Source organism: Citrus sinensis, chromosome 2 (genome assembly GCF_022201045.2).
Source record: "Citrus sinensis cultivar Valencia sweet orange chromosome 2, DVS_A1.0, whole genome shotgun sequence".
Lineage (NCBI taxonomy): Eukaryota > Viridiplantae > Streptophyta > Magnoliopsida > Sapindales > Rutaceae > Citrus > Citrus sinensis.
In genome coordinates this window covers 17,598,197-17,742,375 of record NC_068557.1, presented here as the reverse complement: position 1 = coordinate 17,742,375, position 144,179 = coordinate 17,598,197, and the positions used below count along the sequence as shown (strand labels likewise).

General features: G+C 32.4%; 6 protein-coding genes and 1 long non-coding RNA gene across 31 annotated transcripts; 3 read left to right on the top strand and 4 right to left on the bottom strand.

Moving 5' to 3' along the window:
• Positions 1-20,826: 20,826 nt before the first annotated feature.
• Positions 20,827-21,371, bottom strand: LOC102628490 (calcium-binding protein KRP1). Its single transcript, XM_006469683.4, has one exon. It carries the CDS (start codon positions 21,331-21,333, stop codon positions 20,983-20,985), a length of 351 nt encoding a protein of 116 aa, XP_006469746.1. The 5' UTR covers positions 21,334-21,371; the 3' UTR covers positions 20,827-20,982.
• A 42,978-nt stretch (positions 21,372-64,349) lies between these two features.
• On the top strand, positions 64,350-65,210 carry LOC107175811 (uncharacterized). The gene is made up of 2 exons (XM_052434934.1): positions 64,350-64,731; positions 64,795-65,210. Exons 1-2 carry the CDS (start codon positions 64,350-64,352, stop codon positions 65,208-65,210), a joined length of 798 nt encoding a protein of 265 aa, XP_052290894.1.
• A 7,218-nt stretch (positions 65,211-72,428) lies between these two features.
• On the top strand, positions 72,429-75,473 carry LOC102622919 (pectinesterase/pectinesterase inhibitor PPE8B-like). 18 transcript variants are annotated; one of them, XM_025095232.2, is made up of 5 exons: positions 72,429-72,671; positions 73,734-74,082; positions 74,671-74,791; positions 74,859-74,930; positions 75,080-75,473. In XM_025095232.2, the coding sequence occupies exons 2-5, from the start codon at positions 74,045-74,047 to the stop codon at positions 75,380-75,382; spliced, it is 534 nt and encodes a 177-aa protein (XP_024951000.1). In that variant the 5' UTR covers positions 72,429-72,671; positions 73,734-74,044; the 3' UTR covers positions 75,383-75,473. The 18 variants fall into 18 exon arrangements, 12 of the variants coding, with proteins under 12 accessions (XP_024951000.1, XP_024950999.1, XP_024950995.1 ...); XM_025095231.2 differs by having other exon boundaries at positions 73,734-74,275; XM_025095227.2 differs by having other exon boundaries at positions 73,734-74,275; positions 74,557-74,791.
• Positions 75,474-89,631: 14,158 nt separating this feature from the next.
• LOC102625412 (uncharacterized) lies at positions 89,632-93,832 on the top strand. Its single transcript, XR_008052623.1, has 9 exons — positions 89,632-90,101; positions 90,600-90,690; positions 90,964-91,058; positions 91,191-91,248; positions 92,121-92,178; positions 92,611-92,649; positions 92,790-92,864; positions 92,978-93,034; positions 93,513-93,832. It is a non-coding gene; the product is annotated as an uncharacterized LOC102625412 (long non-coding RNA).
• Positions 93,833-101,921: 8,089 nt separating this feature from the next.
• LOC127900385 (uncharacterized) lies at positions 101,922-104,914 on the bottom strand. 3 transcript variants are annotated; one of them, XR_008052458.1, is made up of 3 exons: positions 103,420-104,913; positions 102,631-102,720; positions 101,922-102,544 (listed from the first exon to the last, which is right to left on the bottom strand). XR_008052458.1 is itself a non-coding variant. In XM_052435292.1 (3 exons), the coding sequence occupies exons 1-3, from the start codon at positions 103,343-103,345 to the stop codon at positions 102,140-102,142; spliced, it is 1,035 nt and encodes a 344-aa protein (XP_052291252.1). In that variant the 5' UTR covers positions 103,346-104,914; the 3' UTR covers positions 101,922-102,139. The 3 variants fall into 3 exon arrangements, 2 of the variants coding, with proteins under 2 accessions (XP_052291252.1, XP_052291251.1); XM_052435292.1 differs by having other exon boundaries at positions 101,922-102,223; positions 102,309-102,544; positions 102,631-104,914; XM_052435291.1 differs by having other exon boundaries at positions 102,631-104,914.
• Positions 104,915-105,735: 821 nt separating this feature from the next.
• On the bottom strand, positions 105,736-106,635 carry LOC127900306 (L10-interacting MYB domain-containing protein-like). The gene has a single exon (XM_052434933.1). The coding sequence runs from the start codon at positions 106,633-106,635 to the stop codon at positions 105,736-105,738; it is 900 nt and encodes a 299-aa protein (XP_052290893.1).
• Positions 106,636-123,854: 17,219 nt separating this feature from the next.
• LOC127899756 (chaperonin CPN60-2, mitochondrial-like) lies at positions 123,855-128,272 on the bottom strand. Of its 6 annotated transcripts, none has more exons than XM_052433759.1 (16): positions 128,134-128,271; positions 128,009-128,033; positions 127,811-127,871; positions 127,511-127,689; positions 127,319-127,414; positions 127,068-127,175; positions 126,710-126,895; positions 126,489-126,569; positions 126,351-126,401; positions 126,044-126,106; positions 125,761-125,850; positions 125,006-125,096; positions 124,810-124,913; positions 124,456-124,543; positions 124,261-124,339; positions 123,855-124,183 (listed from the first exon to the last, which is right to left on the bottom strand). In XM_052433759.1, the coding sequence occupies exons 1-16, from the start codon at positions 128,169-128,171 to the stop codon at positions 124,162-124,164; spliced, it is 1,362 nt and encodes a 453-aa protein (XP_052289719.1). In that variant the 5' UTR covers positions 128,172-128,271; the 3' UTR covers positions 123,855-124,161. The 6 variants fall into 6 exon arrangements, 4 of the variants coding, with proteins under 4 accessions (XP_052289719.1, XP_052289716.1, XP_052289723.1 ...); XM_052433756.1 differs by having other exon boundaries at positions 124,450-124,543; positions 128,134-128,270; XM_052433763.1 differs by lacking the exon at positions 128,009-128,033 and having other exon boundaries at positions 124,450-124,543; positions 127,511-127,871; positions 128,134-128,210.
• Positions 128,273-144,179: the final 15,907 nt, after the last annotated feature.

Genomic DNA, 144,179 nt, shown 5'->3' with positions numbered 1-144,179 from the left:
TAACTGTTACGCTCCATGAAGAATGGGCAAAAATGGTTACTCTCCAAGAAAAATGACAGGCTCAAAAACTCACTTGAAATCTATTATGACATGTGCATTCCTTCAAGCAACTCATATTTATCTCCGACATCAACATGTAAAGTTAACAAACATGGCGTAACATCACTTAAGACCAAAGATAATACAAATACTAAAATTTGAAAGTCATCATGTCATCAAATATTAAAATAAATCACATATTTTTTTTTTAAACGACAATCTACCCCCCAACCTATTCTAAATATGAAAAGAAAATATGCATGCAGAAAGGTGAAAATGATGCAGAAAAACTAATTAGAAAAGTTATACTTAAAATGATAGAAAAAAAAAATGGTTTTTTTTTTAACTAAGAAGATGCGTTTCTAGAGGCACTACACTCCATATTCAGCCATCTTCGACTAAAAAATTTGAAAGTGTATATTTATAAAGGAGAAATTAAAAAGAAGAAGAAAAATGATTGTCAAAACTTAATAAAGAAAAAAAATGTCTGAAATTTTTTTTGGTTTATTTTTTTTATTTTTTTTCAAACAAAGAAGATGCGTTTCTAGAGTAACTACACTCCATATTCGACCATCTTCAACATAAAAAGTTAGCCACGATTAGTCTCTACAACAAAAAAATTAGTAAAAACTTAACCAAGATTCCACAATTGTCGACTATTCCCTCTCCCCAACCAGAACGAAACATTGTCCTCAATGTTTTAAAGGAAATAAGTAGAGTTTAGAAGACATTACCTGGGTGGTGCAACACAGAAGAAAATATTTACAAGCGGAGAGTTAAATCTAATTTGTACTTCTTACTGCGGCTACTGTTATCATCATTATTTGGACACTCCAACACCAAGGTCCTGGGATCTGGCTCTAATCGATAAGCTTGTAACAGATCAAGTAGCTCATTAGCAGTATGAGCACAAATAAAAAGCTTTTTCGCTGTAGAAGAAATGAAATAGTTTTTTATTGCATGGTTAAGAAATGCGATAAAGCCATCATAAAAATTATTGACATTTAACAAACCGATGAGTTTCTAGTAAATGTGCAGATGGGCCCAAGATACTAATGTGATAAGTGCCTCTAGGGTTGCAAGATCTCCTAGTAAGAAAATAAAAGCATCAGCATGATTAAGCATTTAAGTTATTCTTTCTTGCATACCTGAGACAACTAACTCTTCTCCAGTCGGTGAGTCAGACAAACTGCCCCAAGGTTTTAGGGCTCTTGGGATGATGCCTAACACTTGACTTCTTCTGACAAAAGCAGCTTCTGAGACCAATTTTGATAATCCTCGGTTACCTCCTCCATACACAAAGTGTAATTTTCTCTCTGCTATGTTTTGACCAAGATCTATGGCTGCCTCAACGAACTCTTTATGTTTGCCATAGTAAAATACAGAAAGCACACAAATGTTCTTGAATTGTTTCTTTGGAGTAGCTGCCATTGGGATACTTCTAAAAAATAATTTGTGAGTGCTTGCCAAAAAATCATATTTAAGAATCTTGGTGACAGTGAGTCACAGCTGTGTATGAGGTAGCATGTCAGTGTCAATTAATGCGTAAAGCACATGGCTCGATAGTTAAAAACCGAACAATAAAAAGGAAAAAAATGATAAAATAAAATTATTAAAGACAATAATGCAAATGATAAAACAACAGTGAAATAAAACAACAGTAAAGTAAAAGGATATTTACAGGTAGTTGCGACTGTGGCTTATATCTTCCTATGATTTTACGTCCAGAAACGGCTTGAACGCCCTCTATGGGTTGAGGATAGGTTTCCCATCCAGTTTTCTTATGAACTGGCAAACATGGTCGTTTATAGTTAGATTCTCGAGACTATATCGTGCATGCTCTTTCTGGAATAATGGCCATAACTGGAGAATCGCTCCTTGTACATATCCACTGGGATGCGTTTCAAGAGACAAAAGGATATCATCTAATGACTCCTTATTCAAGCCATCCTTAATGAATTGAATCTTATTTTCCCTGTTATCAGACACCATTCGTAAAGAATATGATTTTTTATCGCAACTCATTCTGGCACACTTATGACAAGCAACAGAAATTCTTCGAGCTCTTCGTTTTCTTGCATAATTTCCTTTACCACAACCAGGCATGTATGCAATAAATTTTGGAGGTAAGTCATCTGCCAATTGTACTTTAGTCTCGATTAACTAACGGATGTCAGCATATATGTTATTCCTCATGAGCAATCGCATGCGTTCGGACCGATCTTTATAGATTGTAAGGAGGGCATTCTGAGGAAGTGAAGGGAATCGATTGTGAAGTTTCGCTAGAATCTCATTTATGTCTATACCTTCGCCTCAGAATATCAGTTATTCTAGAAAACTGAAGTAACCAACTTGATTGTCACGGAGTACCGTTATCCGCCACTTCACTAGGGTAACAAACTAAAGCACACAAATAGAAAAACAAACTAAAACACACAAAGAAAATTAAAATCGTCCTCTTGTTGAATTTACCTCAAGCTCCAACTGGATGTTGTAGACACCTCTCTCAATGTCTCTGAGTTGGCTTTCTAAATCATCAACATGGGATACTAACTCTGGTGGTTGCAGAGCTCAAATACGATGTATTTTACAAAATTGAATCTACCTTTTGAGATGAGATTTTACATGTTGAAGTGGTCTAAGAATGTCCAGGAGGAACTGTTTAGCTATGACACTCATGATTAATAATGATAAGAGAAAACTTAATGGTTAAAAAAACACACTTATACAAAAATAATTTCAATTAGCAAAAGAATAATAAAAGGAAAGAAAGAAAAAAATCAAATCACCGAAAAGAAAGAAAAAACTCAATTCAAATCTGGTGGTTCACTCAAATTTATTTCGGTGTCCTCTCCATGTGGTTGGTACTCTAGATATGGCTTTAATCTTTGACCATTAACTTTAAACGTGACACCGTTCTTTGGGTCCTTAATTTCAATTGCCCTATGTGGAAAAATAGTATGAACAATAAAAGGGCCAGACCATCGAGAGCGTAACTTACCTAGGAATAGGTGCAAGCGAGAATTGAATAAAAGTACTTTCTGACCTGGAGTGAAAGATTTTCTCATAATTTGCTTGTCATGAAAAACTTTCATTCGCTGCTTGTAAATTTTGACATTTTCGTATGCATCATTTCGAATTTCTTCAAGTTCTGCCAGTTGTAATCTTCTTTCTGAGCTAGCTTGCTGCATGTCAAAGTTGAATTTCTTGATGGCCCAATATGCACGATGCTCGAGTTCCACAGGTAGGTGGCAAACGTTTCCATAAATTAGCATGTAGGGTGACATCCCAATCGGGATCTTGAAAACTGTTCTATATGCCCATAATGCATCATTAAGTCTTAATGACCAATCTTTTCTGTCCGGCCTCACCGTCTTTTCTAATATGTGCTTTATTTCTCGATTGGAGATCTCAACTTGGCCATTGGTTTGCAGATGATATGGGGTCGCCACTTTATGAGTGATGGAATACTTTGTCAAAAGAGCTTTGAATGCTTTGTTACAAAAGTGGGCACCACCATCACTGATTATTGCTCGAGAGAATCCAAAACGTGAAATAATGTTGCTTTTCAAAAATCCTATCACCACCTTGTGATCATTGGTTCTATATGGAATTGCTTCTACCCATTTCGATACGTAGTCAAAAGCAACCAATATGTATTGATGGCCAAAAGAAGAGAGAAAAGGTCTCATGAAGTCGATACCCCATACATAAAAAATCTCAACCATTAAAATTGGATTTAGTGGCATCATATTCCTTCGTGTAATGCTCCCCATTCGTTGACACCTATTACATGAAGAACAGAAAGTGTAAGCATCTCGAAATATAGTTGGCTAATAGAAACCACATTGTAAAACTTTAGTAGCTGTTTTCTTAGTACTGAAATGCCCTCCACAAGCTTGTTCATCTTAAAATGAAATGATATTTTCTGAATTTCACTTTCTGGGACACATCGTCTAATAATTTGATCTACACAATACTTGAAAAGATAAGGGTCATCCTAAAAGAAATTCTTTATTTCTGTAAAAAAAATTGGCTTTGTCTTGCTTGGTCCAATACTCTGGAAGTTGACATGTGACAAGATAATTAACGATATCAGCATACCATGGTAATACTTCCACACTCATCAATTATTCATCTAGAAATGACTCATTCAATGTTAATGGCTCTGTAATTGTGTCAAAATGGAGAAGAAAGAGATGGTTAGCCACAACATTTTCTATGCCTTTCTTATCTTTAAATTCCAAATCAAATTCCTACAAAAGTAACACCCAACGAATTAGTCTAGCTTTTGCATCTTTCTTTGTGAGAAGATATTTAAGAGCAGCATGCTCGGTGAACACAATTATTTTACAACCAATGAGATAAGATCGAAATTTTTCTAATGCAAACACTACTGCTAGCATTTCTTTTTCAGTAGTTGAATAATTCAACTGTGCATCATTCAATGTCATACTAGCATAGTAAATAACATGAGGAATTCGATCAATTTTTTATCCTAATACTGCTCATACTGCATAATCAGATGCATCACACATGAGCTCAAATTGTAAGCTCCAGTTTGGGGGCTGAATGATGGGTGATGATGTCTACAACTGCTTTAATTTTTCAAATGCCATAAGACATGAATTATTAAAGATAAAAGGTACATCCTTAGCAAGTAGATTACAAAAGGGTCTAGAAATTTTGCTAAAATCTTTAATGAAACGTCTATAAAAACCAGCATGCCCAAGGAAAGATCTTACTTCTCTGACTGTTTTAGGTGGAGGACTAATGTTAGATGATGTAAACATTGATCCACCTTTGCTTTGTCAACCTCAATACCTTTGCTCGAAATGATGTGACTGAGAATAATACCTTGTTTTACCATCAAATGAAACTTCTCCCAATTTAAGACTAAGTTCTTCTCGATACATCTCTACAGAACTAGTGTTAGATGATGTAAATATTGATCAAACGAGTCACTAAAAATAGAAAAGTCATCCATAAAGACTTCAAGGAATCGTTCAACCATATTAGAAAAAATGCTTAACATGCATCGTTGAAATGTAGCAGGTGCATTATATAATCCAAATGGCATCCTTCCATATGCAAAAGTGCCAAAAGGGCAAGTGAAAATGGTATTCTCTTGATCTTTTGGTGCTATGAGAATCTGATTATATCCTGAGTAGCCATCTAGAAAGCAATAAAATTCATGGCCTTTTAATCTATCAAGCATTTGATCGATAAATGGTAAAGGAAAATGGTCTTTACGTGTGACAGAATTTAACTTTCTATAATCAATGCATACACGCCATCCTGTAGTCACTCTAATGGGTATCAATTCATTATCGGCATTCGTAATTACTGTGACTCTTGACTTTTTGGGGACAACTTGTACAAGACTGACCCATGCACTATCAGAAATTGAGTAAATGATAACTGCATCTAATAGCTTAAGGACTTCAGTTCTAACAACTTCTTTTATGTTAGGATTTAACCGACGTTACATTTCCTTAGTAGGTTTAACATTTTCATCATGGTGAATGTAATGCATGCAGTCTACTGGCTTATACTTTTTATGTCTGCTATGGTACATCCTAATGCTCCTTTGTACTCTTTTAAAACATCCAACAACTTACCTTTTTGCTCGTCATTGAGGGATGATGAGATGATTACCGGCAGAGTACTTTCTTCTCCTAAAAATGCATATTCCAAAGTGTTAGGTAATGATTTGAGCTCTAGTTTCGGTGGTGATTCTGATGATGGATGAGTTTCTTCTCTGATGCTGTTAGTTGTTCAACTATTGACTTCTATTTATTAGTGTCCATGGATGGTGCTGAATCAAATAGGGCATTGACCTCATCCATTGACCTGTCAATATCAAAATCCAAACCAAAGTGAGTTAAACATGTTTGTAAAGGGTCATCACTAAGGTTTGAAAGAAAAGTATTATCAACTAATGTTTCTATTAAATCCACATCAACAATTTCATTATCTGCATTGTGAGGTTGTTTGGAAATGTTGAAAATATTTAGCTCCATAGTCATGTTGCTAAAGGACAACTGCATATTTCCAGTTCTGCATTGAATGTGAGTATCGGCGGTTGCCAAGAAAGGTCGGCCTAGGATAATAGGGATGTGCTTATTTGAATCCTGGATTAGTTAAGTGTCAATTACAATGAAATCAACGGGAAAATAAAACTTGTCTACCTGAATAAGTACGTCCTTCACAATACCACGAGGTATTTTCGTGAACCGATCTGCAAGCTGTAACACTACTGGAGTTGGGTGTAATTCGCCCAGTCCAAGTTTCACAAACATTGAATAAGGTAATGAATTTACACTAGCTCCTAAGTCCAACAAAACATTCTTAATTGTGTGGTTCCCTATGCTACATGAGATAATGGGGGAGCCTGAGTCTTTGCATTTTAGAGGAATTTTGTGTTGGAGTATAGAACTAACGTTTTCTGTTAAAAAAACTTCTTTTGAACGTGAATATTTCTCTTTTTAGTATAAAGGTCTTTAAGAAACTTGACATAAGATAGAACTTATTTTATAGCATCAAGCAAAGAGATGTTAACACTTACCTGTTTGAAGATTTGAAGAATCTCACCTGTGGATTTTCTCTTTTTTCCTTTAGCTAACCTATGAGGAAATGGAGCTTTGGGAACATATTCTTGTGGGTTGGTTTCTTCTTTCTCCTCTGGTGATGAGTCCTCAGCATTTACAGGTACAATTTGATTTGCTTTTGTCACCGGCATCTCCACTTTGTTGTCGACTTCTTTCCCTTTTCGCAAGGTCATGACATCTTTGAGCTCTCCATGCTGCTGTGGTGAACTAATACTTACTACATGTACTCCTTTAGGATTATGAACTAGTTGACTTGGAAACTTGCCTTTCTCAACAGTCATTGCTAAGGTTTGAACTGAAGAAGTAAGATGTCCCACCATTTGCTCGAGGCTTGAAACTGATTGGGCTTGTGAGTTGAAGCCTGCTCTCATCTCATTTCATAGTTCATCAATGGTGCGGTTTTGTTGCTTAATCATGGAGTGAGTAACATTCCTGAAATTCTGGAATGCATCCTCCCATGGTCTGGGTTGAGAGTAGTTTTAGTTCTAATTGTGTGGTCTAAATGGTGGCTGAGAGGTTTGAGGAACTTGAGGAATTGGTTGCATTGGTAGAGCTGGAGCTGCTGGTCCATTTTGTTGGAATCCTTGAGACCACGAAAAATTGGGGTGGTATCTCCATCCAGGGTTATATGTGTTGGAGTATGGGTTGTAATTTGATGGTTTTCTCATTACACCTATGGCATTGGCTTGATCATGGTCATGTGGTTCTGCTGATTTAGTCATTAACGATGCTATTTGTCGGGAAAGACCTTCAACCATCTCTTTGACTTCTTTAATTCCCGAACTTGACTCGCCAATGTGAACCTCATTTACTCCCTTAATTGTTTTAGTATTCCTGAGTGATCGACTTCGTTGTTGGGAATTATCTGCTTGTCGCTGGAAGAATTCCCAAATTTCTGATGCACTTTTTGACATTAGCTCTCCTCCACTTGTTGCTATTAGCCATTCTTGAACATGTGGCAATAATCCCTCCAAAAAGTATTGGCATTGGTGCCATTTCTCGTACCCATGATGTGGGCACTTCAAGAGTAGCCCATTGAATCGCTCCCATTTTTCGAAAAACTGCTCGTCCTCTCTATGGGTAAACTTTGAGATTTCCTTACGAATAGCATTGGTTTTATGCACTGGGAAATATTTATTCAAAAATTTCGTTACAATTTATTCCCAATGCTATTAGCAGGCAATGTATTGAGCCATGAACGAGCTATATCCTTTAAAGAAAATGAGAATAATATGAGTTTAACATCATCATTTGAAAAATTCTCATATTTAAAAGTTTGACAAACAGCATGAAAATCATTCAAATGATTATATGGGTCCTCATTTTCTAGGCCATAGAATGTTGGGAGATAATTTAGCACACTAGGTTTTAACTCAAAACTCCTAGCAGCTACATTTGGGTATCTTATGCATGATGTGCTCAAATTAGCTAAGGGACTGAAATAATCCTTAAATGGCCTCTCTGGTGGTGTTTGTTGTTGTTGCAAATCCATTTCACTTTTATCTTTAATTACAACGTGTTTGTGTGTGCGAAGTGTTTTTTCAAGTTTAAGGTCTATAGGCTCAAGATTAGGTAATAATGTCCTTCGACTATGTATGCAATGAATACAAAAAAATGGGAACGAAACAAATAAAAATAAACAAGAATGAGAAATTACGGTACTAACCTTATCACACCGTTACAACCTTTCTATAAAATCACACTAAAAAAATACGTGAAATAAATTAGCTAAAAATAAATTAATAAGATAAACAAAAAATTACAAAGAAGAAAAAAAATAACTTGAAAATTAAATTACATAATTTTTAAGAAGAAAAAGAAAAGAAATTCTTACCTCAAAATGTAGATTCATTTTTTTTTTATAAAAAATTTACAAGAAAACAATTAAAAGAAATTATTCACAAAACTTAATTCTAAGAATTAAAATAACTTACCTCCCCGGCAACGGCGCCAAAAATTTGTTGTGTAAATTTTATTGAACTCGCAAGTGCACGAATCTATTGTAGTATATTTCAGTGGTGACGAGTGTCGATCCCACGAGGAGGTGGATTTTAATTGTGTGTAGAATTAATTTTCTAAATGGATGGTTGGATTTGTGGTGAAAATGATTTGGATTATCCTAAAATTCAAATTAAAATGGCAAGAATAAATTGAAGTGAAAATCTATTAAAATGACGTACTTGGGTATCTGGATCTGCATCAACATGCATCTTGGGCTAAATATTCCTTATTAATGTCAATTAAATCATGAGGGGGGAATCCACACCTTATGAACCACACTCTAATCAATATGGTGCTAAGGGCTTATCGTGCCAAATAATAATAACCTTGTACTAGGGAGCCGGTGAAACCAGGGAGGTATCTAGACAAGATTATTATTATTTGTCAACGAGAAGTCAAAACATCCATAAAAACTAGAGGGGAAGAGAAAATAAATTTACCAAATAAAGCCCATGACACATGTTGAGACTTCACCTTCAACCCAAGCTTGAAAAGAAATTAGCTACTCATAATTGAACTAGGGGCAAAATGAAAATTTATTAAAATACGTAGAAAATACAAGATGGAGAAGGAATTACAGAAAATAGAGCCCAAAAATAGATTCAGAGATGCCAAATTAGGGGGGAGAGCCCCCTTTTTATAGATACATTGAGTAAATCATGACCATCGGATTAAAAACAGTTTGAACACTCAGGATTGCGCCAGTCAACAGTATGCCGTTTGACCACGCAGTTTGAACAATGACACGGTTTGACCACACGGTTTGAACAGTCAACCAGCTTGAACAGTGACGCGGTTTGGTTGAAAATAATCTTGTGTATATGCATGTACCGTACGCGCAATTTTTGGTCCACTAACATGCTGCCACGTCACCGATCAACAGTGCATAAGAATTTTCTCCAATGGAATCGTGCCACATCATCAGTCAATGCCACATCATCGGTCAATGCCACATCATCGGTCAATGCCACGTCATCGATCCGTCTATGTAAACAGTGTCGTGAACAGTAACGTAGACAATACTGTACATGTGAATAGTACCGTACATGGGAATAATGACATTTTTCCTTTTATGCTCCTCCGAAGGTTTTCGACTGTCCTAAGTTCAAAAGTAATGTCCGTTTTACCGTCTGATTTCTCATTCATTGTGAAATGACCATGATGCCCTTAAAATACATAAAATACTTAATTAAAATAAAACACATATAATTAAATCACAAGAAGCTAAAATACATAAAAGTAAGGGTAAGACTTGAAATGTAAAATAACGATTTTCTCCTTTATAAATATACATTTTCTAACACTCAACAATTGTCACTATAAGGTTTACTTTATTTCATTGATGAACGATATTAAACATTTTTTACACTAAAACCCTAAAATTTTCTAATTTGGGAATTCTTAAGACTAGCGTGATCATGCTGAAATTGATGATTTATATTGGTTCATAGCGGTTCTATGTTGAAATAACTAATTGCTTATTAACCATTTGTTCGTGTGTTATTAGTTTTTTTTTTCTCAAAAGCAATCATTTCGTTTTTTTTCTGCTATTATTTTTGGGTTTTGTTCATATCGAATAGATTTCAATTTTTATTCACTGTAAATAGTTTCATTAGATGATTACTTATTACCAATTATCAAATAGATGCTTTCATAAAGGAAAAGTTTGAAGTATGTGGCTTAGGTTGAGAAATGAGGTAAATGAGGTGTCGTTATCATTTCTTTAATGGATTTGTTTATAGGGCATAACATAAATTTGTTTCTTCACTTCATTACTAAGGCAATATTAGATGTGTTTTATTTATATTTATATTTATATTCATAATAAGGCAATATGTACTTCAGTTTTTTAATTTTTCTTATTTATATTTATATGATTTATGACTAAAATCATAAGACTTGTTTATAGGACAAATGGGAAATTTTTTTATTTTTGGTTGAAAATTTTCCAAGAAATTTGGTGTAGAGATAACCATGAATTTATACCAAATTAATGTTTAATGAATTATAGTATCCGATAGAATTATCCTAGTTAAGACTTTGAAGGTTTTCAAGAAATTATTTTGGATAATAAGCATATGAGTAATAGCTTGAAAATTAATTTATTGCATTTGTATGGTGCATTAATTTTAAGAACTATGGATTATTTAATGAATGTTCTAGAAAAAAAATTATGTTATATGTGCATGTCTTAACATATAAGATTATATTTTAAATTTTGTTATCTTTTTTTTTTCCCTTTTCTAGGTTTAGGAAGAGTGTTGAAAGTGAAATTAGACTACTTTTGGGTGATGATGTCAATCAAGTTTAAGAAACGTTACTTGTGAGTGGAAATATATAATGATTATATTATAATTCTATTTTTAATTTATTTTATCTTTTTAAAGATTTATATAAAGGGAAAACTAATAATGCTTAACTACAGTAGAGGGTGATATTCTTTGAATGGTTCGTGAAATCATATTTAAGTAGTATAATAAATCCATATTTACTTTACAAAGGCTTAGCTAAGTTTGCAAATATTTTTTTTTTAAGAAGTAATGATTTGGAATGAACTCTCAAATTATTGAAATATTTTGTCCAAACTTTACCATATATTTGAAATAATTAAAGTTAAATGTGTATGTTTCAGTTCTAGAAATTTTGGAATGAATTGGGTTAGTAATTGATTTTTAATCAATTTTTCAAAATGGTTGGTTACTGTCTAATTTTTCATAAATTACTCATGTATCATGTTTGTTGGTGCAAAACAGTAGTCTAAAAGTGTCTGAATGAGCTGAAATTCGGAGAAACTAAAGTTCTATATGCATACTTCAAATATAAAAAATTTCATGTTGATTGAAATTGCAAGTTATTTTTATGATTGATAGAACTACTTATTAACTTTTGATCTTACCGAACACCAGCATAATAATATCAGAAAAACCTCAAATTTTAATATGTTGTTCATTCATATGTGTAGTTAAAAATTGGATAGTATCATTCCAATGTATTAAGTATCTTAAATTTTATAAATATGTATTTAAGTAGCAATTGCTAATGTAGTCTTTCATATACAATTTTGACTTATACACAAATTTTAGATACATGACGCTCCCCTGGTTAAATAAATAAGTAGGCAGAAAGGTTATTGGATTTCTTTAAGGGAATGAATGAAGTCAGTCCCTACACTAACTACTTGGATGATGCCTTAGCAATTAATTGCTCAACATTATGATGCAGTTATTGCGAGTCCAATGATTAATTTTCAACAAGCAATTGTACTTTCACCTAGTTGTCATTCTTACTCTATGTAGAGTCATTAATTTATTATGAATAACCTTTACCAAAAGAGAATAGTCATTAACGCATTTTTTTCTTATTTATATCTATAGTTGAATAAATTGTATATCTTTGGTATTTTTAAGGAAATAAACTACAACTTTCTTGTTCACTAATTTTCTTTTGAAATAACTGCGTTTACTTATAAATAGCGTATGAATATTTTTTCTTTAGAACAAAATAGATTTATTTCTATTAACCATTGTTTCTCTAATGGTTAGGAATTGACAGCCAATTTTGTCCCCATTTTCCATGTATTCATATGTAGATCTGATCAATGTGTTTGAACTGTTTCTTCCTCAACTTCACTTGTATCCTAACCCAGTTAGTCTATTGAATGGAGAAGCTCCCGGTGTGATACCGCAGTTGCACTACCTATGTTTAAAGAGTGAAAGGCAATCATCCTTCTGAACTTAGCTTCTAGATTTGTTAAATTCACTCACAATTTGTAGGCATTTGATTGGATTGTATAAATTTTTATGTACTTAATTTTGATTATTCAGTAATGAGAGTAGGATATCTCATATCTTGTTTATTGAAGTATTTGGTATTTGTAATATATACTAATAATATTTAAATATGAAATGAAAGATTTTGTAATATAAATTGATTTTTTTTGTTATTTTGTGGTGCCTTTTAATTTTGCCAATAAATCAATACGCAATGATCCAATTCAATTTTTTATTTTTTTGGATAAATTAAATAGTGATACCATGGTAACAGTAATCATTAACACTAACAAAATATCAGCAACTAGTAACACAACGATGTCATAATATTAGTGATACTGTAGTGATAATAATTATTGACACCGTATTCGTGACACCACAAACAAGTGTCACTAATTTTCTGACTGCCAGATTACTAGATTACTGACACAATTAACAAGTGTCACTAAAAGTAATTACTGACATTATTCTAATATCAATAAAGAACATTTTTCTAGTAGTGAGAGAGAAAAGATGGAAAAAATGAAAGAAAGTAGAAGAAGAGAGAAAAAAGAGAAAAGAAAAAAGAAGAAAAAAAAAAGAAACAACTCTCTTCCTAGGTTTGACCATGAGCAAAAATGAAAGGGAGATTTGTAAGATTAAATTTGTGTCAAATGAAACAGGCATATGCATGTGTAAAGGTTCATAGGCATAAGTATGAATATCCATTATGTTTTCTTTAAATTGAAAAAGTGGATTTTTTGCAAATCGAGATTGAAGAAAGTAAGTTTTATGTTTTCTTTAAATACTTAAATTCGTTACTTGCTTAGTAGGCACTCTGTATGTTATATGTTATGAGATAAGTGGGTGAAGGAGGCTTGCATGAAGCTCAAAATAAGTATTATATGAAAGTATAAATGTGAATCTAAAGGTCCTACTAAACGGTAATTGAATGAAGATAGTTCAAGTAAGTGATTTGAAAGGAAATTTGAAGTTTGAAAGTGACAAATGAGGTTTTGATGAATTTGTTTTGTAATGTTCTCAAAAAACCATTGCATGTCATGCAATTGCATTACATATAGTATGTATGTATTTGATATATTAAAAACTAATCTGATTACTAAACTTTATACTCATTATAGTTTATTATGATTTGCAGAGATCAAGATTAATTCATGATGAGTGAGGAGAAGGACTTGAATAGAGGATGTTAGATGGCCAATAAATTTTTAAGTCTTCTACTGTTAAAAGATTGGATTTCTGTATATTGTATAGAGATTTTAAGTTTATTTGTAAGCTGTATCTAAGGACCACCGTCAAATTACCTTCGAAGTATAGAGCAGGTTATTACAATGACTGCATGCATGGTAAGCTCTTATTTGGGGAACTATATTGTGGTCCCACAACCTCGAAATAGGAGCTTGGCACATGCACAATTAAGCTCTGATACGCAATTGCCCGCACTAGCCTAGCACTCCATTTAAAATCTAATATAGTTTTAAAAATTTAAACAATAATATATAACATTATAACCGTAATATTCATTGATAATAAATTTATTTTTGACAATTGTCTTTATCAAAGACAACTCAATAGGATTTCATGTATAAAAAACAATTTTACAATATAAGAAGCCTTTTAGTACTTTGTTTTTTGTTACATATATAAACAGCTACTATATTCAAAGGAAAATGAGTAAATAAACCCTATTTTCTTTTTCGTGTGATCCTGGCCAATATGGTATCAGAGCCGTAAAAAAAAAAAAGGAACAGCTGCCATCATTCAAAGAATTCCTAGAATTTCTACCATCACCCAAATCAACATACTGAATAATAGATATTGTTATCGTCATGGCTGCCCCATCTACGGCTCCTCCTGGTATTGGAGTTTCCATTACTGCAGTCAAATTGAATAATGAAAATTTTGTATTGTGGTCAAGAAGAGTAGTGAAGTATTTGACTACTCAGGGTAAAGAGAATTACTTGACTGATGAGCCTCTAGCAAGTGAGTCTAAAGATTATCGTAAATGGTTACAGGAAGATACTATGGTGACAACTTGGTTATGGAATAGTATGGACCCTTTAGTTGCCGCTAAAATGCAAGTTATGTAACTTAAAAGGGGGGGTGAATTGAGATTTTAAATTTTATGCTAAATAATTTGCGCAACAATTCAATCTAATGCCTTAATGGAATTGAAAATAATAAATTCAATATAGCACAATAATAAAACAATAAAGGAAGAGAAAACAAACACAAGAATTTTTACATGGTTCGGAAATCCCTGCCTACGTCCAAGCCAACCAAGCTCGAGGATTTCACTATCCAAGCCTCCCAAGGCTTCAAATTCTTACAATTAACTTCCAAGGTGTCAATGAATCTTTACAATAAAGAGATTATCTCTTTAATCTCTTTACCCCAAGTGTTTCTCATACTTGTACACTCACAATTTGGTAAGAAATGAAAATTACAACAAAAACTCTCTTTAAGAGTGGATATGCAAATAATAGCACAATAATGATTCAATAAATGATGATTTTCGAAATGAAAGCTCAATATGTGTTATATGATATTCTTTCATTAATCTTTAAAAATAAAGTTGGAGTTGAGTTTTTATAGGTAAAACCTGAAAACTAGCCGTTATATACAAATTTCAGCGCTCAAGCGGTTAGCCGCTTAATTTATCCGGCTAGCCGCTCTAGAACAGTGATATTACTGTTAAATTTGAATTTTACTACAGAACCACTGTTCACGAAATTACATTTGTACCCATAATGTTTTATAATTATATTATGACCCAAAACGTCATAAAACTTTACAAATAGGTCCAATTTCAGCATTTCCAAATAATGCTTGTTATTCCCAACACTTTTTGAAATTATGATATGACCTAACATATAATAATATTTTTCAAAAATGTTCTTTTCAAAATTTAATATAATACCCATAAATTTCAAAGTTCTCAGATCTTTTCAATTTAGTCCAAAATTTGAAAATATGAGATTTGTTTCAAGTGGCCAGCTGCTAGCCCTCAGGCGGTTAGCCACTCACTCTCTGTCCAATTTTGGATTTCAAATGTTTGGATTACATTCGAGTCCTCAATCTTTCATAAATTATAGTATGACCCAAATGTTTCAAATATTTGCAAATAGGTCCAACTCCAGAATTTAAAATAATACTTATTAAATTCAAGGATTGTAAAACTTTTCATTTTTGTCCAAATTACTCAAATCCACAAAATACTTTATCTTATAAATATAAAATCTTTTAGTTCATGAAACATAATTATTTAAATAAACTTTTGAGCTTCTCAAATGTTAAATCATGCATCAATTAAATCATACCGGCTTTACAAGAATTTATCGCAATAATTTATCCGTTGAGGTCGAAACTTTATTCTTAATTTCACCATTGTCCGTTACGTGTCTTGAACTTGATTTCACTTGATTCACTTGCATAAATATTATCCTTAAAAAACTAGTGAAAATGTGAAATACAATATTTATTAAATCACTTAAGACACATGTTTATTATCATCAAAATTATATTATGTGTAGCCCTTTAGGCTAACAGCCGCAACCACTATGTGGGTTCAAACGACAAAAGAGTTATAAGATTCTCTTAAGGAAAGGTTTGGTCAATCGAAGAATAGTTCCAGAATTTATGAGCTGTATGAAGCTTTTTTCTCATGTCAACAAGGAGATAAGTCGCTAAGCAAACATTATGGCATTCTAGAAGGTTTATGGGGAGAGCTTACTTTTTATCATCCTCTCACTACAGATATTGCAATTCTTGAAAGACAACACAAAAAACTATTGGTTGTTCGTTTTTTATCTAGTCTGAACCCAGTATATGAGAGTTTGAAAAATGGTATTTTGACTGAGAAAGAGTTACCCAACATAAAGGAAGCATATGCATGCCTTAAACAACTGCCCTCTACTTATGGTAATCAAGACACATATGCTCTTGCATCTTTGGAGGACGTGGGCAAGGGCAAACTACCGATGTGGTCGAGGTCGTGGTAGAGGTAGAAGAGTAGGACTTTTTTACTGTACTCATTGTGGACGGACCAATCATCCCCCAGAAAAATGTTGAGATAAGTTTCGTAAGCTAAAGTGGGCAAATAGAAGCCAACATAATCAGGGGGAGAATTCTTCTGCACCTACATCTTCTCCTAGTAGTATGCAAAACACCCAAGTGCCATCATCTTCAGAGACTAATTCTTCTACTTCAGGTAACAAGTCGGAAATAGCCACCTTAGCACAATCAGGTACCACAAATGTTTTCTTATCTATCTCTAATTCTACTCCTTGGATAATTGATTCTGGAGCATCATCTCATATGATTAGTAATCGTTCCATTTATAGTTCATATTCTCCATCTTGTCACTCATCGTTTGTTGTCCTTGCTGATGATTCTCGAACCAATGTTTTAGGTGAATGGGCTATTTATGCCAATCCCAATTTACGTTTTTCCTCTGTTCTCTATGTTCCAAAGTTTCCAGTACACCTTTTATCTATTAGCCAATTAACAAAGAGTCTTAATTGTTCCGTGACATTTTTTCTTTCCTATTGTGTTTTTCAAGATCTTGGTACGAAGAAGACGATTGGTGGCGGACATGAGATGAATGGAGTTTATCACCTTTCTACTTCATTACCTTCATCCAATACTGCTTTTTCTTCCGCTGTTTCTTCAGAACAATGGCATTATCAATTGGGACATCCTCCTCTTCGATTACTTTATCATTTAGGTTTACCATTTGATGTCAATTCTAGGTTAGACTGTGAGTCATGTCAGTTAGGCAAACATCATTGTGTTTCCTATCCATCTCAATTTAATAAAGTGAGTCCGTGTTTGTTTCAGTTAGTTCATTCAGATTTATGGGGTTCGTGTAGAGTTCCAAACTGTTAAGGTTTTAAATATTTTGTTACTTTTGTTGATGATTATTCTCGTGCTACATGACTATATTTGTTAAAAGAGCATTCTGAAGTACTTTATGTATTTGAATCTTTTTTTACTGAAATAAAAACTCAATTTAATTTTGTTATTGCAATTCTTCGTTCTGACAATGCCTTGGAATACAACCATTCTACACTTTTTGAGTTTTGAAGGAAACAAGGGATTATACATCAAACTTCTTGCTCCTATAGTCCTCAGTAAATTGGGTGGCAGAACGTAAAAATAGGCATTTATTAGAAATTGCCAGAACTCTTCTTTTTCATATGAACGTTCCATCAAAATTTTGGGCAGATGCTATTCTAACTGCATGCTTTTTCATAAATAGACTCCCTTCCTCAGTTATTAATTACACAACACCTTACACTAATTTATTTCCTAGTCAACCTTTATTTTCTTCTCCAACACGTGTGTTTGGTTGTGTTTTTTTTGTGCATGTCTATCATATGCCTGATAAATTATCTCCTAGGTTTGTCAGGTGTATTGTCCTTGGTTACTTCAGAACACAAAAGGGGTACAAATGTTTTGAACCTATTTCTGGAAAATCTTATGTTAGTGCTGATGTTACCTTCTTTGAGTCTACCCCATACTTTTTTAGAAAAAGGATCATCCTTGGACCCTAACCTACTTTCTACATCTCCACCTATTCCATCTCCGGTGATCCCGGTAATCCAACTAGATAAGCCCCTCCAGTTCTATGTTCGTAAGAAATCTCAACCACAATTAAGCCAAGAAGGTGATACAACTCCTTCCAATCCTTCTACCATTCAAGAATCTTTCTCAGACCAAGATCCTCTTCCAGTCCCTGAGGTGTCTGATCTTGATCTTCCAATTGCTCTTCGTAAAGGTACAAGAAACTCTACTAGGTACCCTCTTACTCATTTTATTTCGTTTCATGCTTTATCATCTTCTTTTCGTGCTTTTGCTTTATCTTTGTCAGTCATATCATTGTCGAAACATTATCAAAAAGCTCTTACTCATCCTGGTTGGCAGTCAGCTATGGAAAAAGAAATAAAGGCTCTGAGTGATTGTGATACTTGGGATCTGCAGATTCTTCCAAAAGATAAGGAGGTTGTTGGATGTCGATGGGTATTTGTTATAAAATACCATCCTTATGGTACCATAGAGCGGTTGAAAGCTCGTTTGGTGGTGAAAGGGTTTACTCAGACTTATGAGGTTGATTATTTAGAGACATTTTCTCCAGTTGCTCGCCTTAATTCTGTTAGAGTTGTTATCTCTTTAGTTGTTTTCCATGATTGGCCTCTCTGCCAACTTGATGTTAAAAATGCTTTTTTGTATGGAGATTTAAAGGAAGAAGTGTATATGGAGCAACCTTCTGGGTTTGTTGCTCGGGGGAGTCTGGCTTGGTGTGTAAACTGAAAAATTAACATCTTAGATTTTGGTATCTATTTGTTTTATTTAATTCATGAGTATTATGTAATTAAAATATTTTTATTTTTCAAAATTTTGTAGAATAAGATGATCTTTTAATTCATCTTAGGGTAAATGGTCATTTATTAGTGTCAAAGTGGTTAATTGATACAAGTTTAAAAATAAAAGATGGTGCAAAGAACATGTCAAATTTTTTTGGCGGTTAGGCATACATATGACAAAATAGAGGAAGCGCAGAGATAATTTCCCTATATAATATTCATTTTACATTAAGACCATGTTTAGGAGTAGGAAATGTAGGATTAGACTAATTTTTTGGATAAAATATTTATCCATATATGGCGAGTTCATTTGGATTAGATTAAGTAGACTAAGTCATTATGGGATTAATTATCCTAATTTTCACATAGGTTTAAGGAGGATTAGACTAAGCGATTTTTATCCCTTTATGACTTCTTATTTATTTATGTATTGTTATTAATTAATTAATTATTTTTATATTTTTATTCCTGATTTCATAAAAGTTAAGTAATTTATTTTTTATTTTATCTACAACCTCTTCTTTCATTTATTTATTTGTATTAATATTTAATGTTAAAATAATTAATTAAAATTATATTATTTGTATTAACAAAATTATTATAAAATAATCTAGTATCATTAGATTATTATGTAAAATATATTGTTTAATAATATTTTATTTAATAGGCAGTAATATACATCATATATAAAAAAATGTAATTTAAATAAATTTAATTGTCCTCGTCAAATATTATTTAATTTCGCTTATATTTAATTTAATATAGTCTACTAAGTATAGAACAATACTATATATAATCCATTAATCTAATCCAACCTAATCCAATTCAATTCTAGTAGCCAATCCAATCCAGTCTTGCTTGTTAAATGTAGCCTAAGATACATGAACCGTATCCCCATAAAGTTAATTTGTGATAGATTTGTTGATTGTAAATTATCATTAGATGAGTAATGTTAATGTTAATATTAATATAACAAGCCATCATCAACCCGTTAGACTAGATTAAGCATGGTAGCAATGTTGCATTCTTACAAAATAGTTTCATTTTTTTGTGTGAAATGATCTAATATGTTCTCAAAATTATGTTCTATGTTTGAAACCCTACATTACTACTTTATCTAAATCAGTATGGGTCTCATCGGATTCACACTAGATTCTCAACTCATCAGTAAAATAGTAATACTTAATGTATAAAAATGTAATAACGAACAATAAGGAGTCCCATAATTTGATTAAAACAAGTTTAAATATTCCACTTCGAAATTTGAAGTGAATTCTCATTAAAAAAAAGAAACAAATCTGAGCGTTGTTGGATCTATTTTTTTTTTAACATTGGGTTCATTGGATTTCCCCACTGTCCAAATCCTTTTGCCTCTTCGGATTGTTCACATTTTCCTTAAAAATAAAATACTAATGCCGAAAGAATCTTGTCACAAGAAGATGACCAAGAATCTTATGCTTCAAAAAGAAAAGTTACGATCAAGGTGCGTGCGTGTCCAATTCTTATTAAAAATGATTTGGCCACCGACATACCAAGAAAAAAATATTACGATAATTTTCTTATATATATAATCTGATGAGAGTTTGTATTTTATTAATGTACGAAAACTTTATTATACCATATAAAGTGCGGAAACTTTCATTATAAAATGCTATAATTCAGTTTTTTGATTTTTTTTTTAAAGTGCTCTTAACAAAGAGTTAAGACGAAACTAAATGGGGATAAGCTATCCTATACATATCATGAAAAAACAGGGGCTTAACACATTCGGGAGGAATTATAAACATGTGGAGACCCAACAGAAAAGAGATAGCAAGATTAGCCATGCGATCTGCAATATAGTTGGCCACACGGTAAATATGATTAATGCGAACAAAATTCTGAAGTATAAAATCCTGAAGTAAGTTAGAATCCCATTTTTCAAACTTTAATAAAATCTTAGTATTCCGAATCGGTACTCATATAATTCAGCATTAACAATTGATGATAATAAGAGAGGAAGAATATTGTGCTAAAGAAAAGACTAATGGAAATTAATGGACTGAAGCAAATAAATGTAGATTGATTGACTTTTTCTTTACAAATTCGAAACGGTTTTTTCCTTTCATATGTTTTTGCAGAGGCATTGCCTTGTAATCTTGTTTGTTACAACCAGAAACAGAAATAAATAGGTTAATAATAATAATAGAAAGCTAATTAATAGATGCCAGAGCCAGCGTTGTTGAGCTCCTCGTTCAAAGCTTCTCGAAGCCAGAGCTGAGATTCTTCCATCAACTGAGGACTCAATCTGAACATCAAAACGCAAAACTCCATTTGATTCAAGGCGCCATCACCGTCAAGATCCCCTTCTTTAACCATGCTGGCAAGCTTATCGTCTGTCAAATCCTGTAACCCTAAAACAGCAGCGTTTAGCTTCAAGCTCTCAGTTGTGATGACCCCTTTGACCTTGTCCATCAGCAGCTGAAACCCATTACACAGCTCGTTTATGAGCCCCTCGCCACCCAACTTATCTGCCATTACAGGCAGCAGATCCTCGAAATCAACCATCCTGTTTGTTAAGGAATAACAGAATGCATGCCAGCTGTCATTTTATGATTGGTCAATGTGTTTGAAGACTGTTATTTTGCATTTCAGTTTGTTATAGCAGTTTTGGTGTAGTCTCTCGTGTATATAAAGAGCTGCATCAACTTGTTTCATTCAGTTAATAAATAATAACAAATTGTGTGTTTCTTTTCATTTTTCTTGCTTATTTTCTCACGATCCAAACATCATATCATTCTAATATGGTATCAGAGCAAACAAACATGATTAATTCAAATCAAGCTTCTGCGTCTGTCACTTTCAACTTCATTCAGCCAGTTAAGCTCGATAGATCAAACTATCTAGTATGGAAAGCTCAAGTGCGTGCGTCAATAATTGCTAATGTGGACTTGAAGGCTTTGTTACTGGTGATAGTGTTTGTCCAGATCGATATCTCAACTTAACAGAGGGAGAATCAAGCAGCTCAGCAGTGCTAATCTCACAGAGGCAAGAAAATCTAGAATATATTGTCTGGATGAAAACTGACAAGCTTCTTCAAAGCTGGATGCTCTCGTCAATGGTAGACAATGTACTTATCATGGTGATTAATTGTGAATCTTCACTAGAGCTGTGGGAGAGGCTTGGTCAGATCTTCATGTCTCAGTCGAAGGCCAGATTTCTGCCACTGAAGTTGCATATCCAATCAACTAAGAAAGGATCACTCTCTGTAAGTGACTATTTCAATAAAATGAAGAAGATAACTGACAGTCTAGCTATTGGAGGTAATGCACTTTCATCAAATGAGTTGATTATGCACTTACTCACTGGACTAGATGATAGTTATGAATCTCTTGTAACTAATATTCTCACTAGACTTGAGAAAGAAGAACTTACTGTTGAAGAAGTATATTCAATGTTGCTTAGCCATGAAACTAGGTTGGAGATGAGTAAAGGAAAACTACAGAATGAATTAATGCATGATATGACTGCTAATTTTGCTCAGAAAGGTCAGAATCATAACAAGAATAATTTTGGAACTCAGAAAAACAACAATTCTGGTGGAAATTTTGGAGGTTTTACTGGAGGCTATGGTGATAATAGAAATGCAAATGCTGGTTTTAGTCTTGGTAGAGATATAGTTTGTCAGATATGCTTTATCCCTGGACACTCTGCATATAAGTGCAAAAATAGGTTTAATCAGGGGTTTGTTCCAAGGAACAAAGTATTTGGAGGTTTTAGGCCCAGAGGAGGTCAAAGCTACCAAAATTTTAGGACCTTTGCTGGAAATGGCCAGAACAACTATCAGAGTTTTGGCAGGGGTTTTGGATCTGGTTATCCGAGACAAACAGCACCATTTCAAGGCTATCTGGCCTATCAAGCCCCAAGCTTCATCTATCCTCAGCAAATGCCAGAGTTTCAAGCAAACAATGGCAATTATCATCATGGTGTGTTTCCTGGATCAGCAGCAAATCCAATGTTTGCAGGACAAGCTACTTCCTCTGCACCAGTGGCTACTTATGGTACAGTTGCAGATTCAGCCTGGTATCTTGACTCTGGAGCTACTAATCATGTAACTCAGGATCCAGGTATTTTTGTTCACTGCTCAGCTTACTTTGGAAATGATAAATTACATGTTGGTAATGGTATGGGATTAGCCATTGAAAGCATTGGTTCTGCTGTTATTCAAACACTTTCCACATCATATCTTTACCTGAATAATATCCTACTTGTTCCAGCCATAACCAAAAATCTACTTAGCATTTCTAAACTATTAGCTGATAACAATGCCTTTATTGAATTCTTTGATTGTGCCTGTTTTGTCAAGGCCAAGAATACAGGGATCATATTGCTCAAGGGGATTGCTAGAGCAGGACTTTATCAAGTTGAAAATCTTTCTGCAGTCTGTGATAGTTCAAAGTTTCCAGTTCCTGTGTCCAGTTTGTCTAAGTCTGTCTCAGTTTTAAAAATAAATGCAGTGTCAATGTTTGCTCAGTTTGATTCTTCAAACACTTTGTCTCAACTTCAAGTACCTGTAAATGACTTTCAATTCAATAAAACTGCATTTATGACTTCTGCTGTTTCTAACTCAAAGAGTGTTGATTGCAATATTCTGCACAAAAGAATGGGACATCCTACTGTCCATGCTTTGCATCAAATTATGAAAAGACTGAATTCAAACTTTCCAATTGATAAAACAATCAAACCTCAATTCTGTGATGCATGTCAGTTCGGGAAATGTCATATGCAACATTTTCCTTCCATAGAAACTTCAACAACACAACCACTAGAACTTCTTCATGCTGATCTCTGGGGACCAGCCCCTATTTCATCTTCTCAAGGCTACCATTACTACCTATCAATCATAGATGACTACACTAGGTTTACATGGATATTTCCTCTCACAGCCAAATCAAACACCTTATCAGTATTCACAAACTTCAAAAATATGATTGAAAACAGTCTTGAGAAGAAAATTAAGTGCCTTCAAACAGATTGGGGGGGTGAGTTCAGATCCTTTGTTCCCTATCTTGCTTCTCAGGGTATTCAATTTCGCCATCCTTGTCCATATATCCATCATCAAAATGGCAAGGTGGAAAGAAAACATAGGCATATTGTAGAAACTGGATTAACCCTTTTAGCTCAAGCTCACCTTCCTTTGAAATTTTGGTGGAATGCTTTCCATACTGCTGTTTATCTCATTAATAGACTTCCCACACCTGTTTTAAATAACAAATCTCCTTTTGAAATGCTCTTTCACAAAATACCAGATTATACAGTCATGAAGGTCTTTGGATGTTCTTGCTATCCGTATCTAAGACCTTATAATCATCACAAATTTGCTTTTAGAAGTCAGAGATGCATATTCCTTGGTTATAGCTCCCATCATAAAGGGTATGTTTGTCTTCATTCCTCAGGAAGAATTTACATAAGTAATCATGTTGTTTTTTATGAAACAACTTTTCCTTTTGAGTCTGGTGTTGATTTTTCTTCCGCTGATCATTCCAGCTCATCATTGTCTTCACATTCTGTAAAACCACAAGTTACTTTCACACTATCACAGTCTACATTTCAACTTGATGGTTCTGCTTTACAATCTTCTCCAGCAGCTGATCTACTCTCACCTTCATCTTCTTTATCCTCACCTGAACTAAACACTCAATCTCAGATAACTCCCTCAACTCCAAATCATCATTTATCTCCACCTTCTCAACTTATTCAAGGACATCCAATGGTCACCAGATCCAAAGCAGGCATTTTTAAACCTAAAACAACATTTCTTACAACATCCTCATCATCACCACATGAACCATATTCAATATCAGAAGCATTGGCTGATTCCAAATGGCTTCAAGCCATGAAATTGGAATATCAAGCACTGATGGATAACAAAACCTGGACATTGGTTCAACCTTCATTTCCAGTCAAGGTCATTGGCAGTAAGTGGGTTTATAGGATCAAATACAACCCTGATGGCAGCATTTCCAGATACAAAGCTCGTCTGGTTGCTAAGGGTTTTCATCAAACTCAAGGCATTGATTTCAATGAAACCTTTAGTCCTGTAGTCAAAGCTTCAATTGTTAAAGTCATCTTGAGTTTGGCAGTTTTGAATCACTGGACTTTAAGACAGGTTGACATCAACAATGCCTTTCTTAATGGTCATCTTACTGAAGAGGTTTACATGGAACAGCCTGCTGGTTTTGTTGATCAGTCCAGACCCCATCACATTTGCAAGTTACAGAAGGCTCTTTATGGTCTTAAGCAGGCTCCAAGAGCCTGGTTTGACAAGCTGAAGCAGGTGTTAACAGCTCAGTGGGGTTTTCGAAACTCTAAATCTGATACTTCTTTATTCTTCAAAAGGGTTCAGGGTCATCTTCTACTTGTCCTAGTATATGTGGATGATATAATTGTAACAGGGTCTAGCACCTGTTTGATTCAGCAGGTCATCTCTAATCTTCAATCAACTTTTGCCCTTAAGGATCTTGGGGAGTTGAATTATTTTCTGGGTATACAAGTTGTCAAAAACAGCTCAGGTCTGCATCTCTCTCAATCCAAATATATAGTTGATCTTCTTCATAAAGTCAACTTGCAGGATTGTACCCCCTGCTCTACTCCTATGGCTGCTGGTACATCTCTTACTAAATCTGATAGTGAGTTGTTTGCTAATGCTACTCTGTATCGAAGCACTATTGGTGCATTGCAATCTGCCACATTAACCAGACCTGAAATAGCTTTCTCTGTTAATAAGTTGAGTCAGTTCCTAGCTGCTCCAACAGTGAATCATTGGCAAGCTTGTAAACGAATTCTCAGGTATCTTAAAGGTACTTTACATCTTGGTTTACAGTTCTATAGTCATGGAGTTCAAAGTCTTGATTGCTTCAGTGATGCTGACTGGGCAAGTGACAAGGATGATAGGAGGTCAATTGCTGGCTACTGTGTTTTCTTAGGTTCAAACCTGGTTTCCTGGTGTTCCAAGAAACAAGCTGTGGTATCCAGGTCAAGTACAGAGTCTGAATATAGAGCTCTAGCTCTAGCAGCCTCTGAGGTTTTGTGGATGAAATCTCTGTTAACTGAGCTTGGTGTTTCACTCATCTCAACTCCAGTAATCTGGTGTGATAATCAGAGTGCAGCTGCATTAACTAGCAATCCTAAGTTTCATGCGCGAACTAAACACATTGAGCTGGATGTTCATTTTTTGAGAGAAAAAGTTGCAAATCAGAGTCTTCAAGTCAGCTACATTCCCAGTTCAGATAATACAGCAGACATTCTTACTAAAGCCTTGGCTCATAAACCTTTTCATTACTTATGTTCCAAGCTCAATCTTAGTTCCCCAAGTTGAGCTTGTGGAGGGATGTTAAGGAATAACAGAATGCATGCCAGCTGTCATTTTATGATTGGTCAATGTGTTTGAAGACTGTTATTTTGCATTTCAGTTTTTTATAGCAGTTTTGGTGTAGTCTCTCGTGTATATAAAGAGCTGCATCAACTTGTTTCATTCAGTTAATAAATAATAACAAATTGTGTGTTTCTTTTCATTTTTCTTGCTTATTTTCTCACGATCCAAACATCATATCATTCTAATACTGTTGATCCCCCCTGGAGCCATTAATTATATTGTTGATGAATATTTATGATCGATCAAATACTAGGTACAAGTCCTTATTAAATTAAGCTTTTAGAAATTGTGTGATTGATCAAGGATATGGGCTGGGTGACATATATATATATATATAAGAGAAGAGTGCGAGTGGAATCCAGCAACTTGCGGGTGTGTTTATTTCTAGGAAAGAGGAGGAGCCGTGGCTACGGGCTACCTTGTGGTTGTGGAGGACAGGAAAGGAACAGATACTTTTCTGGTGGTCTGCTTCTGCATATGGAAGCCTGCTATGTTGTGCTTGACTGTTTCGTAGAAGTTTGTCAGGGGTGTTTTGGTCAATTTACTTGGCTTATATATTCTTATACTGTCCTTTGAGGCTTTGACTTCATCCTAACTGGCAGGAGGATTTAAAATTATGCGGTGCAATTTCGTATATTTTTGACTTCTTCTAGTTGGGCAGAAGGTCGGTTACTTATAAGTTTTTAAATTTTTTTTCCCACCTAATCGGAAAAATCTTAGGTGCTCGAAGAATATTGTTCTTATTTATTTATTAATACGTGAATGTTTCAGTTAATTGTGATAATATTTATATATGCAGTGAATAGATAAAGAACAATGCTGTAAAAATAACAAATCAAATAAGTAAATATTTGACAAGAAATAAATAAATAAAATAGTCCAACGAAGAAATGTTACCATTATCTCAATGATTTTCTTTTTTCTAATGGTAGACAATTAAACTGATAAAAATCAAAAGTAATTAATGGTTACTATAATTTATTCAAATTAGAATTTTATCTAATGTTTACTCTTAAATTTTTTAGGAAATTGGAAATATTTTATGAGAATTTATTAAATTTATGAAGATCATGTGACTCGGAACAAGATAGGGAAAACTTTGCTATATACGTTGCACACAAGAGGATGTTTCGTGAAAGCTTCGAGGTTATAATTAATACCTCTTTCACATTTGTAATTGAAACTCTTAACATCACGGACGCGTTTTGCAAATATATAAATAGAACCATCAATAATTAAGGTGTCAATATATATACATACATATATATATATATATATATATTATGATGCTTAAGATACATGCCGTATTACGAAAAAGGTTCTATTCATACTATCTTATTGGTAGTCACGTGGTAGGAGCGTCCTAACTTTAATGCAGTCTTAAATTTTGATATATTCTTCTAATTAATCAAGTCCATACGATTATATCCGATTTATTTATTTGTTTACCTTATAATTTAGATGTGAATGAGATATTGGTGCAACTTTCTCTTCCTCCGGCAAGAAATGACCCTTCTTCCCATACCAATCCCACGTTTTCTTATAGTCCCATGGAATTCAATACGAACAAATAAAGTGCTACAACCTTTGTGCAGTTGGACGTGGCTCTTGCATGTAATTCTAGTGGATTTGATGGCTATTTACTAACGGCCATAATTGCAGTTGGTTGTACTATAAAAATAATCAATTGTAAAAAGAATCAGTTTAACTAGTAAAATTTATTTTTCAAAATATTATGAGTTTTAAAAACAGTCGTATGTGTTTGGTAAATCTTACTGTTAAATTACTATAAGAATGTACATGATTGAATTGGATATAATGTTGAATAAATTTATATACACATTTACAAACATCTATATAAAATATTTTTTTATTGTGTATATATATAATAACTGTTAACTAGAATAAATATTTTATATATGAAATGGTATTAAGTATAAAATTGATTTTCAAAATCAGATTTTGAAAAATTATTACTTCCATGCTTTTCAAAATATAGTGCAGGATGAGATGGTTTTGCCAAAAGTGATTTTTGTAAAAATTGACCAAACACTTAAACTACCTTTTAATTTTTTAAAATCACTTTTGAATCTCTTAAAAACAATCTGAAACAGGTCTTGAATCAATAAGGACTCATTGAAGGTCCACGTATTTAGTGGAGTAATGATTTTGTAGTTCCTGAATTTATGCATTTCTTTTGATTTTCTAGATTAGATAATGGCCCTTATTTTACCAATGAAGAATTATTTTGAACAAACCAGTGTTCGTATAGAGGAACTACCTTGAAGTGCCAGCAATATTCCCTTACTTTGCTTCAATTCGCTATTTTCATTTAATCCCCTTTAGAGCGCTGACAACTTTGGTATCAGAAATGTCCATGGAAGAAGTTCAGCATAGGGTTGAAAACTTAGAAAAGGAGTTAGTATTCCGGTTCACGAAAATGTTAGATCGATTGAGTGTACAGGAAGAGCGAGGCAAAGGCCCATAGACAGAAGAAATGAGTGAACAATCTTCTTCTTTTCGGAATGGTAAGCGGCATGGCAACCACAATCAGTTTTTGCCCAAAACAATAAAGCTTGATTTTCCCAAGTACGACGGCAAAGAGGACCTTATGAGTTGGGTATGTCGAGCGGAACAATACTTTAAAATAAATGGAATTCCAACATTGGATTGTGTTTCACTAGCTTTATTCCATTTAGAAAGGGATGCTTAGGTGTGGTATTAGTTAATTAAGCAAGAGCTTTAATATATGTCGTAGGATGACCTTAAGGATGGCTTGTATGTCAGATATGGGTTAAATTAATTTATTGATTATTTTGGGAGCTAACTAAATTGAGGCAAATAAGTACAGTAAATGAGTATCAAGCACAATCTGAAAGCTTACTATCCAGGGTAGGGTCACTTTTGCGGACTATACAGTAAGTTGTTTTATTAGCAGACTTCAGGATCCCAATCATACTGATGTTCAAGCCACTGAACCGACAACCTTCATTAATGCAATAAGGCTAGCTTAAGGCTAGCTTGCCTGTATGAAGCCAAAGAGACGCTACACGACTCAAAAGTGTTATTACTTACAAGTATAAAAATGTCTAGTTATAATATAATCCGGTGAGTCTGGGATTGAACCATAGGAAATTTAAAATTTAGTAGTCAATTTATTAAACAAAGAAAATTAAATGCGGGAAAAAATAATAAGAATCAATCTAAAAATATGCTAAGATTAGAAGATCTACTCGGATTTCAAATTATGATTATAACACTCTCTTATATTTGTATTTTGCATTTATTCTGCCAATTAATTATTATGCCATTTAATTCTTAATTAACCATTAGTGTGATAAGTATGGATCAAGTACCTAATGTGCCACTATTAGATTGAAGTGCCGACATTATGTCAAAATACCATATAAATCTGAAGAGATCTAAATTTATAAATTAACATGACATAAAAAAACTGGTAAGGAAGAAAAATACAACAAATAAAATGAACTTCAAGACTCACTTGAGATAGTAATTAATTCAATAATTTGAATCATTGAGCTTCACCTTTCACCCCAGCTTAAAAAATTTAGCCACTTGTATTGAAAAACAAAACACTCATTTTATTTAACAAATTTCTAAAACATATTACAAAAAAATTGATTACACAAGAAAACAAGAAAATAGAAGAAAGAAAGAAAGAAAGAAAGAACTCCTTAGCTTTCCGCCCGTTCTCTTCCGCTTTCCCCACTGCTTGCAATCCCTTACCTTTTATAGGTGAGGAATAAGTCATCTTCTTTTATTTATTTTTATTTTTTTTATAAATATATACATAGAGAAGTGGCAAAATGGCCACCTGACCATCACGAGCATGTGTGCTCATTTTTTCTCTTTTTTACTTTCTATTTTTTTATTTATTACATCTCCTCAATAATGCATTACAAATGGCTCCAACAATTCTTCTTTGTTTCCTTCTTCCAGTTCCAACTCCTCTTTATTCTTGAAATATATCTACAATATAAAATTAAAATAAAATTAACATGTTACAATTTAATTTAACATAAAAATATATTTGGGAGTGTTAAGATAATTTAGGAATAATGAGCGTAGTAATCGACACTGTAAGTGAAAAACTGATAATTTTATCCTTATTAAATGTACACTTTTTAGTGTCAATCAAATGCCACGTAAAAGGATAGTGCCAACCTTTTTAAGATCAATTGTTCCACTTAAAGAAACAATCGATGGATCTGAAACGACAACTATTAAGAAGATGACTCTAGAAGAGTTGGCAAAAAGAAGAAAGAAAGGCCTTTGTTTTTGTTGCAAAGAAAAATACAGCCTAGGCATTTGTGTAAAAGAGTATTCATGATTCAAGCTATCTATGAACAGAATGATGTGGATGTGGAAATAGAGACAGAAGAATCAAATGGTAGATATTCCATACTTAGCTAATGCTGCAGCAAATGTTTAGTTGCAAAAATGTGTTCCTTCATCACTAATAATGGCTATCGGAGTACCAAATCTAGAAAAAAATGTTTTTTTGAAGGATTTAATTTATGATTTGCGATAGAAAAATAAATAAAAGAGTTTCAACCATCCAATACATCCCCATAAATAAATAGAAAATAAGAAAAGAATCAGAAGAACTGAATTCTAATTGATCTCTACGATTTCTCTTATGTCAGCCCTTAATCTCTCTCTTGATTGCTATTTTTCTTTTGTTTCTTTGCGGTTTTTCAGCGTGTACTCCTTTTATAGCTTAGAATTAGGGCAATCAGAAGTCTAGGGTGCGCATCTTCTATTTTTGAAAACTCTAGATCGCAATCTTTAAGTTATCTCGCGCGAAATCTTCTCTGTCAATGCTCTAGGATTACTACAACAATGGTGCTACAGCAACGACTATTGCCTCTTACTTGTTTCAATTCTTCTGTAGACAAATTCTTTCATTGTCTCTGTAAGTTGTTGCGGTAACATTCCTTCCTTGAAATTTGAGCTTCCGGTTACCTACAATTATGCATATAATTTAAGTACACAAATTATTCTAAAACAAACTAAATTTATTAGAATTTAACTAAAATGGATATTCATGCAAAATATAATTAAAATGCAATAAAAACATGTCACTTACTCTCTAAGTATTACTGATTCAAGTCTAAAAATACCATGATAACTCTCATAGAGTTATCAACAGTTGTTAAGGAGTAAACTCTTTGAGAGTATATATGGCTGAAATAGGTAAGGCGAATATAGATACATATGGACCATGTACTACTGGAGGCAGATCCAGATGTCTACCCTAAGCTTGTACTGGTAAAGAAAAATCAGGCAACTAATCGAAAGGCAAGACATTGTTGAGTGTACGCTCGTTGTCAGGAGCAATCAAAGTATACTTATTCTTATACATCTTCACCCATTGCTTATTCCTCTAATCAAATACCAAACTAAATATGTCCTCCTCCCCAAAGGTTTAGTGGGCTTAAAAGTAGGTTCATTGATGGGCACCTAAAATGCTTAAGTATATTAGTTATAAGTTACCATTTGGAAAGGAGTGGTTAGTAACCACATAAATACTAAGCAAGTGACGAATGATAGTGTACCCAAGATTAACCGAACGATCTCAAAGCAAACAATCTATTACATATCCTTTCCCAGGAGTCACGAGATTTTAAGCATAGACATTGGGCACGGAGATGGATGTTACAAACATTGCCAGTCAAAGGAACATGCTTACAAATGTTCTTAACAACATCAACATGTGTATAATTAGAAAACGCTAGAGCTTTCTTGGAAGTATATAGTTCAAGACTATCACGTGGAGTCCCTAGGACAGATTTCAAATCATTTACATCAAATTCTATGGGAGCACCACCAACATTAGTGATTACTTAATTCTGATGTTCAGTAGAATATCTATATTCTAGTAAAACACTTTAACTAAGTTTGGGCTACACATTTTCCTCAATAATTAAAGCATTAGCCCAATCCAACTCTTTCCTACAATTTCTTCAAATTTCCATCACAAATTCTAAAAGAAGTCATGAAAACCATTTCTACATAATAAGAAGGAACTATCGTATACGACATAAACATGAGGAAGAAATGGCTAGCGATTGGTGAAATATAAGTTATCCAACCTAAGAGGGGGGTGAATTGGGATTTTAAAACTTAAGCTTAGCAAACCACACAACAATTAAATCTCATGTCTTAATGGAATCGAAAACAATAAATTCAATAATATCACAATAATAAAAGAGTAAGGGAAGAGAAAACAAACACAATGATTTTTATGTGGTTCAGCAATCCCTACCTACGTCCACGCCTCCAAGCACACCGGACTTGAGGATTTCACTATCCAAGCCTCCCAAAGCTTCAAATGCTTACAATTGAATTCGAAGGTGTTAATGAACCTTTATTACAAGAGATTATCTCTAATCTCTTAACCCAAGTGTATCCCAACACTTATAACCTCTCAATTTAATTTTACAAAAAGGATTACAAAAATTTCTCTCATACAATGCATTTGAATACAAATGAAAGCCCAATATGTGTGATTAAATGAAATGAATAAACAAAGTTTATGCTCTTAGATTTGCAGAGAAATGCTCAAAATATCAATTGTTGCATCATCTTAAATGAATTGGATTTGAGTCATTTTATAGTTGAAGAAGAAAACTAGCCGTTATTAACTTTTTGGTGATAACTGGCTTGCCACTTTTGTGAATCCGGTTAGCCGCTTCATGTTACCGTTATGTTCAAAAATTTGAATTTTTGCACATCCGATATGCCGTTTTTGTGAATCCAGTTAGCAGCTTTTAATCTAGAGAGCTTCTGCCCATAACTAGTTTGCCACTTTCTACAATCCGGTTAGCCGCTTTGCTACAGTGACTATGTTTCCAAAATTACAATTTTGACCCAAAACTACAATTTTGACCCGAAACTTTATAAAATTATAATATGACCTAAAAAGTCGTAAAACTTTGCAATAAGGTCCATTTTTAGAATTTCTAAATAATGTTTGTTATTCACAAAACTTTCTAAAATTATGATATGACCCACAATGCTATGAAACTTTTCAAATAAGTCATTCTCCAGAATTCCAAGCAATACTTATTGATTTTAAAGTTTTCAAAATTCTTTCAATTAGAACATAAACTTGAAAAACAACCAATTTTATAAAATCATTTTTCCATTAAATATAAAGCCTTTATAATGTGAAAATAATGATTTATTTAAAATGTATAAAAAATAATTTGAGCTGTTAAAAACCTAATAATTCTTAATTTTGTTTGTTATCATCAAAATCAACATTATGGATACATAAATGTTAACAATTGGTGTGGTTGGAAAGTATGTTGACTCAAAGTCGGGGTTTTCGACATCATCATCATCATATTGTCATGCCCATTTTGATTTGGCTGTCAGTTGTTTGCTTTTCCCCTTTCACTTCTTTGCACTTGAACCAGCCATAGGTGCTCTAATTGAATGATTGAGAAAATTTAAGAAATAACTCTTAAAATAAACTGATTAAATTAAGGAAGATGATGTTTGGAAGTTGTGAAAAGGTTCAATTTCATCAAAAATTGATGAAAAAGGATCAATTTTGAAGAACAAGGTTCGACTAAAACCTAGGTTAGGATCTAGGATTTTTTAACTAAGATGCTAAAATCGTTTTTAAGTGATGAAAAATGAATGTTAAAGCGAAATAGAAAGAATTGCTAGGCTTAATCTAACATGAAAAGTGAAGAAAATTATCAACAATCACAAATGCATAATATTTACTATTTAAACTCGCATACTTAGATGGCCCAAAGAAATCCATGTGAATAAGTTAAAGAGCTTTTGAAGTAGAGATATGATTTTTGTCTTTAAAAGATGTTTTGACTTGCTTCCCAAATTGATAAGGGTTGGTAATTTTCTAACTCAATTGTTATTGATGTCAATGTGCAAGTGTACACAACAAGTAATAAAGTGATGAATATTCTAGATCGTCTCCACAGGGACTGATGTTACTAGAAATGCTATAGCAATCACAATAGTGCAATCTACCTTTATTTCAAGATGAACCTAGTTAAAGTTGATTACTACCGAAATTAATAATTGTAAGAAAATAATGTTAGCCTAAAGGGCTACACATAATATAATTTTGATGATAACAAACATATGTATTAAGTGATTTAATAGATATTGTGTTTCACATTTTCACTAGTTTTTGAAGGGTAATATTTGTGCAAGTGAAATCAAGTTCAAGACACTCAACGGACAACGGTGAAATCAAGAACAAAGTTTAGAGCTCAACGGAAAAATTAGTGCGATAAATTCTTGTAAAGCCGGTATGATTTAATTGATGCATGATTTAGCATTTGAGAAGCTCAAGAGATTAATTTAATTAATTACTTTTTATAAACTAAAAGGTTTTATTTTTATAACATGAAGTACCTTGTGGTTTTGAGTAATTTGAACTTAAATGCTAAGTTTTGAAATCTTTGATTTTAATAAGTATTATTATTAAATTTCGGAGTTGGACATTTTTACAAACATTTAAAATATTTTGGGCCATACTATAATTTATGAATATTTTGGACTAAAGTGAAAGGTTTTGAGAACTTTGAAAAATATGGGTATTATGTTGAAAAAGACCTTTTTGCGAAATAATAATATCTTTGGGGCCATATCATAATTTCAGAAAGTTTTGGAAAGACAACTATTCTTAAAATTGGACCTATTTGAAAAGTTTTAAAACATTTTGGGTCGTACTATAATTATAGAAAGTTTTAGGCTAAAAGTGTAATTTTAGTGAACAATATTACTGTAGCAAATTTTAAGTGGCAAATTTTATGCATTTGTAATTGTAGATGATTATTTTAGATACACATGGGTATTATTCTTAGCTAATAAGGATGATGTCGTTGATGCATTTAGAATTTTTTATAAAAAGGTTCAAAATGAAAAGGGTTATTCTATTACTTGTATTAGAAGTGATCATGGTGGAGAGTTTGAAAATCATGCATTTGAAAATTTTTGTAATGATTTTCGCATTGAGCATCAATTTTCATCACCTAGGACTCCACAACAAAATAGAGTTGTTGAGAGAAAGAATAAGTCTATTCAAGAAATGGCTAGGACCATGTTAAATGAAAATGCATTACCAAAATATTTTTGGGCCGAGGCCGTCAACACCGCTTGTTATGTTTTAAATCGTGTGTTGATTAGACCTAATCTTAATAAAACTCCATATGAGCATTGGAAAGATAGAAAACCCAATATTGGTTATTTCAAAGTCTTCGGATGCAAATGTTTTATTTTGAACACAAAAGATAATCTTGGCAAATTTGATCCAAAATCCGATGTTGGTATTTTTCTTAGATATTCAAACTCAAGCAAAGCTTATAGAGTTTATAACAAAAGAACTCTAGTTGTAGAAGAATCTATGCATGTTACATTTGACGAGTCTAACCCCTCCTCCGCAGAGAAATGAATTATTTATGATGATGCAGATGGAGAGTTACAAGAAGAATCATCAAAGGATAAACAAGAAAATACACCACAAAGAAATCAAGAGGATGGACAAGAAGAGCAAACAAATATGGAGCAACATGAAGATACTTCTCAAGCACTCCACAAGGAGTGGAGGTATGTTTCTTCTCATCCTAAGGATGTAATTTTAGGAGATCCCTCACGAGGTGTTACAACTAGATCATCACTTAGGAATACTTGTGAGCATAATGCATTTATTTCTCAAATTGAACCAAAACCTTTTGCGGATGCAGAAAATGATGAGTCTTGGATTATGACAATGCAAGATGAGTTAAATCAATTTGAGAGAAATAAAGTGTGGGAATTGGTTCCGAAATCGGAAAATCAATCCATTATAGGCACTAAATGGGTATTTAGAAATAAAATGGATGAATCCGCTGTGGTTGTGAGAAATAAAGCTAGATTAGTGGCTCAATGATACAACCAAGAAGAAGGAATCGATTTTGATGAAACCTTTGCACCTGTAGCTAGATTGGAATCCATTAGGATGTTGTTAGCATTTGCATGTCATAAAGATTTTATTTTATTTCAAATGGATGTGAAGAGTGCTTTCCTAAATGGTTATATTATGGAGGAAATTTATGTGAAACAACCCCCTGGTTTTGAAAATAAAAAATTTCCAAATCATGTTTATAAGTTATCAAAAGTATTGTATGGATTAAAACAAGCACCTAGAGCATGGTAGGCTTAAAAATTTCTTGTTAGATAACGGTTTTTTTTATGGGAAAAGCGGATATTACCCTTTTTATTAAGAATAAAAATCAAGATATACTTGTTGTTCAAATTTATGTTGATGATATTATTTTTGGTTCTACTAATGAATCTTTGTGCAAAGAGTTTTCTTCTTGTATGAGTAAGGAATTTGAGATGAGCATGATGGGAGAATTGAAGTATTTCCTTAGACTTCAAATCAAACAAAACAATGAGGGGATCTTCATCAACCAAGCCAAGTATGTCAAAGCCTTGCTCAAGAGATTTGTCATTGATGAATCAAATACTAAGAGTACTCCAATAAGCACAACAATCAAGCTTGATAAAGATAAAAAAGGTAAAGAGGTTGATATTAAAAAGTATCGAGGTATGATCGGCTCTTTACTTTACTTAACTGCAAGTAGACCCGATATCATGTTTAGTGTATGTTTGTGTGCAAGATTTCAATCATGACCCAAAGAATCTCATTTGCTTGCTGTTAAAAGAATTTTTCGTTATTTGAGTGGAACCACAGATATTGGCCTTTGGTATCCTAGAGGAGCTTATATAGATTTAACTTGTTATTTGGATGTCGATTTTGCCGGTTACAAGGTCGATAGGAAAAGTACTAGTGGAACTTGCCATTTTCTTGGTCATTCACTTGTTTCATGGTTTAGTAAAAAATAAAATTTGGTGGCACTTTCAACTACTGAGGCGGAATATATTGCCGCAGGTAGTTGTTATGCACAAGCACTTTGGATGAAACAAACACTTAGGGACTATGGTATTAATCTTGAACAAATTCCTATCAAGTGTGATAATACTCGTCATAAATCTTTCAAAGAATCCCATTCAGCACTCTAGAACCAAGCATATAGAGATCAGACATCATTTCTTGAGAGATCATGTACAAAAGGGTGATATTGCATTAGAATTTATCTCTACGGAAAAACAACTTGCTGATATTTTTACAAAACCCCTTTGCGAAGAATAATTTTAAAAAATTCGGCATGAACTTGGGATGATAAAATTTTCGCATTAACATCTCTATTTATGTTATTGAATCTATTAAAATTGTTTGCTTGATGATTGTTAATGTTTATGAAGTGTTTGAGCATGTTAGATATATAAGGTGTTTGATTTATTAATTTTTGAATGCTTATGTGCTTCGTGAATATATGTTTGTTGGATGGATTATTAGTTTGAATTAATCATCTTTTGGATGTTTAAAATCATGAATCATGCATTAAATTGGCTCTTGAGATGTTTCGGGATCACAAAATGATCACGGAATTGATCGAAACTAGCCGGAAAGCAACTATTGTGCAGATGGACAGCCACCAGGCGGCTAGCCGCCTAGCCGCTTAGAGACTGTCCCAAATCCGAGAGCAAACGGCTAGCCGCTTGGTCACGGGTTGGGTGTATTTTTTTTTGCTTCTTCTTCTTCACTTGTTATTTTTCTGCACTTGTTCTCTCTTTCATCCAAAACCGTAAACAACCCATCCATTTTCACTTCCAATTTCTTCCTTTTTCATCCATTTTTATGCCCAAATCAATCATTCAAACTAAAACCCATGCATCTCATCTTCATTAATCACTTCTCCATCATCTTTTCTTCACTTGTTCTTCACTCATTTCTTTTTCCCTCTCACGCGTGAATAGTGCCCTCCATTTTCTTTCTCAAATCTCTTCATCTTTCACCCATTTTCTTATTAAAATCAACCACTCAAATCATTATTCATCCATTACTCCTTCAATCTTCACTCTCAAAACAACATTTCATCAACTCTCCACCTAAAACCCAAAATAAAAAATCTCACTCTACCCGTTTCTCTCTCTTCATTTTCAAGCTTCCTTTAGCTCATTTTTAATTCAATCTATATCATAAATTAGCTTCATTCATCTCTAGGATTGATTTTCTTGCCTCAAACAAATCCATTTCACTCAATTTTTTTTAAACCTGAAATTGCATTTTTAAGTTTTTTTTTCTTCCAATAATGGCGGGTGGTGATAAGTCCAAGGGTAAAAATGTGGCCAAGAAGCGTAAGGATAGTCATGGCGACAATTCGGAGTTTATTTTGACTCATTTTCCACGACCGCTGCTTCGGAAACGTTTTCTCGACAATTTCAAGCCAATGTCGGTCATTACTCCTTATTTTGTCAATCTCCATAATATGGAGAATTTAGAAATTTGTGATAAATCTCTTAAAGATTTCCTTATTGCTATGGGATGGAAGAATGTGTTGGTTGTTAATGAACATTATTATGAAAATTTAGTCAAGGTTTTTTATTCGAATATGGATACGGAAGTTTCGAATAGAATTGTTACTAATGTTGGGGGAATTAATATTGAATTTGATGTTGCTTTGTTAAATTCTATTCTTGGAACTCCAAATGAGGGATTGGAACTATATAGTGCTAGAGCCAAAATAAAAGATCCTTGGTTTTCACTTGAGAATGCTGTTCGAAAAATTTGTCGACGGCGTGATTTGTCCTCTGTGTTTTGTCAATCACCTTTGAAATCTCAAGCCTTACCTCTTCAAACTAGAATTCTTCATTATGTTCTTCATCATGTTATTACTCCTAGGTCTGGTCATGCGGATGAAGTGAGCCATTTAGATGTAGCCATATTGGACTGTATTCTAGAGGAGAGGATGCTAAATATTGGTTATATTATCCTTCATCATATGCTTAGCACTCCCTGTTTAGCCAAAAAATCCATTCCTTATGCTAGTATTATTACCTGAATTCTAGAGTTTTTCCGAGTTCCTATCACCGAGCAATTCTCCTTGAATTCGAGGGAATTAGGCAATGAAGCAATTGCTAATTTGGGTTTTTATTGGAGGAACGATAGATGGTATAAAGATCAAATAAACAAAAAGGTTACAAAACTTGCTCCTACAGATCATCGTTTCTTTAACGATGTTCGTCTCCCACACTTGCTTCCTGATCTTAGTGCTCCACATCACTCATATCCTCCACCTTCCAAGGGCCCTTCCCAATCTACTTCAGTGGACTCTGAGGATCCGTTGCAGCAGCTATTAACTAAAGTGGATTCACTTTTTGAGCGGCAAGACAAACTTCAATCCCAGCTTGAAGCTTTTCACCTTCAGTCTATTTCCGAGCAAGAGCGTCTCTTTGCTCAACAGCAGCAGCTTCTTGATGGCCAGCAGCAACTTTTTGCCGCTCTTGGATTTCCACCACCATCCTCTTCATCGCATCCACCATATCTTTAGCACTCTATTTTTATTGTTTTTCATTTGTCACTCTGCACTACATCTTTACATGCATTATTATTTTTAATTTGCAGATGATATCTTGTTGTTTGATATTTGGATATGTTGTTTTTAATATGTGGATTGAGGATGCTTGTTATTTGATCTTCGGATATGTTATATTTGGATGATGTTTTCGGATTCTTGGAATATTATAACTCTTTGGTTAATTATATGCTTCATTCTTATATGTTGCTTGATGAATTGATAGAATGTTGGTTCATGATCTTTTTACAGTTAATTGGCTGTTTGGTTATATGTTTCTTGATTAACCTTTGACATATTATCGATCTTAGCATGAATTTCTAGTAATTTTGATGATGAAGGGGGAGAAGCCATGTATTTTGAATATGAAGACATATAATATGTATTTTGATCTTAAAGTATTTGTGCATATTTTTGAAATATTCAGGGGGAGTTTTTGTTTTGAATTTGATTTATATGTTTAATTATATATGTCATGTATTAAGGGGGAGTATAAATGTCAAAATACATGAGATGTTTGTCATTATAAAAAATGGAGAGATTGTTAGCTTAATGGGCTACACATAATGTAATTTTGATGATAACAAACATATGTAATAAGTGATTTAATAGATATTGTATTTCACATCACTAGTTTTTGAAGGGTAATATTTATGCAAGTGAATCAAGTGAAATCAAGCTCAAGACACTCAACGGACAACGACGAAATCAAGAATAAAGTTTAGAGCTCAACGGACAAATTAGTGCAATAAATTCTTGTAAAGCCGGTATGATTTAATTGATGCATGATTTAGCATTTGAGAGGCTCAAGAGATTAATTAATTAATTACTTTTTACAAACTAAAAGGTTTTATTTTTATAAGATAAAGTACCTTGTGGTTTTAAGTAATTTGAACTTAAATGCTAAGTTTTGAAATCTTTGATTTTAATAAGTATTATTATTAAATTTCGGAGTTGGACATTTTTACAAACATTTGAAATGTTTTGGGCCATACTATAATTTATGAATATTTTGGACTAAAGTCAAAGGTTTTGAGAACTTTGAAAAATATGGGTATTATGTTGAAAAGGACCTTTTTGTGAAATAATAATATATTTGGGGCCATATCATAATTTTAAAAAGTTTTAGAAAGACAACTATTCTTAGGAAATTCTGAAATTGGACCTATTTGTAAAGTTTTATAATATTTTGGGCCATAGTATAATTATAGAAAGTTTTGGGCTAAAAGTATAATTTTAGTGAACAGTATTACTGTATCAAATTCAAAAATAACGGTAATTATGAGCGGCTAGCTGGATAAATCAAGCTGCTGACTGCTTGGACGCAGGAATTTACCTATAACGGGTAGTTTTCAGGCTTAAACTATAAAAACTCAACTCCAACTTCATTTTAAGAACTAATGCAATCAAATATAAGATCATACAACATATATTGAGCTTCCAAAACGCAAATCATCATAGATTGAATCATTGTTGAGCTATTATTTGCATATCCACTCTTAAAGAGAGTTTTTGTTGTAATTTTCATTTCTTATCAAATTGTGAGTGTGTAAGTGTGAAAAACACTTGGGGTGAAGAGATTGGGGAGATAATCTTTTGATTGTAAAGGTTCATTGACACCTTGGAAGTCAATTGTAAGAACTTGAAGCCTTGGGATTACATGTGTTTTATTTTAATTAAATATTTTATGTATTTTAGGGGCATTATAGTCATTTCACAATAAAAGAGAGATCAGACGGCAAAACGGACATCACTTTTGAACTCAGGACGGTCGAAAACCTTAGGAGGAGCATAAAAGGAAAAATGGCACTATTCATATGTACGGTACTATTCACGTGTACGGTACTAACTACGTTACTGTTCACAACACTGTTCACATAGACGGATCGATGATGTGGCATTGACCGATGATGTGGCATTGACTGATGAGGTGTCACGATCCTGTTGGGCTAAAATTCTTATGTACTGTTGATGGTGACGTGGCAGCATATCAGTGGATGAAAAATCTCGCGTACGGTACATGCATTACACAGGATTATTTTCAACCAAACCGCGTTACTGTTCATCCGAGTCAAACCGTGTTACTGTTCATCCGAGTCAAACCGTGTTACTGTTCATCCGCGTGGTCAAACCGTGGACTGTTGACTGATGACGTGGCGCAATCCTGAGCGTCCAAATTGTTTTTAATCCGATGGCCATGATTTACTCCATGTATCTATAAAAAATGGGCCTCCCCCCCCTGATTTGATATCTCTGAATCCATTTTTGGGATCCATTTTATGTAATTCCTTCTCCATCTTGTATTTTCTTTGTATTTTAATAAATTCCCATTTTGCCCCTAGTTCAATTATGAGTGGCTAATTTTCTTTCAAGCTTGGGTTGAAGGTGAAGTCTCAACATGTGTCATGGGCTTTATTTGGTAAATTTATTTTCTCTTCCCCTCTAGTTTTTGTGGATGTTTTGACTTCTCGTTGACAAATAATACTAATCTTGTCTAGTACCTCCTTGGTTTCACCGGCCCTCTAGTATAAGATTATTATTATTTAACACGATAAGCCCTTAGCACCATATTGATTAGAGCGTGGTTCATGAGGTGTGGATTCCCCCCTCATGATTTAATTGGTATTAATAAGGAATATTTAGCCCATGATGCATGTTGATACGGATCCAGATACCCAAGTACGTCATTTCAATAGAATTCTCTTCAATTTCTTCTCGCCATTTCAATACCAATTTTAGAATTTATTCTCGCCATTTTAATTTAAGTTGTAGCATATTCCAAATCATTTCCACCACAAATCCAATCAACTATTCACAAAATTAATTCTACACAATTAAAATCCACCTCCTCGTGGGATCGACACTCGTCACCATTGATCTATACTATAATAGATTCGTGCGCTTGCGAGTACATTAAAATTTGCACAACAAGTTTTTGGCGCCGTTGCCGGGGAGGTAAGTAATTTTAATTCATAGAATTAATTTTTTTTGAATAATTTCTTTTATTTGTTTTCTTGTATTTTTTTAATTAAAAAAAAAAGAAAAAAAAAGTGAATCTAAAATTAAAGGTTAGTATTTCTTTTCTTTTTCTTTTCTTTAAAATTTTGTAATTTTCAATTTATTTATTTTTCTTTCTTTATAATTTTTTGTTTATTTTATTAATTTAATTTTTAGTTAATTTATTTCACGTATTTTTTTTTTGTGTATTTTTATAGAAAGGTTGTAACAGTGTAATAAGGTTAGTATTGTAATTTCTCCCTCTTCTTTATTTTTATTTGTTTTGTTCTCATCTTAATTTTTTATTTGTTTTGTTCCCATCTTTATTTTTTGTTTTGTTTGCATCTTTATTTTTATTTTATTTATTTTGCATGCATGGTCGTAGGTCATTATTACCTAATCTTGAACCTATAGACCTTGAATTAGAAAAAACACTTCGCACACACAAACACGTTAAAAATAAAATGGATTTACAAGCACCACAGGAGAGGCCATTTAAGGACTATTTTAGTCCCTTAGCTAATTTGAGCACATCATGCATAAGATACCCAAATGTAGCTGCTAGGAGTTTTGAATTAAAACCCAGTGTGCTAAATTGTCTCCCAACATTTTATGGCCTAGAAAATGAGGACCCATATAATCATCTGAATGATTTTCATGCAATTTGTCAAACTTTTAAATATGAAAATTTTTCAGACGATGATGTTAAACTCATATTATTCCCATTTTCTTTAAAGGATAGAGCTCGTTCATGGCTTAATACATTGCCTGCCAATAGCATTTCATCATGGGAACAAATGGTAACGAAATTTTTGAATAAATATTTCCCAGTGCCTAAAACCAATGCTATTCGCAGGGAAATCTCAGAGTTTACTCAGAGAGAGGACGAGCAGTTTTTCGAGACATGGGAGCGATTCAATGGGCTACTCTTGAAGTGTCCACATCATGGGTACGAGAAATGGCATCAATGCCAATACTTTTTGGAGGGATTATTACCGAATGTGCAAGAATGGCTAATGGCAACAAGTGGAGGAGAGCTAATGTCAAAAAGTGCATCAGAAATTTGGGAATTCTTAGAGCGACAAGCAGATAATTCCCAACAACGGAGTCGATCACTCAGGACTACTAGAAGAATTAAAAGAGTGAATGAGGTTCAAATTGGCGAATCAACTTCAGGAATCAAATACGTCAAGGAGATGGTTGAATGTCTTGCTCGACAAATAGCATCATTATCGACTGCTAAATCAACAGAGTCACATGACCATGACTCATACTCAGATCAAGCCAATGCCATAGGTGTAATGAGAAAACCATCGAATTACAACCCATACTCCAACACATATAACCCTGGATGGAGAGACCACCCCAATTTTTCATGGTCTCAAGGATTCCAACAGAACGGACCAGCAGCTCCAGCTCCACCAATTCCACAAAATCCTCAAGCCTCTCAGCCACCATTTAGACCATACAATCAGAACCAGAACCACTCTCAACCTAGACCATGGGAGGATGCATTCCAGAATTTCAGGAATGTTACTCACTCCACGATTGAGCAACAGAACCGCACCATTGATGGACTACGAAATGAGTTGAGAGCAGGCTTCAACTCACAAGCTCAATCAGTTTCAAGCCTCGAGAAGATGGTGGGACAACTTGCTTCTTCAGTTCAGACCTTGGCAATGACCGTTGAGAAAGGTAAGTTTCCAAGTCAACCAGTGCCTAACCCTAAAGGAGTGCATGAAGCAAGTACCAGTTCACCACAGCAGCATGGAGAAGTCAAAGCAGTAATGACCTTGCGAAAAGGAAAGGAAGTCGACAACAAAGTGGAGATGCCGGTGACAAAAGAAAATCAAATTGTACCTGTGAATGTTGATGACTCATCACCGGAGGAGAAAGAAGAAACCAACCCACGAGAATACGTTCCGAAAGCTCCATTTCCTCAGAGGTTAGCGAAAGGCAAGAAGGGAAAATCCACAGGTGAGATTCTTGAAATCTTCAAACAGGTAAGTGTTAACATCCCTTTGCTTGATGCTATTAAACAAGTTCCATCTTATGCCAAGTTTCTTAAAGACCTTTGTACTAAAAAGAGAAACATGCATGTTCAAAAGAAGGCATTTTTAACAGAAAACGTTAGTTCTATCCTCCAATATAAAATTCCTCTAAAATGCAAAGACCCAGGCTCCCCCACTATCTCATGTAGCATAGGGAACCACACAATTGAGAATGCTTTGTTGGATTTAGGAGCTAGTGTAAATCTGTTACCTTATTCAGTGTTTGTGAAACTTGGACTTGGAGAATTACACCCAACTCCAGTGGTGTTACAGCTTGCAGATCGGTCCACGAAAATACCTCGTGGTATTGTGGAGGATGTGCTTATCTAGGTAGACAAGTTTTATTTTCCTGTTGATTTCATTGTAATTGACACTCAACCAATACAGGATTCAAGGAAGCACATCCCCATTATTCTAGGCCGACCTTTCTTGGCAACTGCGGATGCTCACATTCAATGTAGGACTGGAAATATGCAGTTGTCCTTCGGCAACATGACTATGGAGCTAAACATTTTCAACATTGCCAAACAACCTCACAGTGCAGATGATGGAATTGTTAATGTGGATTTAATTGAAGCATTAGTTGATGATACTTTTGTTTCAAACCTTAGTGATCATTTACAAACATGTTTAACTCACTTTGGTTTGGATTTTGATATTGACAGATCGGTCGATGAGGTCAATGCCCTGCTTGACTCAGCACCATCTATGGACACTAATAAATGGAAGTCAAGAGTTGAACAACTAGCACCATCAGAGAAGAAACTCATCCCATCATCAGAATCACCACCGAAACTCGAGCTCAAACCATTACCCAACACTTTAGAATATGCATTTTTGGGGGAAGAAAGTACTCTGCCGGTAATCATCTCATCATCCCTCAATGACGAACAAAAAGGTAAGTTGTTAGATGTTTTAAAAGAGCATAAAGGGGCATTAGGATGGACCATAACAGACATCAAAGGTATAAACCCAGTAGACTGCATGCATTACATTCACCTTGATGAAAATGCTAAATCTACTAGGGAAATGCAACGTCGGTTAAATCCTAATATGAAAGAAGTTGTTAGAACAGAAGTCCTTAAGCTATTAGATGCTGGTATCATTTACCCCATTTCTGATAGTTCATGGGTTAGTCCTGTACAAGTTGTCCCCAAAAAATCAGGAGTCACTGTAGTTACCAATGCCGATAATGAATTGATACCCACTAGAGTGACTACAGGATGGCGTGTATGCATTGATTATAGGAAGTTGAATTCTGTCACACGTAAAGACCATTTTCCTTTACCATTTATTGATCAAATGCTTGATAGATTAGTAGGTCATGAATTTTATTGCTTTTTAGATGGCTACTCAGGATACAATCAGATCCCCATAGCACCAAAAGATCAGGAGAAAACTACTTTCACTTGCCCTTTTGGCACATTTGCATATAGGAGAATGCCATTTGGATTATGCAATGCACCTGCTACATTTTAACGATGCATGTTGAGCATTTTTTCTGATATGGTTGAACGATTCCTTGAAGTCTTTATGGATGATTTTTCTGTCTTTGGTGACTCATTTGATCAATGTTTACATCATCTAACACTAGTTCTGCAGAGATGTGTCAAGAAGAACTTGGTCTTAAATTGGGAGAAATGTCATTTTATGGTAAAACAAGGTATTGTTCTCGGTCACAGCATTTCAAGCAAAGGTATTGAGGTTGACAAAGCCAAGGTGGATCTCATTTCTAATCTTCCTCCACCCAAAACAGTCAGAGAAGTAAGATCTTTCCTTGGGCATGCTGGTTTCTATAGACGTTTCATTAAAGATTTTAGCAAAGTTTCTAGACCCTTATGTAATTTACTTGCTAAGGATGTACCTTTTATCTTTAATGATTCATGTCTTATGGCTTTTGAAAAATTAAAGCAGTTGTTGACATCATCACCCATCATTCAGGCCCCGAACTGGAGCTTACCATTTGAACTCATGTGTGATTCATCTGATTATGCAGTAGGAGCAGTATTAGGACAAAGAGTTGATCGAATTCCCCATGTTATTTATTATGCTAGTATGACATTGAATGATGCACAGTTGAACTATTCAACTACTGAAAAAGAAATGCTAGCAGTAGTGTTTGCATTGGAGAAATTTCGATCTTATCTCATTGGTTGTAAAATAATCGTGTTCACAGATCATGCTGCTCTTAAATATCTTCTCACAAAGAAAGATGCAAAAGCTAGACTAATTCGTTGGGTGTTACTTTTGCAGGAATTTGACTTGGAGTTCAAAGATAAGAAAGGAACAGAAAATGTTGTGGCAGACCACCTCTCTCGACTCCATTTTGACACAATTACAGAATCATTACCATTGAATGAGTCATTTCCAGATGAATAATTAATGAATGTGGAAGTATTACCTTGGTACGCTGATATAGTTAATTATCTTGTTACAGGTAAACTTCCAGAGCATTGGACCAAGCAAGACAAGGCTAAATTCTTTGCAGAAATAAAGAATTTCTTTTGGGATGACCCGTATTTGTTCAAGTATTGTGCAGACCAAATTGTTAGACAATGTGTCCCAGAAAGTGAAATTTCGAATATCCTTTCATTCTGCCATGAACAAGCTTGTGGAGGCCATTTCAGTGCTAAGAAAACAGTGACTAAAGTTTTACAATGTGGTTTCTATTGGCCAACTATATTTCGAGATGCTTACACTTTCTGTTCTTCATGTGATAGGTGTCAACGAATGGGGAGCATTACACGAAGGAACATGATGCCACTAAATCCAATTTTAGTGGTTGAGATTTTTGACGTATGGGGTATCGACTTCATGGGACCCTTTCCCCCTTCTTTTGGCCATCAATACATATTGGTTGGTGTTGACTACGTATCGAAATGGGTAGAAGCAATTCCATGTAGGACCAATGATCACAAGGTGGTGATAGCATTTTTGAAAAGCAACATTGTTTCACGCTTTGGATTCCCTCGAGCAATAATCAGTGATGGTGGTGCCCACTTTTGTAACAAAGCATTCAAAGCTCTTTTGACAAAGTATTCAATCACACACAAAGCGGCGACTCCGTATCATCTGCAAACCAGTGGCCAAGTTGAGATATCCAATCGAGAAATAAAGCACATATTAGAAAAAACGGTGAGGCCGGACAGAAAAGATTGGTCATTAAGACTTGATGATGCCTTATGGGCATATAGAACGGCTTTCAAGACCCCGATTGGGATGTCACCCTACAGACTAGTGTATGGAAAAGCTTGCCACCTACCTGTGGAACTCGAGCATCGTGCATATTGGGCCATCAAGAAATTCAATTTTGACATGCAGCAAGCCAGCTCAGAAAGAAGATTACAGCTGGCAGAACTTGAAGAAATTCGCAATGATGCATACGAAAATGCCAAGATTTACAAGCAACGAATGAAAGTCTTCTATGATAAGCAGATTATGAGAAAATCGTTCACTCCAGGTCAGAAAGTGCTTTTATTCAATTCTTGCTTGCACCTATTCCCAGGTAAGTTACGCTCTCGTTGGTCTGGTCCCTTTATTGTTCATACTGTTTTTCCACATGGGGCAATTGAAATTAAGGACCCAAAGAACGGTGTCACGTTTAAAGTTAATGGTCAAAGATTAAAGCTATATCTAGAGTACCAACCACATGACGAAGACACCGAAATAAATTTGAGTGACCCACCATATTTGAATTGATTTTTTTTTCTTTTCGTTGATTTGATTTTTTTTTCTTTCTTTATATTATTCTTCTGCTAATTGAAATTATTTTTGCATAAGTGTGTTTGTTTAACTATTAAGTTTTCTTTTATCGTTTTTAATCATGAGTACCTTACTTAGACCGTTCCTCCTGAACATTCTTAAACCACTTCAACGTGTCAAAACTCATCTCAAAAGGCAGATTCAATTTTGTAAAACACATCGCATTTGGGCTCTACAACCACCAGAGTTAGTAGCCTATGTTGAGGGTTTAGAAAGCCAACTCAGAGACATTGAGAGAAGTGTTTACGAAATCCAGTTGGAGCTTGAGGTAAATTCAATAAGAGGACGATTTTAATTTTCTTTGTCTATTTTAATTTGTTTTTCTGTTTGTGTGCTTTAGTTTGTTACCCCGGTGAAGTGGCGGATAACGGTACTCCGTGACAATCAAGTCGGTTACTTCAGTTTCCCATAATAACTGATATTCTGAGGCGAAAGTATGGACAGAAATGAGATTCTAGCGAAGCTTCACAAGCGATTCCCTTCACTTCCTCAGAATGCCCTCCTTACGATCTATAAAGCTCGGTCCGAACGCATGCGATTACTCATGAGGAATAACATACCTGCTGACATCCGTTGGTTAATCGAGGCTAAAGTACGATCGGCAAGTGAGTTACCTCCAAAATTTATTGCATACATGCCTGGTTGTGGTAAAGGAAATTATGCAAGAAAACGACGAGCTCGAAGAATTTCTGTTGCTTGTCATAAGTGTGCCAGAATAAGTTGCAATAAAAACCCATGTTCTTTAGGAATGATGTCTGATAACAGGGAAGATAAGATTCAATTCATTAGGGATGGCTTGAATAAGGAGTCATTGGATGATATCCTTTTGTCTCTTGAAACGCATCCCAGTGGATATGTGCAAGGAGCGATTCTCCAGTTATGGTCATTATTCCAGAAAGAGCATGCGCGATATAGTCTCGGGAATCTGACTATAAACGACCCTGTTTTCCAGTTTATAAGAAAACTGGATAGGAAGCCTATCCTCGACCCATAGAGGGCGTTCAAGCAGTTTCTGGACGTAAAACCAGAGGAAGATGTGAGCCACAGTCGCAACTACCTGTAAATATCCTTTTACTTTATTGTTATTTTATTTCACTATTGTCTTATTGTTTGCATTATTGTCTTTAATAATTTTATTACTGTTTGCTTTTTCCTTATTACTGTTTGCTTTTCCCTTTTTCCTGTTTTCTTTTTGACTCGCGAGCCACGTGCTTTACGCGTTATTTGACATGGACATGTGACCTCATACACAACTATGACCCACTATCACCAAGACTCTTAAATGTGATTTCTTTTTTGTCAAGCACTCACAAATTGTTTTTGAGAGGTATCACAATGTCAGCTACTCCCAATAGACAATTCAAGAACATTTGTGTGCTTTTTGGATTTACATATGGCAAACATAAAGAGTTCGTTGAGGCAGCTATAGATCTTGGTCGAAGCATAGCAGCGAGAAAATTACACTTGGTGTATGGAGGAGGTAATCGAGGGTTATCAAAAATGGTCTCAGAAGCAGCTTTTATCAGAGGAAGTCAAGTGTTAGGCATCATCCCAAGAGTCTTAAAACCATTGGGCAGTTCGTCTGACTCATCAACTGGAAAAGAGTTAGTCGTCTCAGGTATGCAAGAAAGAATAACCGAAATGCTTAATCATGCTGATGCTTTTATTTTCCTTCCAAGAGATCTTGCAACACTAGAGGCACTTATCACGCTAGCATCTTGGGCCCATCTGCACATCCACCAAAAACTCATCGGTTTGTTAAATGTCAATAACTTTTATGATGGCTTTATCGCATTTCTTAACCATGCAATAAAAAACTATTTCATTCCTTCTAATGTGAAAAAACTTTTTATTTGTGCTCACACTGCTAATGAGCTACTTGATATGTTACAAGCTTATAAACCGGAGCCAGACCCCTGGACCTTTGTGTTGGAGCGCCCAAATAATGATGGTAACAGTAGCCGCAGTAAGAAGTACAAATTAGATTTAACTCTCCGCCTGTAAATATTTTCTTCTGTGTTGCACCACCCAGGTGATGTCTTCTAAACTCTACTTCTTTCATTTCAAACATTGAGGACAATATTTCGTTTTGGTTGGGGGGAGGGAATAGTCGACAATTGTGGAATTTTGGTTAAGTTTTTACTAATTTTTGTTGTAGAAACTAACTGTTGCTAACTTTTTGTGTCGAAGATGGCTGAATATAGAGTGTAGTGACTCTAGAAACGCATCTTCATCGTTTTAAAAAAAATTAAAAAAAAAACTTAAAAAAAAATTCAGACATTTTCTTTTTCTTTATTATGTGTTTATGTTTATTTTTCTTCTTTTTAATTTCTCCTCTATAAATATACATTTTCCAACTTGTGAGTCGAAGATGGCTGAATATGGAGTGTAGTTCCTCTAGAAACGCATCTTCTTTAAAAAAAAATAAAAAATCATTTTCGTTTTCTATCATTTTACGTATAACTTTTCTAATTAAGTTTTTATGTATCATTTTCACATTTCTGCATGCATATTTTCCTTTCATGTTTAGAATAGGTTGGGGGGTAGAATGTTGTTTAAAAAAAAAAATTGTGTGATTTGTTTTAACATTGGGTGACATGATTAATTTTAAATTTTAGTATTTGTATTATCTTTGGTCTTAAGTGATGTTACATTATGTTTGCTACTCTACATGTTGATGTCGGAGACATATATGAGTTGTTTGAAGGAATGAACATGTCATAATAAGTACCAAGTGAGTTTTTGAGCCTATCATTTTTCTTAGAGAGTAACAATTTTGCCCATTCTTTATACAGCTTAACAGTTTATTATTGTATACACGATCTCTAGATTTCTTTTGAGTTAACCCTTAATAAAAATAAAAAAAAAAGAAAAAAAAAGGTGTGTTGCTACATTTGGAGGCCCATCTAACTAGTAGATATGGAAGGTTATTTAGAGCCCTAAAAGACGATGGAAATGCCATCTTTGATCCGTTTGAGCCTTTCTAGCCATCCCTTTTATTAAATATCCATAGTTAACCCTTTTGAGCCTTTAAAAAAAAAAAAAAAAAACCTTTTCTTTGTCAACTTATCATCTTGACCCACTCCGATTTGGAGTATTACCCGATATCTTATAAGTTCCATCACCTATTTATGTTTGAGAAAAATGTAAATAATTATTTTGTTCAGTGAAGTTATGCCAAAAAAAAAAAAACAAAACAAAACAAAAGTTGTTGTTTCAAAAGAATAAAAATAGAAATAATAGGTGAAATCCACCTTGCAACTTTCAAAAAAAAAAATTTCTCTGCATTTTTCTCAAACATACACTTTGTTTTCTTTCTTTTCCTTCTTTCCCTTCTTTGTTAGCCATGTCCCTAGCCTACGTTACGTCCTAATAAAAGTCCTTCTTGATTTTAGGGAACTATAGTTTGAAATAGAAGCTAGTTATATGGGCTAAAAAGATGTAGTGATGCATAATTAAAAAAAAAAGATAAATAAAGTGGGTTGACTTACATTTTATTTGACTTGAGATCGTATTATTTCTAAGCTGAGGGCATATTTATTTCATCTTGGTGAGAGCATGTGATATCACTTCTTTATTATTTTCTCTCTCAATTACCATTCATTGGAGTGACTATTTTTATTGGTTTTAATTTCTTTGTGAGAGTGTCACTACTTCCAGTGAGATTTTGGGGTTTGACATGTCATTCTTGAAAGTAGCTATGACAAAGTCTACTGGGCTGATTCATGTGGATGGTTGATGTGGGTGTGATGTTGCTTTAGACTGGAGACAATGCTTATACTTTTATTTGATTGCTATCATTAATCTGATTGAATAAACACGAGTGTTTCTAAATTTAAAAAAAAAATCATTTTGAATTTGAATTTTATTTTCGCTTCATTTGCTAGGGACTAGCAATAAGCTGGTTGGGGGGTGTGTTGAGTGTTAGAAAATGCATATTTATAAAGGAGAAAACCGTCATTTTACATTTCAAGTCTTACTAACAACCCTTACTTTTATGTATTTAACCTTCTTGTGATTTAATTACATGTGTTTTATTTTAATTAAATATTTTATGTATTTTAGGGGCATTATAGTCATTTCACAATAAAGGAGAGATCAGACGGCAAAACGGACATCACTTTTGAACTCAGGACGGTCGAAAACCTTAGGAGGAGCATAAAAGGAAAAATGGCACTATTCATATGTACGGTACTATTCACGTGTACGGTACTAACTACGTTACTGTTCACAACACTGTTCACATAGACGGATCGATGATGTGGCATTGACTGATGAGGTGTCACGATCCTGTTGGGCTAAAATTCTTATGTACTGTTGATGGTGACGTGGCAGCATATCAGTGGATGAAAAATCTCGCGTACGGTACATGCATCACACAGGATTATTTTCAACCAAACCGCGTTACTGTTCATCCGAGTCAAACCGTGTTACTGTTCATCCGAGTCAAACCGTGTTACTGTTCATCCGCGTGGTCAAACCGTGGACTGTTGACTGATGACGTGGCGCAATCCTGAGCGTCCAAACTGTTTTTAATCCGATGGCCATGATTTACTCCATGTATCTATAAAAAGGGGGCCTCCCCCCCTAATTTGATATCTCTGAATCCATTTTTGGGATCCATTTTATGTAATTCCTTCTCCATCTTTTATTTTCTTTGTATTTTAATAAATTCCCATTTTACCCCTAGTTCAATTATGAGTGGCTAATTTTCTTTCAAGCTTGGGTTGAAGGTGAAGTCTCAACATGTGTCATGGGCTTTATTTGGTAAATTTATTTTCTCTTCCCCTCTAGTTTTTGTGGATGTTTTGACTTCTCGTCGACAAATAATACTAATCTTGTTTAGTACCGCCTTGGTTTCACCGGCCCTCTAGTATAAGATTATTATTATTTGGCACGATAAGCCCTTAGCACCATATTGATTAGAGCGTGGTTCATGAGGTGTGGATTCCCCCCTCATGATTTAATTGGTATTAATAAGGAATATTTAGCCCATGATGCATGTTGATACGGATCCAGATACCCAAGTACGTCATTTCAATAGAATTCTCTTCAATTTCTTCTCGCCATTTCAATACCAATTTTAGAATTTATTCTCGCCATTTTAATTTAAGTTGTAGCATATTCCAAATCATTTCCACCACAAATCCAATCAACCATTCACAAAATTAATTCTACACAATTAAAATTCACCTCCTCGTGGGATCGACACTCGTCACCATTGATCTATACTATAATAGATTCGTGCGCTTGCGAGTACATTAAAATTTGCACAACAGCTTGGATAGTGAAATCCTCGAACTTGGTTAGCTTGGAGGCGTGGACGTAGGCGGGGATTGCCGAACCACGTAAAAATCCGTGTGTTTGTTTTTCTCTTCCCTTACTCTTTTATTTTTATGCTTGTTTGAATTTATTGTTTTCTATTCCATTAAGGCGTTAGATTAATTTGTTGTGCGAATTGTATTGCATAATTTTTAAAAAACTCAATTCACCCGCCCTCTTGGGTTGCGTAACTTGCATTTCAAATAAAACAAATAATTGCAATAATGAAATAGATTATATAAGTTGCGTAAAAGAATCAAATGAGAATAAAGTAGTTAAATGATCAAACTCTCTTCATGGGTTGACTGCTTTTCATCAAATTAACACCAGTTGCTACAACAATTCCTATAGCACTGGGCAGAAGTATGTTGCATCCTTAGTTGTCGCATGTTGGACTTCTCATACCCTTAAGTATCCTAACAATGACTAGTTGCTAGTCTGCCTAAGGTATGGCAGTATGAACATCTACTCTTTCTACCCTACATGGTGAATTCTTATGTCTAGTTCTTCACAAATCTTAACTTCAAGTATAGCCCTTTTGGGACTTAAGAAAACTTAATCCAGTAAACTTAAATTAAAATCAAGTATTATTTTAATAATATCTACTAAGACCGACCCTTTTGCGGCTCTATCTTAACTTGAACCATTAAATGGGTGGTCAACCGAAATAACGATTATAATAATAACTACTAGAGTAAAATGCTACAACAAGCATATAGCAACTCATAAGAACAGTAAAAAACATCCATTTAGATTATTTGTCACTCAACTACAATTAAATTTAGTTCATACTTTGAAAAAGAAAAACAAATAACAAAATATTGGTCATGAAATACATCGGTTCAATCAAAGAGTAAAGAAAAGAACAAGTAAAGAACGATGAAGATTGAATCCAAATAACTCTGCTGGATTCTTCACTGATGCAAACTTGGTTCCCTTGAATTCTGATTGTTTTCTTCTTTTCCTCTCAATATTCTCCAATTTTAATTCCTTTCCGCGGTTTTATGTGATGCACGTCCCTTTTTATAACTGAAAACTAGAGTAAAAAGAAGCCTAGGGCGTGCATGAGTCAGATTAGGAAACTACAGATCGCAATTCTGCAGATATCCCGCGCTAAGTTTTCTCTATAGTTGTTCCAGGATTGCTACAGCAATGGTTGCTCCAGCAACAACTATAACACTGTACTGCTCCAGATTTTGTTTCACTTCTTTTGTGGCCATATTCTTCCTCCTTTTTGCCAACCTACTGCATCAGCATCACTTCCATGAATTATAAGCTTCTGAAAACCTACAATTATGCACATGATTTGAGCACGAATTACTTTAAATCGAGCAAAACTTATTAAGACTAAACTGAAATGAATGTTTATGCAAAAACATAACAAAAATGCAATAAAAACACATCATTTACTCTCTAAGTGTTCTTGATTCAAGTCTAGAATTGTCATAATAACTCTTATTTCATAGAGTTATCAATAAGCATCATATATTTATCTTTTTGAAAACTAATTTTAGGAAGACTTTTACCTAAATCATTTTTAGAAATCTTTGAAATCAAATCCATGCTTGTAATTATCATCAGGTAATGTAGAAAAATATTTATCATGAGAGAATGCACAATCTATAGTAATGGTATGCACATTTATGCATCTTTTTCCAATAAAGAGAAATTTACCATCACATGCATCCTCAATAACCTATTTTGATTTATCAAAGATAATTATATAGCTTGTATCACACAATTGACTAATACTAAGTAAATTATGTTTTACATTTTCAACCAAGCATATACTTTCAATAATGGTAGAAGAATTTATACAGACATTTTCTATTATAAGAATTTCTTCTTTTGAGTTGTCTCCAAATGACACATTTCCACTATTTTTAATTTTGGTGAAACTTGAGAGTCAAGAATATTCACCAGCCATGTGTCTTGAGCATCCGCTATCTAATACCATTTATTCAATTTTCTTGTTGTCTTTAATTTGTGTAGAAAAGATCTCATATTGAGTTTTTAGTTACCCAAAACATTTTAGGTCCTTGAATGTTACCGATAGTTCTTTTTAGAACCTAAACCTTCCTAATGCCAAGGTAAATATTTTTCCTAATTGGACATGCATAACTCATGTGTCCATTCCATTACAATAATTGCAAATGATTTGATGTTCACTAGTTAATGCAGCCTAACAAAATAAGTTTTATAATATTTTTATTTTAAGTTAGGCTTATAACCAAGGTCTTATTTTTCGAAAACACATTTTTTAGAGCTAAACAATTTTTATAGATTCTTCTAACCATTTGTAAACTTTGACAGAATATCATTAAGCTTGTTTCTATTCTTCTGAAGAGCTTAATTCTCCTGGATCAAATCATTAACATGTGAATTTTCATGCTTAAATGAAGTGCTTTGTTTTCTTTAAATGAAATGGTTTTATCATGCAACATCTTATTCTCAATTTCAAGACATTTGATCTTTTCATTTAAAGAGTTCTTTTGTTTTTCCAAATTATCATTTTCATTTCAGAATTCCAACCTTTTCTTTTTAACAGAAGCATTTTTCAAACCAATTTTTCTTCAAATCATTATGTAATTTTTTTTAAAATACTTTAAACAATTCATCATAAGAGGGGAGATCATTTACCTCATTAAATTTATCAAATGATTCATGTCCAATTGGTTAATTGCCAAATTTGACATTTCATGTGGTTGCTCTTTATCGATAGATTGCTCGTCATTGTCATCCCATGTAGCCACCATAATTTGTTGAGAAGAGGACACTCTAATTTTATATGCCTTGGCTTCTTGCATCCGAAGCAAATAATTGCCTCCTCTTTCTCCTTTTGATTTTTAAAGTTTCAGAACTTTTTTCTCTCACTTGTTTCTTGAAGAATCTTCTGAATTTTTTGTCAATCATTGCAATATCTTCATCTTTAAATTTGCTTTCTTCAACACTCTTTTTCTTTTTGTCTTCATCTACTCTTTCAATGGCTAAATCTTCTTTATAAGAAATAAGTGAGCTAATTAAATCATGAATAAACAAGGTATTTAAATCCTTAGTTTCCTTTATGGCTATCTTTTTAGGCCTCCATATAAGGACCTAATGATTTTGTTCACCTTTTTGCTATTCAAGAAGGTTTTTCCTAAGCCTTCTAAAGTGTTTACAATGTTCGTAAATAAAGTATACATGGAATAGACACTCTCATTTGTTTTATTTAGAACAACTTATATTACCTAGTGTATTTACTGATTTTAAACTCCTTCACTTGATTTGTTCTCTTATAAACAACTTCAAGTTTCTTCCAGATTTCATATGCATTTGAACAACCTGAAACTCTATAAAATTGTTTCTTCTCTGAAGCACAAAATAGAGCATTCATGATTTTAGAGTTTAAAGAAATTTTTCTCTTTTTCGACTCACTCCACTCACTTGAAGGTTTTGGAATTTCTTCTCATTCTTCATTTTGTTAACATTTAGATGTTCATTATATTGTTTTTTATGATAACAAACTTTTGAATGTTTTTTATTAAAATGTTGGAGTTTTCATTAATATACAATTTCTCAAAAGCTGTATAATCTTTCTAAATGTGTTCATGAAATATGGATAATTGTTAACTTTAATCGGAAAATCATTCCCTGTGAAATTTGGTTAAAACTGTGATTCTGGAAGTAAACAGTGAACCGTTAACTTAAAACAGCTAACCGATAATTTCCAGAATGTCATTCCATGCTAACATGTAACCGTTTAGCAAGAATGAATAGCAGAAATTTGTTTTGCAGGTCTCTAGAAATTAACGGCAAACCGATAGTGGCAAACGGTCAACTATTTGTTTGAAATTCAGCTCAACGGTCACTTGGACCAGTCAAAATGGTTAACCGATAACTGTTAACGGCGATCTGATTTTGGACAGAAAGTCAACAACGACTATTTTTCAGCTCTAACTATAAATAAGCTCAATTAAATTCAAAAAGCTGTTGATCACAAAGTCATCATTGAGCTTATAATCGAGAATACAACATCCATTGAGCTTAAAATCCATTCTTGTTTATTTATTTACACATTAAGCATTGATTTGTAATCTTATATATTGTGTGAGAGAAAAAAAAAACTTGTAACCTTTGTTTTAAGTGATTGTAAGTGTTGGGATACACTTGGGTTAAGAGATTGGGGATAATCTTTGGATGTAAAGGTTGATTGACGCCTAAGAAGTCAATTGTAAGTGTTCTTGAAGCCTTGAAGGCTTGACTAGTGGAATCCTCAAGCTTGGTGTGCTTGGAGGCGTGGACGTAAGCAAGGTTGGACGAATCACGTAAAACATCTCTGTGTTTGAATCTCTCTTCCCTTATCTTTTTTATATTTTGATTTATTTATTTATTATTGCTTTAAATTCGTTTAAGATTTGCATTAAAGTTTTGTTTAAGAATTGCATAATTTTTAGAATTAAGGAATGCTGATGCTTCAGTAAATGGAGCTCTGTTATCCAAATCTTACACTGAAGCCTATGAAATTTTGGAGAGAATTGCCAACAATAATTATCAGTGGTCATCAACTAGACAAACGGCTGCAAGAGGTGCAGCGGGGGTACATAATATAGATGCAATTACAGCATTATCAGCACAAGTAACTTCATTGACTAATATGGTAAAAGCCATGACTTCTGCTCCTGCAACAGTAAAACAAATTGCTGAACTATCTTGCGTGTATTGTGGTGAGGAACATGTATTTGACAACTGTCCAGAAAATCCAGCATCAGTAAACTATGTGGGCAATTTTAATCGATAGCCTCAAAACAACCCATACTCAAATACTTACAACCCTGAATGAAAGCAATACCCAAATTTCTCATGGAGCAATCAAAATCAAAATGCTCCAGCACTAAGTGGACAGAACAGAAATACTCAACCACATGGTTTTCATCAGCAGAATCAAAGGAAAAAATACACCAGCCATGATCCACTTACTTTATTAGAAACACTGATTAAGGAATACATTGCGAAGAATGAAGCAATTGTGCAAAGTCAAGCTGTATATCTAAGAAACCTGGAAAACCAAATTGGACAGCTTGCTACAGCAATGAGTAGTAGATCTCAGGGAAGTTTACCCAACAATAGAGAAGATCCAAGAAGAGAGGGTAAAGAACATTATAAGGTAATTAACCTGATATCTGGAAAGAATGTTGATATCCCTATTGATGTGACTAAAAAAAAGTTGGAACTTAACTCCTCACAAGAACCACCTCAAGATGAGAGCATGTTACAGTAACCCAGCCATCAAGATATTGGTGCTAATGGTCAAACTACAACAACTTTGGAAGGGAATCAACCAATAAATACTGAAGAAGAAGTTGCAACACCAGTGGTGACAACTTGCAATAAATCAAATGAGCAGAGATTGGTACCTCCTGAAGCTACCCAGCAATTTAGGCGTCCACCCCCTTTTTGACAGAGATTTCAAAAACAAAATCAAGACAAACAATTTAGTAAATTGTTGGAAGTGCTGAAGCAGTTACACATCAACATACCTTTCGTGGAAGCATTGGAGCAAATGCCTAATTATGTGAAATTTCTAAAAGATATCTTGGCAAGAAAAATAAGGTTGGGAGAATTTGAAACTGTTGCTTTAACACAGGAATGCAGTCACATGCTTCAAAGTAAGATTCCTAATAATTTGAAGGATCCGGGAAGCTTCACAATACCATGTTTCATTGGAACTATGTACAATGGCAGAGCACTCTGCGACTTAGGAGCCATCATTAATTTGATGCCATTATCTGTATTTAAGTAATTGGGAGTAGGAGAGTGCAGGCCAACAACAGTCACTTTGCAATTAGCTGACAGATCTCATGCATACCCTGAAGGAAATATTAATGATGTATTGGTGATGGTTGACAAATTCATTTTTCCAGTGGATTTCATTGTACTGGACTTTGAGGTTGATAAAGAGGTACCAATTATACTTAGAAGACATTTCCTAGCAACCGGGAAGACTCTAATAGATGTACAGAAAGGAGGGCTCACAATGACTGTAAATGACCAACAAGTCACCTTCAATAAATTAGAAGCCATGAAGAACCCTAATGAGGCAGAAGATTACAATTTCCTGAGTGTTTTGGATCTTGCTGTAGCAGACATAATAAATAAATATTGCAGTAATGTGGTTAACGAAGCTGCCACTTTTGAAAGCTTTGAAGAAGAAGATGTTGCAGCCAATTAGATATATGGGATGAGAGAAAGGCAATCTAACAGACATAGCAGATTCATTGAACCTTTAAATCTTTTAGACAAGGAAGTAAATGCAACTTTACCATCTATTGAATCACCTCCTACTTTTGAATTAAAATTGTTACTTTTATATTTGAAATATGCTTATCTTGGTCAGAACAATACACTTCATGTAATCATTTCATCTACTTTGGATGCAGATCAAGAAAGAAGCCTGGTAGATGTGCTTGGGAGATACATAAAAGCAATTGGATGGACTATGGCATACATTAAAGATATCAGCTCATCCATATGCATGCATAAAATTCTGTTAGAGGACTGCTGCAGCAATTCAGTAGAGCAATAAAGAAGGTTAAATCCCATTATGAAGGAAGTTGTGAAAAAAAAAATCATCAAATGACTGGATGCTGGGATCATATACCCGATATCAGACAGTTCATGGGTAAGCCCAGTTCAATGTGTTCCAAAGAAGAGAGGAATAACAGTGATAGCAAATGAAAAGAATAAACTTATTCCTACAAGAACATTGACTAGATGAAGGGTTTGTATGGATTACAAGAAGCTCAACAAAGTCACACAGAAAGATCACTTCCCACTTCCATTTATAGATCAAATGTTGGACAGACTTACTGGAAAACAATACTATTATTTCCTATATGGGTATTCAAGCTACAACCAAATTGTTATAGCCCTAAAGGATCAGGAAAAGACTACATTTACTTGTCCTTATGGAACTTTTGCCTTCAGAAGAATGCCCTTTGGTTTGTGCAATGCTCCAGCAACTTTCCAATGATGTATGATGTCTATTTTTTCGGATATGGTGGAGCAAATATTGGAAGTCTTCATGAATGATTTTTCAGTCTTTGGAGAGACATATACAGATTGTTTACACAACTTGGAAGAAGTTCTTAAAAGATGTGAGATGACTAACTTAGTACTCAATTGAGAAAAATGCCACTTCATGGTGCAAGAAGGGATAATGTTGGGTCATAAAGTTTCCAAGAATGGCATAGAGGTAGATAAAGCAAAGATAGAAGTGATAGATAAATTGCCACATCCCACTTTAGTCAAGGGGATTAGAAGTTTTTTGGGTCAGGCTGGATTTTACAGAAGATTCATAAAAGACTTTTCCAAAGTAGCTAAACCATTATGCTTATTGCTAGAACATGACAAGCCTTTTCATTTTGATAAAGATTGTCTTCAAGCCTTTAGAGAATTGAAGAAAGCTTTGATCACTGCACCAGTGGTTATAGCACCAGATTTGACTCTACTATTTGAGCTGATGTGTGATGCCAGTGACCATTCTGTTGGGGCAGTGTTAGGGCAGAGGAAGAATAAAGTTTTCCACTCTATATACTATGCCAGCAAAACTCTTACTCAAGCTCAGATTAATTACACCACTACAGAGAAAGAGTTGCTAGCAGTTGTATTTGCTTTCAATAAGTTTAGAGCTTACTTTGTGGGTACTAAAGTGACCGTTTACACAGATCATGCAGCCATCAAGCACCTCATATCTAAGAAGGATGCTAAACCGAGATTAATAAGATGGATCTTATTGCTTCAGGAGTTTGATTTGGAAATTAAAGATAAAAAGGGAACTGAGAATCAAGTAACAGACCATCTGTCTAGGCTAGAAGCAGACGCAAGCACATTGACAAAAAAAAACATCACTGAAACTTTTCCTGATGAACAACTGTTAGTAATACAACATGGACAAATGCTGCAGCAATCAAGATCTCCATGGTATGCAGATTTTGCTAACTACTCAGTAAGTGGATTGCTATCACCTGAGTTGAAGTTTCAACAAAAAAAAATTATTCATGATGTTAGAAGCTACCAATGGGATGACCCATATTTGTATAAGTTATGCTCAGATCAAGTAATACGAAGATGTGCTTCAGAGGAAGAAATTCCTTATATATTGGAATCTTGCCATGCTACAACATATGAAGGACATTTTGGTGGTCACGGAATAACTGCCAAGGTTCTACAATCAGGTTATTACTGGCCTTCTATTTTTAAAGATGCTTATGAGTTTGCTAAATGTTGTGACATGAGTCAAAGGACAGGAAACATAACCCAAAGACATGAAATGTCATTGACGAACATTTTGGAAGTGGAGATTTTCGATTTATGGGTAATAGACTTCATGGGTCCTTTTCCACCATCCTTTGGGAACTTATATATCCTGGTTACTGTGGATTATGTTTCTAAATGGGTAGAAGCTACAACATTACCTATCAATTATGCTAGAACAGTAGTGAACTTCCTTCAGAAAAGCATATTTTCTAGGTTTGGCACTCCACAAGCAATTATTAGTGATGAGGGTACTCATTTCTGCAACAAAGTATTTGCTGCAGCTATAGTGAAATATGGAGTCAAACATAAAATAGTAACAGCATATCACCCATAATCCAATGGCCAGGCAGAAGTGTCTAATAGGGAGATTAAGAAGATCCTTGAAAAAGTGGTGAACCCATCAAGAAAGGATTGGTCTTTGCCCTTACATGACTCCCTATGGGCATATAGAACAATATACAAGACACTACTAGGCATGTCTCCCTACCGAATTGTGTATGGGAAAGCTTGCCACTTGCCACTCGAGCTAGAGCCCAAATCATACTGGCCACTAAAACAATTAAATTGGGATATACATGCTGCAGCAGAGCAAAGGAAACTTCAACTATGTGAGCTTGATGAATTACGGCTATTCTCGTATGAAAATGTAAGAATCTATAAAGAGAGAACAAAACACTGGCATGACAAGCACATTCAACACAAAAAATTAATCCATGGTCAACTAGTTCTGCTCCATAATACGAGGTTAAGACTATTTCTAGGAAAGTTGAAATCTCGATGGTCTGGACCTTTCAAGCTGCTCAGAATTTATCCTCATGGGGCTGTTGATCTTTTAGATGAAAAGACAGGCCAGGAATTCAAAGTTAATGGGCACAGAGTTAAGCATTACATACATTTAGCTACAGACTGTTCGAATGATGTCTTACTCCTGAGAGAATTGGCATTATGAGCACTCAAGTAAGGTCAGGCTGAAGGACCTTAAACTAAGCGCTTGATGGGAGGCAACCCATTGCTGAGGCAGTCATTTCGAATGAGATGGATCATCCATGGTTTTGTCAAAGAATTTTCTTTTACTTTTCTTTTATTTTCCTTACTCAGGCTTGTTTAACTTTCATCTTTTTGTGTTTTGCTCTTATGAAAAAAAAAATGCTAAGTCACACACTTATTGAAGTTAGATTCAATACTAACAATTGGGGCTGTAATGTTAACAGAGTACAGAGGCAGCCGCATGTCAGCAGCTATTTGAGAAGAGTGTGTAACCGTTGCTAGAGCACACAATTGGGTGCTGCAGCAACCAACATTACCGTTACAGTAACTTAATCACGGAGCCTCTCACTTTACCGTTGGAGATAATATGTGACAGATGGTTGGGTGGATTTGGATAGAAATTGCGGAAGAATATCTCTTAAATTACTGCATTAATTTCTTTTGCCTATTTTTATGGGATATGCTTAATAAATTTAAAAAATTCTTCCCTAATTTATCTCTTTTATCGGATTTATTTTCATTTAATTCCACCTATATAAGGGCGTCACTGTGCATATTGACCTCTAACACTATTTTCTTTCCCCTTCACAATTACGACTCTAGTACTTCATAACCTTTTCTTCTCGTTTCACTTTTGGGCATATTACCATCGAAACTTACTGCTATAGTAATGCCAAGGTACAAAAGGACAGCCAGCCGACTAAAAGATCCCTCACGATTCCAAAGTTACCATGCGGAAGAAAAGTATGAAGAATTTATTGAACCGCACAAGATTTTGGAAGAAAAAGAGTTTCAGTTCCCACCTCAACCCTCAGGAATTATGCAATCATTATGTAATACTGCAGTAAAGCGCGGGTGGCTGGAGTTTTGTAACCACCCTCGAGACCCTGTGTTGCCAGTAGTGAAAGAATTTTACCCCAATTTGGTAAGCCCTGGTCAGCACAATATTTAGGTAAGAAACTCGCTTGTTCCTTTAGATTCTCGAATTATAAATGCTTTCTACAATTTACCTTCTGAAGTTAATTGCGAGTATGCGAAATTGCTTGACAAATTAACCCCATAAAGATGGAACAAAATTTTCACAACACTTACCGTAAAGGGCGCGTCTTGGGCTAATGAAGAAGGGTGTATGATTAATATGATAGATTTGACACCCATTGCTAAGGTGTGGGTGAAATTTCTAAAATCCAGACTTATGCCAACCACCCACACCACTACTATTTCATAAGAAAGGTTAGTACTGTTGTTAGAGGGTTACCCATAGATATGGAAAGCATTATCGAAAAAGAAATTCAGGATTGTGCCATGAAAAACCACAAAGCAACTGCCTTGCTATTTCCTTCACTCATCACCAGCATCTGTGTGGTATCGGGAGTTCGCCTTGATGCAAAAGATGAGCATGTCAAAAATAATGATGCCCTCACTGCACGCACCATCGAAAGAATTGCTGGTGAAGTTGCCGGAGCCCCATCTGAACCAGCTGCTGTAACAGGGGCAAAAAGAGTTATTAGGTTAGAACAGAGAATTCAAGCACTGAGCACCAGCATCACTCAATGTGCTGAAGCTCAGCAAAGGGAAAACAATCGGTTTTGGAGCTATTTACAACACTTGGAAAACCACCTACACCAATTTGCTGTATATTTGAAAAGTATCTACCGAAATTTCCCTAATTGATTACTCCAGCAATATAATTTTGATACTGCCATTACAGAGGCTCCAGCAGAAGTCAGTGAAGAAACTACTAACGAAGATGAACCAGAGAAAGAAGCTGCAGCAGAACCGCAAGCAGAGGCCGAAACATATGCTGATGATCAATCTGACCAACCCGAAGAAGAGAGTGTCAAATCTGCAGCTGGCAGTTCCCCGACAAAGGAAGAGGAAGAGGAAGAGCTTGAGAAAGAACTCGAGGAACCCCCAGCCAAGACCTCCTCTAAATCCAGAAAAAAGTATATCATACAAGAAGAGGACGATGAACCAGCAGAGGAGCCTCATATTTCAGTCCTTTCTAGAAAGGGGCAAGAGAAAGTAATCACCCCTCCTGGCTCTGATGATAAAGTTGAGCAAATTGATGCAGAGCTAGAAGCTGCAGCAGCCAAAGTCACTCATACACCCACAGAGACAAAGTAGATTTTTGATATCATTGTCGCAATCACAGCTGAGGGATATGCAGCCGAAGCCCTAGCTTCAGCTCCTTTACAGCAAACTCCCAACAAACCTATTCGTGCTAGTCCTAAAGGACCCAGCAAAAGAAAAATGGGGCACTTCTGAAGGCGTTGCTGCAGCAGACACACCAGAACCAAAAAGGACCAGATCTATTTCGTCTAGGCAAGCTGCACCAACTACAACTCCTCCCACTAGCCCGTTGCAGAAAAAGAAAAAGACGTTGTCAGCTGCCTCATCACAAGAATCCCTTAAGGATCGGCTACGGAGCGCATCCAAAAAGCACTGAACTCACTGCACCATGTTGCAGCAAAGCCCCAGCAACAGGGGAGTATCCCCCACCTGCTAGTTTATTTTACTTCTTTCTGAGAAAAAAAAAATGGTGATGAAGGAATGAAAAATAAAGAGGTCTGCTGCCTAGGATACTGAGTAACCTGATCTGTTCATGAGCCCCATGTTCAGTCTTGAGTCAAAGGCGTCCAAATGTAAGACCTAGATATAACATCTTGGATGTGTTACTGCAACAACTCTGACATGTACTTTGAATGAGTAATTAGGTGCCGTCATTACAAGTGATAGGCATTCACATGAAAGCTTAATGTTGCATTAAAGGGTTTAAATGAAAAAAAATATAATAAAATAATTATGTATGTTGTAGCACAGTTGAGTTCATTTGTGATTTCTGCTCCCCCATATGTGAATATATTTGTGTTCTCCCTCTGAAGTATATGCAATGTTTGTGTAATGTTGTAGCACATGTTGTAGCACTTCTGGAATTTGATCAAAGTGGCACAGACACACTTTGGGCAGTATGTTGTAGCACAGTTGAGTTCATTTGTGATTTCTGCTCCCCTATATGTGAATATATTTGTGTTCTCCCTCTGAAGTATATGCAATGTTTGTGTAATGTTGTAGCACATGTTGTAGCACCTCTGGAATTTGATCAAAGTGGCACAGACACACTTTGGGCAGAATAAGGCTTAAGTCTAGAACTAAACTACTAAGTCTATTTTGCGTGATTAAGAGTATGATATGAGAGTGGAAGAATTCTTGCAAATTTGATGACAGAGCTAAGTTAATTGTTGCATGATTGTGCGCTTGAAGTGTAGTGTGTTGTCATTACTTGAGGACAAGTAACGATTTAAGTTTAGGGGTGTGATAACTCCATGAAATAAGAGTTATTATGGCAATTCTAAACTTAAATCAAGATCACTTAGAGAGTAAATGATGTGCTTCTATTGCATTTTTGTTACATTTTTCATAAACATTCATTTTAGTTTAGCCTTAATAAATTTTGCTTGATTTACAGTAATTCATGCTCAAATTGTGTGCCTAATTGTAGGTTTCCAGAAGCTTATAATTCATGGAAGGAATGTTGATGCTGTAGGCTTGCAAAAAAAAAAAAAAAATTGAGGAAGAATATGGCTACAAAAGAATTGAAACAAAATCTAGAGCAATGTAGTGTTGTAGTCATTGCTGAAGCAACCATTACTGTAACAATTCTGGAACAACGACAAAGAGAACTTAGCACGGGATATCTACAGAATTGTGATCTGCAGTTTCCTAATCTGACTTGTGTGCGCCCTAGGCTTTTATTTACCCTAGTTTTCAATTATAAAAAGAGACGCATCACATGAAAAAAAGGGTGGCGAGTTAACATTGGAGAAATCAAAGGGAAAGGAGAACAAAATCAGAATTCACGGGAAAGCAAGTCTGCACCAGTGAAGATAAACCAGCAGAACTATTGTGGATTCAATTTTCATCGTTCTTTACTTGTTTCTTTACTTACTATTTGATTGAAACGATATATTTCATGGATGATATTTTGTTGTTTATTTGTCTAGTTCAAAGTATGAACTAAATTTGATTGTAGTTGAGTGAAAAATAATCTAAATGGGTTTTAGACTGTTCTTATGAGTTGTTATACAATTGCTGTAGCATTTTACTCTAATAACTATTTTCATAATCATTATTTCGGTTGACCACTCATTTAATGGTTCAAGTTAAGATAGAGCCGCAAAAGGGTCTTTTTTAGTGGAAATTATTAGAGTAATATCTGATCTTAATTTAAGTTTCCTGGACTGAGATTACTTGAGTCCCATAAGGGCTATATTTTAGTTAAGATTTGTGAAAAACTATACATAGGAATTCACCTTGTAGTGTAGAGAGAGTGTATGCTCCTAATCACTTGCTATGAATGCAAAAAGCCTGGACACATACGGTCTAAAAAAGAAAGCAATAGTCGCCACTTAGGATGATAGCGATGAGAAAACGAGTGATAATGAAGAGCTTCAAGAAATGATAAATCTAGCTCTCATGGCGATCGAGGAAGAATCATTTGATGAACTTGATGAGGTAAGTGATCTTTCAATATATGATGAGTTATATAATGCTTTTAAAGAATTGCATGATGAGTAGATAAAAAAATGGTAAGAAGAATGCATGCCTTAAAAAGAAAATGCTAGAACTTACAAATAAAAAGGATGTCCTGAAAAAATGAAATATTTCATTGAATGAGAAGATAAAATAATTAGAATTAGACAATAAAATGTTGCATGATAGGATTGTATCTCTTAAAGGTAAACAAAGTGTTTCATACGAGCATGAAAAATTACTTGTTGATGAATTGATAAAAGAGAATGAAGTGCTTAAGAAGAGGAATAATGAGTTAAATTAAATTGTGCTAAAATTCACAAATTTGTTGTTAATGAACGCATGAACACTAGTTTTCCATTGTGAATAATATATCTTCCTATCATTTATTGCTTTCACCATCTTTTTTTTTTCTGATGTACTCCACTAAAGTGATTATGAGTGCTTTCTTTATTACACTAATCCATGCATTCCAACTCTCAATCATATTATTTGTAGTATGATCACATTTGATAGACTTATCAAATGCATGGACTGACCAGTACTTGGGGTTTAATTTTCTCAACCATTCAAATGCATCAATATCAATATCTTGTATATCTTTCATTGCTACAGTGAATGTATCCCCATCTGAAGCTCTAACAGCCCTCTAATATTGATTTCTCAACTCAACTTTAGGGAACCTTGCTTTTAGATTTGTAAAGACATGCCTTGTGCAGAATCTATTTTGTGATCCATTAAATTCTAAGTTCAATGCTGCAAGAACACATTTCTGTCTATCAGTCATGAAGGTAATTGTCTTGTGTCAGCCAAATACTCTTGCAAATGCCCTAAAATCCAGGTCTAACTCTGGACATTTTCTGACTCGCAAACACATATTGCAATTGGAAAAATACCTTGATTCGCATCAACTGCCAAAACTGACAGTAAAATACCTTCAAAGGGCCCCTTTAAATGACAACCATCCAGCCCAATAAATGGTCTACACTCCTCCTTGAAGCTCTAAGTGTTCGAAAGCTCACCATGAATCTTTCGAATATGCACTTATTTACAAGTGTGTTTTCTCTTGTTACTTTAAGCAATGCCAAAACCCCTGGCATCTGCTGTTTGATCATATGAGCATAATTCCAAAGTTGTCTGAAGCTTTCAACGTGATCTCCACCAGCAGCTGACTCCAATCTTTCTCTTTGCTCTGTAAACTTTCTGGGGATCTACTTTTACTTCATGCAATGTCCTAAGATCATCAATAAGATTGCCTACAACAATCTTTAGGTCACTTGTCATTTTATTCTTATACTTCCTTGCAATCCAACCAACAATCACCTCTAGATTTTTTACAAGACCTTCACATATGTGTATGTTGTGTAAGGTCTTGATCTGAAAACATGTTCCAAACCTTTGAAGTGCTGCATATACTTTAAAGGGGCACTTATCAACAGAACATTTGCAAAGAACTCTTCTTCTCTCAAAGTTAATTCTTCTACCTTTGAAACCTTGTTGTATACAATAATCCTTCAGAGCCTATGCAAAAGATTGAAAATTTTTTAACACTTGTCCAAATCTAAATTCAACAGGTTTTGCTCAATTTACAAACATTTCACCACCCAACGCATGAGACATTCTGCTAAAAAGATGCTCAGTTTCAGAATCTGACATTTCCCCATAATCTCCATTGTCACTTTTATATCCATCCAATAAGTCATCATGTCCATCATAGTCATCCCCATTATATTGAGTTTCTTGTTTTGTACAAGTACCACCATGAATGTCATCTTTTGTTTCAGAAAAAACATAACAATCATCTTCTGCTTCTGACAACTCATTATCATGACAAACAAGTCGTAATGAATGACCACTATCACCATCCATATTCATGCTCGATTTTCTCTTCTTGGTTGTCTTGGGCCTACTCATCATATGTTATGAATCAACAACATTCAACTTCCTTGTTTTCTTTGCTTCCTTGTTATAAAGCACCCTTAGATTACTTGTAGGTTATTTTTTACTCACTAGCCTCTAAGAACCCCTTACTTTGACAGATGCAGACTTCCTTTTGTTAACTTCTTTTTGTGAAGCTTTCACTGTATTTTTTGGAGCTGATGGCTACTTTGCTTTTCTTTTAAAAGACTGTACTTGGTCAACCTGTGTTGTCAAGTCTTATGTGTTCAATGTCACTATTTTTTACTGAGGTTCTGTAGGGATAGAATTCTCTAAAAGTGGTTGTGAATGATAGTCATTGACAAATTGAGATAATGGTGGGTCAGCTGCCTCCTTATCAAGATGAATGTCATCATCATCATTCACCGTAGGAATCTCAGACAAATCATTAACATCCTCAATCTCAAAGTCACATAAATGGTCACTACATTGTGAGAGATGGAAGGAGTCAGTTTGTCCACCATGAGCTTTGTCTGGAGTCTCATGTTCAAAAGGTGTAGTAGCTTCATTATATGGTGTAGCTTCCTGCAACGGAGGGTTAACTGTAGGCATTGGGTATAGGGTACTGTTAAAATGTGGTTCAGTTGTTGGTGTTTAAGCAACAGGTTCTTTTGTATGAATAGTGAATTGCATAGCTGGATTCTTGAAGGTAGTGCCTGCGGGCCTGAGCTTTTGTAGTATATCTCGGGTGCTTTGTGGTTCTGGAGTATATGCATTGTCAAATACAGGTGTGTTTTGGTGCTCAGCATGAGGTTCAAGTTCAGGTTGAGGTTCAGGCTGGGATTGAAGCTAAAGTTTAGCACTGGAGGTTGAGGCTGAAGTTCAAGTTCATGCTCGTCAGCAGGTTGAGGAATGGAGGGCTTCATGTCAGTCGAATGATGCACCCCTGCTACTGGTTTTCTTCCCACAGATTTCTTTCTACGACCTTTTTACTTCTTTATGTTATTCTAGTGCAGCTGTCTCATTGGTTGTCGTTGCTTCTTTTGTTATCTCTCAGGCTGTTTTTGAAACACACTTAAAATATTTGGTTCCTCAGCATTAGGTCCAGCAGCAACATCTTTAATGTCATCCTTAAACAATTTTCTTCTAATGACATTATGCACATTCAATGGTATTATTTCCATGTCAAACACAATCTCAATATACTTCTTCTTATTATGCAAATACCAGACTTGATAAAGTTCATGATCATTATCAATTGTCCCTTTCAATCCATTCCAAAGCAATGTTACTTCAATTATAAACCTCTCAGCTCTGTAATTATTTCTACCAAACACCATTTTCATGGCAGCATTAATGAGGACCACTCTACTTAGAGTGTCTAGATCAATCAAGCCAACCTCAAGTGTTTCACAAACAAAATTAACAATGCCATTCACCCTCAAGTTTGGCTACAAATAAAAATCATACATACAATTAATAACATCACTAAAAGAAATCATACTATCATAAATAAATAACAGCATAAAAAAGGCATTATAAAACACCAAAACCTTTGTTAACAAAATCTAAACATGATATATATATATATATATATATTACAAAACCAAAATAAGTAATGTGAAGTTCGCAATACACTCAATGAATTTCCAACGACTGTTTCTGGCAAATACAGTCGCTTGTTGAAAACAAATTTCAGTTTCAAATACAAATTCAAAAAATTTGTCATCTTTAGCCTAAAACAAAATACTTTGAAAAAAAATAAAAATAATCATACTAACTACAAACCAAATGCCCCACAAACACCAACACCATTAAGAGTAACAACACCAGTATGATTATCCTCTCTTTATTAACAAATCTTCACAGATAAAAATATTAATTTTAACAAAATAATTGATCAAAGCAAAAAACCCAAATTTTATTAACCTAGGGTTTGTTCATCAATATTTTCTATAACTGTCAATTCAACAATAATAGATTCTATTAACACATTGATTATTGGTCTTCAACATTTCATCTATCTCTTGAATATTTATTACACCCTTCAACTAGAAAAAAATGGAGATTAATAGAAATTTATAACCTCAGCCATCGTAAGGTGTTCTGTCTTTGTATCAGCCTTTAATGTTTAGTCTTAACACAATTTTTAGCGGCAAAATCTCATTTTTTTTGTCGTTCTTATCATGCTCTGTTTCTAAGCTTCTCTGTTAGCCGTGTGAAGCAGACACAGTAACGCGCGAAATACAAAGGGAGTCTATATAGTTCAAACTAATTAAAATATTTTTCGTAATAAATATTCATTCATTTATTTGTTAAAATAAATATTCATTTATTTGTTAAAATAAATATTCATTTATTTGTTAAAATAAATAAATACATTGTCTTAAGGGCCTACATACCATATGTATGATTTTGCTGTCATCGATTTGACATGCACAAGGCTCTATATCTAATGCCTGTTATGATATGTATACAAATACAATTTTGCCCTTTTGGATGTTAAAACTAACAAAGAGTTAACGATTTTTGGGGGGTAGATTAAGGTTTTCACACTTTTAGGGAGTGAATTGAACTATGTCAATTTAATAAGGGGGTAGGGTGAAATTTACCAATTAAATCACTACAAGAAAACTGTCAATAGATAGACGGACAACTTGTAACAAAAATGACTTATATCATAAATGTATGACAGACTCGTGATAGAATTTTGGTCTATCATAAATTAATGATGGTTTTATATTGTATATCAAGAATTAATGATAGAGTTGTGATGTAAATTTACTCTATCACAAAATCACAATAGAATTATTTGATTTTGACCATTTTTTACTAACTTTTAATATATTATTTCATTTAAAAATTTAACAAATATAAAAAAATAAAACAAAAACGATGGCGTTTAAGTGTGCGTTTACATAAAACACAAAATTTTTGCCCAAGTGTTAAGACATTTGCTCACTCACTATCCATTTTTCCTCACTCTCTCATAATAGAAACCCTAGAAAAAAAATCGATCAGAAAAGCCACCATTCTGCCATTCAAAACTCCACCATTTTGCCACCGTCCAAACCATCATTCTCAATTGGGCACCCATTTCGCATTGTTTTTCAGTCTCTTTGTCCTTTTGCCACAAGTTGTTCAGCGAACCCTCACCTTCGGTTCGATTCTTGCAAGGTAAATGCTTAGTGTCTTTTTCTTTTCAATTTGTCCTTTGAATTGGGTCCAGAAATCATGGGGTTTGTATTTAGAATGAGTTTTTTTTTTTTTGTAAAAACTTATTGATTCTGATTTACATGAAATGGTGACAAATTTTTGTTTGTAAATCTGTCATGAGGATGATAAAATCGATCAAAATTTGCTGAATGAAAGTGGGTTTGAATTTTGTTTTTTCCAGATTTTGACTCACAACTAAATTTGAGATTTTTTCTTCATCTAGGTTAATTAGATCTCGTGCTTAAATTAATGGGTTCGTGTTAATTTCGATTTTATTGGCTTTCTCAATTGAAGTTCTGTAATAGATCTTGTTTTGCGAAATTCTAATTGATTTATATAATTAACTATAATTTGATAGATATTGTGATAGCCCTTGATAGGATATTAAGAAATTGAATTTGATGATATTAATTTGGTGGTTGAAAAAATATGAAAACTTTAATCATGATTCAAGTAATTGATTTTGGTGCACTAAGCTGCAGAAACAATAACATAAATCTGGTTGCTGTTTTTGATGTTATAAACTACAGAAAAAGTTAATTCCTTTTGCCAAAAACTGTAAAAACAGCAAGCAAATTTGTGTTGTTTTTCTGCTGTTCAAAAGTGCATAAACAGCTGTTGTTTCTGCTATCCAAAAATACAGAAATGACTGCTATTTTTGCTATTTAAATGTGCAAAGACAACTGTTGTTTTTACTGTGGAAATGTGCAAAGACAACTGCTATTTTTAATGTGGAAATGTGCAAAGACAGCTGCTGTTTTTGTTGTCGAAATGTGTAAAGACAGCTGTTGTTTTGCTGTTGAAATGTCCAAAGATAGCTGCTATTGTTCCTATTCAAAAGTGTTGAAACAACAGCTGTTTCTACTTATTGTGTCTACTTATTGATCCAAACTGATGAATAGAAGTGGGTTTGAATTATTTTTTTTCCATATTTTGACTCAGATTTAATCAAAGCGAAATTAGGTGCTATTATTTTCAATTTTTGCCCTTGTAATTTGGAATCATTTCAAACTGTTTCTTTAGTAGCGAAGAAGTGATGGCTTCGACTGCATGTAGAAATGGTATTGTACGGGAGGGAAATTCGAAATCATCATCTTTCAAATCTAGGCCTCATCCCTCTCCCTCATTGGGATCGGCTGTTTGCCGCAGCATTTCCGCATCTTCTGTCGGAAATGACGGAGGCCAGTTTCATTTGTTCTTTTTTTCTGTTTGATTTTTGTCTCAATAGTAACTTTTAATGTCCCAAGCTGTTGATTTTTTTGTGCTTGTAGTGCCTGGAAGAGTTAGAGTGGCAGTGAGATTGCGACCATGAAATGAAGAAGAGACCGTAGCAGATGTCGATTTTTCTGATTGTGTCGCGCTGCAGACAGAGGTGGTCTCATTCTCATTTTAATTGTTGAGTTTGTATGTGATTGTTAAAATTTCACTTTGCTCTACCTCAGCTTAAGAGGTTAAAACTTTGAAAGAACAATTGGAACTCAGACACTTATGAATTCGATGAAGTTTTTACTGAATCTGCATCACAGAAGCATGTTTGTGAAGTCGTTGCCAAGCCTATTGTGGAGGTCTGTTATGGTTGGTATAGTTGTCAATATTTTAACACCATTTTTCAATCCTACAATTTATGCTTCATTAAGTTTTTTTGTGGACATGGCATTATTTTTTTAGCTTCAAAATGGTAGCAATATTCCTTTTAGGATATATCATGCCTTGTGTAGAAATCTCTGAAGAGAAATTTGCTACAGGGCTTTCAAATTTCATTGTAAGCCACCAATTTTAAATATTTGTTCTTTAATTCTTATTTTCTTCCATTTTAACTTTTTAATTTTTATTTTATTTTGGCAAGTGATTATTCACAGGTTTTCCCCTTCGCTGAATCAATGTCTTTCCCTTTACAGTCTCATACATCTTTAAAGATGCTGAATTTTTGCAAACTTCTTATTTTTATTTTCTTGGTCAGTGCGGTTTCTTTGAGCAGCAGCAGCAATGCTGGCTCGGAATGTTCACAGGCCGAGTGCTTGAAAGTGCCAGCCTCCTCTTTCATAAGCTCTTTAAAGACCACCGTTGATGCCATTCAACAGGTGGTTCCTGTTATTTCTAAATTTGCTAATTTGTTTGATGATTTTCGCCTTACCAATGCTATATCAGACTATCTTGATCTCCTTGATTTCTCTGCTGATGAGCTCAGCTGGTCCATCTCTGCTTCCCAAAATCCCGCTGGTAACCCCTTGGTAAAACTGCAGATCGTAATTCTCATATAATGATAGCTCTGTTTTAATTTTTTTTATTTTATAATGGTTGTTGTTAAGGATTGTAGTGTAGATGTTGTGCATTTGATAACATTGGGTATTTTGATTGATTTTGTATAGATTTATTTGCTGGTTTGGTTTGGAATGTTGCTGGGTATGTGGCTGGAATTAGAGTGCTATTGGAAGATGGTGGGTTGTTGGGTATGGGTTGGAGTGTTATTGAGTGTCTGCATTGGAGTGTTGGAGTATGGATGTTGGAGTATTCCCACTAGAAGAGGGCATTACTGCTGGAAATCAAGCTTAAAGTCTTGTTGTTGGAATGTTTCCATTAATCTTTGGAAGTTTTGTTGGGTAACTTGGCTTGGTTTCTGGGGTTATAACTTAACTGTGTTGTTTTATATTTGGGATTTTTTTTTAATTTAAGATGTTTTATTATGTATTCATGGTGATTACATTGGATACTATATGTATCTTTTTTGAATTTGTTGGATTGAATGGATTTTAATTAATATCATTTTTTTTGTTTTTGTTCCCATATTCATTTTATCAATTAATTAAATCTGTAAACAGGAATTAATTAATAGATTATAATTATAATATAATTTTTTTAAAAAATATATATAACCCTATGACGGGAAATAGCTATCATAAAGTCTGTCATAAAAAAATTTTTGCTAAAATTTTAAATATATATTAACAAGTGATAATTGAACTTTCCACCAAAAATTAAAAAAAAGGTGCGAAATTTAAATAAATTCAAATTTTAATTAAATTATTTTTTTACACTAAATTATTATGTGATGGATATATGACCATGAAATACCATCATAAATTCATAATGAAAAATATTCTGTCATAAATTAATGACAGTGATATAGATGACGGATGAACTGTCTGTCATGCACCCCTTTTTATGACAGTTATTTCCTGTCATCCATTACTTGTTTTCTTGTAGTAAATAACTTTCTCTCCAAGGCTTTTGCGTTTACAGCAAAGACAAAACCATGGCCAATGAAGAAAATCGATGCCTCAAAGAGATTATTATAAGCCTCTTATTCGGACTATATTCATTTCATTACATTCTAGACCTTCCGTCTCATCCTTGATATGCTCGAGCCACCAAGGACCAGATTATATTCTTCAATGCAATCATATTATACAGGAAGCATTAATTAGTTTTTGTTACGATTATGGAATAAAGATAACAAAATTTAAAAGGTTGCCTAATTACCTTGTGGCCTTTGCAAATTCTGATCGTACTTGTTTCAATGGATCAATATCTCCACACTTGAGCATATCTACATAATTTCTTGGTCCATAAAACAATGAAAGCATTCTTACATACCCTAATCATAACTTGAACATAGGAAAGTATCGTGATATATTAACTTTTCTTTTCTTTATTTGAAAAAACAAACCTCTAGCTAGATCGTGTATGGAAAAAACAAACGTCTAGGTCCAATAGCGTTTCAATGACTGCGCCATCAACTCTAGCATTAGAAGCAATCGTGTATGTAGGCATCTGAAGATGTAGGCTCAGCAAAGTAAGAAAGCTTTCAAAGAAGTAACATATATTATATCTACAACCAAAATGTCTCTGCATCTTTTATTACAAAAGGCACAAATAAGGCTCAGGCCTCTTACTTGTATCATGCTTCTATAAGCAAAAATGGTTGACACAATACCCAATATAACTTTGATTTTAATCCAAAGTCACCAATGTATGGAAAAATCCAACCAATTAAAATGATATGATACTAATGGTGAGGACATTTTCCATGTTATTAGAAAAATATGCACAACATTTTTCTCTTTTAATTTTTTCCCCTTTTCATTTTTCAAGTCCAAAGCTCAAAGCTCACAATTTTGGGTTCACAACTTGATACTGAAAAAGAAACAATGATAGAGGGAATATAGACCTTAAGAGCTTTCCGGACAATCTGAACACCAATCTTCTTATTAGAATTTGTGGTTTGCAATTTATCCAGCGCCTTCAAGGCATAGAGTAGTGCATCTCACAAAATAAGAAATGTGATGTATTGATGGATCAATACAACAAGATCCACTAAATGAAATTCTATAAATATAAGGCTTACCAGGCACACTTCTTTCTTCCTTTGCAGCCTTGGTAGCGTGGAAGGCATTAGTAATTTTATTTTCACGCACTTCAGTTTTATCATGTCCACAAACCTTAGAACAAAACAACCTCCATCAATACATGTTTTCACTGAAGAGTCTGTGTCATATGATTAAGATCTAAAACACTTGTAAATTGAGGTCACTACACAATGCCAAAGAACCAAACCTTCAAAGCAGAAAGCTTGTAAGCCGAAAGCTTTGCAAACCGATCTTTCAACTTGTCTGAAGTGCTCAATTTAATTGTAGATATTAACTATAACAACAATTTCAGTAAATGTTGAATGCTTAATAAACACGACCAGAAGCTCAATAGATCATTGAAAAAAGGGGCAAAACATAAACTTGTCCACATCTTTCTTGAATGTTTACCAATTCACAAGATCTACCAATGATAATAACATTATCCATTGTTGTTATAACCTATAATAATAGAGAGTGAAGGTGAAAAAGTAAGCAATGATGTTCTTAATGTGTTTTGGTGTGAAGAATTGGTATTTTCATAACAACCTAGAGGCGCAAAATATGTAGAATTTGAAATATTAGCTATGCAACCCAAGAGGGGGGTGAATTGGATTTCTAAAAATTATGCAATGCTTGAATAAAAAATTAATACAAATATTAAACAAATTCAAAAAAATAATAAAAAAAACCAATCAAAATGTAAAGAGATAAGAGAAGAGAGATTCAAACACAAAAATTTTTACATGATTCGGCCAACCCCACCTACGTCCACACCTCCAAGGCTTCAAGAACTTTTACAATTGACTTCACAGGTGTCAATCAACCCTTACAATAAGAGATTATCCCAAATCTCTCAACTCTAAGTGTTTCCCACACTCACACTTTCTCAAACACAAGATTTTTCTCACACACAATCTATGTGTTTACAAATGTATGCCCAAGGTGTGATTTAAAGAGTGAATGAAAAAATTAAAGCTCAAGAAATATTGTACTCTCAATAATATGCTCTTTGGTATTCGTTGGATTCAATTTCATTTGAATTTAATGCAACCTTTTTATAGTTGGAGATAAAAACTAATCGTTATTGACTTTTCGCACAAAGTTAGATCGTCGTTAATCCTTATCAAATTGTCGTTTTGACTTGAGCAAGTTATCGTTGTGCTATAATTTCAAATTGTCGGATCGTCATTAGTTTCCAGAAACTAAACTCCAATTCTGTTCGATGCCGGTTAGTCGTTATCTCCTAAACGGTTATCCATTTGCTACAGTGACTGCTACAGTGAAACTATTTCTCAAAATTATAGTTTTACCCTAAAACTTTCTATAATTATACTATAGCTAAAATCTGCATAAAACTTTGCAAATAGGTCCATTTTCAGAGTTTCGAAACAATACTTGGTGATTTCAAAAACTTTCTAAAATTATAGTATGACCCAAAACTTTATAAAATATTTCTAATAGGTTCATTTCTGGAATTTCAAAACAATACTTGTTGATTTCAAAGTTCTCAAAACTTTTTTAATTTAGATCATTAACTTGAAAATAACCAATTTCATAAAATCATTTTTCCATTAAGTATAAAACCTTTATATTATGAAAATAATGATTTATTTAAAATGTATGAAAAATAATTTGAGCTTTTAAAAGCTTAATCATTTTTAATCTTATTTGTTATCATCAAAATCAACATTATGGATACATATATGTTAACAGAACTCATACCTAAGGTTAAAACCTAGAAAAGAGAAGGCATGCATATATGATGAGTGTTAATGCAAATCAAATGCAAAAATGGGGTGGGAAATTATGAAATTAACATACCTAGCCTCCAGTGAGAATTGCAAGGCCCTCCATGATGGGCTTCCTATCTTATGCCAATCTAGCAACTTTGATGACAAAAACCTTAATATATGAAAAAAAAAGTGTAAAAAAAATTAAAAATTGAATCAAAATAGAAGTGACAATTTTGTGTCGCATGTTAGTCTCACCTTGTGTCAACCTAATTGGAGAGAAATCAAGTCATTCCCTTTTGAGAGGGAAAGTTCACTAATCCCATAAGTAATGTGTTCAGATATTCTGTGAATCTAATTGCAGTTTCACTAATTTCGACATAAATAGTTGTTTATATTTTTTTTCTAACCCAGAAATCCCATAACCTTCGTCATTTATTGCTAGACCTTACAAGTTATAACCTTCATAATATTCAAGGAAGTCATGTGAAATTTGAATTAAAGCTTGTTATCTATTTCATATTTAACCCTTCTACCAGAAATCAACACGTTTAACACACTCTCTACATATGTATTTTTAACATTAAGTCTATCCAACAAATTCTATTTAAGCTCATCTGAAAAACTAAATTCAGAAAAAATAAGCAAAGAGGGAAAGAAAACTCTTACTACTTTTCAGTAGTACAAGTAAAGTTTGTCGCAATATCTCCTAGAGCTTCATTTTCAACATCTTCAGCAACAATCAATGCGTTGTGTCTCTGAGGAAAAAAAATAAAAAAGAAAACTATAATAATAATGGTTTGGGTGGGTAAATCATAAAAATGGTTAGATTTTGGTTTTATATAGGAAACCATTTCATAATGGTTTGTTTGGGTATAGTTTACCCATTGGCCATGGACAAACTCCCAAAACACTTGTCAGTGGAAAATAATTTAAACAAAATAAATGAAAACAAATTAATCCCATTGTTTCAATTCCAAAAGCTTGCATTCAAATTCAATTTCTCACCATTTTTTACATCTCTATCTGACACAGATTCTTTAGAAGAACTTAAACGCTGAGTTAAAGACCGTTTCTGAAGATTCCTCGTCGGAAAAAATCCTCAAGGATCTCTCAGTCAATTGTCATCACATCTTGAAGCCCCTACTTCGATTACAACCTTTCTATTGATTTAAGTTTAGGTTCTATTGCAAAAGCTTCGATTTTTTTCTTTTATTATTGTTGTGGTGGCCCTGTAATACTTTAGCTTTAGAATAGACTAATCGTTCAATTTATGAGATGGTCTTGTATTTATGTTCATTGGGTAGAACTTAATTTGTAAGAATAACTTTGTTTATTTGATTGTGTTGGTTAATTTTTACTCAATTGCTATTGATGCCAATGTGCAAGTGAACACAACAAGTAATAAAGTGATGAATATTCTAGATCGTCTCCACAGGGACTGATGTTACTAGAAATACTACAGCAATCACAATAGTGCAGTTTACCTTTATTTCAAGATGAACCTAGTTAAAGTTGATTATTACCGAAACTAACAATTGTAAGAAAATAAAACAAATAATTGCAGTAATGAAATAGATTAGATAAATTGCATAAAAGAATCGAATAAGAATGAAATAGCTGAATGATCAAACTCTCTTCATGGGTTGACTGCTTTTCATCAAATTAGCACCAGTTGCTACAGCAATTCCTACAGCACTGGGTAGAATCATTTTGCATCCTCAGCTGTCGCGTGTTGGACTTCTCATGCCCTTAAGGATCCTAACAATGACCAGTTGTTATTCTACCTAAGGTATGGCATTATGAACATTTACTCTCTCTACCCTACAAGGTGAATGCCTATGTCTAGTTCTTCACAAATCTTAACTTCAAGTATAGCCCTTATGGGATTCAAGAAAAACTTAATCTAGGAAACTTAAATTAAGATCAAGTATTACTCTAATAATATCCACTAAGACAGGCCCTTTTGGGGCTCTATCTTAACTTGAACCATTAAATGGGTGGTCAACCGAAATGACGATTATAATAAAAGCTACTAGAGTAAAATGCCACAGCAATCGTATAGCAACTCATAAGAACAGTAAAAAACCCACGTAGATTGTTTGTCACTCAACTACAATCAAATTTAGTTCATACTTTGAAAAAGAAAACAAATAGCAAAATATTGGTCATGAAATACATCGGCTCAATTAAAGAGTAAAGAAAAGAACAAGTAGAGAACGATAAAGATTGAATCCAAATAACTCTGCTGGATTCTTCACTAATGCAGAATTGGCTCCCTTGAATTCTTATTGTTTTCTTATTTTCCTCTCGATTTTTTCAATGTTAATTCCTTGCCGTCGTTTTATGTGATGCGCGCCCCTTTTGATAACTGAAAACCAGGGTAAACAAAAGCCTATGGTGCACATGAGTCATATTAGGAAACTGCAGATCGCAATTCTGTAGATATCCCGCGCTAAGTTTTCTCTATCGTTGTTCTAGGATTGCTAGAGCAATGGTTGCTCCAGCAACGGCTATAACACTGCACTGCTCCAGATTTTGTTTCACTTCATTTGTGGCCATATTCTTCCTCATTTTTGCCAACCTACTGCATCAGCATCCCTTTCATGAATTATAAGCTTCTTGAAACCAATAATTATGCACATGATTTGAGCACGAATTACTTTAAATCAAACAAAACTTATTAAGACTAAACGAAAATGAATGTTTATGCAAAACGTAACAAAACTGCAATAAAAACACATCATTTACTCTCTAAGTGATCTTGATTTAAGTCTAGAATTGCCATAATAACTCTCATTTCATAGAGTTATTAGATTGTTTAGGTGATTTGCTTAACAAGCATGCTTGGAATTAGTGAATTTAATTACTTGGGAGTTGTTTGCTTGGTGATTTAATTGGAATCTTTGTTTCTTTTGAAAGGTTTTGAATTTGGTCTCTGGGATTTGTGAATATGAGATTTTAAGACTTGTTTTTTTATTTTCTTTCTTTTATTTTTTTATTATACTTTTCTTTGCTAAAATCGCTTTTATAAGTTCTAAGTTTTGGTTCCTAAACACCCTTTTTTTTCCTTTTAGAATTCAAGGTGTTTTAATTATATGAAAATGTTGATGATGATTGTGTCCAATTTGTTTGAGTTGCAGTGGAGTTAGGATGAACCTACTTGGCACTTTGGCAAAAGCAACTATGTTTTGATATTGCTATGTTTAAGTGATAGTTATGTGATTTGCTTAATGGGTATGCTCGGAATTAGTGAATTTAATTACTTGGAACTATTTGCTTGGCAATTTGATTGGGACATGCTTTGATATTACAAAACTAATAAAAATTTGTTAATTAAATGAATACTAATTAATCAAATTAATTTTTTTTTATTCCGGGTACTATCATAGAGTGCTGGATGTGCATTATGGTTGAATCATTGAATTAGAACTAGCAAAAAGATAGCAAAATTATATTTCTAAATTCTTAATTAGTGTCTCCCTCTCTTACAATTATATTTATAGATTAGCAACTTAAAGCTTTCAATTATTATTCCATATATCTAATTCTAACCAACTTATATCTCAAATAGTCTATTGGGCTGATGAATTTCTTTAGTTCCTCCCCGACACAAACAACTAGATAACCTTGATGCTCTAACTGGGATTGTTGTTGTTATTACTTATATTTGGTAAATTTTTTTGCTAAATGGGCTCAAAGTTATATGATTTTTTTTTCAATTGATTTTAGATGGATGAGAACTCACATTGTCATGGTACTCATTCCTTGGACACTTTGGCAACTACTCAAAGCAAGAGGAACAAGCCATCAAAGAGATCGAAGATATGGGACCATTTCACTAAATACGATCTAGGTAATAGATGCACGTGTAATTATTATGGTAATGATTATACTTATAGGAATAAACATGGGACTAAAATTGGGACCAGTACATTAAGGAATCATTTGTTGCATTGTCCTAATTATTTGAGCACATTTGAAGATGAAAATCAAACAACTTCATATGAAATGAAAGATGAATCTAAGTCTCATGTCCTCAATAAAGAAGCATGTAGAAAAGCCCTTACAAGGTTAATTATTATTGATGAATTACCCTTTAGTTTTATAGAGAAAGAGGGCTTTCAACAATATAGTAAGCAATTAGAACCAAACTTTGATCTACCGTCTAGAAGAACCCTGGCTAGAGATGTGTACAAACTGTTTTGGAATGAAAAGCAAACTTGAGAAACTTTTTTGTTTCAAATAAGCAAAGGGCTCTTATAAACATAGACCCATGGACTTCTATACGAACTTATTACTATATGGTGATTACAGCCAATTTTATTGATAGTGAATGGAAATTGTAGAAGAGAATTTTAAATTTTTGCATAGTACCTGACAATAAAGGGGAGACAATTGGAAAGGTAATTGAGTCTTGTTTACTTAAACAAGGTATATAAAGGGTATTTACCATTGCTATTGATAATGCTAGTTCAAATGAGTTATCTATCAATTATGTCAAATAGAAATTGAAGAATTGGAGTGAGAATGGCTTTTTGCTAGATGGTGACTTTTTACATATGAGATGTTATGTGCATATTTTGAATTTAATTGTGAATGAAAGGTTGAAAGACGTGCATGTGTCAATTTCTAGAATTTGTAATGCTATCACATATGTAAAGTCCTCTCCACAAGGCTAAAAAAAGTTAAAATATGTGTGAAGCACGAAAGAATTGAAGGTACTAGCTTTGTGGTTGAAGATGTGTCCACTAGGTGGAATTCCACCTACTTAATGTTGGAGAGTGCTTTAAAAATTTAAAAGGTTTTTGAGAGAATGGAGGATGATGATCGACATTACGTTTCATATTTTAAGGAGGATAGAGGACCTCCTAATACTGATGATTGGGAAAATACTAATGTTTTGTGTTGTTTTTGAGTCATTTTATGATATAACTTTGAAATTTAGTGGTTCAATAAATGTGACTTCAAGCCTATAATTTTCAAGAAATGTGCTCAATTCATTCCAATTTGACATCACTAATTGAAAATGGTGATGATTGTTGATTGATTTATATAATCAATTATTATCAATGCCAAAGTGCAAGTATACACAACAAGTAATAAAGTAATGAGTATTCAAGATCGTCTCCACAGAGATTGATGTCACTCAAAGTGCTAAAGCAAACACAATAATGCAATCAACTAAAGATCAAAACAATCACTTCGTCAAATTATTCTTCCGTAACCAATAGTTATAAGAGATAGAAATAAACTAATACTTGTACGAAATAAACTAAGTTAATTGTGTTTAAGATTCAATTGAGAATGTAGTAGTTGAATGATCAAACTCTCTTAATGGGGTGACTATTGATTACCGAATTAGCACCAGTTGTTATGGTAAGTGCTGCAGCACTGGGTAGAATAAATATGCTTCCGCAGCTATCGCATGTTGGAAATCTCATACTTTTAAATCTACTAACAATGACCAGTTGTTCATAAATTTAATGGATGGCTTTATGACCTTTAATCTCTCTACCCTACAAGGTGAACACCTATGTCTAGGATATCACAAATCTTAATTCAAGTATCGCCCTTATGGGATTTAAGATGACCTAATCCAGGAAACTCAACTTAAGAACAAGTAATACTCTAATAATGTCCGCTAAGACATGCCCTTTTGCTGCTCTATCTTAACTGAAATCATTAAATGGGTGGTCAACCGAAATAACAATTATGATCATAAAAACTATTAGAGTATAATGCTACAACATTATCATAACAACATATAAGAATAGTCAAGAACCCATTGGATTATTTGTCACTCAACTACACTTAAATTTAGTTCATATTCTGAATGAGAAAAGTAAACATAAATATACTGTTCACAGAGTACATCCAATCAATCAAAAGAAGAAAGATAATATGAATTGAGCACGATGAAAGTCTAAGGATCCTCCTCGGTTCTTCAATGATGCCGAACAGGACTGCTTAATCTCCTTCTTCTTTTTGCCTTTGTAATTGTTTTTAGAAGATAACTCATCTTCCGCCGCCTGCTATGTGGTGCATGCCTCCTTTATATATTGCAAATTAGGTTAAAATCGAAACTCATGAGCGTTCATGTGTTTAAATTAAGAAACATGCGGATCGTGATTTAATTACTGACCGCGCCTATATTCTCTCCCGCGTTACTCCCAAATTGCTGCAGCACTGGTTGCTCTAACATCCGCACCAGCACTTGTATTATTTCCTATTGTGCTTTCTTTTTTTTGTGACCATCTTCTTTCCTCCTCTTTCCCATCTATTGTCTCCGCATCCTTTCGTGAGTTTAACATCTACAAATTAAAACATGTTTTTAGCATAAATTACTATGATTCAAGCAAAACTTGTTAAAACTCAACTAAAATGAATGTTTATGCAAAAGGTCACCAAAATGTACTCAAAACACATTATTTGCTCTCTAACTAACCTTTATTCAAGTCTAGAACATATGTAATAACTCTCATTTCCTAGAGTTATCAATGATCTCGTCTTATCTAAAATGGCAACAACTATGAAAAATAAATATGACAAATATTGGGGTTCAATTGATAGCTTGAATAATTTGTTGTTCATTTCGGTTATTCTTGATCCACATTATAAGTGAAAATAAGTGACATTTTCCTTTGAAGATATTTTTGTTGTTGATGAGGTTGGGAAGAAGTTTGAAAAGGTAAAAAATCTTTTAATAAGTCTTTATGATTACAATAAAGATCTTGACACTAAGATTGGTTGTTGTGGATCATCTAGTAGTGTTGGTAAGTCCTCAATTGTTGATAGTAGGAAGTTTGATGAAAATGTAGGGTTTTCTAAACTTTCAATTGTTGCAAAGTTCAAACAAAGAATAGAAAAAGATTATTGTGTTTAGATGAAAAATGAAGTATAGAGGTACTTATTGGGGCCATGTGAACATGTTGGTGATGACTACTTTGAGATTTTGGCATGGTGGAAAATGAACTCAATAAAATATCGAGGTTTTTTTTTTTACACATTGCAAAGGATGTGTTTACAATTCCATTATCTACAGTAGCTTCAGAATCTGCATTCTGTACTGACAGACACATTATTGATAAGGATGGCAATTTGTCGAGTTGGGCTCGAGGTTGGTGCCCGAACCCAAAAAAATCCAAACATTTAAATTTCAGGTTGAGTCGACCCCGACTCGATTCAAGTCAGGGGCTTGTCTGTCTTTTTTCAAGCCCAAATTTCATAATATATAAGATTTTGTTAAATTTAAGTAATACCCCGACTCGATTCGAGTCAGGGGCTTGTCTGTCTTTTTTCAAGCCCAAATTTCATAATATATAAGATTTTGTTAAATTTAAGTAATCTAATTTTTAAAAAAATGGACATAATCTTCCTTATATATTAAATTTAACATAAACATCAAAATTTCTTAAGGTCTCTACCATATAATTGTATAAATAATAAAATAAAGATAATCCAAAATTATGCCTTATAAAATTATACAAATAAAATCATATTTTTTTGTTTTTTATTTTAAATTTTGAGTCGGGTTGGGTGGGGCTGGTTAGGGCTTGATCTTGACCCGAATTTTAATCAGGCCCTCATATTTAGGCCTGACCTCAACTTGAAATCCTTAAATTCATGTCAAAGCTCGAAAATTTTGGGTTGGGTCAATCGGGCAAAAAGGTCGGACTTTTTTGCCATGCATAATTATTGATTCATTTTAAGTTCGAAGATGGTGGAAGCTTTGATATGCTTACAAAAATGGGTACGTAACATTACAAGATGAACCAACGATGGAGGAGTTTGAGTTTTATGAAGCCATGATGTCAGGGAACGGTTTATTATAACAAGTAAAATAAATTATATATTTGTTTATCATTAGTCTTTTTTATTAATTTATTTTTATTTAATGTAGAGTTTGGATCAAGTGTAACAACGAAGGCGATGGCTTTGAATTAATTTTATTCTTACAATTTTGGTATGAAACATGTTCTTTTCTAAATTTACTCTTCTTTATAACTATTTAACATTATAATTCTTTTGGTTATTTATTTGTTGGTGAAGGAGCGGACTCAGTTGATCATGGAATCTTTTGATTAAAGTACTGCGGATATAAATGATTATGATGGATTGCTTTGATATATGAGTTAGGATGTCTTATCTTGTTTTGATTTGTATTGACATTGTTTGAATTTGTGTTTTAATATGGTTAATACCACTAATTTTTTATTTTCTTTCTTTTAATTTACTTGTTGATATCATGTTTGTGAAAGTTTATTGTTAAAGTTTACGTTCTCATTTATTGAGAAATAATGATTTTCGTAATTAAATTTTATTTTAATTTTCTAGCATTCTTTAATTTAAGGATAAAGTTATTGTAAAATCTATTATTTATAATTTTTTATCCACTATATTTTTTCATATTTTAATAGTAATTTAATAATTAATAAAATTTAATAACATATTATAATTTTGATATAATTAAATTTATCAAAGTAAAAAATATTTTGATCATAAAATTCAAACCAAACCTAAATGTGTTATTTGGGTTAGGTTAAAAATATTTGGGTTGGTTTGGGTCGGACCCAAATTTTTATAATTTAGTTCAAATTGTTTTAAAATCTAACCCAAACCAACTCATGCCCATCCCTAGCTTATTCCACATTTGAGCCCAGAGTTCAATCAAAGTCTAAGGCCTATTTAGACCAAAACAAATTATGTGGACAGTCAGATCCAACGGATCCAGTCCAATGTGGTTCACAAAATTAGATGTCAAATTAAGTAAATAACAGTAAGCGCCCATCTATTTTATCTAAACATTACACCATGCATACTTTAGTATTAAAATCTAATGAAAAAGAAATCACGATCAACCATTTTTTCTTTTCTAAGTACACAAGATTGAAAAATAAAATTTTCCTTATTGTGATTTCATACCTCTTGTATAAGAAGTTTTTATAGTTAAATTGGTTAACCCCAACAAAGGCATAAATACATTAGATTGTGTTGCATATACTTGCACCCATAAGTATACAATGTGTGCTATCTCAATATGATGTATGACACTAGGATTAGCATTGACAAAACACTTTAAGAAAAAAAAATTAATAAAAGGAATGAATAATAAAACAAACATACAAATTGCTCGGTTTTATCAAAAAAATTAACTAATTTGCATGGAATAAGGTGAAGGGGTCAAACTCAAAGATGCATTGGGTTTGGCCCATTTTTATACAAACCTGGCCTTGTTTGCATAAATTCAATCCAGACCTTTGTATTAAGGTCCAATGACTCAATTGTTTTGTTTTGATTTTAGTTTAACAGGCTTAGATTATCATTTTAGTCTCGTTACATTTCGAGAATGTATTATAATCACATAAATTTAAATCCCGAATATAGTTGGCTTAACCATTGCAGTGGAAGCAAGAAGTCACGAGTGCAATTCTAAGGGTATACATTTAATTTGATGATGAGGAGGGGTAAGAGTGAAATGTAACTTAAAAACTCTCGATGAAACTTTTGAATATTACATAAATATATTGTAATATGAGCTTATAAAATCCGAACGTCTATACTTTAAAAGGATGTGTGCATTCTTATAAGAGGACTACTTTTTGAAGATGCAACAATTATTTTCACATCTCACTGTCGTTAGAGCTTCCTTGAAAACTCATGAATTATTCCTTCTAAAAAAATAAATGAATGAATTGCTAGTTAAACAACTTTTGAGCTTATAATTTTCAAGTACTGTTTTTTCTTTTTTGGTCTTTCACCCTTTAAAAAAAAAAATTAGTATTTCAGTCATCTCCTTCCCACAAGATTAAAATCAGAGCTTAGAGAAAAATCATGTATTTTTGCCAACTTAAATTTGAGCGCGCATTAAAGACGCAAGCTAAAACGTGCACAACCATGGATGTTGTTGCCATGCGAATTCAATGACTGTAGTAGCGCAATTGTGTAGTGGCTGATTGAAGGCTTCTGTATTGAGGTTTGTTTAGGTCATTAGTGATATTCATCTGCTGATGGAACGAATGAATGCTTTTTGAGTTCAACCTGTCTCTTGAAATTGCAAAGTATCAACTCAAAAGTTAGCAGAATTTGCAAAAGTCGTCTAGTCGGTGGTGGAATTAAGATTTTAATTTAGGGGTTGCCAAAATATGAAGAAAATTGAGAGTTGCCTTGAAAAATATATTGGGGATCATTTTGAAAACTTTTTAGTTTTCACATTATTTTTTAAAAATAAATTTTGAAACCTTGGCAACCCTTGCTAGGCGTGAATGTAGTTCCGCCTCGACGACTAGTGTTGTAGTTCGGTTGGAAAATGTTTTAGTAGAACTTTATACTCTTTTTTCATGAGATTAATGCAATTTTTATGATCAATAAAAAAAATGAAAATATGCTTTATGAAAACTATTTAAAATTTTTCTTCATTTAACTGGCTCTAAGGATGGCAATTGTGTCTGCAAATTTTAAAGAATGAAGAAGATAGAAATTGATAACTTCATTCTTTAATTTTTTTTTTTTTTGATAACTTCATTCTTTAATTTAAAAAATCAGGACAATAATTATTAATTTTAAATGTTGGAACTCTTGTAGCACTATTGGAAAAATGAGAAACAATAATACTAAGTTTCTGATACTAAATAAAAAATTATCAATATTTGATGACCTAAGCGGATTTTAATGTCTTTTACATATAAGTGTCAGTGATCATTGTATCGTAACCAAACATTGATGCTAATTGGAGAAGTAATTTTAATTTTATTTTAATTTTTTCAATTTTCCTGAATCTAAACGGCATCGTTCTAATTGCTAAAAAGTTATCGATATAAATTAAACACCTTGAAATTATCTTCTTCTTTTCCTCTCCTTCCAAAATCGATTCCCCCCTCTCTTTCTACTGAAACCCTAAATCTAAAATCAGGGCCAAGGAAATATTGATTCAAGAAACGGGGCCGAGAGTGAGCCAGCTCTCGTACGGAGCGTGAGTCAGCTTCGGGAACCAGCTGGACGTGACGGAGGCGAAGTCGCTCTTGCATTGCTCCCGCGACCACGGCATCAACTTCTTCGACAATGCCGAGGTCTACGCCAACGGCCGCGCGGAAGAGATCATGGGCCAGGCCATTCGTGAGCTCGGGTGGAAGCGATCCGACATCGTCGTTTCCACCAAGATCTTTTGGGGCGGCCAGGGCCCCAACGATAAAGGCCTCTCCAGAAAACACATCGTCAAGGGCACCAAAGCTTCCTTGAAACGCCTCGACATGGACTACGTCGACGTTATTTATTGTCACAGGCCAGACACATCGACACCGATAGAGGAGACGGTGAGGGCGATGAATTATATTTACTTGAAAAAGAAAACGATTATTGTTCTTGGTATTGGACTAGTGAAGGTGGTGAATTTCTTATGGGCAATCATTTTGTGGTTTCGTGGATTTAAAAAAAAATATTGATTCAAGAAACTCACATCACCCGATCCGCTTCACTTCATCAATTCTCTCCCCCCTCCCTCTCTTGCTCTCTCCCCCGCTCTCTCTCTGCGTTTGATTTATGAATGGCTTGATTCCGAGTTGCAGGACGGTCAATTTAATCTGCGGTTTTTATGACTGAAGTTTTTACTTGTTTGCTAATATTTATAATTCGTCCATCCCATTATACTTGAAAGTTGGTGATTCTATTAAATTTTAAATCCAACCGGTATCTTTTTATTTAAATCGGTAGGCCAGAAGCAAATCAATCTTTTTATGCATTGGCTGTATTAGTAAATCACATGGATAAAATCACAGGGTTTATATTGTTACTTATTTCTTTTCTGTTTGCAGGAAAATTCCAAGGGATTTGACAGAGGCATCACTATCTGGTGCAGGATAATCCATAATATCAGCCCTTTCTATGTTGTTTTTATTTGGAATGGTAGGTTGCCGCTTGCATAGTTGTGCCTCTTTTGTCGGATATCATGGGTGCCTTTTGCATATTCAGTGTATATTATCATCCACCTAGATTGTTTGTGTATCATGATGCTTTCATGCTGTTCTATTTGGCTTTTCATTGTTTTTAGTTCTTTGGCTCTTTTTATTTAGTTATCTGCCGGTTACACTCCCAACGCTTCTCTACACCTGCTGTTTCTTTGGTAATTATTGATCTTATGAATTGCTTGTTATGTAAATGGTGACTTTTATTTTGCAGGAACTAAATAATTATTTAACAGTGACCACCTCTACAGCTGTCATTGTCGACAAGAGTACTGATGGGGACTTCTTGCCTATTGATTTTAATATGAGGTAGAGTTTAATGATATCAGTTTAAATGATATTTTCATCTGGTTTTAAGTACTTTCAAGTAATGTTTAAACCATTCCTGCTATTCATCTTTCACGAATTGGGTTTGCTGACCATTTTTGACTTGTCATGCAGTTTTCCCTCACTTTCATGTGAATTTGCATCAATAGACGTGAGTGACGTGTTGGGAACTGTAAGTCTTGGTCTTCTGATGCTTCTGCATTTTCTTTTTCTTGTAGAAAAACTAAAACCTATACTTCTAGTTTAACAATTAAATTTCATATTAGATGCTGTTATTTATTTAGTTAGAAAATTTTTGGGTGGTTGTCCTTTTCATAAATAAGACTGGATTTGATTAAGAAAATTGCATCAATGATAGTTAAATATTAATCTTTTCAAAGAGTTTGTGATTCAAGGATTATAGATACTAGAAAAGTTTAAACAATTCTCCAATTGTCCTTCGATTTTCCAAGGTTGGCAGCAAGAGAAATTTTATTACTAAAAGGTCTAAGCAGAATTTACTCACTTGCAATAGTGTCTTGATAGTTAGTATTGAAAGCATTCTCTACTGTAGTTTTAGGAAATAGAGGCATTTCTGTTGATTCCTTTGGGTTAGATCAGAAATTTCCAGTTGGTCAAAAGTTAAATTTGCTTTGAGGTTCACCTACACATCCTGCATGTTTCTGGACTGCTAAAGGTTTTTGGCTGATAATAACCACCAATTTTGAGAATGGAGCACACAATGAGATATTTCTGTATTTTAGAAAATAAAATCAGAAATATCTGATCTCTTGCAGGAATAGGGTATTTCACTTGTCGCTGGAACCCTGAACTCCTACTTCACGTTAACGTATAAATATTATAGCCATTCAAAAGGAAATTGCATGTCTTAAAAAATTTGACTGTTTTCTTCTCTCTCTCTCTCTCTTTCTTCAGCTGGGAAAGAATGGAAGAAGCATCCCAGCCCTATATTTGACTGTTTTCAATTCTGTGATCACAATATTTCTCTGCTATGTGACAATTGCAATGATGCCTTCTTTGATTTGTATTATATTTCCTTTCCAGGTATCCTATTCTAGCTGTCAATTTTTATGCTCCATGGTGCTACTGGAGTAAACGCCTGGTATTTTTGTTTTCACCTTTTGTTTCTCAAATTTTGGGTTGTTGCTTTTTTATCATTGTTGTCTAGATTTCCCTTATTGGATCTATTCTTTCTCATGTTTGTGTTGATGTAATTGCCAGATATAATATTTTAAATTTATTCACTTGGATGTCATGTTTGTGCCTGCTCATATGCACACATATTAAGTTGATTAACTCCATTGCTCTGTGTGTCCACTGACATGTGCACAGAAATTTCTTCATTACTTTGGTTAACTCCATTGGTCTCTGTGTTTGTGTTTGTGTTGAACTTTCCATGCTTGTTATACAACTAAGCATGGGTTTTCTTTTGTTTGTTTGACTGTATTGTTAGACTTCCTCTCATGATGTTGTTAATAATTTCTCCTCTTTCTCTCTCTCTTTATATTTGCCTCACTATTTCTTCTTCTTCCAGAAACCATCATGGGAGAAAGCAGCCAAAACAATGAGAGAGGTTTTTTTTCCCTCCCTTAATTCTTTTCTGTAGATAAATGTTGTAAATGGTAAATCTGTCTCCTCATTCAGTTATTAGCTTAGCAAACCCAGTTTTATACCATGCTTTAAGGATTTTTTATTCATGTTCGCTTTTTACAGGTATGATCCCGAAATGGATGGACGTATTCTTTTGGCAAAAGTTGATTGCACTGAAGAAGTCGAGTTGTGTAGGAGGTAATTCCTAGATTAACGTTTTCTCACTTTCAGTTGATTTTCTGTTTTTTCACATTCTTGCTATTGTGATCATCACTTTTGTTGTTGATATTCAGTCCATAATGAATGTTCAGGCATCATATACAAGTGTATCCATCTATTCGCATATTCTGCAAAGGAAGTGATGTTAGGTAAATGACATATTTTCACATTCCTTTTTATCTATGCTGCTTTTACTGTTTCTATTGATAACAATTTTATATCATCCCTTTTATCTATGTTTCTTTTACTGTTTCTATTGATAACAATTTTATACCATGGTTAATTTGACTAAATCTAAAATTATGTTGTGTAAAAACTTTAATCTTTTTTTTTTTTCTTTTTTTGTCAAAGGAAATAGAGTGTGAAAACTCTGAATCCTTTTCATTTGTCATCACAATATCCTTATAATTTTAGTTTTCTCCTGACTTTGCCTTTTCATGTTTATGTGTAAAATTATGTTCTGTGGTTGCTATCATTTTGCATATGCTTGGACAACGGTTAAAATAATTTTTATTTTTAATATAATATGCTTGTCTTGCATGCATTTATATGCCATTAGGAAACTATGTAGATTGCAGCATGTAAATTTTATCAGTTTTTTTATTGTGCATGTCTTGAATGGTGCAGGATGACTTACAATAAACCAAAGCATGTATATGGGTCAAAACTAAATAATCAGAGCAAATGTCAAATTGGAACATGGAAACAATAATAGAAGACTTCATTTCGATTACCGAAAGAAAGAATCCGCAGAAGCAATAAACATGTGTTGGAAGATTGTGCATTTACTATATATCAGTTTACAAATTATTTGTAGTTGGTAAACAATGTAATAAGTTTCAAACAATGTAATAATTTTTAAATTGTTCATTGCAATGTAATAGTTTTCATATTCTTGAATGTAAATTTCAATTCAAATGCCAATTGCAAATTTTCAATTTCTATTACATGGATTTTTTTTTCTCAAATAAACATTGATACCAAAGTATCGTTATATTTATTATGCCTTTGTATCATTATTTGTTTGATACCATAGTCTCGTTATATATGTGATGTTCAAGCATCAACATTTTTTTGATACTATGGTGACATAGATTCGCTGATACAAAAAATTTGTGTCAGTAAATTTCTTGCACCGTATTCAGTGACACTAAACTCGGTGTCAGTAAAACAAGTTTCTGATACCAAAATGGTATTAGAGAAGGCCATTTTTTTACTAGTGTGGCCGCATTTGCGAAAGTATCTTTCTTTGAAAGTAATCTCCACAAAGTATTTAAAAAATAAAATTATATGGTTATTGAAAGTTAAACTAAGGTGGCGTTTGTATTTTAACTTAATGACTTAAAGTGACTTAACTTAATTAATTAAGTTAATTAAAATGTTTGTTTTTATAACTTAATGGGACTTTTTATATAATTTTAACTTAATAAAATAAGCCCATTTTTTTTTACTTTTTACTTAATGGAGAAATCTGAATTAAATCAATTACTTGCTAATGTCAAAAATATCATTGTTTTATAATTTATTTTTCATGTCTATCCCAAAACTCACCCATAGACATTTACCCCACATAATAATCTCATCATTAGTTTACTTATAAATGTTAAAATATTGTGGTATTTAATATATTATTTATTTGACATTCAAATTTAATAAGGATACAAATGTAAAAGTACGTATTTTCAGTTTTTTAAGTTGAAAAAAACAAACAACTTAATATTTATTTTTCGACATTCAGACGAAAAAACAAACATATTATTCAGATTCAGACATTCAGATCTATTCAGAATTCAGACTAATTCAGATCTATTCAGATTTCAGACAAAAAAACAAACGCCTCCTAAGTCTCTAAAACCACTAAATTAACAGCACTCTCTCAACAAAATTACAAGTATTTATCATTTAGAAGTTGTTTTTAAATTCTTTTTATTTAGTTCTTTGAAAAAGAGTTTGGGGCAAAGCCCTCCTTAAAATTTTGTTGGGTAAGCCCATATTATATTAATTTGTCAATAATAATAATGTATATGCCTAAATTAAAAATTTTCAGTAATATTATTCCTGAACATGTCTCGTAATTCTTAAATTATATGTAATTAAATATTTTTTATTTTAATATTAATATCTTCATCTAAACTGAAATTGAACTTCATCCCTCTACTTTCTTTATTCCTAATTATCAGTTTAGCGCCCATGAACTTCGTCCTTCATTTTTTTTAATTTCTTCTTAATAAACTTGAACCTAATAAAATCATTTTAATTGAAACCATCATATTTCAAAAATATTTTTTTTTTCATTAACAATAATCCTATCATTGATTCTTTGGACTAAGTAGTGGTGTAATTTGAAAATAGGATTTCTCTATGATGTTGTATGGATTTTTACAGTGTTGATAGTGGGATTAATGTGAACCCTTAGATGTAAAAGTTTTAAGCTGAATCATTCATTTAATATAATACATAATTAGATAATTAATTAAATATAACAGATAACTTATAGGTTGCGGGTAAACATTAATTTGTTAATTTTAAATTAATATCAATTTAGAAAAAAGTCACTCACTCCCCTAAGGTTTGCTTAAATAATCAAACAGATCCCTTTAGTTTCATAAATAGTCACACAGACCTTCTTAGTTTCATAAATGACTATTATACCTTTTGATTAAAATAATCTTTTTTTAAATGATGGATTAAAATAATCTAAATAAATATAAATATAGTAATAAGAGAAAAATCATAAATAAATATCATATGATACAAATAAAATGTTATAATAAGTATAGTTGATAATATAACGTGTACAATGAAAATTTTACTAATATTAAGTTATTATTAGTCTATCTTGACGGATTAACTAAAATCTATTAATTCAAAAATTGATTTTAAGATTGATATTAATGTAGACATAATTAAATAAGATATTGTAAAAAATAATATAAATTTTATAAATCATTGTGAAATTATTGTGAATGTTAGGTATAATTATTTAATTTTAGTAGTATGTCAAATAGATTTTAATATTAGTAAAAAGAATATGAAAAATAAATAATGTTAAAATAATTTTGTTGATATTGAAAATATTTTACACTTATTTAACATATTATATTTTTTAATTGAAGGAGTTATGTATGACCATTTAAGTAAAATTCAGAGGTGTGGGTAGTTGCTTCCCTATTAATTTTATAGCCCATTTAAAGTACTATACCATTCTATATCATACATCGCACTTAAAATGTTGATTTTATTGAAGTGTTATGTTATTAAAAATTAAAGGAAAATTATCATTCGTATACCCTATAGATGCTCTATTATAAAAAATACTACAACACTTTGAGGGTGTATCAATCGTCCACCCTAAGTTGATAAAATGTATCTGCCGTCCACCAAATCGTTACTTGCCGTTTAAATAGGATAACGCCAAAGGGGTAATTTGGTCTTTTTATATGATACAAGCGATAATTTAAGGGTAACAAATGATAATAAAAGAATTTAAGGGTATACAAGTGATACTTTGTAAGGGTAAAATTGTCAATTCGCTATAATTCTGTTAACTTTCAAACGGCAGCTAACGGTTTGGTGGTCGACAGATAGCTTTTGTCAATTTAGGGTGGACGATTGATACACCCTCAAAGTGTTGTAGTATTTTTGATAACAGAGCATCTATAGGGTATACGAATGATAATATCCCAAAATTAAACTTTGCATTTATAATGTACTACAACTTTAATGTAAAATGTAATAAAAAATATAAAGACATTTTTGAGTAGTCAATTTTAGTTTTCTTTTACAAAATAGTATTATAAAAGAAAATTGGTAAAATGTAATAAAAATGGCATGAGAAAAGGTTAGTAGAGGTGATTTTCCTTGTAGTTAATAAAACATATGAAGTAATGGACACACACACATATTCAGTACTTCTATTTACCCCTATTTATTAATAAGTGGGAAATTAAAGTCGTAATTACCATAATGTATTATGAATTGATATGTAAAATATAAATACTAATAAAAGCTAATTTGTAGACTAATAAAGTTAACCATATTTTATGGACACTTGATACATTAATTTAAGGTCAAATGAGATATATCATATGATATTTCAAACTGTAGTCTAATTTTCAACATTTGCATATGGTTTTATAAGCTAGTAAACCAATAAAATATACCATGAGAAATCAAAGGCTATTGTATATATTGCACCATTGGATATATATAAATATATATATAGACACACACATATAACTTCCATTAATCTTCCATGGCCATGCATTAGAATAAAATAATCTAACCGCACACACTATATCCGATTGATAGATTTTGAAATTAGTTTGATTACATGATAATCGAATTATCTTATAACATTAAGGATATGAATTAAGTACCATTTTATCAATTTTGAGTATCGTATTGAGTTTTCAAATTAATTAAATGTTGAAACTCTTTCATGTTTGGCCTGACATTATTATTTAATAAAATTACGAAAAGCCAATATGAATTGTGTAGGATACATAGTAAAATAAACTTTAAAATGTAATTAAGTATTCCCATGAATTTTGTGTAATTAAACAAAATATGTTATTTTAGTGAAATTGTTAGAATATTTAAAATTGTAGGGGTGGTCACTAAAGTTTCTCGGACTTGAGCAAACTACACGATCCCACACGGTTTATTTTGACAAATACAACTTGTTAACCGCTAACTGTTGGTAGAATAAGTTCCTATAAACAAAACACAATTCAAACTCATATTTGCAAGCAGCAACAATATCTCATCAAGGAACAAATTTGAATGGAGTTTTTGGTCAATCAATCTAAATAAAATTGAGTAGAGTTTTTTGTCAATTAATCAAGTTTTTGGGTTTTCAAACAATTTATGTTCAAGGTAAATATGGGAGCTATCATTACAAGAAAGCAATGGATATTGATCAACAAAGTTAGTACTGTGTATGTTCTTTGTAATTTGATATTTAGAACTGTTATGATTATTTTGTTGTTGAGTAGAGAGATGGTTATCTGGAGATTTCAACTATGTAACCATGTAATGACCAATGCTTTAAAATCAAACACTTGTTCGATAATTTGACAAAACAAAAAAAATTAAAAAAAAAAAACATGTAGAAAATGTAAGGAAAATGAGCATGTAATGTCCGGCAATCGTGCTTATAGGGGAAAGAGGCTGAAACAAAGAACTAATACATTTTTTAAGTTGGTTGCTTTAGTGATTCTGAGCAGTCAGCATTCTTTAAGCCATATTTTCATGTAGAAAACTTCAAATAGAAAACCGTAAAATTATTTGAACTCCTGAGGAATAAATATTTCTAGACATGTATAGTTTTTAATTTTATTCCTTATTAATTGATATCAGTTAATGCAGAAACTTCAGGTCTTGTGTAGTTTCAAGAGAGTTATGACCTTTGTGCACTAAATCGTGAATATCTTTAAGAAGAGAAGTCCAAATTTGATTTTATAAATTTCGTCCATAACTAGACACATTTATCTATCAAAGAATTTATATTATGCAATCTCATATATTATAGATAAATACAGTTAAATAATGAAATTTGGCTTATAATCATAGACTTGGTTGCTTTAGAGATTTTGAGCAGTCAGCATTCTTTAAGCCATATCTTCATGTAGAAAACTTCAAATAGATAACTGTAAAATTATTTGAACTCCTGAGGAATAATATTTCTAGAAATAAATAGTTTGTAATTTTATTCCTTGTCAATTGATATCAGTTAATTCAAAAACTTCAGGTCTTGTGTAGTTTCAAGGCAGTTGTGGAAGATTTGGTCTCTTTCAGTTTCCTATATGCAAATAAGTTTTTCAATGATAAATTTTCACCACATGCGTCTTCAATATTGTCCTTAATCTCAGCGATCTTCACCCCAAACTCATCTCCCTTGCCCACGAAATTTTGACCACTTGATTCATTTTTACTATTTTGAACATCTTTACTAGAAGAGTTCATCTTTTCCTTCCATGGGTGTGATTGCATATAAGTTATATTATGTTCAAGTGCTCCAACTACACTATAAATTTTTTGTACCAATGCATAAGTATCTAAATTGTTCCTCTTCAGCTCACCAAGTTCATACCTGACAGCGGCAAGATTAAAAGTCATCCCATCAATTTTTTTCATTAAGCTTTGTCAATTCCTCCTCATGGTTGCAATTTTGAAAGTTTGTTTCACCCTCTCCATTTGTTTTTATGCTTTTATGGAGGCCTCCATCATCTTTTCTTTCCATCTGCATTTTAATGTTAATATTTAGTCAATCGTGTAACATCAAGTATATCTATAAAATTATGATACTAACAAATAAAGTATCAATAAACAAAACTGAAGATTTTAACATCTATATTTTCATATGGGGCTTGCCTTTAATTTTTAGAATTTAAAGACCGACATTTAAATTTCAATTGTAAGATATTAGTAGTCAGCTGAATTCCCTCCTCAAAGTAATATAAATTCATAAAGTGCAACGGAAAAATCTCTTGGCGATATTATACTCTAGTAGATGCAAAGTAGACAACTAGACTGGCCAAATTCTGAATGTTGAGACTTTTAAAGATTGAATTTTCTCTTGTTGTCTTCATTGAGAAAATGACTGAGAACTAAAAGAGAGAAAGTTCATTCCCACCGCATAAATCCTAAGAGAGACAAAATTATTAATCTGACTCTCGAATCTTCAGGTCTTCACAAAAGAACATATAACAAACTTGAAAAAAAAATAATTGCCCCTTCAGATCCAAAAAGCATTGTGCTTCTAATCTTGTTTTGCATGCTTCAGCTGTAGTAATTAGTTGCTTTCCATGTAATCAACAAAACCCCAAAAAAATGACACTAGAAACTGTGGTTTTGATAATATGTGATAAAGTGAATTGAACTTCCCAGCAAGGGCTTCAATCTAAAAAGCAAATAAGTCATTCTTTGTGATTAATTAATTACAACTTAATTACTTAATTATTTCTCTTACATATGTAATTAATTGACTTTTTTCTGGCTGTAATAAATACCATGAATTGTAAGAATCATTAACCTTCTTATAGGCCTCATAGATGATCGTATAGATAATGCGAATAAACTTTCTTCAAATTATGTATGAACTTGGTGAGCTGAAGAGGAACAATTTAGATACTTATGCATTGATACAAAAAATGTATACTGTAGTTGGAGCACTTAAACATAATATAACTCATATGCAATCACACCCATGGAAGGAAAAGATGAACCCTTCTAGTAAAGATGTTCAAATAGTAAAAATGAATCAAGTGGTCAAAATTTCGTGGGCAAGGGAGATGAGTTTAGGGTGAAGATCGCGGAGATTAAGGGCAATATTGAAGACGCATGTGGTGAAAATTTATCATTGAGAATATTATTTGCATATAGGAAACTGAAAGAGAACCAAATCTTCCACAACTGCCTTGAAACTACACAAGACCCGAAGTTTCTGAATTAACTAATATCAATTAACAAGGAATAAAATTAAAAATTATTTATTTCTAGAAAGATTATTCCTCAGGAGTTCAAATAATTTTACGGTTATCTATTTGAAGTTTTTTACATGAAGATATGGATTAAAGAATGCCGACTGCTCAAAATCACTCAAGCAACCAAGTCTATGATTATAAGCCAAATTTCATGATTTAACTGTATTGATCTATAATATATGAGATTGCATAATATATATCCTTTGATAGATAAATGTGTCTAGTTATGGATGAAATTTATAAAATCAAATTTGGACTTCTCTTCTTAAAGATATTCACAATTTAGTGCACAAAGGGTGCGTTTGGTACATGTATTATATTATGCTGTATTGCATTATTCTAATGCTGGTGTATTGTATTATGTTGTATTGCATTAGCATTGTATTATAATAATACTGTACAATGTTTGGTACCATACTGTATTGTAATAATTTTTTTGATTAATTTAAATTAAATATTATACTATATTATATTATATTATATTAATATACTTAAATTGTATTAATATTTTATATTATTATTAATTTTAAATTAATATTATTCAAATTTATTCATATTTAACTATTTATTATTAGTTATAATAAATTATAAATTTATTAATAAATTATAATTAAAAAATAATATAATATAATAATATTGAATAATAAATTACATGTTTATTAATCTATATTAATAATTATAATATAAAAATAATATTAAATTAAAAGTTATATTTAATAATAATAATTATTATTATTATTATAAAGCAAAACTCAAAAAGCAAGACTCCAGCGACAGTTGCAAAAGTAAAAAGGGAGAGAGAGAGAAAAAAAAAAACAATCAGCAGTTGCCGCATTAGTTTGGGCTTTTAATGTGGTGGTCCTGTAGCTTTTTATTTGCCAAACATGGGCTTGTGTAAAATTAATACAATGAAGGGCTTTAATACAACAACCAAACAAGCCCAAAGGTCACAACTATCTTGAAACTACACAAGACCCGAAGTTTCTGCATTAATTGATATCAATTAACAACAAATAAAATTACAAACTATACATTTCTAGAAATATTTATTCATCAGGAGTTCAAAGAATTTTACAGTTTTCTATTTGAAGTTTTCTACATGAAGATATGGCTTAAAGAATGCTGACTGCTCAGAATCACTGAAGCAGCTGCAGTTGCTGTGGAGTAAAAGGTATAGATGTGAAGTGGAAGTTGATGGTGTTTGGTAAAGGTGCTGTAACTTTTAAGCTGTAGCTGCTGATGGTGTTTGGTAAAAGTGCTGTAGCTTTTAAGCTGCAGCTACTGATGGTGTTTGGTAAATTTTAATAGTTGTAGAGTGGATAAATATTTATAATAATTAATTTTAAATAACATTATTTTTAATTGTTAACAAACCAATTATTTTTCATTCTTCAAATTATTATATTGACATACAATTACGATTTATTACTTTGCAAATTAAATTAATATTTAATAAATCAAATTTATTTTTTTGCACAAGTTGTAATAAATAATTTATAAAACACATCATGGGGCCAATTATAAATAATTTTAAATAACTATTATTGACAATGCCAACCGGGCAGTGTACATGATATGCTTCTCCAAATTGCTTCGGTTTGTACATGATATGATTAATCGAGTATTATTTACAATACCAAATATATCTAATAAAAATCATACAACAAAACAAAATAAAATTAAAATGTAATTAATTACAAAATTTGTATAAATATTTCTATTGTTGTGCCTCCATTAAACTTGTAGCAATGCCATCTTTCAAGATTATTATATCTTGAGTTGTGCTATCAATTGTTTCATAACTTTCTTCATGAGATGCAATATGTTCGCTAATACTATGACTTGGTTCATCTGTCATTTCATCAAAATGATCATTATTTTGTGAATATCTTCTTATATAATTATGCAAGGCCATTGTACCAATAACTATTTTCACCTGCTTCTTGAATGGATAGCTTGGCATACTTCGTAAAATCTTCCATGTATTCTTCCAAACCCCAAAAGTACGCTCAATAACACTTCTCAAGGAAGAGTGCTTGTAATTGAACAATTCTTTATAACCCATTGGTTGGCTACCTCTACGAAATTCAGGAAGGTGATATCTTTCACCCTTATATGGTCCTAAGTACCCACATAACTTCGGATATCCTGCATCTACTAAATAGTATTTTCCTAAAAATAAAAAGAAAAATACAAAAATAAATAACACAATCTAATCAATTGAATAGGTATATATAAAAAAAATTAGAAACACAAACCTGGAGGAGGGTTTGGAAAATTGAATGCAGGATTCGTAATAGTTGTTTGAAATACCCTTGCATCATGGGCACTGCCTTCCCAACCAGCCACTGCAAATATGAATTGCATATCAAAGCTACATACAACCATTACATTCTGAGTTGATGTCCCTTTTCTACCAATAAATGAAATTTGATCCTCCGGAGATATTGAAGCAGGTATATGAACACCATCAATAGCACCAATACAATCCTTAAAGTAAGGCATATATCTTGAATCTTCATATATCTCTTTGGGAGTGGTAATAAAGTCAGGATCCAACGGTTTTATCAAATCTACGGACATATGACACACACTATCTAATACCTTGTCAAAATATCTACTCACAGTCTCACCAGAATGTTGGAACCGCTCCATTGTTGATCGATTTCTTACACTTTGTCCTAGTATATACAAAAACATTCCTAACATCTCAGCGCCACATGTTCTCCTTGAACTCTTTAACCCATAATTATCTTCTAAGTCGGTGCATAATCTTAAAAGTACATCACTATTCATTCGAAACATGTTAAAGCACCTGCTTACATTTCCACCACGTATTTCTATCAACCATTTATGCCCTGTTTGAGTAGAATTCATACAAGGCTCCTTATGGATAAATCTCAAATAATAATGATGCATCAAAACAGCTGTTAGACAAACAAGCTGGTCAAACTCCTCTTCATCATTATCCATATTTTTATATCAAACTATCAGCTGGCTGAATTCAGACTCCACTCTCAAAGTAAATTAAAAGGGAGTATGCCTACCTCGTTAGAATTGCTTCAACAGGATAAATTAATTATGTATGCTTGGGCATGTGGATTTTTTGAAGGAAATTATACGCCAAGAGCCAGAGGTTGCTGAAAAGTTAAGACATAATTATGGAAGATATACTAATAATAATTTCAATGCTATTATTTTTCCTCAAACAAATAGTCCAGAAAATTTTCCATTTTCTAAAGCGTACAAACATATCATATCGTAAAGTAAAGAGAAATTTTTTTTTCCATAATTCTCATATTAATGTTTATAACAAAACTTCTCTAGCTGGCCTCTCTAGTAGAAACTCATCTAAGTAAAGAGAAAAAAAAATTCTATACCGATCAAGTGCACAAGAAGAAATAAAAAATGAAGGAATTATTTTTTATACTTTGGAGGAAACTCATTGTTTCAAAACTGGCAAGTGTAGATTAAAGTTTATTACATGGAATAGAAAATGGCACACCATATAAATGCAATAAAGTAGTCAAAACTGAACTTTCAATAAGGAGTTTTCCTTACAGTAGTGGTGGAGCAGGCAACAAAAGCAATATGAGGATCTACTTTTGCCGAACAAAAACTTGTTGCGTAAATTAGCAAGTGTACTAGTCGGCACAAGTAATATAATGAAGAGTAGAGTATCGTCCCATTGAGATTGTATATCCGATTAGTTACCGAAATTATTCTAACCCTAATTTATTTGAACAATCGAATAAGCGAATTTAGATCAAAATAAAATAAAATAATTAAAAATTAAATAAAGTCGAAGGCAATAATAGAAAATACCAAGAGATTAAAACACTAAGACATCCGATTTTACCATAACCAATCCAATTTAATCCTCCATCTATGCTATTAAAATTTACTACCCATGTTGACAGTGAATTTCCCTAATCCATTCAATATCCTCTCTCGAGTAATATTAAAAATACCTTCACACATTAACCCACTATATCTCTATGTGAATTTAAATATGCAAAGATTCATTAAACTCTATGGAAATTCTTAGATAAAACCGCACGAATCACGTTGGCACATCTCTGTCTTTCGTTCAATTCATGGCATCCATTACACAGAGCAAAAATACATAAATCTCCTCTCGGTCTCATTATGTATCCTCAAATCATTCAAATGTTGGCCAGATATTTAAAAGCATTAAGGACAATATTGAACACTCAATCATGGAATAATTAATTAAAAATAACATAGATTTATAGAATTAAATCTTCATAGTTAGGCTACATCGTAGCCTAGTAAAATAAATTAGTTCATGGGAATATCAAGAGAATCCATTAATTTAATTAAAAACATTCAAGCAAGATAATAGAGAAGAGGAAAAGAAAAACTTAAGAATTAATGCGTCTTCCTCCTGCTGCAGATTATTCCTGCTGCTCTCGGTTTTGCTCCAAACTTGCGGCTGCTGCTCTTCTCCCCCTTGTGCGGCTGCCTTTCTTCCCTTTTATAATGTTGTGGTTTCTTCCAAATCCTTTAAGGAAAAAGATTGCAAATCCAGCCCACGATCCTTGAATGAAAAAAAATTAAAAACAAAAGCCCAACCGCCTATTTCATTCCTAGGTCAATCATAATTAAAAGCAAAAGCCTCTCCACGTGTTGCATGCCATATTCTCTTTGTAAATGAATTCTTCAAAGCTTCCTCCACGTGCTGCATGCATGCTTAATGATTAATTAAATTAAATCCTTTGTGATTTGTTCCGATTAATTCTCTTTAATCCCATATTGTACCTAAAATGATAAAATATAAAAATTAAAATAAAATTAACATAATAAAACATAAAATTAAGTTATGGAAGCATTAAAATAATAAATAAATTATGAGCACATCAAACAACATGCAAAAAATCACACCTTTTTCGAAAGTTCTCATGCCATCACTTGCACACACTCATGGTCACACCTATTACTAATCTACTATTTCATGTAATATAGTTATATTCATTCAAGACCATATTTATAAAATCATATCAACCATTTTTCATAAATAATGTGCAACTGCAAACCTAGAAAAAACACATACGAAGAAGTATGATTTCCATTCCAGAATTTCCATTCAACACTGCAAAGGTTGTCGCCCCAGTTTTCACACAAAAATACAACAAAAGTAGGCCATGGAGCATGTCAGAATTACAAAACTTAACCGTATAAGAACTAATACCAAAAACAAATATGCTATTATTTTTCCTCAAGCAAATAGTCCACAAAAATTTCCATAAATAAGCCTCAAGCAAATAAATCAATAGCAACAATTCATATACATTGTAAATGTAATATAAAGTGTAATCAGTGACAAAATAAAAAGTGTTCATTCATAAACATAATTTACAAAATATTGTTTCATAAATACAATACATTTTCACTTTGTATTTTTTCTCATAATTAAGCCATTTCAATTTGACATTTGGATATTCTATCTCATTAAATAAATCCCTTTTCACTTTGTCCATAAACAACTGACTAGCAAATAACCACACTTCACTCCCAGCCTTAATGTTTGGTAAAGAAGCAACTACTTCCAATGCTTTATAAATATCTTTCCCACTTGTATCATTTTGAGAGTTTGAAGTTGTGTTCCTTTTCTCTACTGCATCAATGAGACGATCAAGCTGTCTTGACAGTTTTACAGCACCTCCTACTTTGTTCCCTTTTACAGCCACTCTTTTACCTTTGGTTCCCTTACTATCATCAGACACAATATACTCATTAGAGTCAGCAGTACTCTCAACACGAAGAGATTCAGATGCGTCATTACTCTCTAAAGGAAAACCAGATGAGGGAACCCAAACATGCTCACCAGTAGCCACAGTGTTCATGAACATTAAATTTATTTTTTTCTCCAACTCTGGATAAATACCATTTTTTCGAAATCTACTGAATTGTGGATTTTCCTTTATTTTCTTTTCCCACCATTCCTCACTTGCATCAACTGTCCTCAACCTATGATTCCACCCTAAACCAGTTTCCTTGCCAATCAAATTCTTCCACAATTTCCAATCAGTTCTAAGAGAATCCCATTTATTTTTCATTTGAGTTCTGTTGTAATCTAATCCAGTTTCTTTAGTGAACTCCTTAATCAAATTTTCATATCCTTGGGAAGTCAAATGAGTCACAGGACGATGTCCGGCATCCACCTCTTTAATGCATAAGTCACAAAATACATCTAAAGTCTGGGGGTTCCAGGTAGCCTTACTAGTTGAGCTATTAGACATAATTTCATACACTTAAACCTAGGAAAAAAAATATTTCTTTGTCAAACAACAATACAGGAAAAATAAGAACATAGAAGTTAAGAAAATTACTAGAATCTTGTTATGGATGGTGGAAGGAAAAATAATTCGATATTAAAAAAATTTAAAAAAAAAGACAAACCAGAACAAGTTACTTTAGTTGTTACTTTACTTGAAATACTTTTAATCAAACACTTAGTTTACTTGAAATACTTTTCCAGCAAACAATAATGATCATAGCCCAAGAATAGAAACAATTACAATCAAGTCAATAAAGCAACAAAAGACAAACCAGACTAGGAAACAAAGAAATTCAACTAAACAATCATTAGGTACAAACTGCAATTGCATTTAGCCTCACAATCTCAAATTTGCTACGTGCTTTGATATTTCCTGTACTATTCTTTTGGCCCATCCCAAAGAAATTGGATAAGACCTATACAATTGCAATTGCAACACTTTCCCCATTCTTTTGATTGTGCCAAAACGTCAACTTGAAATCCAGAATTTGACAAACTTCCCTTTGTTTACTGAAGCATAGTATTTCATAACAGAGGCATGCATTTTATTATTTAATGTTTTGTAGAACTGGAAACTCAAATCAAACAGGGGCTGTGCATGTCTACAAAAAGCAACTACAAAAATAAAAATTGATTAGTATTAAAAATTATTTAATTATCAAGCGATAATATGTTATTTTATGCTTATGTTATAATTTATATTTGTGTTTATGTAATATATTATGAATTATTAATTATGTTTTAAATATATTTAATTTTGTGTATTTTTATGTGTTTATTAGGAAAAATATTAATTTCACGTACTTCGAGGCTCCAAACAGATAAACGGAGGTCAAATTTGGATTCCGGAGGTCCGAAAACCTTAAGATCAGTCAAGATCGGCTTAAAATTGGGCTTGTGTAAAAAAAGTTGACTTTTCCTGTTGACCGAGCACTGATTGGATGATGAAATGAGCTTACAATAGATATGAGTGCATGGGATAACTGGCAATCTTGACTAAATCTCAACCGTTCATGATTCAATGGCCATGATTGTGCCACGTGGCAATGGTTGGTGAAGCAAGTTGGAGGATCCGAATCTTTGTATTCGGGTCGACCCGATCCACCCATTAACCCGCAAAATCTCAACCGTTCTTTGGGCAAATCGAACGAGTCAAATGATGCCATGTGTGATGTTGACTTTTGAAGTTTGACCAGCCATTGGATCTTGATCTAAGGGTTGTGAGGAGCACATGCATGAAGCTTATGATGGACCGCAAAGCACTGGATTATGAATTTATTTTTCTATAAATAGGGCCTCATTTTTATGTTTTAATCATCTCTCTACAACTCTCTTCTTCTCAAATTCTCTCCATCTCCTTGTAATCTTGATTTCCAGGTGTGTTTTTAATATTTTGTATAATTATTTTCATTAATAAAATTAGTTTTATTTCCAATTTTAGTTGTTTTTATTTCTTTTAATTATAAGTAATTCAATTTTACTACTTCTTTTTATTTTAATTATGCTTAACTAAATAATATTAGTTGGGGGAAGGTGAAACTCTTAGGAAATAAATATGATTTAATCAAATTCTATTTTTAATTTTATAAATTAAATTATTTTCTATTTAATTTTATACATGTTTTATATTTTGAAATTTTGATTTATTGTAGACAAACAAATGAATTTGGCACAATAAATTCTTAAGATCTTAATATAAGGCATGGTGAAATGGTATTTTGACTTATTGTAGACAAATTAAATTTTGGCACAATAAATACTTAATCCATCATAAAATTAAAGGGAAAATAATAATAATAATTTGTATAATTAATCTTTTGAGTAATAAATCTAACACAAATTGGCAAAAAGAATTTATTAAGTTTTATTTATTTCTAAGAGTGGATCCATAACCCTAACTAGTTCAATTCCATAGTTTCATTTAAATTAAGTTGTTTATATTCAAGTTTTAATTTTAATTTTTAGATAAAGTAAAATAAACTAATTAAATCTTTTCTCTGTAGATCGACCTCGGACTCACCGAGTTATAATACAACAAGACACTCTTATACTTGGGAGTTAAAAATTACTTTTAAGTTGTGTCAAAAACTACAATAAAAACAATGGTTACAAGCAAATAAATCACGCATTACCCATCACCCATCAATTTATTCTAAACAAAAGCCCCAACATTTTATGAATGAAAAATGTATTAGTTCTTTGTTTCAGCCTCTTTCCCCTAGAAGCACGACTGCCAGACATTACATGCTCATTTTTCTTACATTTCTACATGTTTTTTTTTTTTTTTTGTCAAATTATCGAACAAGTATTTGATTTTAAAGCATTGGTCATTATATAGTTACATAGCTGAAATCTCCACATAACCATCTCTCTACTCAACAACAAAATAATCATAACAGTTCTAAATATCAAATTACAAAGAATATATACAGTACTAACTTTGTTGATCAATATCCATTACTTTCTTGTAATGATAGCTCCCAGATTTACCTTGAACATAAATTTTTTGAAAACCCAAAAACTTGATTAATTGACAAAAAACTCTACTCAAATTTATTCAGATTGATTTACCAAAAACTCGACTCAAATTTGTTCCTTGATGAGCTATTGTTTGCTGCTTGCAAATATGAGTTTGAATTGTGTTTTGTTGATAGGAACTTATTCTACCAACAGTCAGCGGTTAACAAGTTGTATTTGTTAAAATAAACCGTGTGGGATCGTGTAGTTTGCTCAAATTTTTTCCTTGATGAGATATTGTTTGCTGCTTGCAAATATGAGTTTGAATTGTGTTTTGTTGATAGGAACTTATTCTACCAACAGTCAGCGGTTAACAAGTTGTATTTGTCAAAATAAACCGTGTGGGATCGTGTAGTTTGCTCAAGTCCGAGAAATTTTAGTGACCACCCCTACAATTTTAAATATTCTCACAATTTCACTTAAATAACATATTTTGTTTAATTACACAAAATTCATGGGAATACTTAATTACATTTTAAAGTTTATTTTACTATATATCCTTCACCATTCATTATTGGTTTTTCGTAATTTTATTAAGTAATAATGTCAGGCCAAACATGAAAGAGTTTCAACATTTAATTAATTTGAAAACTCAATGCGATACTCAAAATTGATAAAATAGTACTTAATTCATATCCTTAGTGTTATAAGATAATTCAATTATCATGTAATCAAAATAATTTCAAAATTTATCAATCGGATATAGTCTGTGCGGTTAGATTATTTTATTTTAATGCATGGCCATGGAAGATTAATGGAAGTTATATGTGTATATATATATATATATATATATATATATATCCAGTGGTGCAATATATGCAATAGCCTTTGATTTCTCATGGTATATTTTATTGGTTTACTAGCTTATAAAACCATATGCAAATGCTGAAAATTGGACTACAGTTTGAAATATCATGTGATATATCTCATTTGACCTTAGATTAATGTATCTAGTGCCCATAAAATATGGTTTACTTTATTAGTCTACAAATTAGCTTTTGTTAATATTTATATTTCACATATCAATTCATAATACATTATGGTAATTACGACTTTAATTTCCCACCTATTAATAAATAGGGGTAAATAGAAGTACTGAATATGTGTGTGTGTCCATTACTTCATATGTTTTAATAACTACAAGGAAAATCACCTCTACTAACCTTTTCTCGTGCCATTTTTATTACATTTTACCAATTGTCTTTTATAATACTATTTTGTAAAAGAAAGCTAAAATTGACTACTCAAAAATGTCTTTATATTTTTTATTACATTTTACATTAAAGTTGTAGTACATTATAAATGCAAAGTTTAATTTTTAATAACATAACACTTCAGTAAAATCAACATCTTAAGTGCGATGTATGATATAGAATGATATAGTACTTTAAATAGGCTACAAAATTAATAGGGAAAAGACTACCCACACCTCTGAATTTTACTTAAATGGTCATACATAACTCCTTAAATTAAAAAATATAATATATTAAATAAGTATAAAATATTTTCAATATTAACAAAATTATTTTAACATTATTTATTTTTCATATTCTTTTATTATTAGTTTTTCATATTATTTTTACTAATATTTAAATCTTTTTGACATACTACTAAAATTAAATAATTATACCTAACATTCACAATAATTTCACAATGATTTATAAAATTTATATTATTTTTTACAATATCTTATTTAATTATGTCTACGTTAATATCAATCTTAAAAGAAATTTTTGAATTAATACATTTTAGTTAATCTGTCAAGATAGACTGATAATAACTTAATATTAGCAAAATTTTCATTGTACACGTTATTTTATCAACTATACTTATTATAACATTTTATTTGTATCATATGATATTTATTTATTATTTTTATCTTATTACTATATTTATATTTATTTAGATTATTTTAATCCATCATTAAAAAAAGATTATTTTAATCAAAAGGTATAATAGTCATTTATAAAACTAAGAAAGTCTGTGTGACCATTTATGAAATTAAAGGGATCTATATGATTATTTAAGCAAACCTTAGAGGTGTGAGTGACTTTTTTCTAAATTAATATTAATTTAAAATTAACAAATTAATGTTTACTCGCAACCTGTAGATCACCTGTTATATTTTAATTAATTATCTAATTATTTATTATATTAAATTAATGATTCAGATTAAAACTCTTACATCTGATGGTCCACATTAATCCTACTATCAATGCTGTAAAAATCCTTACAGTATCATAGAAAAATCTTTTTTTTTTCAACTCTGTCTTCTTCCTCATCGTTCTTCTTTTTTCTTATTTTCCTTTTTTTTTAATTTCATCTCACACAACAATGGACCAAACTCAAGAACAAATATTCACAAATAATTCTTCACATTGAAGACTTCCTTTTACAGTTACTAATAATTCTTCGGAGACGAGAAATAATTATGACGGATCATGTCAGTCATAGCCGGTACTGATTTTACAGTTTATCAATTGGTAAATTCATGTGCACCAAATAGTTAGTTTGGTGGCCAAGAGAAGCTAGTGGAGATGTGCGCGGACTATAACCTTTCAAGTCTTAGAAACTCATGACTATTATAACCACAACACTTCTTTAAGATTTTTTTTTCAAGTCCTACATTTACAACTTATCATCTCGTTAACAATGCGTTCATCCATTTGTCAACAAAGTGCTCATCCATTTATTAGCACGTATATATAATGTTATAAAAAATCTTATGCGCTTCTTTTGGATAGATTAATGATGCTCCGTTTATCCCTTTATAAAGTCAATTGGCATTCACAAACAAGCATGTTCCCATAGACTAAACAGACAATTTCAAGAGTTACTGTTTAAAAAAAGGATAGCACTATTTATACTCTAAAAATTACCATGATAATTTTATTATCCCATGCACTAATATACTAATGTCAAATAATTAAGTTTACTTGAGTACATTTGAATCCACCAAATTAAATTCAAATCTCTTTACTTATTAAACCCTTGTTAAAATTTCAAATTTTATATTATACTTTATAAATCCATCTTAATGCCCAATATACCCTTGAAACTAATTCATGATCTTCTGCAACTTTTTTTTTGATCTTCTTGTTCTTCTTCCATCTTTCCAACCCTTAAGCTGTTCAATACCAAAACTAATGATGGCCAACGCACGCCACAACCCGTCAAGCATCGGCCCACTAGGGTCTGTGGGTCGTGCCCACTTTTTTTAATATGGGCCAAGCATGGCCCACATCATTTTTTTCCCTTTAAGCCCACATGTCCAGCGTCCCCAAAAAAGCCCACGTGCCTGGAGTGTTTTTTTAATCCCATCAGCCTAATAATAATAATAATAATAATAATAATAATTTTATAGATCATAGTAATGATTAATGAAAAATAAAATTACAATCCTAGAATAACAATTACACCTAATTTTATTTGAATTACTAATATTATAATTGCACTTGAACTCCTTTGAATGAAAATATAATTTTTCATTTATCATAAAAATATTTCGTTCATAATTTTTTTATATGTATAAATATGAAAAATATTTCATTCACAAATGAAACATATCTCCATTAACTATTAACTAAGTTATGATTTCATAAATGAAATATTAATGTCGTAAAATTTTTTATTTATCATTTATAAAATCATGATATTTATAATTTTATTTATAAAATCATGATATTTATAATTTTATTTATAAAATCATGATATTTATAATTTTATTTATTAAAATCATGATATTAATTCATGAGAAAATATCCACCGTCCACCCGTTTTTTCCAACTTTTTCAAAAATACACAATTCCTTTTTTTTTTTTTGCTGGAATCCACCTAAAGTTACATTTTTTTTCACTTTTCCACTTCCGTTTGGAATCCGTTAAGAAAACTAACAGAAACTTAAAAAAATGACCATTTTACCCCCAAAACGAAAATTACAATTTCACCTTAAAAAATGCCAAAAATAATCAGATTTAATGATAAATATCATTATTGGTACGTTAATGAAGTATAAAAAAATCTTAACCACTAGAGATTATAACTCAATAAATAATAAAACTCTATTTATTATTCAATTGATAGTTTGCGAAATTGGGCTATTTTTAATACTATTATTATAATTTAGCATTCTAATTACAGACATATTTAAAAAAAAACCTACATTTGATGGTTGTGGAATTAATTTATTTATTAACTGATAGGGAAAATATTTAGATTTAATTTGATTATTTTTGGTATTCGTTTTGGGGGGTAAAATGGTCATTTTTTAAAGTTTCCGTTAGTTTTCTTAATGGATTCCAAACGGAAGTGGAAAAGTGAAAAAAAATGTAACTTTAGATGGATTCCAGTAAAAAAAAAAAAAGAAATTGTGTATTTTTGAAAATGTTGAAAAAAACGGGTGGACAGTGGATATTTTCCCTTAATTTATTCATTTAATACATTATAAACATAAAACAAATTAGAATATTTGTTTAAACTATGACTTAAATTAATTTTTAAAAGCCTATACTAAAAAAATATATTAAAAAATTTAATTTCCAGATATTTGTAAAATCATAATATTTTATATTTATTTTTTTATTAAAAATTTTTACTTTGATATACTTTGGCCCACGAGCTGTGTGTTAGCCCACTAATAAAACGTGCTTATTACGTGCCTTTTCACATGCCGCGTTTTAGCCCATCTCTAATCGTACTTATAAGGCCCGCATGCCTAAAACTCTAGGCCCGACACGACCCATGTGCGTGCCGTGCTGTGTGCCCTGCCTAAATATGCTCGTGTCGTGCCATGTTGTACAAACACATGCGATGCCTATGTCGCCCGGCCCATTGGCCATCTTTAACCAAAAACCAAATCCCATCTTTCCAACCCTTAAATTGTTCATTACCAAAAACCAAATCCCATCTTTCCAACCCTTAAATTGTTCATTACCAAAAACCAAATCCTTCAACTTATTAAGTGGAATTAATTTTTTCATCCATTGTTGTCATTAAACCGCTATAAAACATATATAATATCATGGAAAAATAAAGTAATAATAATATTATAGTTGTAATCAATAATCGATTAAACAACTAAATTCAATCGTGCAATATTTGTCCGTGGCATGACTTTTCTCTTTCTTATATAGTTCGAATTCAATGAAATAGATTTTATGAAATTATATAATATTAACTGATAATAAATTGCTTTTAATAGTTATTATCATGATGAATATTTTTGTAATAAATTTATTTATTAAAATTAAAGTGTTTAAAATAATTTTAAGAAAGTTTAAAATAATTTTAAGAACACAAGCAGTGGCAAACTCAAACACTTAAATTATTGGTGGCTCAGAGAAAAAAAAATTAATTTAATTTGGGATAATTAATTTTTTTACTGTTCACTTAACACATTGAAAGTCTCAAAAACTTAATTTCTATTATTTTCTTTTAAATTTTGAAAAATCATAGCAATAAATTATTTATTTTAAATGTTAGAGCTCTTGTGGCCACATTTGTAAAAATATTCCTTTTGTAGTAAATGGTTATTGGGATTTGAATCAACTCTTCAAAACCTCTAAATAGCAATCTTACCACAAAACTATAAGTATTTTTTCATATAGAAATTGTGCTCAAATTCTTTTTATTTAACTCTTTCAAAAGGAGTTTGAGACACATTTAACAGAAGAAGCTAAAGCCCCTCTTGGAATTTTGTTAGGTATGCCCATATTATGTAAGTAGCCTCACTCTTCACAAAATGAGCTTGCACTCATTCATGACAGAATCATTTCCGTGAATGTGAAAAAGAAAGAAAACAATTACCAAGTTTTTTTTCCCTCCATAAAGCACAAAAGTGGCATATTCGTTGAGTTATTAATGCCCAAGGCATCGCCAAAAGGTTATTAGGCAGTTTTATTTGGCAAGTTGGTTGAACATTCGGTTTAAATATTAGAAAAATGAATTTATATTTTATAAATTGTTGAAAATGAATTTATATTTTATAAATTGTTGAAAATGAATTTATATTTTACCTACTCCTTACCTTTTAAACATTACTGGTATAGATCCCAAATTTTTATCACAAATGATGTGGTATTTATCATTTGGATGGTGAGACAATATAATTAATTCACTTGAATCTTATAGATAATTATCAACTACTCAATGAATGATACATGACATGACACATCCTTTAGGAAGGAAATTGGAATAAAAATTTTTAACTCTACTTTATCACTCATTAATAGGTTTTATCTCTAGGTAGATTCATGAGAGATTTAAAAGGTATGCGCACTTGACATAGAGAACAAACTTTAAAATCTAGTCAAAATGTAGTTATTATATAATATACACATCAATGTTAAAATGAAAAAGAAAAATATATTTAGTATCTCAAAAGTAAGTGATCAAGTCTAAAGAAGAAGAAGAAGAAGAAGCAAAGCTCCTAAGTGTCTGCGAAAGTTGAGTCTTTGTATTGTGAATAATTTATAATTGAGTATCTTAGAGCTTTCATTAATAAAAGGGTGTGTTTTTAATGTTTCAAGTTCTCCAACAAAGTGGTATCAGAACTAGTAATCAGTGCTACATATAGTCGTGCAGCATATCAAATAGAAGATCTCAATGAGGTGAACATGAAGCCGCAAAAATCAACATGATCGGAATTCTAACACACCCATAATCACTGTAGGAAGTTTTCTGTCCAGAAATTGAGTTGATTTGAAAAAGTTGTCTGAGTTGAGCTGAGTCAAGTCATGTCAGACTGAGTTAAGCCGAGTCAGAGCGGAGCCAAGTAATTAAGCCACAAGTCGATTGACTAAGCTGTTGAGTCGTAAGCCGTTGGCCACACCAAGCTGTTGACTAGTCAGTGGTTGATCGTTGACTTTGACTATTAACCGAAAATCACATTTTCATATGAATCTGTCCTAAGGTTTTGGACATTTTGGATTCATTTGTATGCTCAAAATCTTCAAATTCTCACTCAATTTGTGAGTTATAGTAATATTAGCATACTGTCCTTTCAAGTTCCACAATTTAAGGGAAGTAAACTCGACAACTATAGTATCAAAATAAAGGCTCTATTGGTACACATGATGTATGAGACGTTTTAAACAAAGGTTTTATTCTACCAGAAAATAAAGCTACTTTAACAGAGGTGCAAAAGGAGAATCTGAAAGACTTAAAAAAGAAAGAAAATAAAGCAAAATATCTCATCTTTGGATCACTAAATGAAAATGTTTTTGAGAACATTGCCAATTCAATCTCCTCAAATGAAGCACAGGAGAAGTTAGAAACCTCTTAAAAAGGGGCAAAACAAGTTTAGAATATTTGTCTCCAAATATTAAGAGAATGATATGAATCCTTGCATATGAAGGTATTCGAATGTATTTCGAATTATTTTACTCTTGTTGTAACTATTGCTGATGAATTAAAAAGAAATGGTGAAGAGCTAAAAGGAGTAAGGATCATTGAAAAGATACTTCATTAGGTGGATTTGAAGTTTGACTCTATTGTTGTGGCAATTGAAGAAACAAAAAATTTAGACGTTATGACAATCGAGCAACTTCATGAAACGTTGCAAGTCTATGAAGAAAAACTCAAAAAGAAATAAAGGATTGGAGAACAACTCTTTAAGATGGAAAAGAAATTAATCCAAAGAAAAGAAAAGAAAGCTCGGACAATGAGAAAAGACATACGAGGCCAAGGCTACAGTCGTAAACGAGGTTGGAATTTCAGCACCAACAACTCAAGCTATAAAAGTGGAGAAAGCTCGACCAATGGATGAGGAAGAGGCAACCCAAGATTAAGCTATGACAAATCCCAAGTACAGTGCTATAATTGTCAAAAGTTTGGGCATTATGCTTCAAAATATAGAGTTCAAAGTACTAGAGTTGATGAAAAAGTGAACTATGATCAAGAGGAGAATAATAAGATTGTACATTTTTACTACCAAAATCTCATTCTTTTTCTTTATAAGAAAATACATCTCAACTAATCGCGATGTTTCTGTTGTTTGGATTGTACAGTTTGTATCCTTTATAATTGTTGTTATAGCCAATGAAGATGGACATCTCACTTTTATCATCCAGCTTAGTTTTTCTCTCTTCTTGTACATATACATGAGCTATACTTCGAAAAACTCTTAGATGATAGATGCATGACTTTTTACCACTCCACACTTCTTGTGGTATTTGCCTTATAAACTTCTTGTTGAAGATTTGTTGGATAGATAGACTGTACATACAACAACTTTTGCCAAAAACGCATTGGGTAATCTCTTACTTGAAAAACTTTTGACTTCTACCTCAAAAAATACACCCAAGTTTTTCTTGAAAAATCATCAATAAAGAAAAGAAAGTAGTTACTTTTACCAAGTGAGCTTGGCTTGGTTAGACCATACACATCAGTATAAATAAACTTGAGTGGCTTCTGAGCTTTTGAGCTTGATTTTTTTGGAAAGCTCTTTCTAAATTGCTTGTCAAGTAAACATCCTTCACAAACTAGATTGGGATTTTTGATTGAAAGTAGGCCTTTCATAATATTCTTCTTTAATAGTAGCACTAATCCATTAAAGTTGAAATGTCCATCTCAAAGATGCCAAATCCAGATTAGATCTTTAACAAGCCTTGAGACATTTTGCAATACCATTTTGAATATTTAAAGGAAACATTTTTTCTTAGACATTTTCACCTTTGTAATTAGATTTTCGTTATCATCTTAAGACTATAATCTTTTAAGTAAATGTCATAGCCTTTCTTCAAAAGCTGATTCGAACTGAAGATGTTGCCTTTTATATTGGGCACATAATAAAATTTTCAAAATTAATTTGACAACTATCATCTTTTGTTCTGAAAAGGATGTTACCTTTTTCCTTTACCGATACTTTTGAATCATCCTCAAAAGCGATGTTCCCATTTACAGATTCATTTAGTTTTACGAACATACTTCTTTTTCTGCTCATGTGATTGCTAAGACCTGTATCAAGATACCGCATATTTTCTTGACCTCCACTAGTGTCATTATGTGACGTCATTTTTAGAGGAAAGAGATGTGACATGCACAAGAAGTTTACAAGAATTCTATAAGATAACTGAAAAACTTGATAATCTTATTTTCTTTTGCCTTTTTACCAATTGTGAGCCAATAAACTTCCAACAAGTTGTATAAGTTAATAAATAGAGAAAAACAATGAATGAAGAAGTCAAAGCTCTCATGAAGAATCACACTTCGGAACTTGTTACTTTTTCCAAAGGTCACAAGGCGATCGGGTGTCAATTGGGTGTACAAGACGAAGAGAAATGTCAAAAGAGAGATCAAACGGCATAAAGCAAGCCTAGTTGTAAAAGGTTATAGTAAAAAAAGCTAGAATCAACTTTAATGAGTTATTTGCTATTGTAACCCAATTGGAGATTATTAAACTATTCATTTCTTTGGTAGTCCAAAAGAAATGAAAGATTTTTTAAATGGATGTAAAGTTAGCTTTCTTAAATGGATTTCTTGAAGATGAAGTCTAAATTGAATAACCATTGGGCTATATTGTGAAAAGACAAGAAGATAAAGTTCTAAGATTTAAGAAAACCCTTTATGGTTTAAAGCAAGCACCAAGGGCATGGAATAGCAGAATAAATAAGTATTTTTAGGAGAATTGCTTCACCAAATGTCCATAATAATAGGCTCTCTACGTGAAAGTTAAAAATAGAGATATTTTGATTTTATGCTTGTACATGAATGATTTCATTTTCAGTGGAAGCAATCGAAGTTTATTTAAAGAGTTCAAAAGAGTGATGACCAAAGAATTCGAAATGACTGACATTAGATTGATGACATACTAGCTTAGCATTAAAGTTAAACTAAAGGAAAAAGACATATTCATTTACCAAGAAAACTATACATGGGAAATACTCAACAAGTTCAAGATGCATAATTGCAAGCCCATAAATACACCAATGGAATATAGTGTCAAGCTATCTAAACACGATGAAGTCAAAAGTGTAAATCCAATATTCTTTAAAAGTTTGGTTGTAAGCTTACTCTATTTGATATGCACGAGACCTTACATTCTTTATATTGTTGGACTTGTGAATCGATACATGGAGAATTTAAAGACCACCCATTCTAAAGTTGAAAAAAGAATCCTTTGCTATATTAAAGGTACAATTGATTTTGGCTTCTTATACTCATTCTTCAATGACTACGAGCTTGTTATATATAACGATAGTGATTGGGGTAGAGATACAAATGATCAAAAGAACATTACAGGATTCGTGTTTTTTATGGCAGACACTGCTTTCACATGGATGTCAAATGAGCAGCCAATTGTCATACTTTCCACCTATCAAAATGAGTATGTAGCTACCACATCATCTGTTTGTCATGCAATTTGGCTAAAAAATTTGTTGAAGGAGTTGAGTTTGCCGCAAAGAAAGCCAATCAAAATTTGTATCAATAAAAAGTCAACAATTGCACTATCCAAGAATCCAATTTTTCATGATCGAAGTATGCATATCGACACTCGCTATCATCTCATAGGTGAATACATTGAAAGAAAGAAAGTACAAGAAAAGTATGTCATATCACATGATTACATTACTGATATCTTACCAAGCCGCTAAAGTAAAAAGACTTCATTAGGTTGAGAACTCTACTAGGCATTGTAAAATAAGTCTCAGAGGTAGAGTTATGAATACAAATTTGTCTTAGTATATGTTAGGTGTGTGAATTGTTAGTAAAATATGTTGTCTAAATTATTAGTAAAATATGTTAGGTGTTGTAGGTGAAGTGGAGTGAGTTAGGTTGAGATTAGTGTGGTGGTTAAGAATAAATGAATGGTGGCGATCAAATTTATTTAGTTTATATGTGTGATTTGTATTGAGTTTTGGGGATTATAAATATCCTTGTTATTTGTATTGTCAGTGTCACAAAAATAAGAGATCAAATTTAAAGAAGAAAAAGAAGCAAGCTTGTAAGTGTTTGTGAAAGTTGAGTGTTTTAGAGCTTTCATTAATAAAAGTGGGTATGTTTAATCTTTCAAGTTCTCCAATACCTAATTGGGCAAGAATTTTACTTCTTTTGTGCCCAAGATGACATATTAATTGAGTTATTACAGGCATCCACTAGAGGTTTTCAAGCAACTTTATTAAGGTGTAGAAAAGTCATTAAATTGTGAAGTTTAATAGTATAATACCATTGCGTTGTGACTTAATAGCTTTTCCAAACTTTAACAAATCCAAGATTCTCTCTCTCTCTCTCTCTCACACACACACACATATATATATGTAAATGTTCCAATTTAGAATTTTAAAATACAGGAAAGTCCGAGAAAGTTTTAAAACCCTGCGGCTTTAAAGTGTTAATTTCATAATACTTTAAAATTATGCGATTTTGAAGTTTTTCTGGATTTTCCCGCAATTTAAAATTCTGGACCAGAAAACTACTATGTGTGTTTGTGTACGTAAAAATTAAACAAATTTAGAGATTGTCGATCCAAAGATGAGAGCATGTAGTTTACGTATTAATTCTATAATAGTATTTTATGTTAGAGGCAATTTAATAATTTTCTTTTTTTTAACCTAAAAAGTGGGTCAAGTGAGTTATGAGGATTCAAATAATTTATCATTAAGTTTTATTTTGTACGCTCTTTACGGTTCTGAAAAAATCTTTACTTAAACTATTGAAATTTTTATGCAATAAAATATTAGAAATATATGGAAATATGATTTACATAAACTACTTAAAATTTTCTTAATTTAGCCGGCTTTAACATACTTATTAATATTCTTGTTGTCTTGCATCCTCATTCTACGTTTTTTCGAATGATTTTCCTATTAATGATCCAACAATGTTTTTCAATCCTCGACAAGTTTAAAAAAATAAATAAATTCGATGCTCTTCAACTTTTAATAATTATTAGTGGAATTCAAGTGATCACAGGTACAAAACACAACTATTCAATTTAATTAATTAGAAATCTACTTACATATTCAAATTTAAGAGTGAGTCTGAGTGATAATGACTCAAGAAATCGTGCTGACTAATGAGACTAGCTGACAATTTTCCTCCCGAGGAATTATATTGATAACATTTCAACAGATTGTTGATGATGCTAATTAAAGTTATTGAAATTTAAAGATATTATCAGCTGTTGATTTGAATATTACTCCATTATAGAAAATGCTACAAAAATTTAAATTAATTCAATTTTGCACCAACTGTATAAAATCTGTATCATCCATCAACGTTATATCCATTGGGAAAAAGAAAATCAATTTTCCACCTAATAATTGCAAATAGTATCAATTTCCACCCTTGAGTCTTGACTAAAGAATACGACCTGTTTTAATTTTTTTGCCTGTTTTTATTGTCCTTTCTCTTTCTTTAATCTTTGTGCTTTATGGATTTGTTTGGCACACTTTTTGCATTAATTGTATTGTGTTACGATGTATTGCATTAGGATATCTACATTGCAATATTATGTTTGGCGCAACATAGACAGTATTATGATAATAATATTATTTTTATATTTGATGTCAAAATTAAATTAATATTATTTAAATTTATTAATATTTTAGGATTCCATTATTAATTATTGAAATTAAGTATTAAATAATTATTTTTATATATTAATTTTATAATAAACATGATTTAATCATATACTATGATTAAATAATAAAACACTACAATACTATGTTATAATATTAATAATATTATATTATAATCTAATTTATTTCTATATATTAGTTATTGGAATATAGTATAATCATATTATAATGTAGCAAAAATTTAATATTATATTTAAAAGTATAATACTATATAATTACATAATATAAATTATATTATATTATATTATATTTATAAAACAATATGATATTAAGTTATAAATTAATTTTTATTGAATAATAAATGATAAAATAAAATTAAAATACTTTTTACATATTTAAAGTAAATAATTAAAATGATTATATTTAATGAAATAAAATAATGTATAATTATTTATTATTAAATATTTAGGTGTGTTACTATCTTTTATTATTAATTAAATTAAATTTTTATTTAAATATAAATTAATATATAATAAATTAAAATTTCCTATAATTCATTAAATAATAAAAGTTATATGATTATAATTAAAATATAAACAATGTTTGAATATAATACAGCTGAAACCCTACCACCGTCTCCCCTGCGAATCTATTTTATACACCTTTTCTTATATTAGCCAACTTTTAAATGTAGTGCAATGCAACTAAAAATTTTAACCAAGCATGAGTTAGCATAAGAGTAGTGTTTTAATGCAATTGCAATACAATGTAATGCGAGTTGCCAAATGTATCACAAATTATAATGTGACACAAAATGAAAGTGATGGAAGACTTATATCCTTCTCAAAGAGAACATTATTAATAATTAAAAAAACTGATATAAATGGAGTTTTAATACCTTTTATATTTAAATCCAAAATAACGTAAATTTATCAAAATAGGTAAAATCAAGTTATTTTTACATATTACATGCACTAAAATAAATATAAAACACTGACTTCCAAAAAAAAAAAAAGCAAAATTGAGCTAAACTAATAAAACTAAAATGTATGTATATTTCTTAATAATATTACGCTAAACTAGTTTTCCAGAAAAAAAAAATTCTTTTATAATAATTTTTTATAAATGTTAATTTTAAATAATAAAATTATTGAAGTAATTGATTTTTTTTATGTATTTATATGGGGGTGAAAAAGAAATTTTTGAATTTCAATATCAGTAAGGGTAAAAAAAAAAGACCAGTTTAGAAAATGAGATTTTTATTCCACATTCTCATTTTGAGTGGTCCTATAAAATTGATTCTTATTATGGATTGTATTTTCTGAAAAATAAACAAGAATGTGACTGATAAACAAGCACACCATCAGTTCAATTCCGTCGATATCCCTTCTTATTTAAATACCATTCTTATTTTTTCAAAAAATTAAAAAAAAAATAGAAGACTTCCGATTTCAAGGGCAAAGTTTGCAATAAAGTTGACATATTAATTTTGCAACAAAACAACAAATCTACCACTCACCTCTTGCTAATGGTAATAGCAATCATAATCTGGCAACATTTTATTGGAGGGATATTATATACATAGATTAGAAATGGGATGTCGAGAATATTTTTGCTTCTAATAGAAAAGGGAAAATAAGGGGAAAAAGAAAAAAAATAAACTGCATATAAGAAGTTGGAGACTTCCGATTTCAAGGGCAAAGTTTGCAATAAAGTTGACATATTAATTTTGCAACAAAACAACAAATCTACCACTCACCACTTGCTAATGGTAATAGCAATCATAATCTGGCAACATTTTATTGGAGGGATATTATATACATAGATTAGAAATGGGATGTCGAGAATATTTTTGCTTCTAATAGAAAAGGGAAAATAAGGGGAAAAAGAAAAAAAATAAACTGCATATAAGAAGTTGGAGACTTCCGATTTCAAGGGCAAAGTTTGCAATAAAGTTGACATATTAATTTTGCAACAAAACAACAAATCTACCACTCACCACTTGCTAATGGTAATAGCAATCATAATCTGGCAACATTTTATTGGAGGGATATTATATACATAGATTAGAAATGGGATGTCGAGAATATTTTTGCTTCTAATAGAAAAGGGAAAATAAGGGGAAAAAGAAAAAAAATAAACTGCATATAAGAAGTTGGAGCATCCATGTATTATTTATCTAAGGCGCAACTCCTGATGACCAATATATTCCGTTTCTTGTTCGTGTATAGTTTATGAAAAAGCTTAATGTATGCTTTTCAAACAAATAATAAATAAATATAATGTGCCATGAGAATTTGGATTATAAATCACCGTAACCATAACAGCACCCAGTGAAAGCTGATAGAAGCCTCCATTACGCCTTTGTTTTACTCTGGAGGCTTGTATCAGCTGGAACTTTCTTTGCAAATATTCTTGGAAAGACAAGCTGAGCCACCTTAAGAGCCTCAATTTCAAAGTCTTGCTAACATCTCACTACACAAGAAGAAAGAATTAATATGTGCTTAGATAAAAAATTAGCATAAGCTTAAAGGTTTTAAATAACTAGTTACCTTGTAGCCTCCACCAAGACTGCTCTTATGGTTTTCAATGGAAAAACAATTTCTGGCATAAGCATATCTGCATTTTCACCTGACACAAATGTAGATCAAAGTACCCTCACCTTAATTCCCAACCCTCGAATTTCACTCGTTTCCTTTTCAAATTTCCATTATTCGAAAAAGGGGGAAACAGACGCAAACCTTTACCGAGGGGTTTAGGCTTGGATCCCTCGAGTAGCTTGCTAACAACTGACCCATCAACTCCAGCGCTATAAGCAATCGCGCTCACCAGCATCTGCAGATGCAGGCTCAACCAATCAGAAGGCTCTGAAAAACTAGACATTTTGTTACCAATATTCTCTACCATGATTCACTCTTGAGATACATAAAAGATAAGGCTCATGCCCCATAACGAAAACCACGCATGCATTTTGTGAAGTATATGTCACTTTTCACCTTTCAACGAGGAATAATCTTAGCAGCCCTCTGCCTTTAGACAGATAGACAATAAGAGCTTTTAGAAATATCACATACATAATTAAAAAGAAGAATAAAGAAAACCTCAAGAGCATATTGGATAGCTTGAACACCAATCTTCTGACCATGGTTAGCAGTTTGCAATTTATCCAACTCCTTGCAGGCATATAAAAGTGACATCACACTAACTGCAAATGCATCAGAATACATATAACATTTGTATGTCATGCATCAATCAAACAAGATAGACCAACAAAAGCCAAAAATATAAGAGGTTTACCAACTCCTTCCTTTGCAGCCTTGACAGCATTTATGGCATTAGCAACTCTATCCTTCTTTTCACGCACTTCAGCTTTATTACTTCCACAGACCTTACAACAACAGCACCCGTTTCATTTCAAATCAGAATACTTCCTTACCTAACATCTCTAATTCAACAATCTTTCATCTCAACGAGCCAAATTTCATTTATAGCATGATGCAACAACAGAATAAGATGCAGTCATGTCTTCTAAATGCAATTACTGTAACCAAACAAGCAAATTGAATTCATCTTTGGCACGTTCCTATTAGCAAGGAATATATACTTCTACCAAAATCCAGTTCCAAAACTTCACATATATTATAATGTCTAATTGACTGTTTGGTACTGTTTTTCTTCTCTTTTTCCCATTTTAAAGTATCAAAGTATTTGTACGGTATCAGTCTACTCTATACTTGAATTATAATCATATGAAGATGGGAATGTAATATGAATCCAAAGAATTAGTCAATTAATTAAATCATTTTATCCAAAATGACCTGATCATTGATCCTCCCTATAAATGAGTTTATTCAACTTTTTTAATAGCAGATAAAAGAAAATTCAAATTTCTTGGCTGGCCAACCAGGATTTAGAGTTTAGACCTGGTCATGACTTGGCCCAAATGGATCGTGCTAATAGGTCATGTTAGGCTGAGAACTTTCATTCTATGCCCAGCACAAGTCAGTTTCAAAGCTCTTGAAGAACTAATTTACAATTCCAAATAACCAAACCTTTATAACAGCAGCGAGATAAGAGTGCTTTGTACAGCTCTCTTCAGGGAAATCTTGTAAATTTTCCATTGTGAATCTCCACTGTAACAACTGCAACAGACATATTTAAGAAAAGAAAATTAGCGAAAGGGTAAGCAAGTTGTCCAAAAATATAGAAACAGCCCAAAGAAGCACAAAAGAGCCAAACAGTATAAACTGAAAAGCAGAGTCGCTTCAAATTATAAACACAATTGAAAATTCTGATAACTTGTTGGAAAATCATGTGAAATGTCACAACACAGACCTTTTCGTGTCCTATGCAAGCCTTACAAAGAAGGATAACCGTCTGATCCTTTGATACCGTTATCTACAATGATAAAAGAGGGCTAAGACATTGTTTGAGCAAAACCTCGTCTCTCTTGTCAATATACACAAGGAAATGAAAATTAATATATTACTATGCCAAAGTTGTACCAGAAGAAAGGATTAAAGTCCACCAGAAACAAGGATGAGAAGAACGTTCTCATGATGTGCTCTACTTAGGTAAAATAAATCTTTTTTTCACACCAAAGAAAATTATATACCAGTCACTGATATCTGATATCTCTCACCTTCTCAGCATGGCCAAGAGATACGCATTCAAAATCTTTTCCTGTCATGACCTAAAAGAGAAAGAAAGGAACACATTGTTTTGTAAATCACATAATAATCATGCAAAGCAAGGTGGAGCATTTATCAAATGAACCAACCTTCCCATATGTGAATTTGGCAATGTCCCGAAGGCTAGCCTTCCTACTTTCTCCAAATCCAGGAGGTTTTATGACACAAGCCTTCAAGCAATTCAGAACCCACAAAAAATGAGAAGACATATGAAACTTCACTTTGTAAAATTAAATGAATAATTGAATGATAGAAGATTCTTCAAGTAGGCCATCTCTTAACAGCAAAACACTGTCAAGTATAAGTTCACCTTGGTTGCTGTAGCCACTCCATTTAAGACAAGACTTGCTAGGAGATCATTTTCAATATCTTCAGCAATGATCAGTACATCTGTGCCATTATATCTTCTAACTGGTCCAATCTCTGTCAATAAGTCAAAGAAGACGCAGTTCGAAACCTTTTTCTCAAGGATCATGATATAAGGATCTCGTAAAACCTAGTAAAAATGAAATCACTAGTTGATTAATAACAAGGCTGATCCAAAGTTATATCTTCAAGGTAAGAACTAAGCAATCTCAATTACTTCATTGTCAATATATCTATCCTTTATAGAATCACAAATTTCTCATAAAATGTCAATTAATTTATTGATATCTCAAAATGCTTACACATTCTTTCGTCTTATGATTGGTGATGAAGTAAGGTGACAAATAGCCCCTGTCTAGGGTCATTCCCCAATACAACTGAAGTTCAATACTGGGTGGTGTTTTCCGATCCTGCAATAGTAGTGAGGCAGTAGAAAATAAACATAAAACAGTAGAGGAAACAAAATGGAAGGTTCTGAAACATAACAACCGAATCAGAGGCACAGCAGATAAGAAAAAAGTAAAGACGATGAAAAGTTCAAGAAGCAACTTACAGCTAAAACATGAAGATTGTTTCCCCAACCTTTCTCAAAAGCCTTGGCTATGAGCTCGCCAATCACTCTGTCACCATTTGCTGCAGCCGTTCCAAACTTCAATTTAAAATGGGAAAAAAAAGGCGTCAAAATGAAATATATTTCTGTGGATTATCATTAAATTGAGCAAGAGTCTAAAGTGAGAAAGAAAACCAGGGCTATTTGTTCGAATGATGTGATGGGTTGTGCTGTGCTGTATAAATTTCCCACAAGTGCATCAATTGCCATTCTAGCCCCTTGTCTTTGGTCTGGCACTTCCGCATCCTCCCGCATATAAAATTCTCCATCAATCAGGGCTTCGACGAGATCCCTTTTAACTTTAGAATTGGTGCCTGCAGACAGAAGATAGATGTAAATTGAATTTGATCAGATGATCTGTATCCATTAATTAACTCCATTCCCATTCACAGCAAATCTAATTTCTTAATTAAGAAAATCCAGAAGATGTTTCACAATCAAAAAATCTTTTAGTGACTTCCGCCGCGGTATACTGTCTGCTCCGAGTTAAATGAACCTGACACAGAATTAAATTCAACGAAATTAACTCAACGAAATTAATCAATTGAACTGAATAAGCCAAGCCAGAATTAGTTATTATTATTTGAAAAAAGGAAACAAAAAACACTAATGAATGAATGAATGAATCATCACCGGCTGAAAATTGTTATCAAGCAACCTACAAAATCAAATTAACTAACATAAACAAAATGAGAGAAGTGGAAGGAAAACAAAGTAAACAAAATAAAAATTTGGTAAACTGTGAAGGAGAAGTGCACCTGACTTTGGAGGCGAGGTTAGAGGCATGGCGCAACATCGTTTGTGATTTTGTTGCGCAGAAAGGACAGAGGAATTCGATTGACCAAAACAGAACAGAGACTTAATGAGACTTAAAAGGCAGTTTTGTTTGGTTGGGTGGGTTTTGTGGGTCCCTTGTGGTGGGATTGAGTCGGTTAGAAGGTGCGTATTTAATGAATTTTCTAGTTGGACACTCGGACTCGGACTCGGACTCGGACTCGGGGTCTTTCACTTTACTAATCAAATATACCTGAATGAGATTGAAATGAGGAAATCTTAGTGCCTGCTCGATCTTTCAATTAGTCTTTCAAATTCTCTTTATTCAGAACCATTTTATATATTAAACTTAGGACACTTTCCACATATATTCGTAAACAGCTCGAGATTGCTCTGTTACATGAAATATTCTATTCATTTACTCTTTTATTTTATTTATTTAGTGTTTATTTGGTATGGCTTATGTAATGTTCATAAGTGCTTATTTAATTCCATAAACTCTTATCATAATTTTTGTTTTTATTTGGTTATTTTTTTTATAGAATTTTTAGAGTTTAAATAAGATATTTTGCCTCTACTAACAAAATCTCAAATTTTGAGCTTTTGAGAGTAGAGGTTGAAAAGTTTTTTTTTAAATATTAAAATATCTAAAATATTCTCTACTTATTTGACATTATTTTCATAACATAACTTAAAAAAACTTGCCTATTAAAGTAATTTTATAAATTTTTAATAAAAGCTCTTATTGACAACCAAACATCTAAATTTTTTTAAGTAAAAGCTCTATTTGTAAAAGCTCTACTATCAAAATCTTTACTTGAAAAGTTGTATCAAAGGGAGCCTTAATACAACTATCTTTACATGTATAGCTTGTGGTTGTTATTTTAATTAAAGTACTGTGGATAGAAATGATTATAATGGATTGCTTTGATATCTGAGTTGGGATGTCTTATCTTGTTTTGATTTGTATTGACATTATTTGAATTTGTGTTTTAATATGGTTAACACCACTAATTTTTATTTTCTTTCTTTTAATTTACTTATTGATATCATGTTTGTGAAAGTTTATTGTTAAAGTTTACGTTCTCATTTATTGAGAAATAATGATTTTCGTAATTAAATTTTATTTTAATTTTCTAATATTCTTTAATTTAAGGATAAAGTTATTGTAAAATCTATTATTTATAATTTTTTATCCACTATATTTTTTCATATTTTAATAGTAATGTAATAATTAATAAAATTAATAATTATTATAATTTTGATATAATTAAATTTATCAAAGTGAAAAACATTTTGATTATAAAATTCAAACAAAACCCAAATGAATTATTTGGGCTGGGTTAAAAATATTTGGGTTGGTTTAGGTCAGGCCCAAATTTTTATAATTTAGTTCGGATTGTTTTAAAATCTAACCCAAACCAACTCATGCCCACCCCTAACTAATTCCACATTTGAGTCCAAAGTTCAATCAAAGTTTGATCCCTATTTAGACCAAAATAGACTACATGGACAGTCAGATCCAACGGGACCAGTCCAATGTGGTTCTCAAAATTAGATATCAAATTAAGTAAATAACACTAAGCGCCCATCTATTTTGTCTAAACATTACACCATGCATACATTAGTATTAAAATCTAATGAAAAAGAAATCACGATCAACCATTTGTTTTGGTTTTAGTTTAACAGGCTTAGATTATCATTTTAGTCTCGCTACATTTCGAGAATGTATTATAATCACGTAAATTTAAATCCCGAATATAGTTGGCTTAACCATTGCAATGGAAGCAAGAAGTCACGAGTGCAATTCTAAGGGTATACATTTAATTTGATGATGAGGAGGGGTAAGAGTGAAATGTAACTTAAAAACTCTCGATGAAACTTCTGAATATTACATAAATATATTGTAATATGAGCTTATAAAATCCGAACATCTGTACTTTAAAAGGATGTGTGCATTCTTATAAGAGGACTACTTTCTGAAGATGCAACAATTATTTTCACATCTCACTGTCGTTAAAGCTGACTTGAAAACTCATGAATTATTCCTTCTAAAAAAATAAATGAATGAATTGCTAGTTAAACAACTTTTGAGCTTATAATTTTCAAGTACTGCTTTTTTCTTTTTTGGTCTTTCACCCTTTAAAAAAAAAAATTAGTATTTCATTCATCTCCTTCCCACAAGATTAAAATCAGAGCTTAGAGAAAAATCATGTATTTTTGCCAACTTAAATTTGAGCGCGCATTAAAGACACAAGCTAAAACGTGCACAACCATGGATGTTGTAGCCATGTGAATTCAATGACTGTAGTAGCACAATTGTGTAGTGGCTGATTGAAGGTTTTCGTATTGAGGTTTGTTTAGGTCATTAGTGATATTCATCTGCTGATGGAACGAATGAGTGCTTTTTGAGTTCAACCTGTCTCTTGAAATTGCAAAGTATCAACTCAAAAGCTAGCAGAATTTGCAAAAGTCGTCTAGTCGGTGGTAGAATTAAGATTTTAATTTAGGGGTTGCGAAAATATGAAGAAAATTGAGAGTTGCCTTGAAAAATATATTGGGGATCATTTTGAAAACTTTTTAGTTTTCACATTATTTTTTAAAAATAAATTTTGAAACCTTGGCAACCCTTGCTAGGCGTGAATGTAGTTCCGCCTCGACGACTAGTGTTGTAGTTCGGCTGGAAAATGTTTTAGTAGAACTTTATACTCTTTTGTCATGAGATTAATGCAATTTTTATGCTCAATAAAAAAATAAAAATATGCTTTATGAAAACTATTTAAAATTTTTCTCCATTTAACTGGCTCTAGGGATGGCAATTGTGTCTACAAACCCGCCCAAATCCACCCGCCAAAACCCGTCTGCTTCGGATAATTTTGTGGGTTGCGGGTGGGTTTGGTATTACAAATTGAAACCCGCATTTGGATGCGGGTGGATTTGGTATTAGCCCAATATCCAGCGAATACCCACATGGATATCCGCTAGACCCGCAATATTTTTTAAATATTTTTAATTGAAAAATATTTAAATATTTAATATATAAAGAAAATAATGCAATTATGCAAAGCGCCAAATAACCAAAGTATAAACAAGTGTAGTGTGTATAACAATGCAAAGTGCCAAATAACCAAAATATTTTTGTATGGACTATTTTTCTTTAACTTAATGCATGAATTAGTTCAATATATAAGTTTTTTCGGATTAGTATTTGAAAAATATTATTTTTTGGAAAATATTAATCTTAATCATTATTGTAGGCATCATGTTGGATGGGTGCTAATGATGGTGAATGAAATGAACATCTTTCTTGGAGCTTGTGTTGAATGATAATATGAGATGTAATTGTTATTTTTAGATATTATTTTGTCGTTTTTTTTAATGGATTTGTGTATTTTATACTTAAAATTTAAAATTTTGTGTTGGATTGATGTTGAAATTTTAATTTTTCATTTATATTAGTTAAATTTAAAATTGAATACGTTATGTGGAATTTGAGGTTATTATTGTAAATTTATATATTCAACATTTGTGATTTTAAATATAAAAATCTCCCAAAAAATCCGCCGGATACCAATGCGGGTTTGGTAATTGTCAAAATCCTTAGCGGGTGGGTTTTCTTAAAAAAATTAAAACCCGCTATGGGTTGCAGGTGGGTTTGGTAATTTAAATTTTGTGTAGGTTTGGCTTTGATAATGACAAACCCGCCGCGGGCGGTGCCAATTGCCATCCCTAACCGGCTCTAACATATTTTTTAATATTCTTGCTACCTTGCATCGTCGTTCTATGTTTTCTTGAATGATTTTCCTATTAACGATTCAACATCATTTTTCAGTCCTAGCCAAGTCTAAAAAAATAAGAGTGGTAATAGACTCCTATTATCTCAAAGTTTATTCTAAATAACATGTCATTCATTAAATTTCATAATTTCTTATCAAATTTAAGTAAATTAATTGTAATATCTCACCAATCAATTTGATGAATGTCATATCATTTATGATAAAAATTTTGAGATGTGTAACACTACTCAATAAATAAATTTGGTGTTCTTCAACTATTAATAATTGTAGTTATAACAATTTTGTGCAAATACCAACACTAACCCTACTCATTATTGCTGAAACTCGAGTGATTACACACAAACCACAACTTATTCAATTTAATTAATAAGAAAACTACTTAAATATTCAAAATTAAGAGTGAAAGCGAGTGACATTGAGCAAGAAGTTGCCGTTATTAATGAGACTGATTGACAATTTTCATCCTTCGGAATTTTATTGATAACGTTACCATAAATTTTAGAAGTTGATAATTAAAGTTATTACAATTAAATAATTACAACTACTTCATGTCTTAATGATTAATGAGTTTGTACTTTTATGCAAAGTCTCCTTTCTGCAACTCACCATCGGGTGAATCACGAATGCGTTCCAATTTGGTGGCGTGCTTGATTAATTTGTCCTTTAAGACATGCCCAAAAGCTGTGTATGCAGCTAGCTTTTACAATTTCTATCTTCTTCATTCTTTAATTTTTTTTTTTTGATAACTTCATTCTTTAATTTTATTTCGTAGGAACTGCGTCTTGTACTTCAGTAAGAAACAACTTCTTTAATTTAATTTAAAAATAAAACTATTTGAGTATTTTCTTTTTTTCACAAAAAAAAAGAAAAAGAAAAAAATTTCAATCATCGGAGAGGCAACCCAAACATCGTCTAGTTAGTGGCTAGTCAATAAGTTAACCAGGGGCGGACCCAAAGCTTTATATTATCTTGGGCTAAATTAAAAATTAATATTTTATTATGACCATAAAATTTCATAAGTAGAAAGAAGTATATTAAATAAAATGGGACATAAAGTACCTTATTCTATGAATACATACTCTAAAAAATTAACTATAAAAAATAATTGAAAATAAAGATAATTCAAATATAAAAGTATTATTCTTTAATTATGAAATCTAACATTGCAACCTAGGATAACATGTAATTTTTTTTTTTTTTAATGAAGGATAAGATGTAATTAATCTAACTTTAGATGGGATTCTGTTGTTTGCACGGCAAGAGCAAATCCAGGCCGATCTAATAAAGTGGTAGAGCATGCTGGTGATGATCAAGCCAATTGTGTAGTGGCTCATGAACTTATTAATTGTGTCTCTAGCTCTCGTACTGAGGTTTTTTGGGTCATTAGTGATATTTATGGGCTTATGGAATGAATAGAGATGTTCCTTGAGTTCACAATGTCTCTTGAATCCGCTCACATGCTAGCAAAAATTTAAAATTGACCCAAGTCTTCTAATCAGTGGCAGAACCAGGATTTTAATTGGATGTTGAAAAAAAAAAAATTAGCATAGATGTTTTATGTCGTGATTCAACCTCAAACAAATACAAGTGCAATAAATAATTTTTTTCTTTTATATTTTTGAAAAAAAAACATGATCAGATGCATGATTATCTACCTAATTCAAGGAGCACAAATACATGTACAATGAATGATTTTTTTCTTTTATATTTTAAAAAAAAACATGATCAAATACATGATTATCTATCTAATTTAAGGAGCACAAATCAAAACAAGCATAATCGTTTGGCAAAAAGAAAATTTGTTGGTTAATTAAAATAAAATCCTCAATGAGTCTCAAAATTACCAAGAATCTTTTGAGAGAATGTAAAGCTCTTAAGAAAAATATTATAGCTGTTGATCCTGGATCTAAGTATATCGGCCTTGCACTAGCCAACTTCGAGCAAAATTATGTGGAAATGACACCATTGGGGTATAATTGCTTTTCACATTATAGTAAATACTAGTTAGAGATAAAATATAAATTAATTATTTGTGTAACACTATTTTTTTTCAATGTCGCAGACATATAACACAAACTACAAAAGCACAGGATCTGGAGCAACTCAGAAAACGTGTAAGTTTATAATATTATAACTATGAATAAGTAGTAAAAGTGATATTCAAAATAAATAAACAATAATTTAACATCTATATAAGGTCCAACTATTTTGTAATCCACGTTAGGTACCCCTTGTTTTTCATTTAGTGATATAACCATTAGACCAAACCAAATAGTTGCATAACGGTTTAGATGCATGTGTTTGCATGGTTACTAACATTGCCATCCCTGATGTTTGCTGAAAAATCAAAAGAGTCAAAGGTTTCTAAATCTTAACATGTATGTCCAGATTGTTTCAAAAATTTTTACACTTGAATCCATCGACCTAATTTCACTATTAGAATGAGTGACATTGTATGTGCAGTAATGTAATCTCACGTACAAATTCCAAAATGCATGAAAAATTAACATGATTTAATAACAAAAATTTTATAACATAATATCTCTTTAATATAAAATAAATTATTTGAATATGTCAATAAAAAAATAATATGTGACAAAAATATATTAATTTGTCAATAATAACAAACTATGACCAAAGTGACTGTGTAGATGCGTAAATTAAATGTTTTCAATGATATTATTAATGAACATGTCCCATACTTCTTAAATTATATGTAATTAAATTTTATTATTTGCATATTAATATCTTCATCTAAATGGAAACCGAACTTCGTCCCTTTGCTTTCTTTATTCCTAAATAACAATTTAGCACTCCTGAACTTCATCCTCCATTTTTTTTTTTATTTCTACTTGTCATAAACTCAAACCTAATAAAATAATTTTGGTTGAAACCATCATATTTCAGAAACAGATTTTTTTTCATCAACAATAATCCTAACATAGGTCCTTTGGTCTAATTAGTGGTTTGATTTGAAAATGTTGTTATTTTTTCATAGATGCTCCAAATATAAGATTTATAGCTCTTAAAATTTTGTTATTTATAAACTTGTCATTCATATTCCCTAGAAATTCTTGAACTACACCTTTCCTAAGGATTTTTCTTTTTTAGTTTATACGAATGGTTATTTTTGTGCAAGATGAAAGATAGCATGGATAAAGAATAAATAGTTGTAAATTACAGAGATTTATTCTTCGTCCATAAAATAATTTAATGAATGAGTATTTTTTAATATAAATTATTTAATTAAAAGGTGGTACAAAGAATATTTTTATGGTTTAAATATCCTCAACCTTCAGTTGTTTCTTTGTAAGGGTAAAAATGACAATTCCACATTCTATTAGAATTTTCATAATGATCAATAATGGACAATGATATCAACATAAAAAATTAAAATGAGCAGGACTTGAGTGTTAAAATTTAGAAATACTATTTGGTTAATTTAATTTTAAAAAGAAACATGAATTGTAGCTCAATTTGTTAAAAAAAAAAATTACAAAGAATATATTAAGCAAATAAATTTATGGATTGTATTTCTCTAACGACTTTTATATGCAGATAAATGATCATAATGTTGGTGGTCTGATCATTGGCGACCCGATAGTTGGGGAGTACGATGAGACCGGCGAAGGCTTGCGAAGGGTTAGTCTTAAAAAAATTTAATTTAGTTATTAGTCTTTAAAAATTTTAATTTAGTTAACTCATTTTTTAAAGCATATATTCATTTCATTTTTTTCTTTGTTTTTTCATTTTATTAGGCCAAGCATACCAAAACGTTCATGAAAGATTTTGATAAATATATCACCACAAGCTATTGCTACCAGAACGAGACAAACTCTAGTGAAAGTTCTACGAGGACATTGAAAGAATTTGAGGTAGCTTGTCAAAAGCCCTTCTTAGATGAAGTTTCGGCAATGAGCATAATGGCACAATGCTTCTGTGATAATTGTGGTGAGGTTTCTGATAATGTTGCCCTTGTGAGAGGACGGAGCATTCATTTTGGTAGTAATGAAGATTAAGATAAATATTATTAAAGGGATTGATGATGTTTGTGGGTATCGTCGCTACAAACCCTCACGAGACTAAACTCGTCCACTAGGGCTGCCTAGGGGTTTAAAGGCTTGTTGCATACGCTAAATGCAACCGTGATTACCTGCGAAAGTGGTGTAATAGGATTTAATTTATTTCGTTTTTTACTTTTAATTGAAAAACTTTGTATTTGAATTCACTAGTATTCAATTACTTACACTGATAAAATTATTTATTTTAACCATCTCCCAATACTATAATACCTGAGATGAAATTTTCTTAGAAAATTATTCATGATGCCAAAACAAGCCCTTCAAAGAACTAACAAGATTAGATTTGGTCACAAGGGCAAATGGATCTGGAATTAGGAAAAAATTCGACGCCAAATATTCCAAATACAACATAACTTAAATTTACCATAAATTCTTCATCTTGGCCCATGTGTTGCAGCAGAACAATCGTCGAATAGTTTAGCTTAAAACCATCGTATGGGTGTTAAAACGACTAGTCGTTTATCGTCCTCAACTTTTTCATGCATGCATTGATCCCTACTAAGCAGAGAAAACTATATCTGTCATGCATTATTGCTTTAATCAATTCTTAGAGGAATCAGAGAAAATTAAGGCATAATCTGGATGAAGGAAACCCTATGGCTAAAGCAAGGGCCATATTTGTCGGCTTTACTTGGTACAGAGATTGTTCCGTGAATGTTGCTCTAATTGTTGCTGTGAAATTTACATTAAGAAAAAAAAAAAGGAAAATCATATTTCTCATTTCTCATTCAATACTATTTTCCACCCCTCGTCTTCTTTATTTCTTAATTCCCTTTTTTTTTTTATTCTTCGTCTTCTTCTTGATCGTTCTTCTTTATTGTTAATTTCTTTCTTTTTTAATTTTTTAGTTTCATCTCACGTACACAATGGATCGAACTTAGGAACAAGAATTCACAGATAATTCTTCACATTGAAGACTTCCTTTTACTGTTTACTAATAATTCTTTGGAGACAAGAAATAATTATGGCTGATCATGTTAGTCATAGCCGGTAATGATTTGATTGATTTCACGGTTTATCAATTGCTAAAATTCATACGCACCAAATAGTGAGATGTGCACGGACTATACCTTTCAAGTCTATTATAACCGCAAGATTTCTTCTACACACACGTTAATCCTACATATACAACTTATTATCCCGTTAACAGTGCGTTCATCCATTTATCACTTTGTAACGTCAGTTGGCATCCACAAGCAAACATCTTCTGATAATCTAATCAGACAATTCCAAGAGTTACTATTTCATAAAAGAGTAGGATTATTTATGCTGTAAAAATTACCTTGATCGCTTCATTATTCTATACACTAATATATTAATTTTAAATAATTAAGTTTTAGTCTTTTCAAAAAACAAAAAAAAATAATTAAGTTTTAATGAGTACATTTTAAATCCACCGGATTAGTTTCAAAATTCCTTTACTCATTAAAACCATTGTTAAAATTTAAAAGTTTATATTATACTTTATAAATCCATCTTAATACCTAATATACCTTTGAAACTAATTCATGATTTTCTGCAACTTTTTTCTTCCATTCTTCTTCTTCTCCTTCTTCTTCTTCTATCTATCCAACCCGTAACCTGTTCATACCCAAAAACCAAATCCCTCAACTTATTAAGTGGAATTAATTTTTTTGCCCATTATTGTCATTAAACCGCTATAAAACATATATAATATCATGAAAAAATAAAGTAATAATAAAATTATAGTTGTAATCAATAATCAATTAAACAACTAAACTAAAGCGCACAATATTTTTCAATGGCATGGCTTTCCTCTTTCTTATATAGTTCGAATTCAATGAAATAGATTTGATTGTTTGAATCTAGAATAGCTTGACTAGTGATATAGTTTTCACCAAATCCAATATTTAACAACTCAGTTTGATCTGTTTTCAACTAGAGGAGTTGAAGAAAAATTAATAACTATGAAACAATTTTTTTTTTCTGTATACATTAAGCAAATTTAGAGATGACTTCAAGATGAAATACGCATTATTAAGTCCATAACAGTATCTTATGTTAGAGACAATTTAATAATAAATTTTTTTAATACTGGTTCAAATGAGAATTTGGGTTCAAATAATCCTTCATTAAGTTTTCTTTTGTACATTATTTATGATTTTAAAAAAACCTTACTTAAACTATTTCAATTCTCATGGTTGCAATTTTGAAAGTTTGCTTCACCCTCTCCGTTTGTTTTTATGCTTTTATGGAGCCCTCCATCATCTTTTCTTTCCATCTGCATTTTAATGTTAATATTTAGTCAATCGTGTAACATCAAGTATATCTATAAAATAATGATACTAACAAATAAAGTATCAATAAACAAAAATGAAGATTTTAACATCTATATTTTCATATGGGGCTTGCCTTTAATTTTTAGAATTTAAAGACCGACATTTAAATTTCAATTGTAAGATATTAGTAGTCAACTGAATTCCCTCCTCAAAGTAATATAAATTCGTAAAGTGCAATGGAAAAATCTCTTAGCGATATTATACTCCAGCAGATGCAAAGTAGACAACTAGACTGGCCAAATTCTGAATGTTGAGACTTTTAAAGATTGAATTTTCTCTTGTTGCCTTCATTGAGAAAATGACAGAGAATTAAAAGAGAGAAAGTTCATTCTCACCGCATAAAGCCTAAGAGAGACAAAATTATTAATCTGACTCTCGAATCTTCAGGTCTTCACAAAAGAACATATAACAAACTTGAAAAAAAAATAATTGCCCCTTTAGATCCAAAAATCATTTTGCTTCTAATATTGTTTTGCATGCTTTAGCTGTAGTAATTAGTTACTTTCCGTGTAATCAACAAAACCCCAAAAAAACGACACTAGAAACTGTGGTTTTGATCATATGTGATAAAGTGAATTGAACTTCCCAGCAAGGGCTTCAATCTAAAAAGCAAATAAGCCATTCTTTGTGATTAATTAATTACAACTTAATTACTTAATTATTTCTCTTGCATACGTAATTAGTTGACTTTTTTTTGGCTGTAATAAATACCATGAATAGTAAGAATCATTAACCTTCTTATAGGCCTCATAGATGATCGTATAGATAATGCTAATAAACTTTCTTCAAATTAAGTTCATTAATTTCATATTTCTGTCCTATATTTATGCTTCCAAAATGGATAATTTTCTTGAGAATTTTCAACATACTCAGTTATTTCTTGTCCAGTGTTATTCTAACAACTAAGAAAAATAAGAAAATCTTTTAAATAAGATAAATGAATTTCTCAAAACTAATCTATCATCAAACAGATACATATCCACTTGCCTAGTTGCCTTGCGGATTAATTAATCCTGCATTCTTTTTAGCACTGTAATAGCATAATCACATAATCACGTTAGTATCAATAATTTATAATACTTGTTTGTTAAAAGCGGAAAATGGTGCATATGTACATAATTACTGATACTTTTTATAAAGTGTCAGAAACTAAGTGTCAGTAAAGGTCATTTTTTTAGTAGTGAGTGCACCTTGCCTCATGGTTCTCTCCCCTTTTACTTTTTCTCTATGGTTGGTAATCTGTGAACCACACGAGCCTCTAAACCGCCTGGTGCCTTTAGGCACGTTATAGAATGATTTTAAGCAGCGTAGGACAGATCTTAAACCATGGCAGCAAATACTCAAGGCAATAAATTGACAATACAATAAAAATACAGCTGTTACGTTATTAAAAAATTCCAATTTGAAAATACGATTAAAACTACTGAAATATTTATTAAGAGAAATTTATTGAATCTCTTTCATCTAATCATAAGGAGACAGAGATAATCTTAAAGAATCCAATTATAAAAACATGAACGTGAGAGATAAAGAGAGATTGTATTTGACTATATCTCTGTTTCTTTTTCATTTTAAATTTAAAATTACCTATTTTACAGGTTTGTTAACCAATTAAGATAATTTTCAAATAATTAAAAATTTTCATTAATATAAATAATATGTACTGTTGATTAGATCTAACGGTATATATTTCCCACACTACTGATACCGTAAAAAAATTACGGCATCATAAAGGGACCCTTGAAAATATTATTATTATTATTTTCATAAATGCTCCAAATATAAGATTTATAGCTCTTAGAATTTTTTTTTTTTTCATAAAGGGTCCCTTTATTCTTCTTGGTTGAAAGCATAAATAAAGGGTCCCTTTATTCTTATTCTTCTTAGTTGTTAGAATAATATTGGACAAGAAATAATTGAGTATGTTGAAAGTTCTCAAGAAAATTATCCATTTGGAAGCATAAATATAAGACAGAAATATGAAATTAATGAACTTAATTTGAAGAACGTTTATTAGCATTATCTATACGATCATGCATATATGAGGCCTATAAGAAGGTTAATGATTCTTACAACTCATGGTATTTATTACAGCCAGAATAAAGTCAACCAATTACATATGCAAGAGAAATAATTAAGTAATTAAGTTGTAATTAATTAATCACAAAGAATGGCTCATGTGCTTCAACAGGATAAATTAATTATGTATGCTTGGGCATGTGGATTTTGTGAAGGAAATTATACGCCAAGAGCCAGAGCTTGCTGAGAAGTTAAGACATAATTATGGAAGATATACTAATAATAATTTCAATGCTATTATTTTTCCTCAAGCAAATAGTCCAGAAATATTTCCATAAATAAGCCTCAAGCAAATAAATCAATAGCAACAATTCATATACATTGTAAATGTAATATAAAGTGTAATCAGTGACAAAATAAAAAGTATTCATTCATAAACATAATTTACAAAATATTGTTTCATAAATACAATACATTTTCACTTTGTATTTTTCTCATAATTAAGCCATTTCAATTTGACATTTGGATCTTCTATCTCATTAAATAAATCCCTTTTCACTTTGTCCGTAAACAACTGACTAGCAAATAACCACACTTTACTCCCAGCCTCAATGTTTGGTAAAGAAGCAACCACTTCCAATGCTTTATAAATCTCTTTCCCACTTGTATCATTTTGAGAGTTTGAAGTTGTGTTCCTTTTCTCTACTGCATCAATGAGACGATCAAGCTGCCTTGACAGTTTTACAGCACCTCCTACTTTGTTCCCTTTTAAGGCCACTCTTTTACCTTTGCTTCCCTTACTATCATCAGACACAATATACTCATCAGAGTCAGCAGTACTCTCAACACAAAGAGATTCAGATGCGTCATTACTCTCTAAAGGAAAACCAGATGAGGGAACCCAAACATGCTCACCAGTAGCCACAGTGTTCATGAACATTAAATTTATTTTTTTCTCCAACTCTGGATCAATACCATTTTTCCGAAATCTACTGAATTGCAGATTTTCCTTTATTTTCTTTTCCCACCATTCCTCACTTGCATCAATTGTCCTCAACCTATGATTCCACCCTAAACCAGCTTCCTTACCAATCAAATTCTTCCACAATTTCCAATCAGTTCTAAAAGAATCCCATTTATTTTTCATTTGAGTTCTGTTGTAATCTAATCCAGTTTCTCTAATGAACTCCTTAATCAAATTTTCATATCCTTGGGAAGTCAAATGAGTCCCAGGACGATGTCCGGCATCCACCTCTTTAATGCATAAGTCACAAAATACATCTAAAGTCTGGGGGTTCCAGGTAGCCTTACTAGTTGAGCTATTAGACATAATTTCATACACTTAAACCTAGGAAAAAAAAATATTTCTTTGTCAAACAACAATACAGGAAAAATAAGAACATAGAAGTTAATAAAATTACTAGAATCTTGTTATGGATGGTGGAAGGAAAAATAATTCGATATTAAAAAAATTTAAAAAAAAAAGACAAACCAGAACAAGTTACTTTAGTTGTTACTTTACTTGAAATACTTTTAATCAAACACTTAGTTTACTTGAAATACTTTTCCAGCAAACAATAATGATCATAGCCCACGAATAGAAACAATTACAAGAAAGTCAATAAAGCAACAAAAGACAAACCAGACTAGGAAACAAAGAAATTCAACTAAACAATCATTAGGTACAAACTGCAATTGCATTTAGCCTCACAATCTCAAATTTGCTACGTGCTTTGATATTTCCTGTACTATTCTTTTGGCCCATCCCAAAGAAATTGGATAAGACCTATACAATTGCAATTGCAACACTTTCCCCCTTCTTTTGACTGTGCCAAAACATCAACTTGAAATCCGGAATTTGACAAACTTCCCTTTGTTTACTGAAGCATAGTATTTCATAACGTAGGCATGCATTTTATTATTTAATGTTTTGTAGAACTAGAAACTCAAATCAAACAGGGGCTGTGCATGTCTACAAAAAGCAACTACAAAAATAAAAACTACGATAAAAACAATGGTTACAAGCAAATAAATCACACATGACCCATCACCCATCAATTTATTCTAAACAAAAGCCCCAACATTTTATGAACGAAAAGGAAGAAAATGAAAAATTGCTTGCAATAGAGTAAAGGAGCACTAAAAAATGAACAACAGGTAGAGGAAAACGCACCACTGACAGAGGCGTATGAGAGTGGCCAGTGTCGGAATCGCATCAATTGGAACTCCCACAGTCGGAATCGTGCTGATGAGAATGGGTGTTTAGGGTTTGTTTAAAAAAATTGATTTGAAATAGAACTCCCACTGACACGACTGTTTGATAAAATTAAAATGGAATAATATATAAGGCTAATTTAGTAATTAAACTTGCAGCTGGGAAAACAAATCTGCTAAATTGTCAAAACCCAGGTATAAGTGTTACCAAACACTTTAGTAGCTGGGCTTTGACAACCCAGCTACCTCACCACACTCCCAAACGGGCCCTTAGTGCACAAAGGTCACAACTGTCTTGAAACCACACAAGACCCGAAGTTTTTGAATTAACTGATATCAATTAACAAGGAATAAAATTAGAAACTATATATGTCTAGAAAGATTTATTCCTCAGGAGTTCAAAGAATTTTATGGTTTTCTATTTGAAGGTTTCTACATGAATATATGGCTTAAAGAATGCTGACTGCTCAGAATCACTGAAGCAACCAACTTAAAAAATGTATTAGTTCTTTGTTTCAGCCTCTTTCCCCTAGAAGCATGACTGCCAGACATTACATGCTCATTTTTCTTACATTTCTACATGTTTTTTTTTGTTTTGTCAAATTATCGAACAAGTGTTTGATTTTAAAGCATTGGTCATTACATGGTTACATAGCTGAAATCTCCACATAACCATCTCTCTACTCAACAACAAAATAATCATAACAGTTCTAAATATCAAATTACAAAGAATATATACAGTACTAACTTTGTTGATCAATATCCATTGCTTTCTTGTAATGATAGCTCCTAGATTTACCTTGAACATAAATTTTTTGAAAACTCAAAAACTTGATTAATTGCCAAAAAACTCTACTCAAATTTATTTAGATTGATTGACCAAAAACTCCACTCAAATTTGTTCCTTGATGAGATATTGTTTGCTGCTTGCAAATATGAGTTTGAATTGTGTTTTATTGATACGAACTTATTCTACCAACAGTCAGCGGTTAACAAGTTGTATTTGTTAAAATAAACCGTGTGGGATCGTGTAGTTTGCTCAAGTCCGAGAAATTTTAGTGACCACCCCTACAATTTTAAATATTCTCACAATTTCACTTAAATAACATATTTTGTTTAATTACACAAAATTCATGGGAATACTTAATTACATTTTAAAGTTTATTTTACTATGTATCCTTCACCATTCATTATTGGCTTTTCGTAATTTTATTAAGTAATAATGTCAGGCCAAACATGAAAGAGTTTCAACATTTAATTAATTTGAAAACTCAATGCGATACTCAAAATTGATAAAATAGTACTTAATTCATATCCTTAATGTTATAAGATAATTCGATTATCATGTAATCAAAATAATTTCAAAATTTATCAATCGGATATAGTTTGTGCGGTTAGATTATTTTATTCTAATGCATGGCCATGGAAGATTAACGGAAGTTATATGTGTATATATATATATATATATCCAGTGGTGCAATATATGCAATAGCCTTTGATTTCTCATGGTATATTTTATTGGTTTACTAGCTTATAAAACCATATGCAAATGCTGAAAATTGGACTACAGTTTGAAATATCACGTGGTATATCTCATTTGACATTAGATTAATGTATC

Bases quoted from the DNA above. Each gene is read 5' to 3' on its own strand.
- LOC102628490 (XM_006469683.4), bottom strand. From the start codon at position 21,333: ATGGTTGATTTCGAGGATCTGCTGCCTGTAATGGCAGATAAGTTGGGT.
- LOC107175811 (XM_052434934.1), top strand. From the start codon at position 64,350: ATGGAAAGCATTATCGAAAAAGAAATTCAGGATTGTGCCATGAAAAAC. The intron at 64,732-64,794 runs GTATCTACCGAA...CTGCCATTACAG, and splicing joins ATTTGCTGTATATTTGAAAA to AGGCTCCAGCAGAAGTCAGT.
- LOC102622919 (XM_015527585.3), top strand. From the start codon at position 74,199: ATGAATTCGATGAAGTTTTTACTGAATCTGCATCACAGAAGCATGTTT. The intron at 74,276-74,556 runs GTCTGTTATGGT...TATTTTGGCAAG, and splicing joins TTGCCAAGCCTATTGTGGAG to TGATTATTCACAGGTTTTCC. The intron at 74,942-75,079 runs GTAAAACTGCAG...GATTTTGTATAG, and splicing joins ATCCCGCTGGTAACCCCTTG to ATTTATTTGCTGGTTTGGTT.
- LOC127900385 (XM_052435291.1), bottom strand. From the start codon at position 103,345: ATGGATAATGATGAAGAGGAGTTTGACCAGCTTGTTTGTCTAACAGCT. The intron at 102,545-102,630 runs GTTTGTGTTTCT...TTTTATTTTTAG, and splicing joins TTTTCCAAACCCTCCTCCAG to GAAAATACTATTTAGTAGAT.
- LOC127900306 (XM_052434933.1), bottom strand. From the start codon at position 106,635: ATGTCTAATAGCTCAACTAGTAAGGCTACCTGGAACCCCCAGACTTTA.
- LOC127899756 (XM_052433756.1), bottom strand. From the start codon at position 128,171: ATGTTGCGCCATGCCTCTAACCTCGCCTCCAAAGTCAG. The intron at 126,402-126,488 runs GTTGGTTCATTT...TTTCTCTTTTAG, and splicing joins CCAAATTCACATATGGGAAG to GTCATGACAGGAAAAGATTT. The intron at 125,097-125,760 runs GTTTGGTTATTT...TGTTGTTGTAAG, and splicing joins ATCTCGCTGCTGTTATAAAG to GTCTGTGGAAGTAATAAAGC.